The sequence below is a fragment of the Rhinoderma darwinii genome, chromosome 8, assembly GCF_050947455.1.
Source record: "Rhinoderma darwinii isolate aRhiDar2 chromosome 8, aRhiDar2.hap1, whole genome shotgun sequence".
NCBI lineage: Eukaryota > Metazoa > Chordata > Amphibia > Anura > Rhinodermatidae > Rhinoderma > Rhinoderma darwinii.
In genome coordinates this window covers 105,117,499-105,219,615 of record NC_134694.1, presented here as the reverse complement: position 1 = coordinate 105,219,615, position 102,117 = coordinate 105,117,499, and the positions used below count along the sequence as shown (strand labels likewise).

Genomic DNA, 102,117 nt, shown 5'->3' with positions numbered 1-102,117 from the left:
TTATTCCCCTGTTCTGCTCCATCAGAGGAGCAGGACAAGGGGATAGCGGAAGCAACGGTTCTGTTTCACAATAGAAACCGCCGATGGAACCCATTAACTTTAATGCTTTTCATCGGCTTTCCGTCAGGGTGTCCATGATTAAACCAGAGACAATAATGGAGCCTCCAACACAGATGTGAACGAGGACTTACATAAGAAATGTTTTTGGAGTGTGGGAGACAATCAGACTTCCCAGGAGAGTAATTCATACTCCAGATGTTGGCTGGATCTCTGTACTGCAAGGCCAATGTGCTAAAATTATGAGCTATACCACCATATAGTGCCAAGATGATACAAGGAATGACAGTATTATTGCTAGGGTGGGTCCATTGTGCCAGGGTTGGTAACTTTTGCGGTCTTCTGTTCAAAAGAATAAATTTTTTGGGCATACCACAGCAGGAGTACATCAGATAATCTGCAAGGTCGAGCACCCTGACTGGAGAACATATTTCTAGAAAATCCATTCTAGAGTGTTTAAAGGTCTGAACTAAAGGTGAATGAATAATTTCCGCGGATTCATCAAATTTACTGATATGCCAGTCCATAGAATGCAACTAAAAAATTATTTTTAACCAATTTGCGAATTAGCCAATGTTGAATTTGGCCAAAAAATTGCTCATCTCCAGTTCTGTACACTACCCGAAGATTTCTGTAAGCGCGGCAGGTCCCAGAGACATAACCATAGGGGTTGCTGTTGCTCCTCAGCCTTGGAGCATGATGCAGCCCAAAAGGTCTCTGCACCATATGTTGAGAACAGTACTGTAATGAGCCTTCACCAGAGAAATGTGCAGTAACAAATTGCTTAAAAATTATGAGCCTGGTTGGAGGGAGGTTAACAGGTTGACCCACATTTTAAAATATTTTAGAGTTCATATTGGTGCTGGCCACAAAACATATAGCTGTCAGCCGAATGCTACCCCTACATGATAAGCCCTTATCACACAGGGGAACAAACAATTGGATATGTTGCAATCTAGCATACACAGTCCCTCCAAATGTAGATGTCGGAGGATAGCCGGGTCTACCCATCTAACATTAATCTAATATGTCTGACCAGATTTCAGATATCAACACTGCATTACATAAAGCGCGGGCGTAGCTAGAGGGGGCATGTGCCCCGGGCACAACTGGGATGTAGGGAAGGGGGGGATGCAGCAGCGATCACTGCTGAAGCCGTCCGGCATACAGGGCGCCTATCTGCAGCAATCAGCTGTTTTGGTACAGCTGCTCTGCAGCGGTCCATCCTCTCAGGGCCCCCCTGCTGCTACGAGGCCCGTGCCGCCCGGCACATTACATTTATGGGCCGGGCTGCACAGTCATGGTGCTAGCAACTGCCATTTATTCAATTGTATCTGCATCCTCAGGACACATACAATTGAATACTATGGCAGAGCAGCTCCCTGCTCCGTCATCACTAGGCTACAGGCCACGTTAGGCCTGTAGCCTATAAGATGCTGGAACTCCGTCCCAGTGTAGGCCAGCATGATGACATCACTGGATCACACCAGCCTCCATAAGGCTCTCGCATCGGCGTGGAAGAGGGAACATCTGCAGGATGGGCTATGTGGCACCATCTACAAGAGAGGGCTGTGTGGCACCATCTACAGGGTGTGCTATGTGGCACCATCTACAAGAGAGGGCTGTGAGGCACTATCTGCGGTGGGGCCATGTGTCATCATCTGCAGGGGGGCCGTGTGGCACCAGCTACAAGGGGGGCTATGTGTGGTGCTATCTACAAGAGGGGGGCTGTATATATATATATATATATATATATATATATATATATTTATATATTTATATATATATATATACACTAGTCCTTCTCAATGAATTAGAATATCATCAAAATTAATTTATTTCAGTAATTCAATTCAAAAAGTGGAACTCATATATTATATAGATTCATTACACACAGTGATCTATTTACAGCATTTTTTTATTTTAATGTTGATGATTATAGCTAAGAATTGATGAAAACCCCAAATTTAGTGTCTCAGAAAATTTTAATATTACATAAGCCCAATTTCAAAAATGATTTTTAATACCGAAATGTTAGCCTACTGAAAAGTATGTACAGTATATACAGTATATTCCCTCAATACTTGGTCAGGGCTCCTTTTGCATGAATTACTGCATCAATGCGGCGTGGCATGGAGGCGATCATTTCATTAACATTGGCCAGTGATTAAGTATGCTTTTATTGATGGAATGACTGTTTTCCGCATAAGTGGTAATTAAAGGTATACAGGCAGGTTTCGAAGTTCTATTTTTGGTAACCAATAATGTATCCCTTTTGATCCTCTCAACTGTTTGTCTTTGGCGTTTGAGGGAAGATAATGGATAACCTCTTTGAATAAATTTATTCTCCATATTTTGGAGTGTCATGCCAATTTTATTTTCTACACTTGTTATTCTTTTGGCTAGTATGTACTGACTAATGGAGAGACTTCTAACCATCGATCGCGGGTGGTTGCTATTAAATGTCAATAAATAATTTCTATCCGTGGGCTTCATGTAAAGTTTCGTAGTGAAAATACCATCCAGAAAATTAATCAGCACATCGAGGAACTGTATTGAGTTTTCCGAGCTTATTAAAGTGAAATTGACTGTGGGGTCAATTGTATTTAGAAATGAGTGAAATGATAGAAGTTCACTTCCACTGCCTGTACAGATAAGGAAGATGTCGTCTATGTATCTCCACCACCTCAGAACTTGACTGAGGTGGTGGGACACATAGACAAACGTCTCTTCCAGGTGGCGCATATACATGTTCGCATATGTGGGGGCCATATTTGACCCCATGGCGGTACCCTGGGTTTGTACGTAAAAATTGTCGCGAAATAAGAAATAGTTATCAGTCAATATGATTTTCAACAAATCTAGAAAAAATTGTTGTGCCCCTTTTGTGTATTTAGATTCTTGGAGTTATGTAGATGTGACCTGTAAGCCTCTGTTATTTTCTATGGACGTATATAGGCTCGTAACATCAAAAGATGCTAATGTGATGTGTTGGCCTTGTTGTACTTCAACTAAATTTAGTTTACTTAAGAAATCAGTATTATCTTGTATATAAGAAAAAGCACCAGTAGAGAAATCTCTAATTACCCTATCCAAAAATAAAGCCATACGGCAAAAGATTGAATCAGTGCCGGAGACTATTGGTCGTCCAGGAGGGTTGGTAAAGGATTTATGTACTTTTGGTACAGTATATAATACTAGTGTTCTTGGATTTTTTATAATTAGATATTTGGACGTCTTTTCATCGATTATTCCATCCTGTAAGGCCTTGTTCACAATAATCTGAATACATCTCACTATTCTAAATTTTCGATCAGAGGTTAGTTTATTATATACGGCTGTGTCACTTAGTTGTCTCTGTATTTCTTTTTCATATAGGGTCGTATCATGGATCAGAGCCTTCAAAGCATTTATTTAATCTCTACTCATGTTTGGGTGTTTAAAGGGAGAATGCATAGTGTGGATTTTTTTTTTTTAAACTCGTTTTATTGAAAGAATTGTACAATACAAATGTCCATAGTACATAACAGAAAATAAACACATTTATGTAGTCATAAAAATTTTGAACACAGATGCATATTGGCTATGGTGGTATTTAACATGTCATGACCTAATAGATCACATAGTTAACCCTCAGTAATAACATAATAACATCCCAGCGGGCAAAATACTTTCCCAGGCCAATTTGAGTTATTCCATACAAAATATAGAAATCCTATAAGTAACCAATCATGCAACATCCGTCCTCCTCAAGGTTGCAGCAACTGGTCCCTCAGGTCTGTGAATCTATGCGGAGTATACAGGGTACACGATGAATCACACCAAATCTGCCATATTTTATAAAATTTACCAATACACCCTCTTTTCTTATATAATACTCGCTCATATGGAATAATGGAATTGATCAACGATTTCCATTTCGTCACCCTAGGAGGTCTCTGATCCATCCACCGAAGTGCGATGGTTTTCCTTGCCATGAACAATACTTCTTGCAATAAAATACGTATGTGGAATGGCCACTGATCCTCAGGCAGCACCCCAAATAGACAAATCTTGGGTGAAAAGGGGATCGGCTGCTTCACCACTTCCTCAACCACTTTCAACACCTCCCCCCAAAAGGAGGCCACCACTGGACAATCCCAAATCATATGCCAGAAATCAGATCTGGGAAGACGGCACCTGTGGCATTCAGTGCTAGGATATCTGCCCATTCTATGCAGTCTCACCGGCGTGAGGTAACTCTGATGAACTATAGCTAATTGAATCATTTTGTTATTTGCCGCCGGCGATACAGACATAGGAGATGAAAGTACATCCTCCCATTCCTCCCCTGTCAGATCTGGTATCAGACTCTCCCATCTATCTTTTACCGGTAATTTGACATTGACCAGTTTAGCTTTTATAAGGGCCGTGTAGACAGCCGAAATCAGCCCCCGGGGGCCCTGTGATTTAAAAACTCCAATCAAAGGGAATCGGGAGAATTCGTGGTCTGACCTAGGGTATTGACTTGCGAGAGCATGTCGCAGCTGCAGATATCTATAAAAGCTTTTTCTAGGGATTTGGAAGTCCTCCTGCATTTGCGCAAAGGATTTAATGGCATTATCCGTATACACATCCCCGACTCTACGTACCTCAAATCCATCCCAGAAAGAGGGGGCCTGCCCCTCCATTAGATGTGAAAGAAGAGGATTATCCCATAGTGGCATGTCCACCTGTATATCTGCATATGCATAAATTTGTTTGGCCGCCGTCCATGCCTGCACTGCCACCTTGTGGATTGGGAGCATTCTTTTATAAGTTCCCGGGGAGCTTTCTAGCACTGGCCAAAGGTGCGTTAGATGCAAATATGTAGCGAGGTGCTGTTCCCTCATTGGTAACGGGTCCGACCCTGTCCATAGCTGTAGATATCTCAACTGCCCAGCTAGATAGTACATAAACAAATCCGGTAGTGCCATTCCCCCCTCCTGTTTAGGTCTCTGCAGAGTAGCCAAGCTAAGTTTGGCTCTGTTGGATCCCCATATAAAAGCCGGGAATAATGCATGTAGGGATTTAAAAAAGGCCTTATATACTGGTATGGCTGCGTGCTCCAGAACATACAGACATTTTGGCAGAATAACCATTTTAATTAAATTTACGCGGCCCGTCACTGCCAGTGGGAGTGCCCCCCACACCTTGAATTTGAGCTTGATATAGTCTAACAGAGGCAGTATGTTGGTGATTTGATCTTGTCTATGGTCTCTGTTTATGATAATACCCAGATATTTAAAGGACGACACTACCTGCAGGCCGTGCTCAGCTTCCGCCCACCCCACTTCCTTCAAAGGCATGAAAAATGATTTGTTCCAATTAACATGTAGGCCAGAAAATCTACCGAATTGGTTCAGGATTCCAATAGCTAGCCCCAAGTTGTCTTTCGGGTATGACATATACAATATCACATCATCGGCGTACAAACTAATCCTCTCCTCTCGTCCTCCCACTACTATTCCCCTATATTCTGGGTGCGTTCTTACACGTATCGCCAAAGGCTCAATAGCTATTGCAAACAATAGCGGGGAGAGAGGGCACCCCTGCCTGGTACCTCTACGGAGTTGAAAATAAGGGGACATTATACCATTAATCAAAATTTGTGCCTTCGGATCCTTATACAAGATTTTTATCCATTTAATGAAAATCGGGCCAAAACCAAACCTCTGTAATGCTTCAAACAAATATGCCCACTCAACGGAATCGAAGGCCTTGGCCGCATCAAGAGATGCCATTGCCCAGTCCTCCTTCATTGCCTCTCCTATTTGAGCCAAAATTTGAACCTTGCGTATATTGTCAGATGTGGACCTCCCCGGCATAAAGCCTGCCTGATCCGGATGAATGAGTTGTAATATCACCTTATTCAGTCTATTTGCCAGTACCTTTGCAAGTATCTTGTAGTCTAGATTCAGTAATGAAATAGGGCGGTAAGAACTACAGTCCCTAGGGTCTTTGTCAGGTTTTAGTAACACTACAATTGTGGCATCATAGAAACTGTCCGGTAGTTTCCCCTCCCTCCGGGCATAAGAATACATAGAGCATAATGGGGGAATGAGCTGGTCAGAGTAACGAAGATATACCTCCAATGGAACCCCGTCTGGGCCCGATGCCTTACCCTTCGACATATCCCTCAATGCCTGCGTAACCTCGTCTTCCGTGATATCGAGTTCTAACATATCCCTGCCTGCCACATCTAACTGTGGAAATTTCAAGTCTTCCAAGTATGATACACACTCGGACCAATCATACGTAGACTGCGAGGAGTATAAGTCCCTATAGAATTGGGTGAATCGGGCCGCTATACTAGGGGTATCAGTCAACTCACGGCCCTGACTGTCCTTAATCTTTAGTATTGCTGAGCTCTGAGAGCTGTGGTGAATTAAATGGGCCAACAATTTACTTGATTGGTTTCCCAATTCAAAATAGGTCTGCCGAGCAAAAAACAGTTTCCTATCAGCTTTTTCTTGTAGTAATAATAAGTATTTACGGCCCATCGTCAGCCATGCATGTTTATTTGGTTCAGATGGGTTTTCTATATACTCGCCCTCCAATGTTTTGCATTGCTGTGCCAACTGACCCTCTTCCTTTGCCGCTTCCCTTTTTATATAGGAGATTGTAGATCGCAAGCAGCCTCTAAGGTAGGCCTTCAGGGTATCCCATAAAATATTGAGATTATCACACGAGTTATTGGTATCTTGAAAAACCTCCAGTTGATCTGGTATGCGATCTTGCGGCCCTATCAGGGTGAGCCAGAATGGATGAATTTTCCAGCTACCAATCCTCACAGGCCCTGGGTGATTGAAGCGCGCTACCATCGGAGAGTGGTCTGACACGCCCCTTACTTCATAAGAAACATCCGTTACCATCGGAACCATTAGAGCGTTCCCAAAGATATAATCTATACGGGACAGGGAATTCCTACCGATCGAATGACATGAGTAAACCTTTACATTCGGATGTTTGCACCTAAATATATCTATCCAACCCATTTCTTGAAATAGCAAATTCAACTCTGTTGGAGCCACCGATGCAACCCCACAATCCACTTCCCCTCTAAATCTATCACATTTGAGATCCATGACCATGTTAAGGTCCCCCATGCCCAGTACCGTAGCTTGTGGGTAAGCGGCAGCAAATGCGGCAGCCTCATGTAAAATCTGTATATTCGCCGGAGGAGGAACATATAGGCCCAGCAATACAAATGGTATAGTGTCAATGTAAGCATGTATAAACACATATCTACCTTCCTTATCCACTTTAAGTTTGACCGCTTCCCACCTCAGAGATTTGTGGATTAATACCGATACCCCCCGGGAGTAGGACGTATGGAAAGAGTGTGAAGACCATTGGATCCAAGGTCTACGCAATAATCTCGCTTTGTCTGGGATTAAATGCGTCTCTTGCAGACATATTATAGAGGGATTAAATTTACGGATACATGCAAAAATGGCTGCCCTTTTCCTCGGGGTACCCAGCCCCCGTACATTCCAAGACACGATCGGTATAGACGCCATTAGTGGGGCCGGAAACTATGTCTGCCTCGGAGGGAAGATGGCTCCCGACTCCTGCATTATATCGATATACTTTCCCTAGTGACCTTTCCCCACATTCTTTGCACTGTATGACTTTTTAGACATTTGCATTCATAAATGAGTATAATTTCGCCTAAATACGGCGTTAAAAACCTAAACGACAGAACTAACATATAAACAGTAAATTGTATCGACAATGCGAGATGACACATAGGCCATTGCCGAAACATGCCCTCCTCGTGGCACCAAAGAGTAACGGGGAAGGCCCGTGCTATTAGGCAGTGTTAACGTATCCTTCCCTATCTACATCTTCAAACATCATAATACATCTTAAGCCCTTTCCATAAATTCGTACAGGAGGACTATAAATCAATCAGCAGTGTAAACAATATATCAGTAATATTTAACCGTAATATGCTTCCTGCGCATATACCCGGATCTCTCCTGAAGTCTCTGAACTGGGACCTCTTCTTCACTTCGGCCGGATCAATCCTTCCCACTATAGGCCAAGCTCCATGGACAGAATGGCAACAGATTGATAGTCCCGACAGTCCATTCAAATGAAATGGGGAGGATAAGAATGACCCTTTTCAGGGCCTCCGGATCTATCCACCCGCCGGATAAGACTTCAAATTGGGTGTACCATAACATTGGAATCCCTCCTAAAACACAGGAGATCAACCAGCAAAAAGAAACCTTTTAGCCTGCATCAGGCGCATGAGAAACTCCAGCATCATCTTTAAATTCCAGCACTTTCCATCCTCACCCACCAAAGGGATCACACGCGGCGGGGCGATCTCCTCCCCCTCACCCAGTCGTCGGCCTCCAGCGGAGAATTAAAAAAGATAGAACGGTCGTTATCCACCACCCGCAGCCTTGCAGGATACGCCATAGAATATGGGATATTGAGATCCCTCAGCCGTCTTTTCACCGCCATAAACGTAGCTCTGCGCTTTTGTAGATCAGCCGAGAAATCCGGGAATATGGATATAGCAACGCCATTATACTTAATTCCTTGCAGTCGACGGGCTTGACGTAGGATCATGTCCCTGTCGTTACAATTAAGCAACCGGCCCAGCATCGGCCTCGGAGGGGCCCCAGGTGGAGGTGGTCTTGCCGGCACTCTGTGCGCCCTTTCTACTGCAAAGGCCTGCGAATAAGGTGCATCTGGCAGTATCTCTTTCAACCACTTAGATATGAATTCGCCCGGATCTTGGCCCTCCGATTTCTCAGGCATTCCTATTATCCGGATATTATTCCGGCGCAGCCTATTTTCCAGATCATCATTTTTTTGTTTTAATAACTCCGTCATGGATTCCAGATCCGTAATCGCACGTGGCATGGCCGCCATCCTGTCTTCCACCCCAGACACTCTATCCTCTACATGTGTCACTCGTTCTCTCAAGGCCTGCATATCCTGCCTGATGAGGCCTATATCAATTTTCACCTCCTCCATCTTACCGGTCAGCGAGGTCTTGCATGCTGATATGGCTGCCAGGAGTTTGTTCATCACCTCTATCGGGGTAGGTTCCGGCTCTGTCTCCTCCACCACCGCTGAGGAAGATGTCGTCCCGCCAGGCGTCTCACTGCCCTTTGAGCGCTGCTGCAGGGAAGCACGGCCGCCATCTTTGATATCTTCCCGGGCATAGCTCTGTAGCTTTTCCGTGGCCGTTTGACCTCTCGTGGGGCCCATAACTCCACTCTTACCACCCGACTGCTGCCTGGATCTCCGGGACGTAATGATGAAGGTAAGGAACGATCAGGATATTCACAGGATCAATATAGCACGGAACCACAGCGGAGCTCTCAAGTCATGCGACTTCTCCCGTTGCGCGCCAAGCCACGCCCCCCGCATAGTGTGGATTTTTAGTTGTTCAATATCCCTCTTCACAACAGACACAAATGCATCTAAGACTGGAATATGACTGGCTGGCATGAAATCACTCTTGTTATACAGATTGACATCTTCGATACAAATTTCTGAGCGTCTCACCTTGTTAGCTGGTGCGTGCTCAGTGAACCAACATTTCAATCTAATTGAGCTGAAAAAGTTGAACAGATCATTGTCCAAGTGAATCCAGTCCGTGTGTGAGGACGGACAAAATGAGTGTCCTTTATTCAGAAACGATATCTCCGTTGTAGTCAAAAGATGTTGATGACTAAGTCCTCTTTCTTTGTATCGCTCCCTGTGTTACTGGTGGCTGTGATCTCTGATTCCTGGATTCTCTGTGTTCTATGGTGTCTCCTCCCACCTCTTCTGGTGAGTTTAATGCCAGTGTAGGAGTCCCTAAAAAAGAATGTGGTACATCCTTTTTCTGTTGGGTTAACTCCTGAGGTCTCCTTCGTTTTCTGTTGTTATGAAATTGGCCACTATTCCTTCCATGTAGGTTGTCTTTCCAATGCACCCATCTGCTGGTGGTGCTGGATGGTGGACTTTCTATATCTATCTATATATATGTATATGTATACATATATATATATACAGGGTGGGCCATTTATATGGATACACCTAAATAAAATGGGAATGGTTGGTGATATTAACTTCCTGTTTGTGGCACATTAGTATATGGGAGGGGGGAAACTTTTCAAGCTGGGTGTTGACCATGGCAGACATTTTGAAGTCGGCCATTTTGTATCCAACTTTAGTTTTTTCAATGGGAAGAGGGTCATGTGACACATCAAACTTATCGAGAATTTCACAAGAAAAACAATGGTGTGCTTGGTTTTAACGTTACTTTATTCTTTCATGAGTTGTTTACATGTTTCTGACCACTTATAAAATGTGTTCAAAGTGCTGCCCATTGTGTTGGATTGTCAATGCAACCCTCTTCTCCCACTCTTCACACACACTGATAGCAACACTGCAGAAGAAATGCTAGCACAGGCTTCCAGTATCCGTAGTTTCAGTTGCTGCACATCTCGTATCTTCACAGCATAGACAATTGCCTTCAGATGACCCCAAAGATAAAAGTCTAAGGGGGTCAGATCGGGAGGCATTTTTTCTGCGGTGTTGCTATCAGTGTGTGAAGAGTGTGAGAAGAGGGTTGCATTGACAATCCAACACAATGGGCAGCACTTTGAACACATTTTATAAGTGCTCAGAAACTATTAAATAACTCATGAAAGAATAAAGTAACGTTAAAACCAAGCATGCCATTGTTTTTCTTGTGAAATTCTCGATAAGTTTGATGTGTCACATGACCCTCTTCCCATTGAAAAAACTAAAGTTGGATACAAAATGGCCGACTTCAAAATGGCCGCCATGGTCAAGACCCAGCTTGAAAAGTTTCCCCCCTCCCATATACTAATGTGCCACAAACAGGAAGTTAATATCACCAACCATTCCTATTTTATTTAGGTGTATCCATATAAATGGCCCACCCTGTATATATATATATATATATATATACACACCGCGTTCCAAATTATTATGCAAATGTTATTTTTCGCTGATTTTCCTAAATAGTCGATGCAAATGACAGTCAGTATAATCTTCAAGCCATCCACCGTTGAAGTAAAATGCTAATTTTAAACAACAAATCTCCTAATAACAGATTTTTTTTTAGATGTAAAAAACTCAAAATGCAATGTTTCAAATTATTATGCACAACAGAGATCAAAACATTTTAAAGGTTGTAAAGAGAACTAAAATGGTAATTTGTTGAATTTGCAGCATCAGGAGGTCATATTTACAGAAATCAAAAGCTCTTTCAATCAAAAAAAACTTAATAGGCCAAGTTACATGTTAACATAGGACCCCTTCTTTGATATCACCTTCACAATTCTTGCATCCATTGAATTTTTAAGTATTTGGACAGTTTCTGCTTGAATATCTTTGCAGGATGTCAGAATAACCTCCCAGAGCTTCTGTTTTGATGTGAACTGCCTCCCACCCTCATAGATATTTTGCTTGAGGGTGCTCCAAAGGTTCTCAATAGGGTTGAGGTCAGGGGAACATGGGCGCCACACCATGAGTTTCTCTCCTTTTATGCCCATAGCAGCCAATGACACAGAGGTATTCTTTGCAGCATGAGATGGTGCATTGTCATGCATGAAGATAATTTTGCTACGGAAGGCACGGTTTTTCTTTTCGTACCACGGAAGAAAGTGGTCAGTCTTAAACTCTACGTACTTTGCAGAGGTCATTTTCACACCGTCAGGGACCTTAAAGGGGCCTACCAGCTCTCTCCCCATGATTCCAGCCCAAAACATGACTCCGCCACCTCCTTGCTGACGTCGCATCCGTGTTGGGACATGGTGGCCATTCACCAACCATCCACTACTCTATCCATCTGGACCATCCAGGGTTGCACGGCACTCATTAGTAAACAATACGGTTTGAAAATTAGTCTTCATGTATTTCTGAGCCCACTGCAACCGTTTCTGCTTATGAGCATTGTTTAGGGGTGGCCGAATAATAGCTTTATGCACACTTGCAAACCTCTGGAGGATACTACACCTTGAGGTTCGCGGGACTCCAGAGGCACCAGCGGCTTCAAATACCTGTTTGCTGCTTTGCAATGGCATTTTAGCAGCTGCTCTCCTAATCCTATTAATTTGTGTGGCAGAAACCTTCCTCATTATGCCTTTATGTGAATGAACCCGTCTGTGCTCTGAATCAGCCACAAATCTTTTCACAGTACGATGATCACGCTTAAGTTTTCTTGAAATATCCAATGTTTTCCTACCTTGTCCAAGGTATTGCACTATTTCACGCTTTTCGGCAGCAGAGAGGTCCTTTTTCTTTCCCATATTGCTTGAAACCTGTGGCCTGCTTAATAATGTGGAACGTCCTTCTTAAGTACCCAGAGAGTTATCACTGTGTTATGTGTGGTGTTACATAGGACTGCACGTAACATCTACTACATTATCTGTACTCAGAGAGTTATCACTGTGTTATCTGTGGTGTTACATAGGACTGCAGGTAACACTACTACATTACCTGTACTCAGAGAGTTATCACTGTGTGTTATCTGTGGTGTTACATAGGACTGCAGGTAACATCTACTACGAGCTATAGTTTTTATTTTTACCATTTTGGGGAACATGCGACTTTTTGATCACTTTTTATCCTATTTTTTGGGAGGCCAGGTGACCAAAAAACTGCAATTCTGGCATATTTTTATATATATATATATATATATATATATATATATACAGCATTCACCATGCGTTATAAATTACATGTTAACTTTATTCTGCGGGTCAGTCCGATTCCGGCAATACCTAATTTATAGCACTTTATGTTTTACAACTTTTTGCACAATAAAATTACTTTTGTTATAAGGTATTTTTTCTGTCGCCAAGTTGTGAGAACCATAACGTTTGAATTTTTTTATGTATGAGGGCTTGTTTTTTGCGAGACGAGCTATAGTTTTTATAGGTACCATTTTTGATCACTTTTTATTCCAATATTTGTAGGGCAAAGTGACCAAAAAACAGAAATTATGGTATAGTTTTTTAAGGTTGTTTTTTTACGCTGTTCACCGCGTGGAATAAATAACAGACTTTTTATAGCTCAGGCCGTTACGGTCATGGTGATACCAAATATGTATGGTTTATTTATTTTTTTCAATAATAAAGGACTTGATAAGGGAAAAGGGTGATTGTATTTTATGACTTTAAACTTTTATTTTTTGTGTTAACGACTTTATTTTCCCTTTCTTTTTTACACTTCAGCTGTCTGATTTTTTTTTCTAATACATTGCACTACCTGCAAACCCTGCAGAAATGGGTTGTGGCCGGGAGAAGTCATCATAGAGGTCTGGACCGGATGGAGAAGAAAAAGTATGAAAAAGAATCTCAGGCGTCACCTGTGAGTCACTCAATGTAAATGTTTATTCTCCCTGTGACTGATCAGTACTCTAGTAACTGTATGGGCTGCAGCGAGATGACGGATGGTAGCATTCTTTTTTTCTTTTTTTTTTAATCATCAACCCCCAGCATATCCTAACCATTGTTCAGGCTATACTAGGAGCTTTAGTTTTATGCCGTACAAACTTATATGGCAGGGGTTAAACTCAATTTGCAAATGATCTCTGTACTGAGCTGTGTTTGTGTTGGTGCCGTATTTATGTACTGAGCTTGGTTCTAGTACTGTATATATGTACTGAGCTTGCTTCTGGCATTGTATATATGTACTAAACTTTGTTCTGGTGCTGTATATATGTACTAAGCTTGGTTCTGGGGCTGTATATTTATGTACTGAGCTTGGTTCTGGGACTGTATATATTTACCTTATCTTTAGGTAAAATTAGATGTTAAATCTACTTTTAGCTTAAGATAAGGTAAATATATACATACAGTAAAAACTAAACACAGAAAAACATGGAGGGATCACAGTTTTTCCAATTCACCCATTATATGCTACTTTAAATGGTGCCAATAAAAACAACTCCTCCCGCAAAAAAAAATCCTTCACACACCACTCCATTGACGTAAAAATAAAAAAGGTATGGTTCTAGGAAGGCGGCGAGTGAAAATGAAAATAAAATAAAATATATGGCTTGGATTTTAAGGGGTTGAACAACAGAGATTGGTTCTTTATATTTACGCACAGCAGATTTTTTTCCCCCGGAAACCACTAACAATGTAAAGCTCCTGACCTGTTTAGTGCCTTAAAGTATTCTGCTTTTTCTTTTCTGTATGGCTCATTCTGCTTTTACAGCGAGTTCAAACCATGCCAGATCTGTGACCGCCTAAAATAAAATCTGCATATATACGGTACAGCGTCTTTAGAGTTTGGGGGGAGGGGACACGTTGAACTGCTCGGGGGCCCATGGTACCCCTAATGCCTCTGCCCCTGATTACATACCACGCGGATCAGCACTTGGCGGCCTCGCTCTGTGGGTTTGCATTGTCTATGATTTAGTGGTTGAGTTGTTACTCCTAGACCCTTCCACTTCACAATAAAACCACTTACAGGTGACAGTTCTAGCAGATCAGAAGTGTCACAAACTGACTTTTGGCAAAGGTGGCATCCAATGACAGTGCCATGTTTAATGTCACAGGTCTTTTCAGTACGACCCCTTACTGCTAGCAATGTTTATCTATAGCCGTGTGCTTGATTTTATGCACCTGTTTGCAATGTGCATGACTGAAAAACCTAAAATCAATTATTAAAAGGAGTGTCCACATACTTTTGGCCATACAGTGTATATTAGCAACAAGTAGGGAATAGATGGAAGGTGGAACCAAAAAATTGGTTTTAATTTTTACAAAATAGCTGACTTTTCCTCAGGTGGCACAAGGAAGATCAACATATAAAAAACCATAAGTATCGGTCATATATAGTCAAATATCATGCATGTAATATTAGTAGCATGCCTTAAAATAAAGGTTTTATCATTCATCCAGCTCAGCTTTTTTTTTTCCTAGAAAGAAAACTTGTCCTACAGGTTAAGATTCAGAAGTTATCACTGTATACAGTATATCTGCTTATACTTTGATTAAATTGGACTCATGCGAGCATATACATATTCAGCTGGGAGATGGTTTGTATTTCAATATCACAATGGAGGAGAGGTGATCGGCGGAACTCTTAGCTCCAGTGGAAAAAAAAGAAAATCCAACCTGTTGGATCCCAGCAGATGTTGAGAGACTTTCCTGATACCTCCAAGACAATTGGCAGATCCCTACAGTTGATGTGAAGGACATGTTATGAGGCCATAATTATCATTCAGTAAAATAGATTTGTTTCTATAGACGTCAGGGTTGATTCATTAACTTGGAGAACCAAATATAAAAATAAAAACATGGTGGCATCTGCCCCTTGCTATGTTACATCTATGGCCATTTTATGTTTCATAGAAGGGGCTATTTCTTGTTTCTGTGCAATGGTTGGGAGATTTATTAACTCAAGATCAAAGTTGGTTAACCAAATCTCAATGCGTGACTTCACTCATACATATCTAGTAATAAGAAACTTAGTAAAATAAATCCCTTATTTTTACCCCCTTACTATCAATTTTGAGTAGGATTTTTTGGCCTCTGTGTCCTTACCGACGGTCACACCGTTACAATTGGAAACTTTGGCTAATTCTTTTCTTTTATCAGAAATTAATCATGCCATACTAACACTAAAGTCGCAAAAATCTCCTGGCCCTGATGGCCTTACTAATGATTATTAGAAGAAATACAATAGTATTCTAGCGCCTCATATCCTACAGCTTTTCAATCATATACATTCTACCGGGCACATCCCTTTCGAAATGCTACAGGCCACCATTGTTACTTTACCTAAACCGGGCAAACCAGCAGATAGACCACAGAATTTCAGGCCCATTAGTTTGCTTAATACGGACTTAAAATTATACTCTAAGATTTTGGCATCTCGTTTGTCTAATATTTTACCGAACTTGGTTCATCAAGACCAGGCTGGGTTTGTTAAAAACCGATTTTCGGTCGATGGCCCTCGACGTTTTATTAATATCGTGGGGTGGGGCGCCGTCGTATGCCCTCTCTGCTCCTATCATTGGATGCGGAGAAGGCATTCGACCGTGTGCATTGGGGTTATCTAGATGCTGTACTGGCTAAATTTGGTATCATTGGAGCGGCGCGGGATATTATTATGGCGTTATACTCTACACCTAAGTCTACTGTTTTAACTTCGGGATATCAATCTACACCTTTTTAGATATCTAATGGTACGCGCCAGGGCTGTCCTCTGTCAACATTAATTTTTACATTAATTATGGAACCCCTGGCAGAAACTATATGCTCGTCGCCACTTATTCAAGGCATTAGTATTGGTAATTCCACGCATAAAATAGGACTATTCGCTGATGACGTGCTTATAGTGTTATCTGATCCACTTAATTCCCTTCCTCAAGTGGTAAAGGTGTTGCACCATTTTAGTTCTGTATCATATTACAAGCTTAATGTGAGTAAATCCCTGATTATGGATATGGGTCTGCCGCCAGAAACTGTACAGACTTTACAAAATCAATATTCATTTGTATGGTCCTCCCAGGGCCTTTCATATTTAGGTATTACATTGAGGTACCCTGTGTCACATTTATACGCTTCTAATTATCTCCCGTTACTTACCCGTTTGGAAAGAGAGCTCGAAGATTATTTGAAGTTTAAAGTTTCTTGGATTGGCCATATTGTAGCTATAAAAATGATGGTTTTGCCAAAAATTTTATATATTTTCAGGAATCTTCCTATCCCCCTACCTGTTTCATATCTGACTAGACTACAGAGCCTATTGTCCAAAAATGTGTGGAAAAAGCATAGAGCTGGAGTTGCTCATCCTATATTGTGCCTCCCTATTGAGAAAGGAGGGCTTGGTCTACCTAATATGGTGGCTTACTACCATGCTACTATTTTAGATCAACTTCGGCAGTGGCTAAATCCTCGACATTCCAAGCATTGGGTAAATATCAAACGTGATTGTGGTCAATATAGCTCACTTGAAGCTTATCTTTGGGCTTCTTCCCTTAAGTTACAAACTCGCCCCCCTCATTTATTGACTGTTAAAGCCGCCTTGATGTCTTGGAAGCTGATTGTGGTCCAAAAAGCTCTCTTTCCTCTGCGGGTGTTTCATATGTCCCTGCAAACTCTTATGCAGTTGATTCCTGATTTAGACCTTTCTAATTGGGGAACGCAAGGCATTGGGAAATTGTCGGATATTGGGAGTGGTAGTCTCTTGTTGTCCTTTGCAGAGGTCTCAAATAAATACTCTATACCACAGGTCGACTTTTACAAGTATTTGAGAATTCGGCACTTTATCTCAAGTTTTCATATTAGGGATAATCCCCCTAAAACGCCTTATTAACTATATTTCCATCACTATAGTAAGGCTATTTCAGAGCTATTACAGACTAAAACTCTTGCATGTCTGTCACACTGGGAAAGAGATTTACATTTTACTCCAGGGTCTGTGGATTGGGAATCGACTTATCTTTTGGCAGCTAAGCTATCTAAATCCACTCAACACTTGGAAGCTACGAGGAAATTGCTATATCGATGGTATTTTACACCTTATCGTTATCTTTGATCTATCCAAACTCGTCCAATATTTGTTGGAGATGTTGTGTTTCCAAGGGAACATTTTATCACGTATTTTGGGAGTGCCCTCTTTTAAGATTGTTTTGGGACAAAATAGACAAACTCTTGACTACTGTTTCACAGTATTCCTTCGTTTGTAGTCCGGCATTAGCGTTACTTAATATTGGAGTTTCTGACGTTCATTCTTATGATAGAACGATCATATTTCATGTTTTGACCTCTGCAAAAATTCTGATAGCTAAATATTGGAAGCAGTCTGCCACTCCGAGCATATCTGAAGTAATTCAATATGTCAATACAACTTGCATTATGGAAAGAACGGTTTCTACTGTACATGGGTATCAATTCTCTCAGGGCTCATCTTGGGACAAATGGCAGTCCTCTAGGTACTTTATGGACGCTCTTCATACCTAATTGTACATGCCTGTGTCTCTGTCTTTCTCTTATCTCATTTATAACTGGTGAGTTTTGTTTTTGTTCAGGTTTGTTTTTGTTTGGCTTTTTCTTTCTTTCTTTCTTTTTATAATAAACCTCAGCATGTCCTTACTCTTCTTTATATACACATGTATGTATTATTGGAATGTATAATGGTTTATTTTTGTAAACTTGCTGATGTGTACTGCTTTGGAATTTTGTTTTAGCTGCTGTTCCTGATACATTTTGTACATTGCTATTCTGTAACATCTCTGATGAACCTTATGGTTCAATATCCTACTGTGTATTTTCTATTTTGTCAATAAAAAATGTTTAAAAAAATAAAATAATATTTCATTACATTCACTTGAAGAACTAATTTAATATATAGTTTATTTTAGTTTAAGTTTATAACTGAGGCAATATAAGAACCAACTCCTATAGAACAGCATTTACTGTCCATGGATTGTAGTGTGTGTGTGTGTGTGTGTGTGTGTGTGTGTGTGTGTGTGTGTGTGTGTGTGTGTGTGTGTGTGTGTGTGTGTGCGTGCGTGCGTGCGTGTAACAGTACAATCTGATGAATATGCACATATTTAGTAGTGACTAGTATATAGCAGCATCATAAGATGGTTCTATAAAATGGTACCCACACTATAACACCCATATAATAGATAAATTATAGTGGCATTGAGAAGTGTCCACTAAATAGTGCCACTGAGAAAATACTAGGTACACTAGTGCCTGTATGATAATGTAAAGCCTGACTGATAATGTCCATGTTTTAACATCCATACAACACCACATGGGTGGGGATAGTACTAGTAGCCATATGTTACTACCACATAATTGTGTGCCTTGTGCTTTGGAACCCCCTGATTCCTCAAACGAGTAGTCATTTGCAGTTTTCAATCCTCTTAGTCCATACAGTAGAGAGATCCATTGTACCTTTTTAGTCATCTTGTACCCCTATATACAATGTTTTATAGTTTCTGAAAGACACAATGGGGCCTTAGTTCAGACTAACAGCGGCATAATAGAAGGCAACTTAACAGCAGCACTAATGAAAGCCGCACTGGTGATATAGGTGGCCAGCAGCGCGCAGTGTGGAGTTACGGCCCTACGTGCCGTTCACATGCTCCTCCTTCTCAGTGAAAAGTACAATGGATGCACAAAGTTAAGACAAATAGTGAAACGTCCATCATTAAAATGACACAATGAATAGATAGTGAAGTACTTTATGTTGAGTGCATGAACAATAAGCTATAGCATTACAAAAATTATCAAAAATAGACAAAGGAACAACATTTCCACTATAATAATACAAATATGCGCTTATGTAACATATATAATTGTGAATATGGTAGAATCCCGTGCCACACATGACATCCCTGAACATATTTCATACAGACAAATGGTCCGGCCACCTAGACTCATTATGTCCATTAAGCTCCATCTTGTACCCTATTGTATACAGTTGGTGGGCACCAAAGGCTGTTACACTTCTTCTCAAGCACAGTGACCCACTGATTTTCAAATGAAGGAGAATAATATGTTTTTAATGCAGCCTCTCAGTCCCATGCCATATATTTAGTGAGTCCATAAGGGAGGGAGAACTGAATACTTTTTTGGACCTGCACTTTGGACTTATGTGAAATGAAGGGCACCATGTTGGAAACCAAATTTGCACATCACTGCCTATTAAAGGTTTATTCCCACCTAAAGCCTTAATATTTTTTTTTCTTAGTTTCGATAAACATTAAAATCTATGTTTAATCATGCCATCCAATCCAATATATTACCCCCAGAAGTATATTTTTCATCCTTTTTTCTTGCAGCACGTTTATCTGAGCGGGAGCAAATGTTGGCGGCACGTGCTTTATGTCAATCAAACTGTGCTGCCTTCTCCGTGCCCGTGCCATATCCCGATGCTGCTAAATACACTAGCACTAGCAGTCTCGGGAGTAAACCTTGCTGATCCCTCCGATATATGTCAATATAATCTATGATTTGGACTGGATAAATTAACTGGAGGTATCTGTTGACATACCCATTACAAATTTCAGTCGAATATATTTTTGGGCCATGATTGCGTCAACATAAACAAATACTATGGAGTAATAATTGAAATATTGCAAGTCTTCCCTACAACCAAGTCACTTTTTGCACTAAGCACAACATTTCTCAGATTCATGCACTTTATAATATTAGTTTATTTTTGAGAACATGTACGGGGTAACAGGCACATCTCATATTTGGGAGGAATACGTCCAAGCCCAACTTCCACAGGTGCCACTGAGATCTTTTCGGGGGGCACTGGTGACTTGACTTCGAAGTTCTGCAGTAGTGAAGTGATAAAAAGGAAAATCTCCATAACCGCCAAGCTCTTTCCTGGACATATTCTCTTACCTGTAAGGAAATGACAGTGAATGCATAGACCAATATCTACAATAGGTGATATATATTCTGCTGCATGTAAAAACTGGAAAAATGTTTGAGCTATGTTTTCCATGTTATCCTCCTCTTACACTGCGTTTGCAATCCGTCAGTTTTCTGATAGTTTGATACAACTGCTGGATGAGTAACATGCAGCTGTCTTTTAACCAAATAATCCACTCAATTTAGCAACCAGTTCAATTTCATCCTCACCTGCAGAAAACGGCAACAGGGCATTGTTCTTTAGAAGTTTCCCATTTTCATCAATAAAGTTGTTTGGGTCAAAACTCTCAGGATTTTTGAACTGTGTCTTGTCGTTGTGTACACTTGTAAGTACTAGAGTGAAAACTGTTCCCTGTGGTTTAAAGAATATTAGAAAAATTAATGAGTAAGCTTTTTGTATTACATTTTTTGATTATTTCATTTTTTGTTTACCTTCTTGAAATTATAATTACGAATCTGAGTATCCATGGTCAATTCATGTGGAAGAGCCAATGGTATTACATCACCATATCTCTGAATCTCGCTTATAAAAGCTTCTGTGTAAGGCATATTGAGTCTGTCCTCAAAAGTTGGTGGACGTTGGCCGATGACATTGTCTATCTCACTGTAAACCTTTTCTGTGGAAAAATATAGATTGTATATAATTCTTTAAAGGTTCTCATTCTTAAGGAAAACATATGAAACACTTTCTCAGATATTCCCTATCTAAGTTACGTACCTGCTACACTGGGGTATTTCATGAGAAGTAAAAATACATTTTTCAGGGTAGTGCTCACTGTTTCAGTCCCACCAAAGAACAAGATCATGGCGCTCATCACCAAAGTATCGGGATTGTAGAATACAGTTTTATTCTTTTCTTCCTGTGTTTCGAACAATCATTTAGATTTTCATAAAAATAAAAAATGCAGATGAGAGGACAGTGTATACAGTGATAGAAAATACTGCTCGATAATATAGGTAATAGTCATTTGACATTTGTTTTGTACCTTCTCCATTTTGATCAGGAAGGAGTCTATAAAATCCCTTGGGTTATTACTGTCCAAAGTCTTCATGTTGCTCTCCACCTTCTTCCTTATAAAGTCTGCTATAATAGTAAAGTTTTCCATGATTCCATGGTGAGGTCCTGGTATGTACTTCATGACATTGGGGTAAATGTTGTACAGCTAAGAAAAAGACCAAACCAGTTTAGATAAATGAAAACGAGTCTTACGCAACTACACAGACATGTGAAATGATCAGGAACACCCAAAGATTTTCTTGACCCCATTAAGACAATATATTTGCTCCCCCATTTCTACAGTAAGGAGCACACTCGAGTTTTTAATCTAGGGGCTGTAGGTGCCAAAAGGAGGAGAGCACTGATTTTTGCATTGCTATACCATCTGAATTTATCAACAGAAACCTCTAAAACTTAGCTTAGCAGTTAATAGATTTGTCTTCTTGGCAGCTCATGTTGGCTCAAGAGTTAATACAGAGAATTGCTGGGGGTATGAGATAACTTAAGGTAAGATTGTATCCCTGGTGAAGGGTGATTTGTTAAATTATTTTATCCAGAAGGGTCTATATGGATGAAGGAGTTTAAAGGTGTTGTCCCACAATTAAATATAAATGTTATTAATTAAAAAATAAACAATGTTTGCCATTTACATGCTGGTAAAAAGAAAAATTCAGTAAAGAGTTATGACATTTACTTAAATAGTCTGGCGTTATCTGGTGGTCAAATAGGGTTGCGTCCAATCAGGAGACCGATACCACCAGTATAGTTACGCTACACTCCTTACCCTGTATAAAGCGCTGCCAGAAGTTTTAAGGGTTGAAAACTGCTGACCGATTCCCTTTATTGCCAGCATCCCTGGTGGTCTAGTGTATTGAAGGAGTTAAGGTTGTGTAGAGACTAAAATACACTGCCTGTCTAAACATTTAAAAATACAATTTATTAAATGTTTAATGTAAAAAAATAGGGCACTAATTGCCAAGGATCTGAATACAGGCGTTGGCAACACAGATCATAGATGCTTTGTGGAGTGTGAACGGAGGCCAACCACTGAGAACACTAAATTGAAAGTGTATAACAGTTAGAACAAGATCAGCACATCGCTACAGAACTCCACAAACGTAGTCAATAAATAATAGTTTGTCTAGTTGCCACAAACAAGCAAGATTCCCAACGCGTTTCTGCGCCTCTAAATAAATAGAGGAGCGTCCTCAGGGGTATAAATTGCCTTGATCTGTCTCAATGCCGGTCAGCACATATTATGCTGCAGGGTTACGGCGTAGATTTCTAACTAACTACCGCTCAGCACATGTTGTGCTGTAGTATTTTTGTTTCAACGGCGTGCACTAGACACTGATGACTGGTCTAAGCACGCGCCGGGGAGAAAAAATAGAGCCTTATACGGCTATAGCCCCACCTACCTGGATCGCATCAATTGAACCTGGCCCAATTGGTGATTAAGATGTCAGTTACTGACGCCCACAGATCGGGACGGCCCCATGGTGACGGCGCGACCAATGGAAATAATGCATACAGCATCAATGGTACCGGGGGGGGGAGCTTCAGGCGGCTATGTAAACAATGCTGCTAAACACTGAAGGAGCCAAGGTAAGTGACGGGTCATTAGTTTAATTAGGAGAGTTAACAAAATTCAGACCCGAGAAACGGGTTATAATGCTACTGAAGGGATCGTATTAATGCCCCTATAGGAAAGGGAACATATGAACGAGGGAGAAAATCCCCCCCCCCCCCCACCGGGTTACAGATGGAACGAAGATAGAGCAGTACAGGTCTATCATCATTGATGGAAAAAGCACCTATATCAATGGAAGTGGAGAGACATCGGTGGAATAAGGATATCACACACAGGGAGAAGGAGGCCCAATGGATTTTCAGGATGCAAACCATCAAACCATTGGGCCTCAATGAACAAATATCCTACCTACCCTTTCTTTAACGTTCTGTACCCTGCTGCAACTTGTTTTTACTCTCTGTTGTTGCATCACTTCATATTTTTACAACTATGTATTGCTAACGTATATCTCCGCTTGCCCTAATATATGCTGACATACCTCCCTGTGTGTAATATCCTTATTCCTCCGATGTGTCTCCACTTCCATTGATATAGGTGCTTTTTGCATCAATGATGATAGACCTGTACTGCTCTATCTTCGTTCCATCTGTAACCCCGGGGTGGGTGGGGGATTTTCTCCCTCGTTCATATGTTCCCTTTCCTATAGGGGCATTAATACGATCCCTTCAGTAGCATTATAACCCGTTTCTCAGGTCTGAATTTTGTTAACTCTCCTAATTAAACTAATGACCCATCACTTACCTTGGCTCCTTCAGTGTTGTGCAGCATTGTTTACATAGCCGCCTGAAGCTCCCCCCCCCCCCCCCCCCGATACCATTGATGCTGTATGCATCATTTCCATTGGTCACGCCGTCCCGATCTGTGGGCATCAGTAACTGACGTCTTAATCACCGATTGGTCCAGGTCCAATTGATGCGATCCAGGTAGGTGGGGCTATAGCCGTATAAGGCTCTATTGTTTCTCCGGCGCGTGCTTAGACCAGTCATCAGTGTCTAGTGCACGCCGTTGAAACAAAAATACTACAGCACAACATGTGCTGAGCGGTAGTTAGTTAGAAATCTACGCCGGAACCCTGCAGGATAATATGTGCTGACCGGCATTGAGACAGATCAAGGCAATTTATACCCCTGAGGACGCTCCTCTATTTATTTAGAGGCGCAGAAACGCGTTGGGAATCTTGCTTGTTTGTGGCAACTAGACAAACTTTTATTTATTGACTACGTTTGTGGAGTTATGTAGCGATGGGCTGATCTTGTGCTAACTGTTATACACTTTCAATTTAGTGTTCTCAGTGGTTGGCCTCCGTTCACACTCCACAAAGCATCTATGATCTGTGTTGCCAACGCCTGTATTCAGATCCTTGGCAATTAGTGCCCTATTTTTTACATTAAACATTTAATAAATTGTATTTTTAAACATTTAGACAGGCAGTGTATTTTCATATCTAATTAAACGTGTACCTTACACACTGAATATTTTGTGTAGAGACTAATGACATCCTTAGAGTTTTATGGTAGTAAAAAAAGAGACCCGGTGGTCTCGGGTAGTGCAATGATTATTGTTCTCATTACATGCAGTTTCTTCTTTCTGCCCTGTAATAATCCTAGAGATCAGTGCAAAGCAGAAAATAGAGGACTGTGTGGCTGTATAACCAATCGTAAAGCCTCATAAGCACACACCTGGTCATTTAAGGAGACAGTCTGGAAGTTTCCGGTGGCGGTGGGAACCGTTAATTCTATGGGTCTGGTCAGTCATAAGGAGTGATAATCATCTATTCCAATCCCGGCTGCTAACATCCACTGTTAATTTACCTCCATCTGTGGCTTGTGCAACATCTCTGGGTGATAGTCACTAATAGCAGCCAATACAGTCACCCAGCTCTCCTCAGACAATAAATAGTATATAACATCCCAAACGGCTAATTCTCTTCCACTGTTCGGCCCATGTAAATGTCAGTCTACTCTATAATGTAGTTCTGGCAAAAATAAAGCAGGAAAATCCAGATAAACTATACATCCTGCCCAGATAAGAGATTACAATAGTCGTCTACAATTATCAAGTTTTCAAAATTGTATGTTCCGTAATAACGCACCCATAGACATATTTGAGTCAATACTGAGGCATACAGAGGGTTTTTTTATCTTTTGGATTCATATCAAATCCAAACAAAAAAAAGTGGATAGTCAGATAACTATTACAGAAATATTTTCCCTTGGAATCATTGCTTGTGGGGCGGGGGGGGGGGGTACCTCTGTAATTCAGTGATGTACGGAGGCACAATATGGCGACACACACATTTTCTACAGCTCCATACTATGAAAATATTAATTCTTTGTACATGGCTCTGTACATATTTCCATTGAAATCTTAGGTTATACTTACTAAACCCCAGCGTGTGCTCATGATTCGGAAGTTGTCTTGAACACATTTCACAAGCTTTTGGAACTGTTCATCTTGATATTCAAATCGGTCTCCAAACACCACAGAGCAAATTACATTTGATACGGAACGTAGTAAAGGGTAATTGGGATCTATTGGGGATCCTAAAACATATAAAAATAATGAAATCAATAGCTAGAGCTCAAGGTGAACAGAATCAGAGTCTTGTCTTAGGTTTCCAAACAGGGCACCTAGTGGTGTAGAGTAAGAAGGTCTATTATTGTGCAGAGTAGCTGAGTCTAAAGTATAGGATTTATACTACTTTAAAGTAGGCCGACCCTAAAAGGTGTGTGATCTATATGGGACACCTCATAAGGCATGGCACCACAAATCTTATTGTACAGCTGTTAAGGATCTGCCAGGCACAGCTTCTGTATCCACGCCCATAGGTAATCAGTCTGCACCTGCTTCTATGTCTGTGAGACTGACTCCATCTTCCACCACTCAGGATGGCAGGCTTAGGAGTGGGAGAGCCTATCGCAGCCTGGCCAGACGGAGCTAGCTCCCGCTCTCTGTCTATTTATACCTGCCTTTCCTGTTCCTCCTTGCTTGTGATTCTTCTCGTTTTGTTTCCTGGCCCTGCTGCAGCTTCTTGAACTACTTGTCCCAGCTTCGTATTGACCCTGGCTTACTGACTACTCTTCTGCTCTGCGTTTGGTACCTCGTACACTCCTGGTTTGACTCGGCTTGTTCACTACTCTCCTGCTCTGCGTTTGGCACCTCGTACTCTCCTGGTTTGACTCGGCTCGTTTACTACTCTTGCTGCTCACGGTGTTGCCGTGGGCAACTGCCCCGTTTCCCTTTGTTCTGTGTTTCCTTGTCTGGTTGTCTGCCGTGCACTTACTGAGTGTAGGGACCGTCGCCCAGTTGTACCCCGTCGCCTAGGTCGGGTCGTTGCAAGTAGGCAGGGACTGAGTGGCGGGTAGATTAGGGCTCACTTGTCTGTTTCCCTATCCCTGTCATTACAACAGCAGTATTATTTAGACATTGTATAGCATAGATAACAGAATATTTTATGTATGGTGCTGTTATTTGGTCACTATAGGTTGGTATTATATGAGCACTGGGTGGTGGTATTTAGTTGTGTGGCACTGCTACTTAGGCACTGTACAATATATTTATCTGAAGTGTATGGTCGTGGCACTGTAAAGAATTTTTATTTAAGCAACTGTATGGAGGTACTATTTGGCCAACGTCTGTCAGTGTTGGGTGCTATGATGTATGGCGTATACTGTATATACTTTGGTATGGTTATTTGTACACTATGACTACACCACACAGAGGAAAAAGATCTAAAAGAAAAAAATGGAGTTGTAAGCAATTATATTGGTACCAAACACGTTAGTAATTCTTAGGCTGGGTTCACACAACCTATTTTCAGACGTAAACGAGGCGTATTATGCCTCGTTTTACGTCTGAAAATAAGGCTACAATACGTCGGCAAACATCTGCCCATTCATTTGAATGGGTTTGCCGACGTAATGTGCAGACGACCTGTCATTTACGCGTCGTCGTTTGACAGCTGTCAAACGACGACGCGTAAAAATACAGCCTCGTCAAAAGAAGTGCAGGACACTTATATACATTATATGCAGGACACTTCTATACATTATATGCAGGACACTTATATACATTATATGCGGGACACTTATATACATTATATGCGGGACACTTATATACATTATATGCAGGACACTTATACACATTATATGCGGGACACTTATATACATTATATGCGGGACACTTATATACATTATATGCGGGACACTTATATACATTATATGCAGGACACTTCTATACATTATATGCAGGACACTTTACATTATATGCAGGACACTTATATATATTATATGCAGGACACTTATATATATTACATGCAGGACACTTATATACATTATATGCAGGACACTTATATATATTACATGCAGGACACTTATATACATTATATGCAGGACACTTATATACATTATATGCAGGACACTTATATACATTATATGCGGGACACTTATATACATTATATGCGGGACACTTATATACATTATATGCGGGACACTTATATACATTATATGCGGGACACTTATATACATTATATGCAGGACACTTATATATATTACATGCAGGACACTTATATACATTATATGCAGGACACTTATATACATTATATGCAGGACACTTATATACATTATATGCAGGACACTTATATACATTCTATGCAGGACACTTATATACATTATATGCAGGACACTTATATACATTATATGCAGGACACTTATATACATTCTATGCAGGACACTTATATACATTATATGCAGGACACTTATATATATTACATGCAGGACACTTATATACATTATATGCAGGACACTTATATACATTATATGCAGGACACTTATATACATTATATGCGGGACACTTATATACATTATATGCGGGACACTTATATACATTATATGCGGGACACTTATATACATTATATGCGGGACACTTATATACATTATATGCGGGACACTTATATACATTATATGCAGGACACATATCATTATATGCAGGACACTTCTATACATTATATGCGGGACACTTATATACATTATATGCAGGACACTTATATACATTATATGCAGGACACTTCTTTCAGACATAATTTGAGCCGTTCTTCATTAAACTCAATGAAGCACAGCTCAAAATTTACGGCTGTCAGAGAAGCCTCGCAAAATGCGAGGAGGAGCATTTACGTCTGAAACTAGGCAGCTGTTTTCTCCTGAAAACAGTCTGTCTTTTCAGACGTAAAAGCAAGCTAGCGTGTGCACATACCCTCAGGGTATGTTCACACGCAGTGCTTTCAGACGTAATTCAGGCGTTTTACGCCTGAAAAAGCTGCTCCGTTACGCCTACAAACATCTGCCCATTGCTTGCAATGGGTTTTACGGTGTTCTGTTCCCACGAAGTATAATTTTACGTGTCGATGTAAAAATACGGCGCGTAAAAAGACGCCCACTCAAAAGAAGTAGCATGTCACTTCTTGAGGTCGTTTTTTTGAGCTGATTCATTTTCAGCTTCAAAAATGCCTTAAAATCAGAGGCGGTTTTCTCTGAAAACAGCTCCGTATTTTCAGATGTTTTTTGCTAAGCGTGTGAACATATCCTTAACAAAAAACGTCTGAAAAATACGGAGCTGATTACAGAGAAAACAGCCTCTGATTTTCAGGCGTTTTGGAAGCTGAGGGTATGTTCACACGGCAGCGTCCATAACGGCTGAAATTACGGGGATGTTTTCAGGAGAAAACATCCCCGTAATTTCAGCCGTAACGGGATGTGCAGGCGCTTGAATGCCGCGTCCATTACGGACGTAATTGGCGCTGCTTTTCATTGGAGTCAATGAATAACGGCTCCAATTACGCCCCAAGAAATGACAGGTCACTTCTTTGACGTGGGCGTCTATTTACGCGCCGTCATTTGACAGCGGCGCGTAAATATACGCCTCGTGTGAACAGACAAACGTCAGCCCATGGCTTTCAATGGGCAGATGTTTGTCAACGCATTCAAGCCGTAATTTCGGACGTAATTCGGGGGTTAAACCGCCCGAATTACGTCCGTAAATAGGCCGTGTGAACATACCCTGAGAATGAAATTTGGAGCTTCTTTTGAGACTTCTTTTCAGACGTTTTTCGAGGCGTTTTTCATAGTGTTCAATGGAAAATCAGCTCCAAAAAACACCTCAAGAAGTGACATGCTACTTCTTTTTACGGAGCGTCTTTTTACGCTTCGTTTTTTGACAGCGAAGCGTAAAATAAAGGCTCGTGGGAACAGAACATCGTAATTCCCATTGAAAGCAATGGGCAGATGTTTGTAGGCGTATTAGGGGCGTTTTTTCAGGCGTAATTTGAGGCGTAAAACGCCTCCATTACGTCTGCAAAGAGGTCGTGTGCACATAACCTTATTGTGTGAATCTACTTTTTTTGTAATTTCTTCTATTGTCTTCATTTCTCAAAATGCCTCCAAAAATAGACCCCTAGAAATTTCCACTAGCTATCCGTAGACAAGAGTGATGCTCTTCATCCATCTGAGATTTCTCCTCCGCAGCTGCAAGTAACATAATGATGGAAATGTCCATCAGGTCCTAAGGAACAATTTTTCAAAACTGACCGTAGAAAAAGATTGTTCCATGTGAACATGCCCTAATATATAAGTAATCTGAATAAAAAATCTGATAAAAAATCAACAAGATATTAGTTGAGGCTAGAGGAAACGAGTACAGAAAGTGCATTAAAGGGATTAATAAAATTTACCATTAGTTTTTCTCAGCACATCAGTGAGATACAGGATCTCCTCCCGAATCCTTTCTTCAAAGCTACGTTTTCCAACTCCAAAATTACCTAGCGTTAGCATGGAAAAACGCCTCAGCTCCTTCCATTTTTCACCATTACTGAATGCAAACTCTGTGGAATACAATAAAATAATGAGTTCTATATGAAAGCACATCCACTGTAAGCTATAAGGAAGTAAACAAAATGAAGAATTCATGTTTATTGCCATTGTTTTATACAAAAATATGTTAACTGTGGTCCAAATCATTTGTTTGCGACCTTCACTCTGTTTCTTCGGCATTAACTGCTTTAAAAATTTGTCTGGTTTAGAAAAAAATGAAACTAAAGAGAGATCTCTTGTTCAGGTACCTTTATCTATTCACCAGAGTGTCTCTCTTTATCTCTCTGAAGGACCCAACACATCCATGCATTACATAGACAACCCATACATTTTCAATGAGAACTGTGTAATACTTAATTTCTCCTGTGGTGGTGCTGCAGGGTAATTGTTCCAGCAGCAGGACACCCTGTGGTCAGCTTGTCGGTGGAGCATTGTAATAAAAAGGAATGGTCACTTTAAATACAGATTGGCCTAGGGCCATCATTATGCCTATTTGTTTGATTCCCCTAGAACCTCAATAAGAAGGTGTTTTACCATTTATAAAGTGTGATAAAAGAGCGAGGCTAGAACGATGCACCGGTATCAAACTAATAAGTAAATTCCAAATACTTACATGTAAACCTGACTAAATACTCACCATCTCCCTTTGTAAAGTCAAAAAATGATGCATAATAGGCTCGACCACCGAACTCTTCTGCTTTGTCAATCAAAGTTTCCTTGATGGCTTTATAACTACATAGCACTACAACTGGTCTGTGTCCTTCATATACCGTAAATATATCACCGTATTTTTTAGACAACTAGATAAAAAATCAAATGAATTCAACATGACAAGTTATGATCTGCTTAGATACTTTAATAATATTCCATAGTTAGTCAGAGAGCAGTTCAATTGAATAGACTATAAAAACATTGTTATATATGTAATTTTCATAGAAATGAACATGCAATTATCTTATGTTAAAATCCTCCAATAGCACCAGCTATCGGGGCCAGTGGCTTAGCTACCGCTGTAGCAGCCATAGTGGCTGCAAGGGGGGGGCCTGTCCCTCTTAGGGTATGTGCACACACACTATTTACGTCCGTAATATACGGACGTATTTCGGCAGCAAGTCCCGGACCGAACACAGTGCAGGGAGCCGGGCTCCAAGCATCATACTTATGTACGATGCTAGGAGTCCCTGCCTCGCTGCAGGACAACTGTCACGTACTGAAAACATGATTACAGTACGGGACAGTTGTCCGGCAGCGAGGCAGGGACTCCTAGCGTCGTACATAACTATGATGCTAGGAGCCCGGCTCCCTGCACTGAGTTCGGTCCGGAACTTGCGGCCGAAATACGTCCGTATATTACGGACGTAATTAGTGTGTGTGCACATACCCTTAGGTTGAGGGCCGCGGCTGCCAGTTGCTGTGATTAGGTGCAGGGCCGGCTATCACTCTCCCTCTGTGTAAGGTGCGGCACAGCACATCAGCTGTAGAGAGAAGACTGTCAGAGATAGCCTGCTGCTGCTGTGCACTGTCCATACCTCCAGCAGCCGCTTCATAATGACGTCAAGAGTGCAACTAGGAGGTGTAGGACCTGTAGTCACATCAGTCACATGATCAAGGTCCTGTGGGCTGTAGCAAAGAACGGCAGAGGCTCAAGCTGGTAAGTGTGTGTGTGTATATATATATATATATATATATATATATATATATATATATAGCGCATATAGTGTGTGTGTATGGTGCATATAACGTGCATGTGTATATTGGATATAGCGTACGTGTGTACTGTGTATAGTGCATATAGCGTGCATATGTGTATAGGGCATATAGCGTGCGTGTATGTGTAGTGCATATAGCGTGCGAGTGTGCATAGTGCATATAGCGTGCGTGTGTGCATAGTGCATATAGCGTGCGTGTGTATGTATAGTGCATGTAGCGTGCGTGCGTGTGTATAGTGCATATAGCGTGTGCGTGTGTGTGGTGCATATAGCGTGCGTGTGTGTGTAGTGCATATAGCATGCGTGTGTGTGCAGTGCATATAGCATGCGTCTGTGTGTATAGTGCATATAGCGTGCGTGTGTATAGTGCATATAGCATGCGTATGTGTGTGTGTAAAGTGCATATAGTGTGCGTGTGTGTATATAGCGTGTGTGTATAGTGCATATAGCGTGTGTGTGTGTGTATAATGCATATAGCATGCGTGTGTTTATAGTGCATATAACATGCGTTCGTGCGTGTGTATAGTGCATATAGCGTGCGTGTGTGTGTATAGTGCATATAGCATGCGTGCGTGTGTGTGTGTATAGTGCATATAGCATGCCTTTGTGTGTACAGATCATATAGCTTGCGTGTGTGTGTGTGCGTATAGTGCATATAGCGTGCGTGCGTATAGTGTTTATAGCGTGCGTATAGTGCATACAGCGTGCGTGCGTGCGTGCGTGTATAGTGCATATAGCATGCATGCGTGTGTGTGTGTGTGTGTGTGTGTGTGTGTGTGTATAGTGCATATAGCGTGCGTGCGGGTGTATAGTGCATGATAGGCAGGTCCTGGAATTACTCTCTATGACAGCATGCTGATGCTGTGCACTGTCCATACCTCCAGCCTCTTCATAATGATGACAAGACTGCAACTAGGAGGTGTAGGACCTGTAGTGACATTAGTCACATGATCAATTTCCTGTAGGCTGTACCCAAACCCCGCAGAGGAAGAGGCTCAAGCTGGTGTGTCTAGTGCATATAGCATGTGTATAGTGCATATAGTATGTGTATACTATAAGTGTGTACATATATAGTCTGTGTGGTTTAAATATATAGTGTGTGTTGTGAGTGTGAATTGTATGTAGTGTGTGTGATGTACAAAAACAAAAAAGTACATCCCAAATAGACCCTCATAACACAGTACGATCTGTGTGGTGCCTCCCAGTGGCGTAGCTATAGTGGTCGCAACTGCGACCAGGCCCCGAAGCCAGGGTGGCCCGCGGTCCCCCGCACACCACGTCTATTCACAGTTACTATAGTAACTGGGGCCTATCTAATAAACTACACATGCCCCTGTTGATATAGTAAGAGTATACTTAACCTCCTCGTTCCTGAGCGCAGCGCTGGTCTGGATATTTTCAGCGTCATGACGTCACAACACTATCTGCGCCGCACACAACGTCTTGATGCTAAATGGTGTCAGGACCTGCGCTGTGCCCGGAGCTAAAGAGGAGGGTAAGTATATGATTACTGTCTGCTGGCTTAGATACAGGGTCCAGCAGACAGTGTCACACATGGGCCATGTATCTAAGTCTACCTTGTGGGCCGTCAGAGGGACAATTTTTACGTTCGTCTGAATAAGCCCTTAGAATTGGCTGCTACTCATGGGCCAGTGCTGTGTACTTGCCCCCCAGGCTAAAATTTGCCAGCCACTCCATGCCAGGTGGCGCTGCTAGCAACCACTACGTTCAACAGTATCTGCGTTCTTAGGACGCTGATGGTATTGAACAGTATGACAGAGCAGGGAGGTATCTCTGCCATCTACTAGGCTACAAGCCAAGTTCGGCCTTCAGCCTGTCCCTGCGCAGGCCGGTATGATTAAGTCACTGGATCACACCGGCCTACGCAAGGATCCCGTCGGTGCGGATTCGCTCCATTCGTCGCGGGAACAGTACCAAGGTGAGTATGAAGTTTTATTTGTTTGGGGGGGGGCTACAGGAGGGTGGCTGTATGGCGCTATCTACAGGAGGAGGGCGGTATGGCACTATCTACATGAGGGGGGGATGTATGGCACTATCTATCTACTGGGGGCAGTATGGCGCTATCTATCTATGGGGGGGCTGTATGGCGCTATCTACAAGTAGGGCGAGACACTGTCTACAGGAGGGCTGTATAGCAGTCTACAGGGGGGCACTATCTACAAGGAGGGCTGTGTGTAGCACCTAGGGCAGGGGGTACCAGTCAAAAGTTTGCTATGGGGCCCAGTCTTTGCTAGTTACGCCCCGGATCAGGTCCATACAAGAAGTACTGCAGTCAGGGGTCTGGTCAAATTGGGGGCCCGCCCACCAGCTGATCTTTCGGGAGAAGCAGCCACACAGCTGCAGTAAAAAATTCTTGCTGCCAGCAGACACCACTAGGCTGAGTTCACACAGGGCGGATACGCTGCGTAAAGTTACATTGTGTAACCCCTCCCGTGGCCACAGGGAATTCCGGGTGAAAAACCGCACCAAACTGTGGTGCAGTTTTATCGCCCGGAATGTCCACTGCGGAAAACTGCAGCATTTAGCCGGCCTGTGATTGGCTGCAGCTGCGGTCACCTTGGATGAAATGTCATCCCTGGAAAATTCCTCCGTGTGAACTAGGCCTTTCTGCCTGACAAAAAGAAAAAAAGCGTGCATGTTTATTTCAATAGGGAAAAGAAGACAAGCCACTGACAAATACGTCTAGCATCAGATTAACTCCCAGCATTACAAAATATCAGGCATGTTGAAATCCAAGATGCCTGAGCCTCACTTGCCCCTGGAGGACCCCAAACAGTAGAATAACTGCAGATCCTGACAATTTCAGTGGCATTAGGACAATGTACTTGGGCAGCTTAAAGGCTAGGTACACCTTCGTAGGATTTAATATAACTTTTAAATTGAATTATTAAAAATAAAATGTACTTTTTAAGATACAACTTTTATGTATCCTGTATCCATAGAAACTGTATCTCTCCGTCAAAGCCGATTTCGTCAGGTCAGCTGAACTGACGGCTCAGCTGAAATCTGGTCCTGTGCGTCTCTGACACTCAGGATCCAGCTAATAACAATCACATCTAAATTCTAAAAAGTGAACCTTCAGTCTACTCTTACTACCACTGACTTCTGGACTCCAGCGGTGGTTTTGTTTTATTTCTAGTCCCCCCGGTTTCTGAGATATGTCCCCTGGTTGTTTGGGTGCCAAATATGCTAATGAATCACTGGCTAGCCAAGAGGGCATCAGCGATTCTCCTGAGGTGGAGCTACCTCACAGCCTCTGACGCTGACCTATCAGGGTGAGGCTGCTTTACACATACTGTCTTAGCTCAGCGTGGTACATCTATCAGGAACGGGGGGACTAGAAATAAAACAAAAGCACCGCTGGGGTCCAGGAGACAGCGGTGGTAAGGTGAGATTGATGGTTTACTTTTTAGGACCTAGTGACAGGTCCTCTTTCTTTTAAAGTGGTTTAATAGTACAAAAACATAAAAACAAAAAGAAAACGTTTTCTTTAAGCCCCCTATTATTAGGTATGATTGTACCCATCCTAGAATGTTATGGCATATCGGTATAAATACCGGTATGGATATGACATAACGTTCTGATCGGTAAGAGTTTAACCTCTGGGACCCCCACCAATTTTAAGAACAGAGGAACAATGGTCCTTTCAGCATTTCTCCTTTACAGCAGCGCTCCTGACATCCTGGTGTGCAGAGAACTCCAACACATTTCCTTTCAAGTAAATTTTACTGTGCAGAGAAAAATCAGTGAAGGAGCCAAAATGTTTAATGGGGCACTCCTGTCACAGACGTTCATGGCATATCCACAGGATAGCCCGCTTGCTCGGCTGTTTCCTGTAACTCCCATGGAATTGAACAGAGATAGTCACGCACCACCATTCCATTCTCCTTCTGGATTCAGCGGTCACCTCACCAGATGGGACGTGAGTTAGGGGAACCCATTTTCATGGTTCGGGACCCAGAGGAGGCATCTGCATGTATCAAACACTTATGGCTAATCCTGTGAATATGCCATAAATATCTGTGATTGGAAAAGCGCTGCGGCCTCTTCATTATAAGGATCGGTGATCAGGCCCTCACCGATGAGAACATGATGGCAATCGCAGCGATATGCTATAATTTCCTATATTGGGAAAGCTCATTCAACAAATTCTGTGTCTGATTTCCTTTAAGACAAAAAGCAAATGGTTTAAGCAATATTGGAGATATAAATAATGCGTGCCTCCGGTAGTATGTCTTGCCCACCATAAACCCAGCAAATGAGTAGGAAGGAAGGAAACACTCAGGTAGCAAAGTACATGGAATTTATGTGTTAATTTATGCTTGACAAAGACTCATAGGCCAAAATATTCAACGTGGAACATTATCCAAGTGTTGCCTTCCTTCCTAGTTATCAGCTCATTTCCTTTAGGAAGCGTTACTGTTCGTTTTCTGCGTTACTCACATCCAGTAGTGACTTCACAATATCATTGAAGTTCATCTTGTAAAGAGTACCAATGATGGGAAGAGGAGTTGGTCCAGGAGGAAGCTTAGACTTCCCCAACAATATCTTGGTATACTTCGCCATACAAATGGTTATGAGAATCACCAAGACGGCTGTAGCCAGTGAGTAGAAATCCATCCTGTGAACAGAAATTCATACGCAGGATTCATATAGAAGGTCCCCATTACTTCCACAACACTCAGGTACATTAATGTTACATAGGAGTAATCTGATTGAATAGAAGGACAGTCAGAGGTCATATTGCAGCCATAAAATAGACAACAGACCGTTATATCCATAGTCTACACCACAGCAAGTGGTGGACTATGGTTTGTCAACCGGCTCCAAATGCAGATTCAGGAAATTTAATTTCCACATAGCTGCCCTGAAGGTAGTACATAGAGGTGAGGGGGGACGTAGTGTAAGAAATACTATTAATGACAATATTAATATTAAATTATAATAATATTGAACAATAATATCTCCACGTAAGTACTAGGGGACGGTCGGCAAAGAAAGCACACCAACAAAAGTATGTATTAAAAGAGAAAGTATATTATATACAGAATCTGTCAAGCAGCATGACATTGATAAAACAAATGATAAATTCACCAAAACAACACCCCAAAATCAATGCTCAACCTGCCCCAGAATCAAAGAAAGAGCAACTAAGAAATCAACATGGATAATAATAATACAAAGATCATTTAAACACCAAACAATCACCAGGTTAATAGTAAAATCTGCTAATACCACTTCTATAGACCAAGATACAATGCATCAAATGAAAGCCCCCAATACATTTACCAAGGTCTAAGCAGAGTTACTCCTGGAATAAACCAAATCGTACTATAATCTTACCTAGAGATATTTTTTGTCCTGCTTTCTCTCTCCCCCCAGAAGTTCAAATCTGGGTATTTTATACCCATTTTTGGACACCCACAATGTGTCCCCTCCTCCAGAGTGTCTCATCTATGATTAAGTTGAAAGGTGGGAAGAAAATGCAATCTAAATACGGGCATCGGCGCCAGGCTGCAAAGGATCAGGAACGGAGTCAAGTGAGTAGGATCTAGGAGATCTTTATTAAGTAGACGACGCGTTTCTGGACCGGACTGGTCCCTTCGTCAGGTCAGTATACAATAGTTGCACGTGTGGTGTGTACATATATGTAGTAAAAAAAAAACGGGAACACACCGGTGCACAGCAGTTCAATTTAATTTAGTTTCAAAAGGTATTTATTGGTATATCGGTACAGAAATGTGATATACAATTACATTTAATCAATCCTCGCGCAGGAGGAAACAGTGATAAGTGCTTGTTTTAAACAGGGAGACATTTACAGGGAAGTAAGGGATTTGGAGGGACATAGGGAGGGAAAAATATAAACCAGCCAACTGAGCCATAAAATTGTACATATTAGTCATATGACTGTAAAGCGAGCCTAGTGTCACATTGTTGGACCACAATTTACAGGGTAATAGTATACTGAAAGTCGGGTGAATGAGGGGAGGAGAGCCATGGGTCCCACACCGTACGATAGAGGTGGAGTGAATCAGTTCTCACAGCCTCAAGTTTTTCAAATATAGCTATACGATTGACTCTATTAATAACCATAGAGATATCAAGCTCAGCTGTACGCCACTTGGACGCTATATAGATTCGAGCCGCTAAGAATATGAACTGGGCAAGCTTAAATTTAGAGTTCGGCATTCTGGGAGGAATGGCTCCCTGTAGACATGTAGGAAGCCGTTTTGGAACGGTAAACTGGCAGATATTAGAGATTAAAGTACAGATACCTGACCAAAAAATTGAGACTCGTGGGCACGACCACCATGTATGGTACATAGTTCCATCTAAGGGACATCCTCTAAAACACTCGGCCGAAACCGTTGGGTATATGGCGTGAAGCTTTGCCGGGACGTAGTATGCTCTATGTAACGTAACAATTTCGTGGACGTCTCAACCAATGATACCTGCCAGCTACCCTTACTAATAGAGTCACAGCATTGTCTCCACTGTGCAGGTGAGAGCGCGGCCCCCATGTCTTCCTCCCACTTCAACATATACGGTAATTTGGTATCGGGGTGTGGGGTATTAAGAATACTATATACCATAGATAACAAACCCTGCCGAGAGGGCGAAAAGATTAATATTCTTTCCAAAGGGGTGTATGTCATTTTAGTTTGGGCAGATAGTAGTTTGCGCAAAAAAGAAAACATCTGGATAGCCCTATAATGTTCAGGGGCAGGGGGGGTATGGGCCTCATTGAATTGCGCATATGAAATCAGATGATCAGCCCTATTGAAGTCATGGATTTTTGTTAAGTTATTAGAATACCACCAACGATAGCTTGAGCTCTGAAGGCACGAGGGGAACCCTGGATTTCCAATCATAGAAAGCAGCGGGGAGCATCGGGACTGCAGCCCATGTCGGAATCTAACTGATCGCCATAGAATGAGGGAGTGATATGATAGAAGGGAGATATTCTTTAACGTAGTCGGTAGGGGAGATACCATCCACAGCAATGCGCCCCATGAATAAGGTGTAATTTGAGCCGCCTCCAATGAGACCCACACCGGTGCCCTATCTGGCGGAAGATGCGTTAGTAACAGTTGAGCCACCCTAGCCGCCTTGTAGTAGTGTAGTATATTGGGAACCGAAAGCCCCCCCCCCCACTCTTTTATGATACATCATGACACGTGTCGATATTCTGGGGCGTTTATTGTTCCAAATAAATTTAAAAATGTCTTTCTGGAGGAGTTGCAGATCACCTTTCTGGAGGGGGATAGGAAGAGTTCTAAATAAATAAAGTAATCTGGGGAGGGTCACCATTTTGATCGTATTAATTCTACCCACCCAAGAGATCGGTAGTTTAGTCCACTTCGCCATATCAGCCCTAATGTTCTTAAATATTGGTGGGTAATTGTATTTATACATTGTATCAAGGGAGGGGGTTAAAGCTATGCCCAAGTAGGGGAGGTAGTGTGTTTGGGTGTGGAAGCCAAAATTTATTTCTATCAGTTTTTGCAGGGAAGGTGGAACGTTACAATACAGGGCCTCCGATTTAGATTGATTCACATGTAATCCCGAGACTGCGGAGAAGGAGCCGAGAGCCGCCATCAGATTCGGGAGGGAAGTCAATGGATTACTGAGCGTGAGGATGAGATCATCAGCAAAGAGACTTATCTTTTGTTCCACTTTACCAACCCTCGGTCCCGTAATGTTTGGATTACATCTGAGTTCTGCTAATGGTTCCATAGCGAGTGCAAATAAAGCTGGCGAGAGGGGACAGCCCTGTCTAGTATCTCTCCGTATGTGTATAGGATGAAGTGTGGTAGTTGGTAGTTTAAGGTGTGCCTCAGGGTTGTGGTATATTGTCTTGACAGCCCGAAGGAAGGGGCCCCCAATCCCCACCCTTTCTAATACTTTAAATAGGTATTCCCAGGAAAGGCTATCAAAAGCCTTTTCTATGTCTAACGCTAAAAGGACCATCTTGGATTTAGTAACGTTGGCTGAATGTATAGTATTGAGGATTTTCCTAACATTATCCGGTGCTTCCCGTCCTGGAATAAATCCTACTTGATCTCTATGAATTAATTGGGACATAAACCTGTTCAACCGTTTGGCTAGAATAGAAGTGAATATTTTAGTATCTAGGTTAAGTAACGATATCGGTCTGTAATTACCTGCCATCAAGGGGTCCTTGTTAGGTTTGGGAATAACTGTAATCATGGCGGAGAGGAATTCAGTAGGCATGGGCCGACCTTTCATCAGGTCTGTACAAAAGGTAACTATATGCGGGACTAACTGCTGAGAGAATTTTTTGTAGTATAAGGCCGTGAATCCATCGGGTCCCGGGGCCTTCCCCAATTTCAACTCTTTAATAGTGTCCTCTACCTCATCGCTCTAAATCTCGCCATTCAAACATTCAATATCCTTTTCGGAAAGTTGAGGGATGTTGACAGAAGCCAAGAAATCCCTCACCGCAGCCTCAGACGGGGGTGAAGGGTTGGCATATAAAGTTTGGTAGAACTTCGTAAAGACCTCATGAATACGGTCCGGGTTAGAGGTGGTCTGTCCCGGGCGTGATTGGATACGAAACACCTGATTGATTCGCTGCCGAGCCTTAAGCTGTTGGGCCATAAGTTTATCTGGTTTATTGGCCCATTTATAATATTTTGATTGCGTCCATCTAAGGGCTTTTTCTGTCTTATTGGTCAGTAACATATCAATCTGGAACTTAGCGTCTTTAATAGCACGAATGAGATACAAGGAAGGACTTCGTTGATTGGCCGCCACCAGTCGGGCAAGTTTAGCTTCAAGAGCATTTTGAGCCTGAGACCTTTCTTTTTTACAACGAGATGCCATTGCTATTATCCTGCCCCTTATAAATGCTTTATGGGCAAGCCACACAGTATGTGAGTTAACATCAGGAGTGGAGTTGTCCATAAAGTACTGAGAGAGTTCAGTCTGAATCTGGTGCTGAACAGTAGGGTTAGATAAGAGTGACTCATTGAGCCTCCAGGAGAAGGGCATGACGCCTCGTTTGGAAAAGTCAAATTCAGCTAGAACTATATCATGATCCGACCAGGCCGACAGGATATGTCTAGAGTAGGCCAATGAGGGGAGGGAGTTAGTTGAGGCCAGGATCATGTCGATCCGGGTGTATAAACGATGCGCCGGAGAGAAGTATGTATAACCCCGTTGCGCCCCATTATATTCTCTCCAAGTGTCTGCAATAGAAAGCGAGCCCAGAATCTTATTGATCAAAACCGCCTGAGTACGCGTGCGTCTAGAGGGAGCGGGCGAGGAACGGTCTAGTGTAGTGTTCATCACAAAATTAAAATCCCCACTCCATATTAAGTGTTGGTATTGTAGAGAGAGTAAGGTATCATGTAACCCGTCAAAAAACTGAAGCGGGTCTTCATTTGGAGCGTAAGAATTCACTATACATAGGACTTTATCATATAATACACCTAGGATGATCACAAATCTGCCCTGGGGGTCTACTATAGACTCAGTGACCTGGATAGGAAGATTATTCTTAATTAAGGTGATCACTCCGCGTGACTTAGAGGGAAATGTAGCAGAGTAAAATGTAGTGTACCGGGGATGGAAGAATTTAGGATGAGATGTAGGTGTGAAATGGGATTCCTGCAAACAAATAACATCGGGGTTATGCTTAACATAAGAGAGAAAAGCTTTTCTCCTTTTTTGCGGTGAATTGAATCCCCTCACATTATGACTTAGTACTCTACACATAATACGAGGGATGAGGTGGCATACTCTCGGTAGATACACAAAGCAGAAAATTACTAGGCATACAGTGTAACGGAAGTAGGTGACTGGTACTTTTAGCATATAGGCTCGTATATGGCATAGAGAGCAAAATAAACAGGTTAAACAAAAAACAATGGACAAGTGTGCTCTAGGGGTGCACATCTCTGCTACAGCAATTCTCACAAAAAAGGAGGCCAGCATGGTGGCCAACAGCACTAAGCCTGATGATAGGATCTAGCCAAAAAGTTCCTTGGTACAAGAAATAGCAATGATGGCCTAGATGAGGCGAGGCATATAGAAATAATGTGGTTCCCCATAGGGCATGATACTCATCTGGATATCAGGCGAGGATCCTTATACATTGTGTCCTCCTATTCCCCGGGGATCGGGCAGCCTAACAGTGGAGTTTGATGTTCTCGGCCCGGGTGTCCAGGTCCTAGCCGGCCGTTGAGGTCTGGGCGGAAGGGCTGAGACAGGGACCAATGGAATTCCAGCACACTGCAAGGCATCTCGACCCTCTGCCGGCGATTTAACCACATAGGTTCTGTTGTTGACCTGAAAATTAAGCGAAAAGGGGACTCCCCATCGGTAACGGACCTGGGCCGTCTGTAAAGCTTGAGTAATGTCCCGCATTTCTCTTCGACGTTGGAGTGTAGAAGGTGCCAAATCCGCATACAAGTGGACTGAGGGTGGCATCCCCGGTAGGGGTGAGAGATTCCGTGCCGCCATTAGGATCCGATCTCTCGCCTCTGGATAATGAAATTTCAGTATCACATCACGTGGCAAATCCTGGTTGCGTGGTCGCGTCAGGGCTCTGTGAACCCTATCCATCCAAAATAAATCAGTGGCAGCTTGAGCTATGAGGGTACGAAACAACGTGGTGAGAGTGGGTTCCAGATCTGTAACAGTTTCCGGTAGGCCTCTGACACGCAGATTTCCTCTCCGGGACCTATTCTCAAGATCTTCTCATTTCAATTCCAGTGCCTCCAACTGTGCTGCATGTGTATCGATATCTCTGCGGTCCGTCTCCAGGGCATCCGCCATGTCATCGGCCCGGGTCTCTATGTCAGAGACTCGTTGTCCCACTTCATGTATTTGGCGGGAAAATTCGGCCACCGCCTGTGTTAGTTCCGTGCGGAACAATGCTGCAATATTCCTGAATAACTCATCAGTGTCAGTGTGGGTAGCGGTCGCTGAAGGTGAGGGCAGCAAGGATGTATCTGCCGTTGACGAACTCTCACTGACCTGAGCTGCAGCCGGGTCAGCCATGATGGATTGCCTCGTGTTTCGGAAGATCTCCGGTATAGTTTGTGAAGGAGCTGGAGTCGCCGGTCCCCGAGGCTTTGATTTGTTGGTCCGGGTCATACTGCACATTACCAGACTTTTTTGGCTGCGAAGGAGCTGTGTAAAACAGCGCTAATACGGCTTGTTCAGTACTGCCGGAGCGGAGCTCACATCAGGTGCGTCCTGTTCGTGGAGCTTCGCGCATGCGCCTCCAGTTCAATTTAATTTAGTTTGAATGTAAATTGAACTGCTGTGCACCGGTGTGTTCCCATTTCTTATACTTTATCCCAGGTACTAAGGCTTTAGCACCTAGGGACTGCAGTGGGTGGCAGCCGGCGACCTACACTTCATCCCCTCCTACATAGTCTCGGAGGAGCGCCGCCATCCCCTCACCTTTTTGCTGTACAAATTCAACTATGATTAAAGAATTGTTTGATCTATCTGTGCTTCTAGCCATCAATATGCGTAAGAAGAATCATGATGTTATCTCTTCCCGTAACATCAGACATGACACTCTGAGGTTTGCATACAGATGACAAATCAAACAGATGGTAGGCCCGTTGACCAGCTATCATATCTGGTACCTCCACTTGAGTGGACAAACTCTTGTGCTCTCAGGAGCTTTTTACATGTAAGTTAAGGCCCTTTTACACTGGCAAATTGTCAGGCAAACGAGCGTTCGAAGAAGACTTTTTCCCAATAATTGCCCTGTGTAAACAGGGCAGCGATCAGCCGATCTTGTTCATCAGCTGATCGTATCGTTTTAAATATGTAAAATATTATCATTGTCGGCAGCACATCTCCTGTGTAAACAGGGAGACATGCTGCCGACATGATACATATGTATGGGGACGAGCGATTGGAGTAACGAGCGCTCGTCTCCATGCTGGCACCTTGTGAAAGGAGCAAACGAGTGACGGTCAACGAGATGCCTCGTTGATCAGCACTCGTTACACCGGCCAAAATTGCCTTGTGTAAAAGTACCTTAAGGGCTCATTCAGACGAGCGTGATTCTCGTCCGTGTGTTTTGTGACTTCAATGAGGCTATTCACACATGAGTGAGTTTTCACGCAGCGAGTGTCCGTTTCAAGAAACTCACTGCATGTCCTACAGGAGCGGATTATAATGAGGGCAATCTGGGCAAGTGCCCGAGGCTTAGAGGGGGCACAGTTCACCCCGATTCTCCCGTACTGGCTGTTAAAATTACAGATGGTTCAAAGAACCGGAGTGAAGCGGGACCTCTCACCCAATTGAATCCGCGTTCTTAGGATGTGGATACAATTGCTTACTTTAGCGCTGGCGAGACAGGGAACTATCCGTTCCTTTCCTCCCAGTCGGCGCATTACTAATGATACAGTCGGCGCGATGATGTCATCACGCCGACTGCGCCATTAAGCTGGACGACACCGTCTGGTCTCTGACCACTCCTGCGTCGCTGGAGGAAGACGCGGGAACGGGGACAGTTGAGAATGTTTGTTGTTTTCTGAGCAACGATGGGGGCAGTAGCTACAGGGGGCATTATCTACAGACGGCATTGTAACTGGCGCTATCTACAGGGGACATTATCTACAGAGGACATTGTAACTGGCGCTATCTACAGGGGACATTATCTACATAGGGCATTGTAACTGGCGCTATCTACAGGGGACATTATCTACATAGGGCATTGTAACTGGCGCTACCTACAGGGGACATTTTCTACATAGGGCATTGTAACTGGCACTATCTACAGGGAACATTATCTACAGAGCGCATTGTAACTGGCGCTATCTACAGGTGGCATTGTGACTGTCGCTATCTACAAGGGGCATTGTAACTGGCACTATCTACAGGGGGCATTATCTACAGGGGGCATTGCGACTGGCCCCATCTACAAGGGGCATTATCTACAGGTGGCATTGTGACTGTCGCTATCTACAAGGGGCATTGTAACTGGCACTATCTACAGGGGGCATTATCTACAGGGGGCATTGTGACTGGCCCCATCTACAAGGGGCATTATCTACAGAGTGCATTGTAACAGGCGCTATCTACAGGGGGCATTATCTACAGAGGGCATTGTGACTGCCACCATCTACAAGGGGCATTATCTACAGGGGGCATTGTGACTGGTGCTATCTACAGGGGGCATTGCTAGTGTGTGGTTTTACTTTACAGTGTTTGACACAATTTAATTTATGGGCACAGTGTATAATAGTATTATATTCAGGGGCACAGTGTATAGTACTATTATTTTCAGGGGCACAGTGTATAGTACTATTATATTCAGGGGCACAGTGTATAGTACTATTATATTCAGGGGCACATTGTATAGTACTATTATATTCATGGGCACACTGTATAGTACTATTGTATTCAGGGGCACAGTGTATAGTAGTATTATATTCAGGGGAGCAGTGTATGGTAGTATTATATTAAGGGGCGCAGTGTATGGTAGTGTTATATTCAGGGACACAGTGTATAATACTATTATATTCAGGGGCACAGTGTGTAATACTATTATATTCAGGGGCACAGAGTGTAATACTATTATATTCAGGGGCACAGTGTATAATACTATTATATTCAGGGGCACAGTGTATAGTACTATTTTATTCAGGGGCACAGTGTATGATACTATTATATTTAGAAGCATAGACTGTGGCATCACGAGAATTTTTTCTTCATTTATAGGTGCGGAAATGTTGGAAAAGTGAGGAGCCGAAGACATCTGAGCAGCAAACTGGAGAAATGGGCCGTGCCCGGGAAAAGTCATCATAGAGGTCTGAACCGGATGGAGAAGAAAAGAGAAAAAGAACTTAAAAGAATCTGAGACGTCACCTGTGAGTCACTCAATGTAAATGTTTATTCTGCCTGTGACTGATCAGTACTGTAGACAAAATAGAGACGAGGCAGCACTTCCAAAATAAACGGGAATTTATTCACCCACCAGTGCAACGTTTCAGTCCAATCGGACCTTTCTCAAGCATGTGGTCCGATTGGACTGAAACGTTGCACTGGTGGGTGAATAAATTCCAGTTTATTTTGGAAGTGCTGACTTGACTTTATTTTGACTGTGGATATCTGTTGTGGGACTTTGGATTGTGTCCCTCTGAGGGTTGCACCCAGAACTTCACATTTATCTCCGGTGCTGTGACAACTACATTTTTTTGATCAGTACTGTAGTCACTGTATGATCTGCAGCGAGATGATGGACGGTAGCATTCTTTTTTGTTAAACAACAACTCCCAGCATATCCTAACCAATGTTCAGGCTATACTGGGAGCTGTCGTTTTATGTCGTACAAATTTATACGGCAGGGATTAAACTGAATTTGCAAATGATCTCTGTACTGAACTGTATCTGTTCTGGTGCTGTATATATGTGCTGAGCTCGGTTCTGGTCCTGTATATATGTACTGAGCTTGCTTCTGGCACTGTATATATGTACTGAGCTTGGTTCTGGTGCTGAATATACATACTGAGCTTGGTTCTGGCACTGTATTTATGTACTGAGCTTGGTTCTGGTGTTGTATAGATGTACTGAGCTTTGTTCTGGTGCTGTATTTATATACTAAGCTTTGTTCTGGTGCTGTATTTATGTACTGGGCTTGGTTCTGGGGCTATATATGGCTATATATGTACTGAGCTTGGTTCTGGGTCTGTATATTTGTACTGAGCTTGGTTCTGGGGCTGTATATATTTACCTTCTCTTAAGGTAAAAGTAGATATTAACCGCTAGCCGCACCGCTCAGTAACTATATGTCGTCGCGGGAGGTTACTTCCTGCACGAGAACGTATAGTTACTGAGTCGTTCCCGGTGCACACTGTCGGCGAACCAGGGGGTCAGCTGTCTCCAACAGCTGACACTCCACTCTTGCCGGCCAGTGGTCCATTGCCGCTGATTTCGGTAATTAGCCCTTAAATGCTGTAATCGGTTGCGATCTCTGCATTTTAGGGGTTTCTAGCACATCGGCAGGCCCCACTCTGTAATCGCTGGGTTTGCCGATGGTTAGCATGGCCAAACAATGGCCTCCGTGTCTGCCATGGACGGAAGCCTATCAGGAACAGCTTCCGACTGACGCTCCAGTGTCCAGTGTTTCGGCAATTAACCCCCTAAATGCGGCGATCGATTGCTGTGATCGATTGCCAACACTGTGTCCGGGGATTCCGCTCCTTGTAGATAGCACTCCTCACCTTCGTAGATGGCACCGCCTTCCTGAACATAGCGCCAATGTAGCTCCCTGAGGGTGCAGGGCAACTCCTGAAGCGGAATCCCGTCCACAGTGTTTCCGACACTGTGCCCGGGGATTCCGCTCCTGGACGGAGCTCTTGATGTCTGTCCATATATGGACAGTGACATCAGGGGCAACTGCTGAAACAGAATCCCTATCCACAGCATCGCCGACGCTGTGACCGGGGATTCCACTCCAGCAGAAGCCCCTGGCGTCTCTGTCCATTTATGGACAGTGACGTCGGGCTTCTGCTGGAGCTGAATCACCAGTCACTGTGCCGTCAGCACTGTGGATGGGGATTATGCTTCAGCAGTTGCCCCTGATGTCACTGTCCATATATGGACAGACATCAAGAGCTCCGTCCAGGAGCGGAATCCCCGGGCACAGTGTCAGAAACCCTGTGGACGGGATTCCGCTTCAGGAGGGGGCTGCAAGGAGGAGAGAAAGCAGTGGCAGTGGTTGAGAGTAGTGTCCCGCACACCTGTAGGGTTCTCACAGCACCCGGTTGGGAACCACTGCTCTAGACTGTGTCTCATACTGTGTGTGAAGCAGCTTCATGCGGATAGGACAGTGTCAGAGTCTGTGAGGTAGCTCCACCTCAGGAGAATCGCTGCTGTTTTGGGACACAATTCTCACTAGCATTATCAGATTAGCCAGGAGATAGGGCATTACTAAACTAGTTACAGATCCTCTTTAAAGGGAATGTGTCGCTAGAAAAAAAATTGTTATTTAAGTGATTAAACATTGTTTTAATTTTTTTATTTTTTTCACAAGTCAGGAAATATAAATTAGATTCTAATTTATAACATTTCCATGTGCTGGTCAGTAGAGGGAGCAATTCCCAAAATTGCAGCATTGCAATGTGGTAAAGCAACCTCATTGCTTTATGATGCAAATTTGGTGTAGACACACACGCTCTATTGTGCTCACACAATCTCCCCTCCCTTATCCTGGCTAGTGCCAGGAGAAGGAGGTGGTTGAATCTTCTAATCCTCCTACACTGTGCATTCGCTCAGAAAATGGCGGCACACAGTGTAGGAGGATTAGATACAGTGGTAATCAGACAGTATAACACGAACATAATACATACACAAACATAACTTACCTGCTCCTGCCGCCGCTGCTGCCTCCGATCCTACTCCTCCCGTCTTCGCTGCCTGGAACATATGTCCGGAAGCCGCGACCGGAAGTAGTCATCTTACTGTCCGGCCGCGGCTGCCGGTCCATATGAAAATGGCGCCAGATGTCGCTCTGCCGAAGACCTTCCTTTTGGACTGTGTGGGAGCGGCGCATGCGCCGTTCCCACACAGACGGCGTACACTATAGTGAATGGATTGGCTCCAGTTCGCATTCTCTATGGGGATGTATGTGCCGTATTCCATCTCTGTATGTGTCGTTAATCGAGACATACAGAGATGAAAAAAAAATGGCAGCCCCCATAGTGAAGTAAAAGTAAGAAAAAAGAAAAAAGTACAATACAAACACAAATAAATAACATTTATTTTAATAACATACTAAAAGCTAATTTATATTAAAAAAAAAATTCCGCGACACCTTCCCTTTAAAGAGAACATACTGTGGACTGTGTTGTGTTGAATATAAAGAAAACTTGTCTGTGTGGTGTGAGGTCTATAAAGTGGCTGATGGAGCGACTAATAATATAATAGGTGCAAATTTAATTTCACAGAACATTAAATTATATTGACGGCTGGCAGATCAAGTTCGTCTCAGTAAATCGTATCACTTAACTTATCCCAACCCCTAAAAAAAATAAAAGAACTCGGATTAAATTGTAATTGCTCGTACACGCGTTTTGCGGGGCGTCCATTACGGACGTAATTTGGAGCTGTTCTTCATTGGATTTGACAAGGCTGTTATTTTATGCGCCGTCTTTTGACAGCGACGCGTAAAATTACAGGTCATCGGCACAGTACATCGGCAAACCCATTGAAATGAATGGGCAGATGTTTGCCAACGTATTGGAGCCGTGTTTTCAGGCATAATTCGAGGCGTAAAACGCCTCCATTATGCCTGAAAATAGGTCGTGTGAAACCAGCCTTAGAGTCATTCGCCCACTAGGTGGGGATCTCTAAGAAATTAAGGTTTCAGCACATGAAAGCCTTATATAAATGTTATATGTAATATCATATAGGGGATTTTATTTGGGTGAATCAAAGATGGAGGATCATTGGTATAGTTGCATGTCTCAATAAAATGTGTCTCATCAGTATGCAAGATACCTATTGTTTACACTGATTTTCACAACAAAGGACCCAGACTTTAGCAGGTGTCACAGATGCTAACCAGTAGTGTGGACAATAAGGGCTCATGCACACAACCGTAGTGGTGTGCACAGCCCATGATTTTAGGCTCGTGCGCATGGCCGTGTGCATTCATTTCAATGAGCCTGGACCTCAAAATACGGCCATAATAAGACATGTCCTATCTTTTTGCGGTCCAGGCTCCCGGGCAATGCATGGACTGTGGAAACCTCGGTCATGTGCAAGGGCCCACAGAAATTAATAGGACCGCAATTCACCTCCAGATTTGCGGGTGAATTACAGTAACAACAACACTTTCGTGTGCATGGGGCCTAAATCTTTCCCATGGACAAACTCATGATGTCATAAATGCTAAAGTTGGTTGATAAGTGGCACCAGTATGCTATATTTGGATGTAACATAAATAAGGAAGTTCTTTGATCAGGAAGGTCAGACTATGTGTCTCCAAGAGGGGCAGACAAAAGTCCCAAGCATGACTCATGAGGGAGGCACGAAGGAGCCACTTGGGGAGGGATACTTGAAGGCAGGGGCGTAGCTAGGGGGGCAAGCGTGGCTCAACTGGGAGAAATAGTAGGGGGCGCTCAGGGGTTTAACTAGGTTATACTGGGCCCTATAGCAAACTCTTGACCGGGGCACCCAGTCCTTGCTTCAGCATTAGTTCAGAGCGGAGGAGCAGAGGGAGCTCCTCCGCTCGCTGAGGACTTCCCAGGCACAGCGCTACTTAGTGCGCTGTACTCGGGGAAGCTCTTTATGTCACTGTCCATATGTGGACAGTGACGTCAGTTGCTCCTCTGAAGCGGAATCCCCGTTGCCGACGCTATGGCAGGGGATTCAGCTCCAAGAGTAGCCTCTGCCGCTACTGTCCATAAATGTAACGTCCGGGGACAATCCTGTCCATATATGAACAGTAGCATCTAGGTGCGGAATCCCCGGCCTATGCTCTGGCTGGGGATTCCGCTCCTAGAGGGAGTCCCAATTGCGCAATCCACATGGCGGATGGGGTAGAGCTATCTACAGGGACGGTGGTGCTATGTTCAAGGGGGTGTGGCACTATATCGGGGCACTATCTACAGGGGATACTGGCGCTATCTACATGGGTACTGTGGGCACGATGGCACTATCTATGTGGGAACTGGCACTAGGGGCATCTAAGGGGGTATTATACTGTATGGGGCATTTTACTGTATGTGGGCATCTAAGGCGGCATTATACTGTATAGGCAGCTATGGGGGCATACTGTATGGTGGTAGCTATAGGGGGATTATACTGTATGTGGCAGCTGTGGGGGCATTCTACTGTATGGGGCAACTATAGGGCACTATACTGTATGGGGCAGCTATGGGAGCATTAAGCTCTATGGGAGCAGCTATAGGGGCATTATGCTGTAAGGGGTAATTTGATTGGACATTATACTGTATGGGGGCATCTGTGTGGGCATTATACTGTATGGGGCATCTGTGTGGGTTTTATACTGTATGGGTGCATCTATGGGGGCATTATACTGTATGGTGGCAGCTATAGGATCATTATATTGTATGGTGGCAGCTAGATGGCATTATACTCTGTGAGGGAAGCTAGAGGGCATTATACTGTGTTGCTATGCGTGCCACATCGGTTGTCCCTCTTTGTTATGCTTGAAAGTTGGGAGGTAATCATTGCCGACGCTTTTCCCAGGGATTCCGCTCCCTGACGTCACTATCCGTATATGGACAGTGACATCAGAGGCTCCTCTAGGGAGACCCAATGGCGCTATGTACAGGGAGGAGGGGATGTAGTTCTATCTACAGGAGGGGGGGTGTGCCACTATTTACAGTGGGTGTGTGGCACTATCTACAGGGGGGCTGTTTGGTACTAACTACAGGCTGGCTATGTGGCACTATCTACAGGGGGGCTGTGTGGCAAACCTGGTGAGGGGGAAGGAGATGTTGGGAAAGAGGTTGGGAGGCGCCAAACGAAATCTTTGCTCCAGGTGCTGGAGAACCGAGCTACGCCTCTGCTTGGAGAGACTTTTTTTTACACATTACATTAGTCCCCCTAGGGGACTTGAACCAACGATTGTTAGATTGCTGCTACAATACACTACAATACTAATGTATTGCAGTGTATAGCCATTTTTATCGGCTTCTGTTAAACCCTGCCACAGGCATGAGAGACAGAGTGAAGGCAGATCTGGGGGCCTTAATTAGGCCCCTGGGCTGGATGACAACCATCGGCACTCCACGAACAGTGATCTGTCAGAGAGGGCCGCTCCCCTCTTTATAATGCCTCAGATGCTGCGACCAGGAACAGTGCGATCGCTGTTCCTGGTTGTTAGTGCCAGGTGTCAGCTGTAATACACAGCTGACACCTGCATACAATCAGCGCGTGAGCCCGTTCCATACTTCTCCCCCTGCACCATGACCTGCACTTACGTTATGGTGCATGAAGGGGTTAAGCAATAACCCATAATGCAGTCTCCTAACAATTTACCAAAATACTTGAAGGTACACAATAACACTAATTTTATGTGGACACTAAAATGCGGACAAATTACTCTCCTTTAAAACCAGCTTCAGACCCCATGCACACGACCGTGCCCGCAAACACGGCCCGCGATTGCGGGCACGGCCGGCCGCTGACTGACAGCCGAATTTTCGGGACGTGCTCACATACAAAGTATGGGAGCACGGCCCGCAAAATGCAAAAGAACGGACATGTTCCATAATTCCCGGAACATTTCCACGGCACGGACACCCTTCCGTAGTGTTACGGAAAGGTGTCAGCGTTCAATGAAAGTGAATGGCTCAGTTTTTGCGGACCGCGATTGCGGTCCGCAAAAACTGAGGTTTCTTACGGTCGTGTGCATGGGGCCTTACTCTCAGGTTTGGTGGTTAGCATAGTTGCCCTTCAGTGCTGTGACCCTGGAGTTGAATCCAACCAAGGACAACATCAGCATGGAGTTTGTATGTTCTCCCTGTGTTTGCATATGTTTTTTATGGGTACTCAGGTTTCCTCCCACATTCCATTACAGAAACACACTGATAGGTACATTTGGGATTTAGATTGTGAGCCCCAATAAGGACAGGGACTGGATGGATGGATGGATGGATGGATGGATGTTCCCAGACATGTAGTCACAGATTTACAATCCAGAAACATACCTCTGGGAGTCTCTAGCTCCCCCTACTGTCAGTCCTTCTCAGTGGCATGAGAGCGAGAGAGAGAGACTGATTAGCATGACTACACAAGACACTACAGGATAAAGCTGCTGTCCTTGACGTTGTCCCCTTGTCATCTGAAACTATACTGTCACAAGAGCCTTTCATCTATCAACAACCATTGTGAATTGTGACCCCTATAATAATAGCTGGAGGCAAGCAAAGGGTCTTTTAATTAGGCTGATCAGCTGTGACAAATGGCTTCACTTGACTTGTGGACTATAAAATGCTTTTATCCTGAAAAGTGTCTTATAGTCCAACAATATGCAAGATAAAATGTCAAGATAATTCTATAATATGTATGACACAGGACACTAGATTTTAAACTTCTCCACTTAAAATTTGGTCCTGAAATTGGCAAAAACGAAAAAAAAAAATCCTTGCAACAAGCAGCATAAACCTAGTAGAGATGGGCAGAAAATGCGCCAAATTTATTACAGTGGCGCATGCTGTGTGATAGATTTAGCGCATCTCGACTTACATGTAAGCCCTGTTGTACACAACCGAGTGCCACTCGGGCCGTTTTTCACAGGATCCGAGTGGCACCGGATAGTTTTGACGAACCCAATCACTTTAGTGATTATCTGCTCCGTGGAAAGATAGAACATGTCCTATCCTTCCACGGATCACGGACGAAACTTGGACGGCACACACTATCGTGCTCATTAGGCTTAGATACTTTTCTTTAATTTTCGCCAGCTCTTGGTTAACTTAATTTGGAACATTATTTGGTGCCAAAATTGGGGCACACGCCATTCAAACATTTGACACATTTTAGGACTTCACTTAACGACACACCCTTTTCTAGACACTTTTGAAAAATGTCTAGTAAGGCACAAAAAGTGTCTACAACACATAACAAATCTAGCACACGGCATGTATGCCAGCTTTTTTGGGTGCAATTTGTCATAGAAAATCTGTCCCACTGTGTGAATCCAATTATAATGAAAATCAAGAGCATGCAACACAATACATGTATAGAAAGATTGCCCAGGCCCCTATCTACCAGGGTGCCATTGAGGATGGCAACCCCAGGGTCCAACTAATACCACCTAGATTATCTGTCCTAAAATGGCAAACAGGAGGGGGGTCCTACTTTGCCTGTTACCCAGGGCCCCATTTTCTAGAAAGCCAGTCCTGTAGACACTCAACACACATAATAGAGCAGAGAAAGAACCACATAATACCAACACCACAGTATCATAAGAAAATAAACCCTTTCAATAGAAGTAACATAAACTGGTGATGCCATCGAGAGAGAATCACAGCTCACTTACTTCAGACTGCAGGGTGTGAATCTCGATCCCTTCCTTTTCAGAATGTTCTCTGAGCACACAACATTTAGCTTTAAATAATCTTCAAGTTTTGGAGTCACATTTATATGCTGAGAGCCAGGAACACTTGGATGAGATGCAAAATTATTTTAAAAAAATAAATAATATCAAGCCAGGCGTTTTTTAATAAGGATTGACTTCTTGGCCCCCTCTTAACGTAGTGTGTGATTTATTGGGTGCAATATTATTTCCATGTGTTTCATTGCAGACAACTAAACCTGAGGTTATTGGTTCATCAGAGGACCTTTTTTTTTTATATTTTGGTTTTTCAAAAGTCCCAATCTTAGGGCGGATTTACACGAGCGTGATTTGCGTCCGTGCAACCTGTGTTAATTTCACGCGGGTCGCACGGACCTATGCAAGTCTATGGGGCAGTGCAGACTGTCCGTGATTTTTGCACCGCGTGAATCCGCTGCGTAAAACTCACGACAGGTTCCATACTTCGGCGCTTTCCGCGCATCACGCACCCATTGAAGTCAATGGGTGCGTGAAAATCACGCGCACCACACGGAAGCACTTCCGTGGGACGCGCGTTATTCGCGCAACAGCAGTAAAAAAATGAATGTAAACAGAAAAGCACCACGTGCTTTTCTGTTTACAAACATCCAAACGGAGTGTCATTTATGATGGCGGCTGTGCGAAAAGCACGCAGCCGCGCACCATATGGTGATGACACACGGAGCTGTTAAGTGCCTTTTGCGCACGCAAAACGCCACGTTTTTTGCGTGGGCGCAAAACGCACATGCTCGTGTAAATCTGCTTAAACACAAACATTCAGCATCTGAAGAAGTCAATTGAGGCTAAATTCACATCTGTGTTGTGTTATTCCGACAGAGGAGCAGGACAAGGGAATAACAGAAGCAACGGTTCCGTTGCACAGTGGACACCGCCGGCCGCCGACGGAACCAATAACCTTCCCTAGGGTGAGTTTGTTTGACGTGCTGCTATTGATTTATTTCTCTCACCAATGCTTTTATTCTTCCATTTTCTATAAGTATGGAATACACCTTGCATATTGCAAAAAAAACTGAGGGTGTTGCGTTATTTCTCCTTTTCTTTATTGGAGTCATAGGATTTATCCTGCGGCTCGAACATCGGGAGACGTTCCAGAGCTCCATGGAACTACAAGGAAAAGAACAACTGCACACACCTTCTCGGGATTGTAGATTGTCTATTGCTTGTGAACTGAGCAGAAACGTCTAAGGGTATGTGCACACGAGAACTGTCTTTTACGTCTGAAAAGACAGACTGTTTTCAGGAGAAAACCGCTGCCTCGTTTCAGACGTAAAAGCTCCTCCCCGCATTATGCGAGGTGTCTTTGACGCCCGTAATCTTGAGCTGCTCTTCATTGACTTCAATGAAGAACGGCTCAAATTACGTTGCAAAGAAGTGCCCTGCACTTCTTTGCCGAGGCAGTCAATTTACGCGTCGTCGTTTGACAGCTGTCAAACGACGACGCGTAAATGACAGATCGTCGGCACAGTACGTCGGCAAACCCATTCAAATGAATGGGCAGATGTTTGCCGACGTATTGTAGCTGTATTTTCAGACGTAAAACGAGGCATAATACGCCTCGTTTACATCTGAAAATAGGTCATGTGAACACAGCCTTAGACTACAGGTTGGACTGTGTTTCTTGGTGCCGTTCGAGCGGTGAAAAACCTTATATACTTTTGCTTTATTTCAAGGTGTTTGGATTTCACCAGATTTTTGCCTGCTCCGGCCTGAAGGATATTTATTGTGGTCATTAGAGCCAGGATTTACTGACATAGTTCATATTGAGTTTACAGTTTGAATCCAATGGACCTGCTCAGAAAGTTGCAGTGGGGTTTCCATGACCTTCCAAATCCACCTATAATCTATAATATCTATAATATTTTGTGATGTGACACTAGTCTAGTCCAAAGACCAACAACTTTACGAAGACACTATTCACACTATTGTCATGACATCTGTTTATAACGGAGCTTTAGCCGCTGTCACGGATAAGTTTTTCGGGGCTGCAAACAGACACCATTGACTTTGATGACGTCCGTCAGGAGTTTATTATTGGTTCTTGTATTTTTTGACTGTAAGAATTGCATTGTAGACTGTGCTTCTCCTGCCATAAAAATACCCAAACCCTAAAGAAACCCCAATACTGCAAGTGTAAAAAAAAAGCTCAATTAAAACAGTGTCCTGCCCTAGACTACCACTATTAACCCCTTCACCATCCGGAACATTAAGTGCTAATTCCGAAACCACCCTAGATCTCAAGGGACATTCGACATAAACCCATAACCACCTTAAACCACGATGGATAATGGATATCACCATTAAAGAGTCTCTGTCACCACATTATAAGTGGCCTATATTGTACATGATGTGATCGGCGCTGTAATGTAGATTACAGCAGTGTTCTTTATTTAGAAAAACGATAATTTTTGACGGAGTTATGAACAATTTTAGCTTTATGCTAATTACTTTCTTAATGGACAACTGGGCGTGTTTTACTTTTTGAAGTGGGCGTTGTACAGAGGAGTGCATGACGCTGACCAATCAGTGACCAATTAGCGTCATACACTTCTCCCCATTCATGTAATCAGCACATAGTGATCTAGCTAGATCACTATGTGCAGACACATACACACACATTAACGTTACTGAAGTGTCCTGATAATGAATAGATATTACTACTAACCAGGACGTGATGTCTATTCAGAATCCTGACACTTTGTTAACGTTTGTGTGAGATTTACAGCAAGGCAAGCGTAATCTCATTTTAAATGACAGTTTAAAGAGTGTAATCTCGCAAGATACAAGATAAACGAAAACCACTGCTGTAATCTACATTACAGCGCCGATCTCATTATGCATTATGTACAAGATAGGGCATGTATAATGTGGTGAGCCTCTTTAACCCCCTTTGCCACCTTAGACTACCAGAGATACTGGATATTACCCACTAAACCACTCAGTACAACCAGGAATATCACAGGAATACAATCACTAATCTCTAGACCACCATATGCAATAATGTGCGATGCAGGATATGTAGAAAATTAGCAAGGTGAGTATAATCTAAAGAGGTCTTACCATCTCCACCGTGACCAAACCAAAATCGGGCTGTTACTCTGGTCCACAAACCTAGTGTGGCCAAATATATATATACAAAACAGGCTCACACTGCACATAATTTGTATAAAAAATAATGAATACTTTATTGGTTCACTACATAACACGTACACTAGTTAAAAGAACATTGCATACAATAAATGTGTTATCATCGGGGATATAAAAATGACAAAACTCACCCAGCATAAGGATAAACCTATTACAGAGTATGCAGAACAACCTTGATGAAGTGCACTGTGCGAGCTATAAAGTATTACTACAGGTCAGGTGCGCTGCTAAAGGATCATGGGCCCCGGTGCAATAGTTCTTGGGCCCCGTAGCAGGGGTTGGTTGGCGGAAGCAGTTAGTGACTGTGCTGGTTTATTGCAGCTCTGTTACTATTCACATGAGAAGGAGCACAGCTGCAGTACTGCAGCACGGCCGCTACACAGACTAGGAAGTCATCTGCTTCCGGCACCGACCACTGCTTAACTTCCGGCCTCCGAGGCAGCCAGAACAGGTGATCGGTGCGGGGTCCTGGTGTCGGACCCACACCGACCATTTACTGATGATCTCCTGTGCCAGGACAACTCCCTTAATAAGTATAACGCTCCTTGGGTACAAATTTTGTTGAAAAGAAGTTTACTCACCATAAAGGAGCAATCATATATATATAATGGTATAAAGTAATTGACACCGAACTTAAAAGGTGAACAAAAAAATGCAGAGCTCCCCCAAGTGGTATAAAAGTGAAAGGTGACAAAAAAAATCATATACAATAAAGTCAATAGACCATGCAAAATAAAATACTAATTACATTATTTAATTACAAGCCTATGTGACATTTGTCTTCGGGGGTAAATATTGAACAATCAATGTGTATATAAAAGGGAATATATGTAATAGAGTTGTTAAATACTGGAAATTCAAGCTCATATAACCCTTTATACCAGGTAAGGCCCTCTGCACACGGCCATAGCCCCCCCCCCCTTGAATATAATGCCACAAAGCCCCCCTCTTGTATATAGTGCCACACAGCCCCCCTTTTGTATATAGTGCCACACAGCCCCTCTTTGTATATAGTGACACACAGCTCCCCCTTGTATACAGTGCCACACAGCCCCCTTGTATATAGTGCCACACAGCCCCCTTTTATATAGTGCCACACAGCTCTTCCTTGTATATAGTGCCACACAGCCCCCATTGTATATAGTGCCATAGAGCCCCCCCTCTTGTATATAGTTCCACATAGCCCCCTTGTATATAGTGCCACACAGCCCCACCTTCTATATAGTGCCACACAGCCCCCCTCTCTTGTATATAATGTCACACATTTCTCCCCCCATGTATATAGTGCCACACAGCCCTCCCCTTCTATATAGTGCCACACAGCCCCCTCTCTTGTATATGGAGCCACAGAGCTCCCCTTGTATATACTGCTACACAGCAATCCCCCGTGTATATTGCCACATAGCCTCCCACCCCAAAAAATATTGTACTTACCATGCCCCGTTACCACGATGGACAGAGCGCTGCACAGCCTTGCGGGCGGGACTCTTGCGCAGACCAGCATTATGCAGTGACGTCATCACGCCGGCTTGCGCAGGGAGTCTTCCCAGTGGCTTATAGGCTGCAGGCCTAACGTGGCCTGCAGCCTATAGTATTCATGTGTATCTGCGCCCTGAGGACACAGATACAAGTGAATGTGGCTGTCGATAGCACCGGGGCCCCCTCCGGTGCTAGCGACGCCACCGGGCCACTGTTGTGATGATCCACCACTGCATCCACCCGCCGCCCGTGACAGTGTGCTGGCTTTAAAGTTGGTGAGCGGGGAGACCTTAGAAGGTGTGTAGCCGCGCACCGTATAAGGAACACTGGTCAGGGGTTCCCTCTAGGAGCGGAATCCCCAGCTAGAGTGTCGGCCACGCTCAGGCAGGGAATTCCGCTCCTGGGGGAGCCACTGAAGTCACTGTCCATATATGGAAAGTGACGTCATGGGCTTCGCCGGGCTCAGCGCTTAAAGTAGCGATGTGCCCGGGGAGTCCTCTGTACTAATACTGAAGTATTAGTATGGCGCTGCTGAGGAGGTATTTTGAACTGCACTGTGGCATTTATTTGGCACGTCTGGTGAGGTATTTTGTGCTGCACTGTGGTATTAGTTTGGCGCTGCTAGGGAGGTATTTTGTGCTGTACTGTGGTATTAGTTGGCGTGGCAGGGGAAGTATTTTGTGATGCACTGTCATATTAGTTTTGTGCTACCCCCCCCCCCCCCCGTACTGCGTTGTGGTATTAGTTTGGTGCTGCTGGGGTGGTATTTTGTGCTGCTCTGTGGTATTTGTTTGGTGCTGCTGGGGAGGTATTTTATACTGTATTGTGCTATTAGTTTCGCACGACTGGGGTGGTATTTTGTGCTGCACTGTGGTATTAGTTTGACACTGCTGGGGAGGCATTTTGTGCTGCACTGATATTATTTTGGTGCTGCTGTGGAGGTACTTTGTGCTACACTGTGGTATTTGTTTGGCGCTGCTGGGGAGGTATTTTGCACTGCATTGTGCTATTAGTTTGGCGCTGCTAGGGTGGTATTTTGTGCCGCACTGTGGTATTTGGTGCTGCTGGCAAAGTATCTTGTGCTGCACTGTTGTATTAGTTTGGCGCGACTGGGAAGTATTTTGTGCTGCACTGTCGTATTCGTTTGCCACTGCTGGCGGGGGGCATTTTGTGCTGTCTTGTGATATTTATTTGGCGCTGCCGGAGAGGTATTTTGTACCGCATTGTAGTATTAGTTTGGCTCTGCTGGGGAGGTATTTTGTGCTGCACAGTGATATTTGTTTAGTACTGCTGGGGAGGTATTTTGTGCTGCACTGTTGTATTTGTTTGGTTCTGCCGGTGGGGAGGTATCTTGTATTCATGTTACTGTACTTGTAATTGTTTTTCTAACTCAAGTTCTAATTTTATAGATAACCCGTCTACATCAACTTTCTGGATCTCTTTAGTGGGCCATTTAAGTTAATTTGAGCATTCTTTTTCAAATCTGGCATTCGTGTCTAACGCTGGTGCGGCCCCGGCATCACTATTTTTTGCCTGGTGAGGCATGAGAATAAAACGTTTTTGAGAATCCTTGGTATAGACCATGCAGCAGGACCGATGTGCTTTATGGCAGCTGCAGTGAATGGGGCTAATGGGAATGAAAGAGGTAGAGTAGGAGAACGCTTCTATATCTGGGACCAGAAATTGGCAGGAGGAGATATCTTCAGCTGCCACATACTACAATTTAGCACACAGTGGGGGGAATTTTCTTTCTACGCCAATTTTCTGGATTAAATTTGGCGCATGCACTGCCAGAGATACGTTTATTACGAGACGTGCACCTTTTAATAAATTAGGCGCATCTTACTCCAGCACTCTTTGCATTAAGACTGACGTATAGAACTTAATAAATTCCCTTCAATGTGTGTATAGTCTCCCCTTGTTCTGATTGGTGGTATAATCCTGCCAATCTATTCTCCCTTTTATATAACTAAAATCATAGCCAAAAGTAGAACGTTTCTGGATATTTGTCTTATAATTCCTATTTTTTGCAGCAATCATTCCTAGTTTGAGCTCCTCATGAGCGCTGTACTTCACAATGACCAGCAGGTGGAGCTGGCGATTTGTCTTCTAATTCCTTGTGTTGTCTAGCAATCAGTCCCAGCTTGAGCCGATCATGGGTGTTATACTTTATAGTGACCAGCAGATGGAGCTCTTATTTTACATTTTTCTCTTTTTGCTACAATTTTTGTTATCGCTGTAAAACAACACAATTTTTGTGGGGAAAAAAAGCGCGGCAAACAAATGTAAATACATCCTAAGGCTGGGTTCACACGACCTATTTTCAGACGTAATGGAGGCGTATTACGCCTGAAAAAACGGCTCCAATACGTCGGCAAACATCTGCCCATTACTTTCAATGGGTTTTACGATGTACTGTGCCGACGACCTGTCAAAAGACGGCGTGTAAAATAACAGCCTCGTCAAAGAAGTGCAGGACACTTCTTGGGACGTAATTGGAGCAGTTTTTCATTGACTTCAATGAAGAACAGCTCCAAATTACGTCCGTAAAAGACGCGGCAAAAACCGCCAGTACTTGCAATTACGTCTGAAATTCGGGAGCTGTTTTCTCCTGAAAACAGCTCCGTAATTTTAGACGTAAATGCAGTAAGGCTGGGTTCACACGACCTATTTTCAGGCGTAAAAGAGGCGTATTATGCCTCGATTTACGCCTGAAAATAAGGCTACAATACGTCGGCAAACATCTGCCCATTCATTTGAATGGGTTTGCCGACGTACTGTGCAGACAACCTGTCATTTACGCGTCGTCGTTTGACAGCTGTCAAAAGAAGTGCATGACACTTATATACATTCTATGCAGGACACTTCTTTGCAACGTAATTTAAGCCGTTCTTCATTGAAGTCAAGGAAGAGCAGCTCAAGATTTACGAGCGTCAAAGACGCCTCGCATAATGCGAGGCGCTTTTACGTCTGAAACGAGACAGCTGTTTTCTCCTGAAAACAGTCTGTCTTTTCAGACGTAAAAGCCTCTCATCGTGTGCACATACCCTAACGGTATGTTCACACGCTGAGCCAAAAACGTCTGAAAATACGGAGCTGTTTTCAAGGGAAAAGGGTATGTTCACACGGCCTATTTACGGACGTAAATCGGGCATTTTTGCCCCGAATTACGTCTGAAAATAGCGCCTCAATAGCGTTGACAAACATCTGCCCATTGAAAGCAATGGGCAGACGTTTGTCTGTTCACACGAGGCGTAATTTACGCGCCGCTGTCAAAAGACGGCACGTAAATAGACGCCCGCGTCAAAGAAGTGACCTGTCACTTCTTTGGCCGTAATTGGAGCCGTTATTCATGGACTCTAATGAATAGCAGCGCCAATTACGTCCGTAATGGACGCGGCGTTCAAGCGCCTGCACATGCCGTTACGGCTGAAATTACGGGGATGTTTTCAGGCTGAAACATCCCCGTAATTTCAGCCGTAACGGACGCCCTCGTGTGAACATACCCAAACAGCACCTGATTTTCAGACGTTTTTTGAGCAACTCACGTTTTTCGCGCCGTTTTCTCGGCCGTTTTTGGAGCTGTTTTCAATAGAGTCTATGAGAAAACAGCTCCAAAAACGTCCCAAGAAGTGTCCTGCACATCTTTTGACGAGGCTGTAAATTTACGCGTCGTCTTTTGACAGCTGTCAAACGACGACGCGTAAATTACAGGTCGTCGGCACAATACGTCGGCAAACCCATTCAAATGAATGGGCAGATGTTTGCCAACGTACTGGAGCCGTATTTTCAGACGTAAAACGAGGCATAATACGCCTCGTTTACGCCTGAAAATAGGTCGTGTGAACCCAGCCTTAGGGTATGTTCACACGGCCTATTTACGGACGTAATTCGGGCGTTTTTTTGCCCCGAATTACGTCCGAAAATAGCGCCTCAATAGCGTTGACAAACATCTGCCCATTGAAAGCAATGGGCAGACGTTTGTCTGTTCACACGAGGCGTAATTTACGCGCCGCTGTCAAATGACGGCGCGTAAATAGACGCCCGCGTCAAAGAAGTGACCTGTCACTTATTTGGCCATAATTGGAGCCGTTATTCATTGACTGCAATGAATAGCAGCGCCAATTACGTCCGTAATTGACGCGGCGTTCAAGCGCCTGCACATGCCGTTACGGCTGAAATTACGGGGATGTTTTCAGGCTGAAACATCCCCGTAATTTCATCCGTTACGGACGCCCTCGTGTGAACATACCCTAATGGTTTGGCAGCAGTCTGAGGGTATGTTCACACTCCTAACAAAAAAACGTCTGAAAATACGGAGCTGATTTCAGAGAAAACAGCCTCTGATTTTCAGGCGTTTTTTAAGCTGAGGGTATGTTCACACGATGAGAGGCATTTACGTGTGAAAAGACAGACTGTTAACAGCTGCCTCGTTTCACACGTAAATGCTCCTCCTCGCATTTTGCGAGCTGTCTGAGACGCTCGTAAATCTTGAGCTGCTCTTCATTGAGTTCAATGAAGAACAGCTCAAATTACGTGGCAAAGAAGTGCCCTGCACATAATGTATAAGTGTCCTGCACTTCTTTGCCGAGGCAGTCCATTTACGCGTCGTCGTTTGACAGCTGTCAAACGACGACGCATAAATGACAGGTCGTCTGCACAGTACGTCGGCAAACCCATTCAAATGAATGGGCAGATGTTTGCCGACGTATTGTAGCCCTATTTTCAGACGTAAAACGAGGCATAATACGCCTCGTTTACGTCTGAAAATAGGTCGTGTGAACCCAGCCTAAGCCTTTCCCACCTTCGCCTCTATTATTAATCAGATTTTCCTAAAAATAGATTTAGTTAGAGAAACTCTTTGATGTATTTAATGACATACATTCCAACCGTCCTGTTTTTCGTGGGATTGTCCACTGAAGTGGGCCTCAAAGTGGGCTGGGAGTATGTCAGTTTGCCCAAAAGTTGGAGTTGCTAGGGCACATTTCCTACCGCCAATGCGGTTCATATGTCAGGAGGTATGCTTTACGGAAGTTCATTGTGCTTCTATAAGAGCGTTATCCAGTCCTCAGATTTCTTCTGTTAATATGTTGTTCCCTTATTTATCTTACATCCATTTATTACAGTCACTTCCCTTTTCTGTCTTAAAGAGATAATCCATAATATCCTATAAGGGAATTCTGAGTAGGGTCCCCAGTTCAAGACCCTTATCTACATATGTGTCCCTTCTTATCTCAACATATCCTATAGTGTGAGGCGCGAGAAGACCAGCTTTAAAAAATACATTTTAAAAAAATTCATGATTTCGCAATACTCTGTCACGAGATGTTTGCTATATGTGTCTGTGTGGCCACCCAGTGGTTGTTATGTGAATTGCAGCCTGTCAGGCGTTTTGCTAGCATGTCACGATATTGCAATGAATTTGTTTCATGAGAGATTGGAGTCCTTAACCAAATTCAAGCAAAGGTAAGGAAGGACACATCTGTATTAGCCAAGATAGAGTGACTACAAAGAGCATCTTTGGAGTAAACGACAGATTTTTTTTTTTTATAATTTCGATTGAAAAATGTATGTTTTGTGTGATTTAATAGAGAAAATTTATATTTAGGCGTGGGATAACCTCAATTTCAGTTTTTGTTTCGAACCATCAGTTGGAATCAATCTTTAGAACCAGACAATGATCATGTAGAGTCAATTAGCCCTAATGTACACGACAGTGTGTGCCGCCCGAGTCCCGTCCGTGATCCGCGGAAATATAGGACATGTTTTATCCTTCCATGTTGAGAAGTATCGGGTGCCACTTGGATGCTGTGAAAAACAGCTCAAGTGGCACTCGGTCATGTGCAAGAGGGCTTACTGCCTGTTATCAGCTGTTTCAGGCAGGGGAGATTCATTACTATAATCTTCTTCAACAGGAATACTAACAAGAAGTCAGTAAAAATCCCTGCCCCTATGATCACTACCGTGTCCCACATATCTGAACACCGCCGGAAACCTTTCCCTACATTAGTGTCAGTGCTCCTTTAAATGAGACTAAGGCTGGGTTCACACTGTGCGTTTTTAACATGCTTCTTTTCGTTTTAATAGATAATCTCCCATCTCTCTCAATAGGAGTTCATCGACCCAGACAAAAAACGCATAGTGTAAATCCAACCGAATATCAAACCTCCGTGTGGCCAATGTTAGATATCGGCTCCGTGGCGAGGGTCTATAGAACAGGCACTGATAGGACAGAATGTACGTGGCTCATATATCTGGCGTCCGCGTTATCTACAGATATAAGACACACAATGTTATGAGGTATTTTTTTTATTGCAGCTGTTAAAATATAAATCGGTTTCTTTTATACAAACATCTGATCTCCGACCTTGTGGACGGATATGGGAGAAAAAAAAAAAGTGAAATTTCTGAACATTAACCCTTTAACTGACAGAGCCTGTAGCAGCAGGGAGCGAGGATGCAGCAGCAGTTCTCAGGAGCGACAACGAGACAATTCTCTGGATTTGCACATAACACATTTATATTCTCCTTCATATTATCCTATGAGCACCACTATCTCCAGCCCTTTGATCTGCCCCTGCTCCCAATTATCATTTGTCCCTTGATCGCCCGTATGACCATATCTGCCGTATGTTCACCTGGCCCTCAGGGCAGTCTATATCTTTATCACTAGATGACTGACATATGGTTTAGTATCCCCCTTCCTGAGCTTATCCCAACTTGGCATCTTGCCCACCTCCTCCCCCATTATTGTGACGTCATGACAAGGCAGGAGCCCCAGGCAGACCCCCACTGCTCTGTATATGTGCAAGCTTTCATTGAACACTCAACAATTCTTAAATGTCTAACCATGTACAATAGTCTGCAGGTGCCATCCTGGTGTAATGCTCTGCTGGTCATGTGTGACCCCCATCTGTATCTTATATATTCACATTTCAGGAAGGAGGCTGATCGAGTGATCCCAATGCAGGCCGTAAGGAGGTAAAATCACCAAAACATCGACCCGGGGTAGGAAAGAATTTCCGGTTCTGCCCGGCGACTGGAGTCCGATCGTTGCCAGGATGATAGCAGCTTAGGGGCTCCTACAGAACGACCACTAGGAGGCTTATAACCCCCATCATACAGCTCCAGGGTGGGATACCGGAACATGGATTCCTTTCTGTCCGCTGGCTGGAGGGCAAATAAAGAGAGGGAAAGAGACGTTTTTAATCCAGTCATAAATTCCAACAATTCGTGAGCCGAATCATTCAACAGTGACATCACAATTCTGACGTAGACGGACGCATTTTCGGGCCGTGATCCCATACAAAGTATGGGAGCACAGCCCGTAAAAAACGTTAAGTATGACATGCTCCATAATTCCCGGCACGGTTCTACGGCACGGACACCTATCCGTAGCGATACGGAAAGGTGTCCGTGGCCAATAGAGCCGGGCGGGTCCGTAACTGCGGACCGTATTACGGTTCGCAATTACAGAGATTTTTTACGGTTGTGTGCATGGGGCCTCAGACCTTTTATATATTGTACAACTAAATGTTTTTTGTTAGCCTGCATTAGGTTACATTCACATCAAGTACAATCTACCGTTTTGTCACAGATGTAGTAGCTGCTTTCGCCACTAGGTGGTGTCAGGTACAATTGCCATCACTGCATAGATACCCTATCTCTATAGTAACTGTGACCTTGGTACTCACTTTATGGCAGGAGACACCAGAAATACACCCAACTACTTTAGAAAGTATCGATCGAGTACGCACAATACCTAGTATTAGCCCACAATCAATAATAATCTAAAACTATCCAGATATGTGATAAAGCATAGGCTACAATAAACTTTTACACATATTGTAAACTAATACAAGATAAATGAATGAAGTTGTAGAATAAAAATTCAGCATTTATTAAAGGGGTTTTCAACACCCAAACAAATAGCTTTGGTGTCTATGTGCTCTAATAAGACATATGGACAGGTCTTGCCAGAGGGGACAACCCTTTTAGGCTCTGTTGACATCTGCGTTTGGGTTTGCCGTTGTTCTGCCCCGTAATAGGAGCATAGCAACAAAACCCAAAAAAATTGAGCCTCTGGATCAGTCGCATGACTAAATTAACGGCGCCTGATGGAATCCATAAACTTTAATGGGTTCGGTCGGGTTTCCATCATGGTTGTCCGTCATTTTGCCAGACAAAATAGCGCTGTATGACACTCAAAAATGACGGAATCTGCAAGGGCCTCCAACAAATGTGAACAGAGCCTTAATGAGCAATTTCACGGTGTTATAATCTATATTAGCCTCTATCCCATCTGCCAGGCCCCTTAAACTGAACATTGTCAATGGATCTCATCAGAATCAGAGAGATCTGCAAAAAAAAACAAAAAAAACTGATGTCTACGACCCGCTAAACACAGTCAAATGGGCGCTCCTCTTTTTTCTTTTCATTGGGAATAGGAGCGGCATTATCACTTAAAAGGGAACTCCACTATTTGCAAATGTATTCGTGTCTGGAGGAACCCAGACCCTTAGGAGGGATCCACATTGGATTACATACATCCCTGTGGGTTCCTTCTGCGGGTTAGTGTAGTTTGGCGGGAGTTTTTCCCGCCGGTAACCAGGCAGACTGTGCACTCTGACTGGCGATAACTGTCTTTTTGCCACAGCTGTGGCCTATGTGGCAGTTAGGGCATGTTTAGGGCCTTAGCGACAGTCAGGGATTGGGGGAAGAGTTTTGGTCTGGTGACATGTCAGGGTAGATAGAAGGAAGGAATATGCAGTGGTCTTGGCAGACTCCTGGCATATTCCTAGAAAAAGTGACGCTGCCCCCGCCCGCCCTCCCTATTAGGCCTTATTCACATGTACGTTTTTTTTACGTCCGTGATACGCGTGTAAAAATCACGCGCGTCGCACGGACCTATGTTAGTGAAAGGGGCTGTTCAGACAGTCCGTGATTTTCACGCAGCGTATGTCCGCTGCGTAAAACTCACGACATGTCCTATACTTGGCCATTTTTCACGCATCACGCACCCATTGAAGTCAATGGGTGCGTGATCATCGCGCACGGCACACGGAAGCACTTCCGTGTGTCGCGCGTGATTCGCGTACCAGTAGATAAAGAAATGAAGGAAAAAATAAAAGCACTTCCTTCATTTCTTTTTCTAAACATCAACACCGCGTGTCATAAAGATGGCATATGCGTGAAAATCACGCAGCTAACACACGGAACTGCAACGCGCAAAAAACGCAGCATTTTTTGCGCGCGCAAAACGCACACATTCGTGTGAATAAGGCCTTACCGATCTTATGTTGTATTTTATCGTCACGGCCTTTTGTTGAAAGGGGTAAATCACTCAGTCGACTGCGCTATTGTTTCCACCAAAAAAACAGAAACCATTTGCCACGGACGAATAACCATTGAAATCAATAATGCAAACGGAAGCTATGGTTTCCGTTTGCCTTTCCGTTGATGGGTTCCTCTGACGGAAAGGTCTGACTGAACCCATCAACGGAGACTGAACGCTGATGTGAACAGGCCCTAAAAGGCTGTGGCCAAAATTTTACCACTATCCAGTGTTGTTTATTTATTTGCACTTAAAGTAATATTATAGGTTTTAAATTTAAAATAAAATAATGTTTTGTAATCCCATGCTCACATAAGGAGTTTATGATGCGAGCAGATGTAACGGACTACAAAAATGTGGATGTGTCCTAAGAGTGGGAGACATACTGAGCACGCTCACTACAAAGCACTCCCACAAGTCGCCGGAGGCAGATTTCAGCCATTACTGAATTTCCAGTTTTTAGTTGCATTGCTCTTTAAATATAATTAGAGACTTAACAGATATTTAATATATGAACACTAAAGGGGGTTTTACACAGGACGATTATTGCGCAGACGAGCGTTAATATAAATGCTCGTTGCCGATAATTGCCGTGTGTAAACAGGGGAATGATCAGCAGTTGACCGAACCAATGCTCGTCATCTGCTGGTCGTATCGTTTTAAAAAAGTAACATATTATCGTTGTCAGCAGCGCATCTTGGGGTGTAAACGAGGAGACGCGCTGCCGACATGATATTAATGTATGGGGCTGAGTGATCGGAGTAACGATCGCTCGTTCCCATCCATAGCTCCGTGTGACAGGAGCAAGCGAGCGCCGATCATCGATGTCTAGTTGATCGACGCTCGCTGCACCGGCCGCTTATCAGCCGGTGTAAAAGGGTCTTAACATTACAATCCGTGTACGTCGCCCTTCCTGCCATCTGTACAGTCACACCAGCTGTGAGCAGGGTGGGTCTTGTGCAGCTGTCAATTTCCATGCACTCAGTTTTGCCGTCATGTGCTACGGCAAGAGGCCAGGACCAAAAATAGGCTACAGTCACTGACAACCCAAAGGTTGAGTCATGAGAACTATTACCTCTGCCTCAGATTTTTTTTAAAAAATGCTTGCTGCCAGGAGCAACCAATCAGAATTCACCTGTCATTATGTAGGGTATGTTCACACGCTTAACAAAAAACGACTGTAAAATACGGCCCCTGATTTTCAGCCGTTTTTTAAGCAACTTGCGTTTTTTACGCCCGTTTTTGGAGCGTTTTTTCTATTGAGTCAATGAAAAACGGCTCCAAAAAGGGCTCAAGAAGTGAAATACACTTCTTTTTACGAGGCGGTTTCTTAAAAACGGCCGCGTAAAAAAACGCCCTGTGGGAACGGAACGCCATTTTTCCCATTGAAATCAGATGTTTAGAGGCGTTCAGCCCCCGCATTTTAAGCCGTTTTTCGGGGCGTTTAAGGCCGAAAATAGACAGTGTGAACATACCCTCAAGCTGCAATAAATGAAATGTGAACATTTGCCCCTCTCCTACGGTCTGTATGTTAGCAAGAAGAGGGAGCAAATGAAAAAAAAAAAAAAAAAAGTGTGACTGCAGGATCAGACTGCGCAGGACTAGTTTGTAGTCTGTTACCATGGAGACCCATAGCTCTGCATAGGAACTGAATACACAATACAGTAAAATATATTTTTATCAAGACAATTTGCAAGGTTTATAGCATTTTATTTTGGGCCATCTTCCTGAAGGTTCCCCAACCGTAGATTTACATATTGCTCTGTGACTATCCAATGAGTCCCACATGTACTCCTCAGTCCCCCTCACCTAGTCTGTATTTGTCTTTGGCCTCTGATCGTTCCTTTGCATCAAAATACCAGACAGTGATGGCATACCTGTGGATGGAGAGAACATCAGTGTAATGTTATGTCCTGGCCCTGGAAGCTGATGACATAGGCTGATCGCTGACATTGTATGATAATACAGACCGGGACACTTACCGCATAGCGTAGGCTGGTTTCACTTCATGAGGATTACGGCGATCAGACCAGAATATCAATAACCGGTCAAATAATGGCTCAATGTTGGCTACAACAGAACGGCCTTCTGGGAAGATTTGCAAGAGTCCGCCATGGACCTAAGTATAGAGAATGAGAAATATAATCAATAGATCACGTTATACCTATTATATCGGTCCAATAGGTGAGCATTATGTGAGGGGTACAGTGCTGATAAAATTATACTATACAGTGGATAATCTCCATTGACCAATCTGTAAAACATATCTGTATCGGCACCAAATCCCCTCGATTTCCCCCTAAATTTTCCACAGCAGATTCGGTACGTGTAAACGTACCCTCAATGTACTCGGCCTGCAACCTCATACTTTTATATGGTCGCAGAACTCCTCGGTAACTTGTAATAATCATATAATTTACAGTAGAATTATGAATTATCCAATTTATTATTTTACATTCAATTCGTTTTTGTTTAACTTTGTCTCATGTATCCGTGGACTCCAACCCGAGGCTGCAAAACGACAACTTCCACCATGCCATGACCGCCACAGGCCTCGGCTGCTCCGAGTATACTATATATTGTGTTATAAAATCGTGAACACTAATTTTCCCATCACTCGAACATCCGCCGCTTCTCCGATAACTGCCATAGATGTCGGGCACATCTAGATGGTTTGTGGACTGGCGGAGGTGGCAGTAGGTTACACCTTAAGTATTTTGTATGTCATTCATGGCTTGCCAGTCTGCCCGGAGCTTCATAAATAAACGACAGCGATTAGATGCAGGAAACGGCGGCGCAGGCCACACGGATGATTGTAGAACGGAATGAGAACTTGAACGCATGTGAAGACGCGAGTGCCCATCAAGCAGAATTTAAAGGGCAACTCCTATCAAATAGGAACATCTTCCTACTTGTTCAATACAAGCAAGATTATTCTAATTAGGGCTAGTAAAAATAATTATCTAGGTTGGTCAATCAGACTTGAGTTCCAGATAGGAGCTCAGATCAGTTATAATTTCCCTTTCCCATGCAAAGCCCATAGTGAGCGACAAAGAGCATAGGAGAAAATTTTAGGTCTCCTGAGGCATCATGGGAATAATGAAATAATGAAATTATTTGGGCTACAGGGATGTTGGTAGAGTCTGAAGATACAGGGGATCTAGTTCAAGTGATCGCGAACACCGAGACCAGCAGCACCAGGCAAAAGACTCAAGACAGTGCCCCTGGTGGCAGGTGCTAGCAACGCCGCTGTTTGTTGATCTCCGCAGCGGACCATTATGCCCGTTTTTGTGAGTGCAGGAAGGAGAATGTCGCCGCGGCGGTTATCATTTCTGGATATATCATAATATAAGGCTGAACGGTCCTTTGAGACAGTAGAAACCAGTGTTGTGAATCATTGGGGAATACTTCAGACTCCCTCATGAATAATCTCTGTAAGCACTGAGCTCGGTAGGCAGTGCCCAGAAGAGTATGGGAGGTTTCCTAGCAACAAGCAGTTTGGGAGTGGGGGAAGGGGTGAAGGGACTAGCAGGAGATACTGTGGCCTGCAGAGCATTACACTTCATTACATTTGGCTGCAATAACATCTTAAAAAGTTACTGCACTAGTAAAATACAACCTGGCAGCTCTCCTGACATGTCTGTTTCAGTAAATACTTGTATTCCCCATAAAATAATTATTTTCCTCTGTTATTCCTACTGGAAATGTAGGAATAAAGAAAAAAAAACCTGGGTGTTACCATTCTCCTTGTCAATGGAGCATGTCCCTACACACTGTACAATCTATACTTTATGTTCACACGGGTCAGATCGCCAGGGAAGATAAAGTATATTGGTTTTTTTTATTGATGTTTGTTGCGGAATATTACTTTCTTATTGAAATCAATGGGGAAAATATGCAACGAACATGGACATTTTTAGCGGTGTGTGGATGAGATTTGTTCAATTCTCATTCACTTTGCTGCTACTGCAATACGCTGTCGATTTGCAGCATTTCCGCTACGTGTGAACGTAGCCTAACAGTGTCAGATCATGTAGGGACAAACCCTATGGATAAGGGTAATGGTTGTGCCCAGTTATCTATTTAATTTAAGAAAAAAATAATAATTCCAGGAGGAATAACAGAGGAGCGACACAAAGCAGATTTCTTCGACAAGATGTTCTACAATTGTTATTTTGAGGGGACTGCAAGGATTTACTACAACAGACATGTCAGGAAAGCGGATATATCTTCTGCCCCCATCCCATATCCCAGAGCAGGTCGGCATGGAGGACCTTCACCGTGTTTAAGACTTCAGGTATGGTTGACGTACATAGAATAGTGTATAAATTGCTGAGAGAACTTACGTTTGTGTCCCAGTTTTGATTTAGGTAGTAAATGCAGGTTAAGCAGCGTCCATCTCGGTTTGGATTATCTACGTGTCGAACATATCCCATCCCATTGCCCGGATAACAAGCGACCATTGCCTGCCAGAAATAAAAATACATAATACTAACATAGTATTGTATATTGCATGTCATATACTAATAGGGTCAAGGTGAGATACTGACTACTTCCACACATGTACCCTAGATTTACTCATTACAGATCATAGTCCATTCCCATTAGATAATGCAGGATTGGCTAACGATCTAACGTGTGTGGGTCCATCCAACTGTCCCCCGATAACCGATGTTGGGGGAAAGAAGGATCGGTCATGTTGGATTTTACCATGGGAGATAAGCTGCTGCCAAAAAAATAAGTCTGCTTTTTTCCCCCGTAACAGCGCCACGCTTGCTCATGGGTTGTGTCTGGTATTGCAGGTCAGCCTCATTTACTTGTTTAAAAAAAATGCAAACACTTTTTTCTAATACCGGACAAACCCTTAAAGCAACGGACCATTTAAATCAATGGTATAAATCACAGAACAGTGCCAAACGGGTTTCAGCGCTCTGTAGCTCCTTTTTGGTCTGGATATCTGTGGTGGTCAAATAACTGGGGCCGAAATCTTCATGTGTAACCCCAGCCCTATGAACAGCTGTGGAAATCAAGTGACTGCTTTAATAAACTGAGACACTGTGTTATGTCCGTGCAGGGCCTGAGGGGGCGGAGCATGACAGGAATTCTCATTTGGGTGTTATTTAAATCCATGTGTCATGCACCGCCCCCTCAGGTCCTCCACTGGGCATGACACAGTCTATCAGTTTTGCCTTGTGTGTTCCTTTATATAACTTTATTGTTATTGAACTTCCGCCTGTGGTCACCAACTATCTAATCTCTTTCAAGATTTGTAAGATCCAGTTATCAGGATTCTTCAGTAAAGAGACTCGTATAAAACTGCTTACATATAATAAGATATATATATACACACACACACACACACACACACACACACACACACACACACACACAACTTGGTTGAACCTCCTGGTTGGCATGTTTTCGTGGCAGCCTAATGAAGGCCCCCTCGTCAGCCATGTTGGTCCTCCAATTAGGGCATGTCAGAAGTTTTGATTGGTGGGGGGTCCAAGCTCTGAAACCCCCACCAATCACTAAAACTCGTGTGAGCGCTCAGCAGCTTTGTTTCTGTTCGGCTTTTTCCGGAAAGCCGATGTATCAGAGTACGGACTCATAGACTTTCTATTAAGCCCGTACTCCGCTACATTGATTTCCGAAAAAAGCCGAACAGAAACAAAGCGGCTGAGCGCTCACACGAGGGCTTCTGCCGCTTCGTTTTAGCGATTGCTGAGGGTCTCAGTGCTTGGACCGCCACCAAGCCAAACTTCTGACATGTCACTATGACATGTCAGAAGTTTGTTGAACATTTAGTTACCCTTTAAGTATTGCAGTGTATTGTGCAAGCGATCTAACGAAGGCGCGTTCAAGTCCCTTAGTGGGACTAAACAAAAATGTACAAATAAGATTGATAAAGTTTTCAACACTATATAAAAAAAAAAGTTAAAAACCTTTTCTCATTATTCCCTAAAATATTGTAAACAATAAAAAAAAACGTCATTGGTATCGCGGCGTCTGTAACGATCTGCACTATTACTATTTCATAATATTTATCCCGCACAGTGAGCGCAGTATAAAAAAAGAAAAAAAAACGCCAGAATTGCTGTTTTTTGGTCACCTTGGAATTCATAGTGATCAAAAAGTCGTATGTTCCCCAAAATGGTACCAATAAAAACTACAGCTAAAAAAAAAAGGACTCAACCACATTAACGGTTAGAAAAAAAAGTTATGCGTCTCGGAATATGGCGAGCCAGACATTTTTATTTAACAAATTGGTTTTTATTTTGCAAAAGTAGTAAAACAAAGAAAAAAACTATATAAATTTGGTATCTCCGTACTCGTATTGACCCGCAGAATAAAGGTCACATGTTATTTTTACCACACAGTGAACGCCATAAAAACTAAACCTAGAAAACGATTGAGGAATAGCTGTGGGTGTTTTTCTATTCCACACAAAACAACTTCTAAATGTTTTTCAGTACATTATATTGTACATTAAATTAAGCCATAAAAAACTACAACTCGTACCGCAAGAACGAAAAAAAATGAAAAAATCCCTCATACGGTTGGCTATGTAGGCAGAAAAATAAAAAAAAGTTATTGCTCTTGAAAGGCGAAAAGGAAAAAATGAAAATGAATACACCAATTATATCTGCGACGGGAAGGGGTTAAAAGATCATAACACCTAATAGGATATGTAATAATCATAAAATGAACTTTACTCTGTAAGCATCAGCAGATGATCTGTGTTTTCAGATTTTATGGAACATTTGGAAGATAAGAAGACCCTCTGCTCATTTCTGTGAATCCGAGTCTACATGCTCAGGATTACTTTACAATAAATTGCCCTAAACTTTCCCAACTCAGGCCCCACCTGCGTCACCACTGTAGGAACCCTCACAATATCCTGAAGATAAATCGCCTGGTGTCAGGGGCCACCACATTCCTCTAGGCTACTCTTAAAGGAGCAACACCACTGTGAAGAAGAAGCGAATATGCCCACCCGGGCGCTAATCTCATCTTCGAGAAGAGTGTTGCTCCTTAAAGACCAACTGAACTTTCAAAAAAAAAAACTTTTGATGTGTCATAGAGACATATCAGAAGTTTTGATCGTTGGAAGTCCGAGTACTGAGACCCCCCCCCCCCCCACCACCTTCGGATCAAGAGTCACAATGCCCACCTGCACTGGGTATAGCATGGTTAAAACGACAGTGACGATTATTAACTGTTTACATGCTACAAAACAATCGTTTGAATTATCGACAATGGAAAGTATTTCCCAGAACTTTCTAGACCAAGGCAAAAAAAACAAAAAAAACATTTGGTTACTATAATAACAAAGTTTTCTATCCATAATGACAGCATTAGCCTAATTATGTCTTCCAGACTTAGGGCTCACTCACACGGCCATGTTAGGGCTCGGTTTTGAATGGAGTTGTAATAGGTCCTCCACAGACATACGTAGGACCTCTATTGCGCCTCTTTATGCCTCCAATTTTATACAGAGGTATACGAAGGTACAGAATCCGACAGATAAAAATGTGGTATGTTCCATGGGACTCCGTATGCTTCTAGGGTAACAATATCCCCATACATACGACGCCTAACGGAGCCTGTACAGGCTGTATGGCTTCTTACTAATGAGCAGTACGGCCTCCATGAACAGTCCTACAAGCTCCGTGCCCTTGTGCCCGAGCCCTAAAGGGGTATTTCTTAGAAAAAAAGTCTACGTAATTCGAGCTAGTACAAGATTAAGGCTATTCAATATAAAAATAGCTAACAGTAGTGCGGCCTTGAGAACAAGCATGCCAGGGGTTAATGGAAAACGGTACGGCCCACACATTATGTTCTGCCTGTATATAAAGTTTCCTGTAACCACAGGACCTACGCAGCTAAAGATAACTCCAACGTCAGAGACCCGGATTTGAACCTGTGACCCAGCGATTCATGAAGATTTGCCTGCTGAGACAATAATCTAAACACAGAAGAGAGGACGTATAGATCTATATGGTCATGCTTTTGTATAAAACTATGTTCCCACTAATGGATTGTTCAATGTGTAATTCTAATATTAGCGTCTCATTCACATCTATGCTGCGCTGTCGTCTATGACCCTCTCCTGCGGATAAACATCACATACTCTCCTGACCGGTTCAATACCGGAGCGGTATTATTATTTGGGGACTATAAAAAGGACCTCCTGACATGCCCGTTTTCGTAAATACTTGTATCCCCTATAAAATAGAACTCAGTTTTGTGCCATTCTTTTGATATTCCTCCTGGAAATTTATGAATAAATTGCCAACTAGGTGTTACCGTTTCCCCTGTCAATAGGGTGTGTTTCTACACAGTCTAAGACCCCATGCACACGAACGTAGATTTCATCCGTAATAACGGACCCATTTATTTCCATGGCTGACGGACACCTTCCCGTATATTTACGGGAAGGTGTCCGTGCCGTAGAAACCTTCCGAAAAAATAGGACATGTCCAATCTTTTTATTTTGCGAACCGTGCTCCCATACTTTACAACGGGCGCACGGCCCGCAAATGCGGATGGCCGTCCGCGGCCAGCCGTGCCCATAATCACAGACCGTGATTACGGGCACGGTAGTATGAATGGGGCCTAACACGGTCCAACACCCAATTGTTAATGTATTCATACATTTCCAGGAGCTTTAACAGAGGTATGACACCTATTATGTGGGAAATGTAAGACAGTGTTATTTGGGAACTGTATGGCAGTGTTATTGACAAGTGTATGGCGGTATTATTTGGTGTGTATACATTGCGGTTATTTGGGTACATATTTTTAATATACAACATGATTTGCCAGGGAGGGCTCAGGGGGTTATACAAACAAAGGCTTCGTTCACATCTGCGTTGGGGTCCTGTTCTGACGTTCCGTCGGAGCTTTCCATCAGAACGGGACCCTGAACAGACACAAACTGACACAGACGGAAACCAGAGGTCGACTACGTTATTGCTTCCGGCAAAACTACGGATCCGGTGCACAACAGAGACAAAACAGAAACCATATGCACTGGATCCATCACCATTGAAATCAATGTTCAGGTTCCCGTTCTGACGGAAACCCCCAACGGAATGTCAGAACGGGACCCCAATGCAGATGTGAAGGAAGCCATACTAATACACTGTCCTCCCATAAAATAAATGAACCCCAAGCCACATACACTTTTCATAATAATATATCACTCCAAAACCTGGCCTTGGACCATTGTTCAGATAGGTCTTCCTATAGGAGTGATCATTTCTTCTTGTACCAGTGTATCTATGATGACAAACCAATGCTTATAACCAAATCTGTTCCAAAGTTCGCAACCTCTATCGGTCATACTTGACATTTTTTAGTTATCATCAATGCCATCATAGCATTCAACAACAATCATCCAAGAATTTCCCATACTGCAGCCATTTAATTGTGCATTCATTTTAACAATGAGACGGAAATTCAAGGGGAAGAAAATTCAGATCATTCAATAATAAAAATCGTGAAAAACACAAATGTCGATAAATATTTTTAAAAGAAAGTATAATCGGAATTTAGCCATTATTTTTTTTTTATTATCTTGAATCTACAAGTCAAAATGCTAATACAAGGTGTACAAGTGCGGAACCACGTAATACACACAGGATACACAAAGTACAGTAACTAAGGACAACCTCTCGTTGGTCCTTCCGGCCAGTCAGCCTAACTTTTTTTAGTCCACATAATGAGATCGGGCCGAAGTGTGGAGCGTACAGAGAACTTCAGACCACTCAGAGCTTGATCTGCGACTAGTTAATTCTTCTTCTTTCTCAGAGAAAAAGGAAGGGTTGGGAAACCATTGTGCCATCAGGAACTAAAGGAGATCTCCAGGTGTGGTGTGAGACATTTCACAATGTATGGAGCTCTCGGAAGGTACGGATTCTCCTTACGGATGTCCATGTATGGAAGTAAAATGAAGAACTCACCTATATGATCTCATTTAGATCAGTGATTTCCAACCATGGAATAATTGTGGAGGAACCCGCCAAAAAACACTTTCAAACCCAAGGAACTCCAACTTCCATTCCTACCACAAAAAAGGTTGTTGTAAGGTACTCTACTCTGGCTGCAATTGCTGACTGCTTTGCCTGCTCGCATGCCGAGCATCTTTGGGCAGGTTGAAAACATTTTGTCAAAATTGACTACCCAAGATCCGAGGAACCCCAGGGTTTTTCGAGAACCTTGGTTGGGAAACCATGAGATACATAGTCAACGTGGTAGAAAAGGGACTGATGCTAAACTATCAAGCTCAGCCTGACACTACATGGACAATGTATAGACTCGTTCACAAGAGATCTTTTGTTTCCGAATACAATGAAGTACGGAAAAGAGAGAAGCGGGGGTCATTTAAAGGCTCAAACATTCCCTGTTTTTAAGTCTACAAAAATGTTCCTGGTACATTGTGTTACTCTTTCTACGAGATGAATGGAAACATCACTAGCAGTGAATGGGTTACTGGTAACCGTACTGTGGTGATGGTTGAACAGAACCACATTTTAGGCATTTTTGGAATTGTTTTCCGGCTGCTCTGCCCTATGTGTTTGGGATTCCAGAGCTAAACTCCCTGCACACATAGGAGAGTTGGCACCAGCTAATGAAATGCAAGGCCTCGGTTGTCAAACGTCCAAGAAATTTCTTTCAGAACGCTGCCGGGATGGTCATTGTGTCCACTCCCTAGCAATATACATAGCTAAAATCACAAGACCAAAGAATAAGATAAGCCGTCCATATATAGTGATATTCATATTTTCCAGAAGGCCTGACATGTACAACTACGGAAAAGACCAAAGGATGGAAAAAACAAAAATAGGTTGGATTACATGTACACGTCACCGCTACTTCGAAGCACGTCCCAAAAAACTTTGTGACTATTATCGGAGCATGTATTTACATGTACAGATATTTTGTTAGGATGAGGACCACCAATTTGATCACTGGTAGTATCCTACCCTACAAAATCAGACAAAGGCCAAATTCATTATGGTGAAGATGGCGTCGACACGTCACAATTATCTCTACTAGTCAATAAATTGAATTTAAAAAAAGGTCGTGTTGTAGCGATCATCTCGATTTGGAAACCCAATCTTAGGCCCCATGCACACGATGGTATTTTTCATCCGTAATTACGGACCCAGTCATTTCTATGGGCTACGGACACCTTTCTATATTTTTATGGATGGGTGTCTATGCCGTAGAGATTATAGAACATGTCCTTTTACGGACGGCTACGGATGTGCAACCAAAGTGTTGCTATGCGACGCCAGAAGATTACCTAAGATTCCTCCGGGTTTTCTTTGGGGATCCGTAAATATGGATGCATTACGGATGCAGTATGGACTGTATTTACGGACACTGTTCCGTATATGCGGATGATTTACGGATGACTATAAAGGGACTACGGGTCCGTATTTACGAATGGATGAAATCTAGGGTCGTGTACATGGGGCCCATACACGACCGTATTTTTCATCCATCTGTAATTTCCTGGTGTCGCATAGCATGGCCGTAATTAAAGCCAAAAAAGGACATGTTCTATCATTTCTACGGCACGGACACCCATCCGTAAAAATACGGAAAGGTGTCCGTAGCCCATAGAAATGAATGGGTCCGTAAATTGCGTGCATGGGGCTTCACTCTACATCATAACCCCATGGATATCGCCATTAGCTGAAAACAGGTACAGATGACATCAGAGGGATACGGATATGTAGGAACCATGTTTATGGGTAAATGTTTGTACTAATTTACGTAAGAAACAATAGCGCGTCACACTAATCTATAGGAAAAACATCCTTTATGGTCTTAAGTTCAACAAAATATCCAGAGGAGGGTTTATTCTATTGTGTGAACGAGGCTTAACCAAGTATAAAAATACGCTGCGCTACGCATTTTTCATTGAATCTGCTACTACTTACTCTGCAATTCCTGCTTTTGTGGTACGTTTGACATCCTGACAATAAAAGAGGGTGCGGTTCATTTTTTTCCCACATGGTTGTAACGGTTCACAAGACAAGTCGAAAAAATAAACCAGAGCGGTCTGGCCCGTGCACAAGGGACGTTAAAGAAAAAAAAGTCAATAAATGGGGGTCAATTTCAAAGGAATTTTTGAAAAACAGGCATTTAGTAAATCGCGTTTAACCTCGTTACTGTATTTATCCAATAGTCGCTGGAGAAAGACTTCAGAAGCCAGTCAGTGCTAGAGCCGTCCTGTATAGATATTACCGTACCATGAAACTATTCAAAAGGCTCACACTTAGGGCTTGTCCACACGTAAATGAAATTGGTGCATATTTTCCGTCCGGAATTTCGGACGGAAAATACGCAGCGGTATACAGTAGCAGCAAAGTGGGTGAGATTTAACACGTCATCCACACGCTGCGGAAAAATGCAGTCCAGAAATTCACCAGCAGCGCGTAATATTAGTTCCGCCGGATGTCAATTATTGCTGCGGAAAGTGGACTGATTTCCTGCGTGTTTCTCGTGTATTGCGGAATTTGCTGTAGAAACGCTGCAGAATTTCTTACAAGGGGTGGAAATGACATCAGAAGAAGATCACCATCACACAACCCTTAAAAAAAAAAACGCACAAAAAAGACGCAGCAAAAATCCGAACTGTTTTCCACAGTAAAAAAACGCATGAAATGGTGCGGATTTTCCGCAGCGGATTGTCTGCTAGTTTTTCTGTAGCAAATCGGTTACGTGTGGACAAGCCCTAAGGGCACGGCCAGACGTGGCGGAATTGCTGTGTAATTCCGCTGCGGACAGTCCGCAGTGGAATTCTCCTGCGGCCGTTTTTTACAGTTGTTTCAATACATTTTTAGGCAAGTTAGTTCAGACGTTGCGGAAAACTCCACTGCGGACCATAGGCTGCGGTGCAGAATTTTCCCTCCGCAGCATGCACTGACTGTTGCGGAGAAGCGTAATTGCCCCAAATCTGCACCAACATTTGCAGCGGAAAAACTCCACCACATCTGGCCGTGCCCTAATACCTCCAGCCCTTTTCCAACTAACTCCCTGACCAATAGAAAAATATGTTTCTTTGAATCCCAAAGCAAAACTACTGCTAGCCATTGACAGAGGATTCCAGAATATCTGATGTCAATGGTATAACAGAAGACTGTCCCCTCCACTTCTACCATTGGCAAAAACCAGGATGGGATAGGGTGGATTCATCCCGTCTTATCCTATTTTTTCCCCAAAGCTTAGTGGTGCCAGTGGGGTCTGGCAACCGTTTATCCCGACAACAGTTACTTCATATGGCCAGCTTAAAAGCTATGTACACCTTTGAAATCTTTTTTGCTTTTTTTAAATCTCTCAGAGTGATTGGTGCAACTTTCAAAATACTTTTCATGAAAAATTATTTTTACTTTTTGAGATACAGCAGTTTTGTATTCTGCATACAGAGCAGCTATACATACGCTAAGACCTGAATCCGTCAGGTCCGCGGGACTGACCTGTTCAGTGACAGCGGGTCCTGAGTGTCTCTGACGCACAGGATCGAGCTGCTATCGATCACATCCAAGTGCATAACTTAGATGAGTTCGATTACAGGTGGATTGTGCGTGTCAGAGACACCCAGGACCCGCTGTCACTGAACCCGTCAGTCCCGCGGACCTGACGGATTCAGGTCTTAGAGCACGTATAGCTGCACTGAATGCAGAATACAAAGCAGCTGTATCTCAAAAAGTAAAAATAATTTTTAATGAAAAGTATTTTGAAAGTTGCACCAATGACTGAGAATTTAAAAAACAAAAAACCATATATGGACATCATAGAGAAGGGGTCCCTCACTTGAGACTTCCCTCTAGAGTTCTGGTGGACTCCAGCTGTCCATATATTACATGGCCGTATGGCGAGGAGATGTCTGGCTGACCGTGGCTTTCCCTGGCAAATCATCTGTTCCAATATGGCTCCAAAATGAAAGAGGTGTCTGTGATGAGACGTGAAGAGTTGTTATTCATAGTGTGTAGTATTATTATTAGTCAGAATTATTCATAATGGTTTAGTAATAATGATAATGGATTTGACAATAATACAAGGGATGTATCGCTGGGCAGTCAGAGTTTTTGTACCAAAATAATGGTGGACGTCTGACAAGGGCGAGAAATTTCCAATAGTCTTCATTCTAGTTAATGTGAAAAGTGCCCTAAAGGACCCAGACAATTTTGACCTTGGGGACACCAGTATAGAGTATAAGGGGCTCTTTGTGGAAAAAGTGTTTTATTCAGATTATGAGGAAAACGTAGGAAAAAAACTTTTTTTCCCAAAAAGTTTTGGTTTTGTATATATTCTTTATGCTGTGTAACAATTATAAATAATGGGATAAAAAAAAAATTTTTATATAAGATGTTACAAATGCCTGGATTTGGCATCCTGTGGTGTATGTTTAATAATCTTTTTATTGTTAAAATAAAACATTGATTTTGCTTTTTATGACCTCCTTTAATTGTTAAATTTGCAATATAAGCAGACAGTCCTGGAGTCCCTCAAAGGAAGGGATTCCATGTGACTCCTACACAGACCCCTAACCCTTTGTTCTCATAACGGTGTACAACGGGTTAAACTGCTGAGATCAGCGGAAGTGCAGCTATTGGCAGCCGCATTGCCACTTCTGACCATGTGGACAGAACTGTTGTGCCCATCACATTACAACATCGTAAGAGGTCATCAACAAGTTCAGTGGGGTCCAAGTCCTCCCATCAGTCGTGAGGGTTTTTTCTGCTCTCATTCTCAGTAAAGAGAGGGCAGCACATGTATTGTCCCTGTCCACGGTGTATGAAAGTTCCAAAAATCCTGGAGTGAGAACACTCACTATAATATAGCCCCAGAAAGTTGTTACCTCTATACAATACTACTATTGTCACTACTACTATTGTTACTATACTACTATTGTTACTACTACTACTACTACTATTGTTACTACTACTACTATTGTTACTACTACTACTATTGTTACTATACTACTATTGTTACTATACTACTATTGTTACTACTACTACTACTACTACTATTGTTACTATACTACTATTGTTACTACTACTACTACTATTGTTACTATACTACTATTGTTACTACTACTACTACTACTATTGTTACTACTACTATTGTTACTACTACTACTATTGTCACTACTACTATTGTTACTATACTACTATTGTTACTACTACTACTATTGTTACTACTACTATTGTTACTACTACTACTATTGTTACTACTACTACTACTATTATTACTACTACTATTGTTACTACTACTATTGTTACTACTACTACTATTGTTACTACTACTACTACTACTAGTGTTACTACTACTACTACTATTGTTACTACTACTATTGTTACTACTACTATTGTTACTACTACAACTACTACTACTTTAAGGCACTATGTAATCATGCGAAGCGTGGTGCACAACAGCCCATATTAGAATGTGAAATATGCAAACTGGTCTTTTGCCGGTGAATTACCCCATGAGTCAATTACACAACCCAAAAAAAAGACATTGAGATGGAAAAACATTTATTCACACATACTACTACACCACAATATGTGTACAACAGCCCATATACTACTACACCACAATATGTGTACAACAGCCCATATACTACTACACCACAATGTGTACAACAGCCCATATACTACTACACCACAATATGTGTACAACAGCCCAGATACTACTACACCACAATATGTGTACAACAGCCCATATACTACTACGACCACAATATGTGTACAACAGCCCATATACTACTACACCACAATATGTGTACAACAGCCCAGATACTACTACACCACAATATGTGTACAACAGCCCATATACTACTACGACCACAATATGTGTACAACAGCCCAGATACTACTACACCACAATATGTGTACAACAGCCCATATACTACTACGACCACAATATGTGTACAACAGCCCAGATACTACTACACCACAATATGTGTACAACAGCCCAGATACTACTACACCACAATATGTGTACAACAGCCCAGATACTACTACTCAACCATATGTGTACAACAGCCCATATACTACTACACCACAATATGTGTACAACAGCCAATATACTACTACACCACAATATGTGTACAACATCCCAGATACTACTACACCACAATATGTGTACAACAGCCCAGATACTACTACACCACAATATGTGTACAACAGCCCATATACTACTACACCACAATATGTGTACAACAGCCCATATACTACTACACCACAATATGTGTACAACAGCCCATATACTACTACTCAACCATATGTGTACAACAGCCCAGATACTACTACACCACAATATGTGTACAACAGCCCAGATACTGTTACACCACCAAGATACTATAACACCATTATATGTGAACAACCACCTAGATACTACTACACCATTATATAACATGGTGTAGTAGTATCTGGGTTCTACACATGTATACGATCTAGATACTTCTGCACCTCGATATGTGCACAACAGCTCAAATACTACTACACCATGATGTGTTACAAAGGCTCAGAAACAACAACTACTACTACACCATGAGATATGTACAACAACCCTGATACAACTATAGCCCGATGTGTACAACAGTCAGGATACTGCTACACCCTGGGATTACACAACATACATATCCTGAAACCATGAAAACAACCCATATAAAATTGAGACATGACAAAGATCTTGGTGGTATCTAGCCAAGGCCTTTAATAAAAGGTATAACATAACCAATTTGATTTGCTATAAAGATAACTACATAAACTTGGTTTTGTCATAAGCTGAAGCCAACCAGTCCCCAAATGTCCACTCATTATTATGGACAACTAACCCCCTTTTTAATAAATAGCCGTGACATCACAATGTTGAAATTAGGGAGGGAGGTAGGCCGGGCAGCTCTTAACACCGCGCCAAGGTCTGAGCAAGACCGTAGTGCACAGTATATTTTAACCCCTTCCAGCCAAAGTAGTTTTTCAGATTTTCCCTTTTGTTTTCTCCTCCCCACCTTCCAAAAGCCGTTACTTTTTTATTTTTCCGTCAATATAGCCGTATTAGGCCCCATGCACACGACCGTAAAAAAAACTCCACAATTACGGACCCATCCGGTTCTACTAGCCGTGGACACCTTTCCGTATAGCTATGGAAGGGTGTCTGTACCGTAGAACCGTGCCAGGAAATATGGAGCATGTCCTACTTTTCGTTTTTTGCGGGCCATGCTCCCATACTTTGTAACCATTAAGTGGTTGTGAGAGCGACAAACTTTCTCACTTCTGTGATTTTTATACAGATACTCAAGTCCTGTGCAACTACTAACCTACCATGACTGGTGTAAACCTAGCCAGGTCCTATTGAGATAATGCCATACCATGACAGGTATAAAGCTAGCCAAGTCATGTAGAGACACAACCATACCACGACAGGTATACACCTAGCCAAGTAGTGTAGAGATAGAACCATACCACGACAGGTATACACCTAGCCAAGTAGTGTAGAGACACAACCATACCACGACAGGTATACACCTAGCCAAGTAGTGTAGAGACACAACCATACCACGACAGGTATACACCTAGCCAAGTAGTGTAGAGACACAACCATACCACGACAGGTATACACCTAGCCAAGTAGTGTAGAGACACAACCATACCACGACAGGTATACACCTAGCCAAGTAGTGTAGAGATAGAACCATACCACGACAGGTATACACCTAGCCAAGTAGTGTAGAGACACAACCATACCACGACAGGTATACACCTAGCCAAGTAGTGTAGAGACACAACCATACCACGACAGGTATACACCTAGCCAAGTAGTGTAGAGACACAACCATACCACGACAGCTATACAGCTAGCTAAGTAGTGTAGAGACACAACCATAACAAGACAGGTATACACCTAGCCAAGTAGTGTAGAGACACAACCATACCACGACAGCTATACAGCTAGCTAAGTAGTGTAGAGACACAACCATAACAAGACAGGTATACTGCTAGCTAAGCGTCCTTTTACTCCGGCCAATATCGGCCGTTAAAAAGAGCGCCGATCAACGAGAGCCATGATCAGTAATGTATGGCGATGATGCATTTCCATCACAACAGCGGCACATCTCTTTGTTTACTTGGGGAAATGTGCTGCTGGCAATGAGAATATTTAGTGCTGCATAAACGCTACAATCAGCCGATGAATGAGCGTTTGCTTATTCATCAGCTGATCATTGCCCTGTTTACGCAGGGCAGTGATTGGGAACGAGCGTTCATATGAACGCTCGTTTGCCCGAACATTGGCCTGTGTAAAAGGGCCTTAAGTCCTATAGCGGTGCAACCATACCATGACAGGTATACACAACTAGCATAAAGATATGACCATATTATGACAGGTATACAGCTAGCTAAGGGTCGTTTTACATCGGCCAATATCGGCCGTAAAAATTAGCGCCGATCAACGAGACAGCTCATTGATCAGCGCTCATTTGCTCTGTTCAGAAGGCGATGATCAGTAATGTATGTGGATGAGCGATCGTAGTAACGATCGTTTGTACCCATATATATCCATTATGTCGGCAGCACATCTCACTGCCCAATCATTGGCCCGCGCAAAAGGGCCTTAAGTCCTATAGGAGGTACAACCATACCATGACAGGTATACAGCTAACCAAATCCTATAGAAACACAACCATACCATGATAGGTATACACACCTAGTGTAAAGACACAACCATACCATGATAGGTATACACACCTAGTGTAAAGATACAACCATACCAGGACAGGCATACAGCTAGTCTAGTGCTGTAGAGATACAATTATACCATGACAGGTATACACCTAGCCATGTTCGGTACAGATAAACAGATATATACTCGAAAAGTCCAGTAAAACTACTAATGTGCTATAACAGGTCTACGCTTACCCAAGTCCTGTAGAAATACAAAAATTTAGATCACTACATTTTGCCTGCGGCTACATAGACGAAGGAACATGAATACTCTATATGGAAGCATTATTTATTTGCTCTATGTATTATTTATGCACTGCAGGGCGGTATTATCTGAGCACTGTATGGCGGTATTATAGCACTGTAGGGCGGTATTATCTGAGCACTGTATGGCGGTATTATAGCACTGTAGGGCAGTATTATCTGAGCACTGTATGGCGGTATTATAGCACTGTAGGGCGGTATTATCTGAGCACTGTATGGCGGTATTATAGCACTGTAGGGCGGTATTATCTGAGCACTGTATGGCGGTATTATAGCACTGTAGGGCAGTATTATCTGAGCACTGTATGGCGGTATTATAGCACTGTAGGGCGGTATTATCTGAGCACTGTAGGGCGGTATTATCTGAGCACTGTAGGGCGGTATTATCTGAGCACTGTAGGGCGGTATTATCTGAGCACTGTATGGCGGTATTATCTGAGCACTGTAGGGCGGTATTATCTGAGCACTGTAGGGCGGTATTATCTGAGCACTGTAGGGCGGTATTATCTGAGCACTGTAGGGCGGTATTATCTGAGCACTGTAGGGCGGTATTATCTGAGCACTGTAGGGCGGTATTATCTGAGCACTGTATGGCGGTATTATCTGAGCACTGTATGGCGGTATTATCTGAGCACTGTAGGGCAGTATTATCTGAGAACTGTATGGCACTTGTTTCATCTTTACCTGGAGGTATAATGTGAGTACAGTATGGCAATTATGGATCCACAGTATGTTGGTACCAGGCTTTGCATGTTGGTATTTGGATAGTGCTGTACTGTGCCACTAGCCATTCTCCTTCTATTAAAGCATCACCGTGTAAGCAGTTCTCCCAGGTTGACATTTGTACAGACTGTACATTATCCTGGGTCAGTACGGGTTAATCCTGTACTCTGGAGCGTCACTCATGACTCAGTATCTGGCGCTGACTAGTAATCATTAACCAGCCCAAAGCTTATCTCAGGCCTCCAGGTAGATTAATGTAGGCCGAACGAACATTATGTTTTTCTGGAGAAACGCATCCATTATAACAATCTGCGCATCCCTGCAAATTAGCTTTCATTTTTTAATGTCTTCTTCCGAGAAGACTACTCATATTACACAACCAAAATCCTTGTGTGTTTTGTTGTAGTAAGGTCCTGTTCACACTGAGTTTTTTTACTAGTTTTTTGGCGCGGAAACCGCTCCGCAAAACTCGTCAAAAACCGCCCAAAAATGGCTCCCATTGATTTCAATGGGAGTTGGACGAGTTTTTTTACCGCGAGTAAAAAAAACGCGTCGCGGTATAAAGAAGCGACATGACCCATCTTGAGGCGGTTTCCGCCTACAAAACCCCATTTCAATCAGTCAGAAATGGTAAAAAAAAAAACACCTCGACGAGTGTTTTGACGATTTTTTGTCAAACCACTGTGCAAAAAACGTCGAGCAGTTTTTGCAGGAGGAATTTTCCTCCTGCAAAAAACTCAGTGTGAACACAGCCTTAATGTTCGGACCCCAGAAAAAGCTTACATTCTATTTCCCCATTAAAATAAACACTGGTCCTTGAGTTGTCTTCTTCTGTTCATTCACATCTGCGTCAGGATTCCGTTCAGGAGTTCCGTCTGACTTTTCCGTCAGGGGAACCAATAAATGGAATCCAAATTGAAACAAACGGAAACCATAGGTTTCCATTTCCATTGATTTCAATGGTGACGAATCTGGTGCAAATGTTTTCCGTTTGTCACCGTTAAGTAAGGGTTCCGTTGTTTTGACTAAATCAATACCGTAGTCGACGGCGCTATTCATTCCATCAACACAACGGAACCCTTGCATAACGGTGACAAACGGAAACCATTTGCACCGGATCTGTCATCATTGAAATCAATAGTGATAAAAACGGAAACCTACAGTTTCCGTTTGGATTCCGTACATGGGTTCCCCTGACGAAAAGGTCCGATGGAACCCATGGAGTCCCGACGCAAATGTGAACGAAGCCTTAGTTGTTCAGGATTTTTTATACCTCTTTATGAGAAAGCTGAGTGACAATCACTGGCAGCTACTAAACTTCCCAACTTATCCAAAGTCGGATGCAGTGATATTGGAGATGCATTCCAGCATTACTTGGTATGCTTGCCATTCAGGACACTTGGAAAGCTGGAATTTTATTTTGGAAATACTGTCTGTCACCCAGCTCTCTCAGAAACAGATATAATTAAGGGGGTGGTCTCAGGATAGACATTGGTGGCATATCACTAGGATATGCCACCATTGTCCAATCAGCGGGGGTCTGACTGATGTGATCCCTATTGATCACTAGAACAAAGTGGCGGTGGTGCTAGGAAAGTGTCGTGCCACCTCATCTCGTGTTTGCTCGGTTTTTCCTTGAGCCACATGGTCAGCTATTGACTATAAGGGTATGTTCACACGCTAGACTAAAAACGGCTGTAAAATACGGCGCTGGTTTCAAGGGAAAACAGCCTCTGATTTTCAGCCGTTTTTAAAGCATGAAGCGTATTTTGATACGTTTTTTACGGCCGATTTTGGAGCTGTTTTTCTATTGAGACAAAGAAAAACGGCTCCAAAAATGGCTCAAGATGTGACATGCACTTCTTTTTAAAGGGCGTTTTTTTACGCGCCGTTTTTCCAAATGGCCACGTAAATGAACGCCCCGTTGGATAGAAACTCCGCTTTTCTCGTTGAAATCAATGAGCAGACGTCCAGAGGTGTTCAGCTGCAGTTTTTTTCAGCCATTTATCGGGGCATTTACAGCCCAAAAAAATAGCTGAAAATAAGCCGTGTGAACATACCCTAATGGATTCAACATGCAGCCTTCAAAAGAAAGCCAAGCAAAGCCGACAGGAGAGGGCCATGAAAATGAACACCAATCAACGCGAGCAGATTGGTGATGTATGGGGACGAGCGATCGTTAATCCCCATACATTTCCATCATGTTGGCAGATGTGCTGCCGACTAGCGACCATTTTATTGGCCGCAGAAATTAGCAGATCACCCAATAAACCAGTGTTTGCTCGTTGACCGGCTGATCGTTGCCCTGTTTACACTTAATCGGGAATTGCCCTATCATTGGCAAAATGATGTAAAGGGTCCTTAAGTGGCACATTAAATTCCTAGCACCAATGTTTGTTCTAGCCATCAGCAGGGTCACAGTGGTCGGTGCCCCACCAATCGGATATTAGTGGCATATCCTAACAATATGCCTCTAAAATATATCCTGAAATAATCCTTTTAAGAAATGGCTGAACGAAAAAATGGGGCAATTTAAAAAACTAATGTGAATAAAAATGTGGAAGTTGCCCGTAGCAACCAATCAGATTACAACTCATTTTTCTGAATCAGATTGGAAGATGACAGCAGAGGCCTGATTGGTTGCTATGGAGAACTCCTCCACTTTTTCCTCGCACTACGCTCTGTTAGGGCGCAGACACACACGGCAGATTTTGTTGCAGAAATTTCCGCGACTAAAAATCAGTTCTATACTGAATGGAACTTGCAGAGATCCATGCGATTGCTGCAGAAACAACCCGTCCAGATGAATGGAACTGGTTTTTAGTCGCAGAAAAATCTGCCACGTGACTGACCCCTTAGCGAGATTAGCAATTACAGGTTTCAATGTTTCCCGCTAATTATAATAAAACCCACAAGACCTTTCCCTTTTACTGTGGAGCCCTTAAAGGGATCCTGTCATCAACATCTTACCTGTCAAACTCGCCTGACCCCTCAATGGCCGCAGCTGTCCAGAGTTCGTTCCTGTTCTCTTCTTTCCTGAAGCCCTCCTCTGTCAGTAAATATAGTCGTTTAAACTTTTCCCGCCTTTTATGGTAATTATTTTTCCCTCTGGGATGCAGCTTCTTAACCACGCCCACTGCCACCACCTGTCCGGCCCTGACTGGCTAAGGAGCTATCAATCAAAAAGAAGGAGGTGGAGTCCACTCTGAGACGCTGGAGGAATGAAAATCTGACTCTTTTCAGATGAAGATTTGACTCTTTTCTGCTCATTTGCATACGGCGTGGGACAACTGAAAAACGGAATAGTAAAGGTACAGAGCTTACTTAGAACATATTTATAGCTTAGATGACAATGATTTTTCACCCACTTTCACCAGGTATTGCTGGGTTTATAGCTAAAATGCTGGTGACAGGATCCCTTTAAGGGCATGTTCTCATGTAGTGTAGACACTGCGAAATTTCCAACCGGAGTTTCTGTGCGGAAATTTCGCACAGATATTATAGTAGAAGCAAACTGGATGAGATCTCTGTAAATCTCAATCGCCACGTTGCGTATAGAACCCGCAGAAAAAGTTGGAATTTGACATTCTAAGCGGAATTTAATTCCGCAGCATGTCAATTGTTGTTGTTGCGAAAACGCAGCAAAATTTCTGCACAGAAAAAACATCCGCAATGTTTACGGCTAAGGCTGGATTCACACTGCAGGGAGCCGGGCTCCTAGCATCATAGTTATGTACGACGCTAGGAGTCCCTGCCTCTCCGTGGAACTACTGTCCCGTACTGAAAACATGATTACTGTACGGGACAGTAGTTCCACGGAGAGGCAGGGACTCCTAGCGTCGTACATAACTATGATGCCAGGAGCCCGGCTCCCTGCACGGTGTTCGGTTCGGGACTTGCGGCCGAAATACGTTCCGTCCTTTACGGACCGAACATGCTCGTATGAATCCAGCCTAAAAGTGACAATTTAACACATTCCGTATCACCTTGTAGATCATCCCTCTAAATAGAGATCCAGTCTGAGGGGTCACTGCAGCTACCTAAGATCCCGAAAATCCGGTTCCACCACATGAGAAATTTAAGTGCATGTTTCAATGTTTTGGTGGTGTGTATCCGTTTAAATAGCTATTCCCCCCCCCCCCCCCAAACCTCTAATCAGTCAATTGCACAAACACAGAAATTGCAAACATCAAATATCGTTAAAGAAAATTTCCACTTAAAAAAAAATATACACAAAAAGTAACCCAATTTCTTACACAGAGGACAGGAGGCCACACCTGCCAATTTCAACGAGATCCGCCGACTATCTAATATGTATGGGGGTGCCCCGACTCTCCCAAGATGGCAAGTGTCGGGGGAAATAGCATGTTGGATTTCAACATGTCCGATCCTTTGTTTGCACAGGAGATAAGCAGCCGCAGGAGGAGACTGGCACCCGCTCATACCCCCTTACCCAATGTAGACGCATGCTCGGCTGAGCGGAACCCGCACGTGTATGGGGGGAATCGGGGAACATGGCGGTCAGCCAAACAAGCTTTTGAGCAACAGTTTATTAGGCACCTGTAGCCATATCTGTCTCTGGGGAGGTTGGGTGACAAGCTACAGACTGCTCAATAACAAATCTGGCCGATCATACAATGATTCCTCTATGAAAGTTGTAATGGCGTCCTTATTTGTTGTCACCCAGCTTTCCCAGACGCAGATATAACTAAGAACATCTATTGTATAATAACTAGAGGTGTCATAATTAGGTGTCCTCTAAATTATTGAACAATGTCTCCATTCCTTAGCTCTGTTGTTGGAAAAGCCGGGTGACAAACATTACAGCTTCTATAGACTGTCGAATGACATCGCCCTAATCATACAATGAACCATTCCTTAGAAAAGCTGGGTGACCATATCCATGAAAGCTGTAATGATAGTCATGTTGGTTGTCACACAGCTTTCCCAGAGTCGGATATAACTAAGAACATATATTTCATTGTGACATAACTAATAGTATCATAATTTCTAGAAAGGTTTTACATTTTTGAATATATATTTGCACCTTACAACTTAGCTCAGTTTTTTGATTGTGATCCTGTGATAAAGGAATTATATATATATATATATATATATATATTCGTTTTAGCCATTGGTGGGGTGCTAAGACCGCCACCAATCAAAACTTCTGACATGTCACTATGACATGCCTGAAGTTTGTTGAACGTTCCGTTACCCTTTAAGCTCTGTTCACACCTGCGTCGGAGGCTCCATTATTATCATTAGGAGCCTCCGTTGCAGATCCGGTCCAAAATACTGGGGGGAAAAAATAAAAAATAAACGCAGAATGTGCTACATTTTTCGGTAAGGTAACATACACCATGGCAGACACCCAACGAAACACATTAAAGTCAATGGGTTCCATCATGCATCGTGGGTGACCATCATAAGACGCATCCAATACTTACGGTTTTTCATTGTTCTGTTCATAAGGGAGCAGAACAACCGAAAACACTAATGCAGATGTGAACCTGTTGATTTCAGCCAGTTGTAAAAGACCAGAAATGATAACCAGGGCAGGTTGAGACTTATAGTTCCACAAAAGACAGACCGCTGCCTGAATATAAGAAGTCTATATGTCTGCAAAACAAGGATTCTAGCATCAAGACTTCAGGATTCTAAAAACATGGCTGCTTTCTTCCAAAAAAAGTGCCACACCTAAACCTAGGTTGTGCGTGGTATTACATTCACTTTAATAGAGCAGAGCAGCAATACCAGACACAACCCATGCACAGGTGTGGCGCTGTTCCTAGAAGTAGCCATGTTTTTATAATCCCGTACAACCCTTTTAATGCAAAACTACACATTGGCATAAGGCAGGACTCTTCTAGGTAAACCTTGGACAAACATCACCCTCGGAAGGTTCTGTTAACCCTTGATACGGTATATTTGGTAGGGATTATGAAAGGTCTCAGTCAGTCTGTGGCTGAATACTAGAACACAAAGGGTCTGGAGAAGAGAATAGGCACTACGTGTATGTGACAAACATTTCTCGACAATACAACGAGCAGACATAGCCATCATACATTGAATGTTTTTGAGACACAAAGAGGAGACGGTTAGAATAGGAGGTCCTCATATATATATATTTACAGTAGTCATGCGGACTCTGATACGCGACACCTCAGCCAGTAAGCTTTGCTCTACTTTATAATGACACTGACCAAATGGCCCTATGCCCCAGTGGACATTGCGTTTACAGAAGATGAACAAACAACCTCTATGATCTGTCTGATCATCGCTACCCTGCGTGACACAGCAAAAAAACTATGAGGCCCACCCTCCCCTCATCGAAGGCTGAATGCTCTTCAGAAGCCAATATGAAGTCTTCAACATAGAATTATAATATATATTTTTTTGGGGGGTTTCAATATTATTTTGTATTTTTGGATACATATCTACGTGTGGTCACTCACCTTGGTTCTGCCATTGATGATATAGCTGCCGAGTTTCCCGCTGCAGTGCATGATGACCTCATCTATCCTGGACATGAGGGTCTCTATGTTCTCACAGCCAGGCTCCTTTCCTTCAACCCAGGCTATCTGATCTCCCCGAATATTTTTGGAGGGTATGGTTCTCTGGCTAACAAGTTGTCCATCTCTAAACTTTCCACTGTGGTTTAGTAACTCCACCTCATCCAGGACACGGGAACCCAAAGATTCACCTAAAAAATTGTCTTTGACACAAATACCATAGTACATCATACAAGGGACGATGTAGTCAAAGGCCATTTTTTGGGCAGATATTACCATACTGTTGTCCATTGCAGACATGGTGCTATGATGAGCCTCTCTTCTGCAGGTATGGTCTTGCTGAGCCTGGGCATCGGGATGTACCTCAGATTTCCATCTCTTGCCCTCCATAGGAGAGAATACAGAAGGTCCACTGTCTGATGCCATAACCCCATTCTCCGCTAAACCATTACCAGTCCATTTTCTTTTAATAGGCAATCCATCTCTTCGACAATTGATGGTCACCAACCCATCTTGGCAAGAGCTTCCACCTGCAACTTCTCTGGAAAAGGAACCAGCCATTTCCCGGTTGACTATTGCCCCAGTCCTTAGCATTGGCATCTCCACATTACCTAATCCACGTGGCCTAACGGGCGCAACAGAGCAGGTCAAAAGGAGGGGGTCTTGTTCTGCTTCAGCGGACAAATCATCTGCATTGGAATCCTCTTGCCGTGGCTGATAATGGCACCTGTTACCTGCGTTCAATAAGTTGACAGTAGAGTGGGCATCTGGCGGGGGGTGGGATGCGGTTACCGGGAGTTGTGGAAATCCTTGTACCCCCATCCTGACACCTTGTAGAGCAGATAGCACTCTGGACTGACCCGGTTCCTGGTTTGATGGCTTTGCTTCACTCTTTATGGACTTTCCCAGCTGATGCACTCTATCCATGTCAGTGTCAGCATGTCCCTTGCACGTAGCACACGTCCTAGCTCCATCATCATTCAGCTCCTACTGCAGGTCACAGCACCAGTCAGCAGAGGTAGGGCACTCATTCTACAGTAGAGCTTCGCCCGCTGACTCTCCCCTTTGCACTCTTCTGACAGCAGCGCAGGCTGGATGCAATCGACACACAACTTTGTCCTAAAGAAGAGAGAAGAGTTATGAGTAAGCAACGACTCCCCCACCCTCACCATAGACTGCAGCATCAGCCGCAACCTCTGCCAAGTTACATGATGTTCTATAGCAGACATAGCCTTCAACATACACTTCATCCAAAAAACTGAAGATAACAGCAAACTAAAACTACACTAGACATAAAACAAGATACTTACCCAGACAGGACCCCAGATCCCCCTCAATGCACCCAGCTCAGACCCTGCAGCGCAGGCTGGTGTCTGAGCTGGAGGAGACCACCAGACAGGGAGGAAGGTTTCCAAGTAGGCAGATCTTGGATGCTCTGATACCCCCAGAACAAGACAGAGCAGTGATGCAGATTATGGAGGTCTGCCCCCTGTTCCTGCCCCCTCTCCCCAGGCTGCTGCATAGGCTGCAATGTCAATAGTTAATCTCAATGCAGGGCTGTACAATGCTGCAGGGCTTTCCAGAATAATCCCCTGTTCTGGTTATGTGCATGTTCAGAGGAGCAGACATTCCCTGCTGGAGAAGCCAGGCAGACAGGTATCTGCTGCTTATCTAACACTAGTCAGCTGCCCCCTCCTTCTGGACCAAGTCTCCCCCTCCATAAGGCTTTGTGTCATATACACGTGCACCACGATCATGTGACGTGGGACAGCTGCAGCGTCTCATAGTGGCCGCTAGAGGGAGAAGCGCAGTAGTACATTTCTTCTACATCTCTTCTACTATTATTATTATTATTATTATTATAGTTATTACTAGTGTTGTTGTTGTTTTTATTATTATTATATGTAGTATTATTATTATTATTATTGTTACTATTTTAATTATTATTAGTGTTGTTTTTTTATTATTATTATTATTATTATTATAATTATTATTAGTGTTGTTGTTTTGTTTTTTTTATTATTATTATTAGTATTATTATTAGTATTATTATTGTTGTTGTTGTAGATGTTGTACTATTAATTTCTTAATACTGCATGTAGTTTTGGACTTAACGACCAGAATTTTAAACTTTTTGATTTTATTTTGCATCTTTTTTTTACTCCACAGATAGGAATTTATTTTTAAAAAGTTTTAGGGTATGTTCACACGCACTGTTTTCAGACGTAATTCGGGCGTTTTACGCCTCGAATTACGCCTGAAAAAACGGCTGCATTACGCCTACACACATCTGCCCATTGCTTACAATGGGTTTTACGATGTTCTGTTCCCACGAGGTGTAATTTTACGCGTCGCTGTCAAAAGACGGTGCGTAAAAGGACGCCCGCGTCAGAGAAGTGCATGTCACTTCTGGGAACGTTTTTGGGGCCGTTTTTCATTGACTCCATCGAAAAACAGCTCCAATAACGTCTGTAAAATATGCAGCGAAAAGCGCGAGTTGTTAAAAAACGTCTGAAAATCAGGAGGTGTTTTCAGGCGAAAACAGCTCTGTAATTTCAGACGTATTTTGCTACTGCGTGTGAACATACCCTAACACACATAGTATTTGTACGCTTTTTTACATTTGTTGGGCTTTTCATTTGTGGGGAAAAAAGCAACAAAAAAGACGAAGGTCAGACTATTTTTTTAAATAACACAAAGAACCTTAAAAAATTGGAACTACTGCAATGTGTAGCTGGGACTCATTAGGACAATTGTGTTGGGATTAGGGCTTCAGACGTGGGTGGCGGGGAGGTTATTAGTGTAATGGCCCTTTGATTTCCGTTTGTTTCAGTACGGATTCCGTTCATGGGTTCCCCTGATGGAAAACTCCGGCGGAACCCATGAATAGAGTCCCGACGCAGATGTGAACGAAGCCTAAGCCGATTCCAACTTACTCAGCTAAATCAAGGAATGTTTACACCAAGGAATACATTGAAACATTGAATTTCTTTGCATTAGTTATGTTCTCTATTATATTCAGTCAACAGTACAACAAAAATTGCACCCGTTGGAGGAGACCACCAGCACAAGTCTAAATGACACGTTACCAGCGCTAGAAGCAGCCACTAAATCGAAAATAAATTCATATTATTCACATCCAGTTACTGAGCAAGACAGTACAGCAGTTGCCCATAGCAACCAATCAGATTTCAGTTCTAATTTTTCAGAGGCCCTTTGGTAAATGTAAGCAGCGACCTGATTGGTTGCCATTGGCAACTGCTTCCCTTTTCCTTTGCACTAGTTTTGATAAATCACCTCCAATACCTTTTTTATGATATCATTATCAATGTCACTATTTTCAGGGAAGGACTGACATTACCTTGGGCTTTCTGGCTGGGCAGAGATGAGATGGGGGGAGGCTGAAGTCATGCCAGAAAGCCATAGTGCCCCTTAACTAGGGGATAAAAGAGGCTCTGTCACCAGATTTTGCAACCCCTATCTCCTATTGCAGCAGATCGGCGCTGCAATGTAGATAAGAGTAACGTTGTTTTTTTTTTAAAAACGAGCATTTTTGGCCAAGTTATGACCATTTTTATATTTATGCAAATGAGGCTTTCTAAAGTACAGCTGGGCGTGTTTAAAGTTATGCCCAACTCGGCGTGTATTGTGTGTGTACATCTGGGCGTTTTTACTTCTTTTACTAGCTGGGCGTTGTGAATAGAAGTGTATGATGCTGACGAATCAGCATCATCCACTTCTCTTCGTTACCACCCAGCTTCTGGCAGCGCAGACACACAGCGTGTTCTCGAGAGATCACGCTGTGACGTCACTCACTTCCTGCCCCAGGTCCTGCATCGTGTCGGACGAGCGAGGACACATCGGCACCAGAGGCTACAGTTGATTCTGCATCAGCGTTTGCAGGTAAGTCGATGTAGCTACTTACCTGCAAACGCTGATGCTGCTGCAGAATCAACTGTAGCCTCTGGTGCCGATGTGTCCTCGCTCGTCCGACACGATGCAGGACCTGGGGCAGGAAGTGATGTCACAGCGTGATCTCTCGAGAACACACTGTGTCTGTGCACTGCCAGAAGCTGGGTGGTAACGAAGAGAAGTGGATGATGCTGATTCGTCAGCATCATACACTTCTATTCACAACGCCCAGCAAGTAAAAAGTAAAAACGCCCAGATGTACGCACATAATACACGCCCAGTTGTACATAACTTTAAACACGCCCAGTTGTACTTTAGAAAGCCTCATTTGCATAAATATAAAAATGGTCATAACTTGGCCAAAAATGCTCGTTTAAAAAAAACAAAAAACGTTACTCTTATCTACATTGCAGCGCCGATCTGCTGCAATACGAGATAGGGGTTGCAAAATCTGGTGACAGAGCCTCTTTAAGATGTAGGGCTTTGGCAGAAAACTGAATTCATTGAATAGTTTTGGGTTTTTTTTTAAAATAAAAATGTCTGTCCGTGTGTTTGGTGCAACTTTCTAAATACTTTTTATTAAAAATTATTTTTTAATTTTGTGACACGGCTGCTTTGTATCTCGACGGATACAGGTTTCAGCACTAGATACAACTGATCTGTATGCAGGATACAGAGCAGCTGTATCTCAAAAAGTATTTAGAAAGTTGCACCAAACACTTTAATAAAAATTTATATTTCTAAGGTTTGCATAGCCTTTAAAGTGATTTTTACGGGTTTTTTTTTGTCTTTTTTTATGACAGACAGGGCTTCTATTTGTTTGTTTTTTTACATAAATAATTTTTGCATCTATGATTTTAGCATTTCAGGTCTCATGCACGCGACCGTAGCCATGTGCACGGCCATGATTTCCGGGTCGGCCGGCCACGGAGTGACAGCCACGAGTCGCCCGCAAATCACGGGCCCTGCACATGGCCGCGGCCATTATTTTCAATGAGCCCGGACCGCAGAACACAGCCGTAATAAGACATGCCCGTTCTTTCTGCGGTGTGGGCTCCTGAGCCATGAACGGACAGTGAAAACCACGGTCGTGTGCATGGCCCCATAGGAATGAATGGGGCCGCAATTCTCCCGTGGATTTTCGGGGGAATTGCGGCCGCAAAATTACGTTCGTGTGCATGGGGCCTTAGAATGTAAAAAAAAAGAATGAAAAAACCCACACATTTTTAATCATTTAAATGACCCAGAGCAATTGTGTTTCCTAATCTATTATGTTCATTTTGATATATAACGTGACATTTGTGGTGGCTCTGGTCAGGTTTAGGGCTACGGGTATGTTCTGTTCATGATTATATCATTTCAATTTTTTTATGTTATTATTGTTTATTTTATTTTTGGTTAATTGACACTATTTCATTTATATTTTTTAAGAAACGTATCTTGGGGAAGGCATCTAAAAGTTTGGTATGGGACCCAGCACTTTTTAGTTACACCCCTGTGCAGAGTGTTGTGTGGTACCATATTTTGTTCATCTGGTCATGTGAATGAGGCCTTATATATAGAGATCCGTACCCAGATTTTTATCGGACTGGTCGTGGGTATAAGATTTTTGTTGATTTTTATGGTCTACAACAGTTTACAACGGCAGAAACAGAGATCGGACAGTCAGGGATAGTTACGTTATCTCTACGTGTTTTTTTTTTATGTCCACAGACTTTTTGTCTTTTCTGGGTCACAGAACTCTGACCTCCGTCTAATCAGCAAGTATCAGGGTAACATCCTTTTCCCTAATACATAGACTTCAGAGCGATGACCTCTCCATTTCCTACTGACATTAGGTCAGGACAGTAATTTACCATCCGAGTCCTACTACACAGGCATCAGGGGACATTTCTCTCCTCCCTGACAATCCGTATATTGAATTCTCCCCTCTTCCTAATACACAGACATCAGAACACATATCTTTTATAAACAGTATAATTCCTTTAATCCAGAAGTAATGGGAACTAATGAGTGTCAGTTTAGATTATGTGGATTATTGGACCCTACTTCTAGATATTAGGAATCTGTGGTTATCGTGCATTTCCCTGTTGCTGGATTATTGGATGCCGGACTAAAGGAATTTCACTGTATTATTAAAAACAGATTCATTGACTGGTCCTATTTATTTCAATTAAATCTTTATGGATAACAAAATGTTTTGAAAGCTGCTAAATATACCAAATTCACAGCTATGTAGTAGATCTATTTGATCTCTTTTGCCTAAACTTGCACCTTTCCAGCTATTTTTATTGCTCCAATGCATTGAAAATTAAAAAACAAAGCAACATTGCAAGTCTAGATTAAAAATGTCCTACCGTATACAGCTCCTATGCAGACCTATAAGGGTATGTTCACACGTAGTCAACAAAAACGTCTGAAAATCCAGATCCTGCTTTTCAGACGTTTTTTTACCAACTCGCATTTTTCGCGGCGTTTTTTACGTCCGTTTTTGGAGCTGTTTTCATTGGAGTCTATGAGAAAACAGCTCCAAAAACGTCCAAAGAAGTGCCCTGCACTTCTTTTGACGAGGCTGTATTTTTACGCGTCGTCGTTTGACAGCTGTCAAACGACGATGTGTAAATAACAGGTCGTCTGCACAGTACGTCGGCAAACCCATTCAAATGAATGGGCAGATGTTTGCCGACGTATTGTAGCCGTATTTTCAGACGTAAAACGAGGCATAATACGCCTCGTATACGTCTGAAATTTGGCCGTGTGAACATACCCTAAGTCTCTATTGTAACAGGCTACAAATAAACCTGTGTAGCCTAATCCTGATGTGATTAGTCCCTTTCACAGCCCAAATTACGTCTGAAAATAGGCCGTGTCAACAAACCTTTAGGGTATGTTCACACGAGGTCATTACGTCCGTAATTGACGGACGTATTTCGGCCGCAAGTACCGGACCGAACACAGTGGAGTCCCTGCCTCTCCGTGGAACTACTGTCCCGTACTGAAAACATGATTACAGTACGGGACAGTTGTCCCGCAGCGAGGCAGGGACTCCTAGCGTCGTACATAACTATGATGCTAGGAGCCCGGCTCCCTGCACTGTGTTCGGTCCGGGACTTGCGGCCGAAATACGTCCGTCAATTACGGACGTAATGACCTTGTGTGAACATACCCTTACAATTCCACCCATCAGTGATCTGAAACTGTTGAAATTGCTATGCCTCAATTCTGAGAGTTGGACAGGTGGCAAATGCCCGCACGATGTCAATGTCCCAGGGATAATGGAAGAGTCATTTGGGGGCCTCATGAGCCCACTTTTGTAGCTTTCAAAGGATTTCTTCAATTTCCTGTAATATCTATGGCCGACTTTATTTTAATGTATGGAAACACGAGCAGCGTCAGACCGTAATAATTATATAGAAAGGAACGATTGCTACAACATATATCTCCGGTGAATACTCATCACAATATAAATAGTTACTGGCACACTGAGGCATGCAGACAGGACATGTTATATTTTGGCATATAGACAGTAGAGAAAGGACAAGTTCCCTCTTTTCCTCCCCCCACCCCACCCCGTGCTGGGTTCTCTCTCCCAATCCCCCTCCCTCCCTCCTCATTACCACTAGTGAGACGTGCAAAATAGCACACACATACACGTTGCAAGGAACTCTGGGAAAGTGATAGCCCTCAGCATATGGGACTGACCTCTGCTCCCAGTACCGGATACGGGGTGGAGGACTTGTGTACATATACAATGAGTACACTGCCTGTATTTTGTTCATATTCTTTACAGAAATTCTAACATTTGGGTCATTGCTGGGTCTGCTTCAGCACAGTTATATTAGAATACTCTACGTAATGTACACATATGAATAAGGCCGTCACTACCATCGAGCAGGTAGTGCGACCACCCTGGACGGCCGCTCCTTTGGTGAGGGTGGGTGCGCAAGAACACTCCCTGAACTGGTTGCTGCTTTTCAGGAGGGCAGCTGAACATCAGTGACCGGACGAGTGACCCCAGCGGCACTGGTATTCTTACCCTGCTGGCTCCTCTTGAGCTTCGGGCGCCACCGCACTGGGTTCTGATATCGGAGGACGTAGTGTACAATGGCACAAAAAAACCTCCTGACGCTGGACGTCATTTAGCTAAGGGGTCTGGTCTGGGGTCTGATTTAATTTAGGAGTCTGGAGTCTTATTAGGGATCTGGTGTGGGGTCTGAATAAATTTAGAGGTCTGTTCTGGGGTCTGAAT

General features: G+C 43.1%; 2 protein-coding genes across 2 annotated transcripts; both read right to left on the bottom strand.

Annotated features, from left to right (window-relative positions):
* Positions 1-19,284: 19,284 nt before the first annotated feature.
* LOC142659715 (cytochrome P450 2F2-like) lies at positions 19,285-36,278 on the bottom strand. Its single transcript, XM_075836123.1, has 9 exons — positions 36,102-36,278; positions 30,566-30,728; positions 29,790-29,939; positions 25,448-25,608; positions 21,464-21,640; positions 21,196-21,337; positions 20,910-21,094; positions 20,688-20,829; positions 19,285-20,447 (listed from the first exon to the last, which is right to left on the bottom strand). The coding sequence occupies exons 1-9, from the start codon at positions 36,276-36,278 to the stop codon at positions 20,251-20,253; spliced, it is 1,494 nt and encodes a 497-aa protein (XP_075692238.1). The 3' UTR covers positions 19,285-20,250.
* Positions 36,279-64,664: 28,386 nt separating this feature from the next.
* On the bottom strand, positions 64,665-95,690 carry EGLN2 (egl-9 family hypoxia inducible factor 2). Its single transcript, XM_075836117.1, has 6 exons — positions 95,267-95,690; positions 93,900-95,075; positions 72,052-72,171; positions 69,688-69,824; positions 69,515-69,582; positions 64,665-65,541 (listed from the first exon to the last, which is right to left on the bottom strand). The coding sequence occupies exons 2-6, from the start codon at positions 94,881-94,883 to the stop codon at positions 65,489-65,491; spliced, it is 1,362 nt and encodes a 453-aa protein (XP_075692232.1). The 5' UTR covers positions 94,884-95,075; positions 95,267-95,690; the 3' UTR covers positions 64,665-65,488.
* Between the last annotated feature and the right edge of the window lie 6,427 nt (positions 95,691-102,117).

Excerpts from the sequence above, each read along its gene's own strand:
- LOC142659715 (XM_075836123.1), bottom strand. The coding sequence starts at position 36,278 with ATGGATTTCTACTCACTGGCTACAGCCGTCTTGGTGATTCTCATAACC. Across the intron at positions 25,609-29,789 it reads TGTGCTGAGAAAAACTAATG|GATCCCCAATAGATCCCAAT; the intron begins GTAAATTTTATT and ends TATATGTTTTAG. Across the intron at positions 21,641-25,447 it reads TGAGCACACGCTGGGGTTTA|CTGTACAACATTTACCCCAA; the intron begins GTAAGTATAACC and ends TCTTTTTCTTAG.
- EGLN2 (XM_075836117.1), bottom strand. The coding sequence starts at position 94,883 with ATGGATAGAGTGCATCAGCTGGGAAAGTCCATAAAGAGTGAAGCAAAG. Across the intron at positions 72,172-93,899 it reads TCATCAATGGCAGAACCAAG|GCAATGGTCGCTTGTTATCC; the intron begins GTGAGTGACCAC and ends TATTTCTGGCAG. Across the intron at positions 69,825-72,051 it reads ATCAAAACTGGGACACAAAC|GTCCATGGCGGACTCTTGCA; the intron begins GTAAGTTCTCTC and ends CTCTATACTTAG.